The sequence below is a fragment of the Vulpes lagopus genome, chromosome 6, assembly GCF_018345385.1.
Source record: "Vulpes lagopus strain Blue_001 chromosome 6, ASM1834538v1, whole genome shotgun sequence".
Classification (NCBI taxonomy): Eukaryota; Metazoa; Chordata; class Mammalia; order Carnivora; family Canidae; genus Vulpes; species Vulpes lagopus.
This window is the reverse complement of record NC_054829.1, coordinates 90,198,293-90,342,471: the sequence shown is the minus strand read 5'-3', so window position 1 is coordinate 90,342,471 and position 144,179 is coordinate 90,198,293. Positions and strand designations below refer to the sequence as shown.

The 144,179-nt window shown below is 35.0% G+C and overlaps 1 pseudogene; it reads right to left on the bottom strand.

Annotated features, from left to right (window-relative positions):
* Positions 1-27,107: 27,107 nt before the first annotated feature.
* LOC121492682 lies at positions 27,108-133,318 on the bottom strand (annotated as a pseudogene).
* Between the last annotated feature and the right edge of the window lie 10,861 nt (positions 133,319-144,179).

The following is a 144,179-nucleotide window of genomic DNA, read 5'->3' as shown; positions in this document are numbered from 1 at the left end:
AGGATGCTTTGGGACGTCTGGGTGATTCAGTGGTTGAGCATCTGCCTTTGGCTCAGGGGGTCATCCCCAGGTGCAGTGATTGAGTCCCGCATTGGGCTCCCTGCGGGGAGCCTGCTTCTCTCTCTGCCTATGTCTCTGCCTCTCTCTCTGTGTCTCTCATGAATAAATAAATAAAATATTTAAAAAAAATAAAGTAGGATGCTTTATCTTAGCATCATTTGCAGCAACAATAAAATGTAAGTGATCTAAGGTAGACAGAGTCATCATTAACATAATAAATTGTGGTTGGATATATATGATGGAATTCTAGGTAGTATTTAGAAACATTAGATTGATATCCATAGATACTTTAAACATAGGATTGAGTGAAAAAAGAAACAGTTTAAATTAAGCATTCACAAGTCCATATTTTTAATATGAAACATGATCTTCAAAGTGCACATATCACACTCATTAGAAAAGTGCATAAAAGGAGAAGTGGGGAAAAATATTTAAGAAAAGGGGGGGTTATGAAGATAGTGTTCCATAAACAGAAATATCATTAGATGATCCCTCTATACCTGAGATGACCACAAAAGAGAAAGATGAGAAAAACATGACTATAAAATTTATTTACCTAAATAAAGCTACTAATCAATAATCTTTTAATCCCTCCAGAAAAATAAGGTACATAATTATAGTTATCAATTATTATTTTATTTATTTATTTATTTATTTATTTATTTATTTATTTATTTATAAGATTTTATTGATTTACTCATGAGAGACACAGAGAGAGAAGGAGGCAGAGACACAGGCAGAGGGAGAAGCAGGCTCCATGCCAGGAGCCCGATGTGGGACTCAATCCCAAGTCTTCAGGATCATGCCCTGGAGTGAAGGTGGCGCTAAACCCTTGAGCCACCCAGGCTGCCCTATACTTATTTAAATTGGAGAAAGAGACCTGTAGAAAACCACACTTTCTCAAGGTCACCCAACAGTGATAAAAGCATAAATAGAACAAGTTTATGGAAAACTTTAGAGTAATGTCCTACCGCCTACATATCACTTTATCTCATTAGAGTAAATATAAGGGTAAAAATGCTAGGAAAGAAAAGTGTAGTTATCCTGGGGGGATAATATACAGTGTAAATAATTCTCCCTTTACTCTGTAGCTGCAAAAAGTCACTGAATTATTTTCTAACTAACACAGCAAGAAGGAAGTGAATTTTTTTTTTTGATCTTCTTTAACTTTTATTTTAACTTTACCATGCAGTAGAAATGGATTTCTCATTTTGAAACCAAAAAGGAATGCCATTTTGCTTTTCTCACTCTGACCTTGGGTTGATTTTCCATTTGTATATTCCATCTCACCTGCTATATTTCTCAGTATCAAGGAATTTACGCATGGCAGAGCTGTGCTTCTTAATGTGTCATCTGTTCACAATTGTTTTGCATAATAGCTATTTGTTGCTTGGAGATGCATAGTTAATCGCAGTAATCCATACTATAAACTGAATGCTGGATACTTAAATTACCTCTTTCATGTATTGTTGGGGGTGATTGTGGGGAAAAGGTACTTCTAGATGTTAAAGAAAAATTCATGTTTTTTTCCATAACTAATATATTATAAAATATTAAATGTCAGTCCGTTCAGTCTGACTAGCCCTTTCATTGAAAACTTTTTAAGGGATCCCTGGGTGGCGCAGCGGTTTGGCGCCTGCCTTTGGCCCAGGGCGCGATCCTGGAGACCCGGGATCGAATCCCACATCGGGCTTCCGGTGCATGGAGCCTGCTTCTCCCTCTGCCTGTGTCTCTGCCTCTCTCTCTCTGTGTGTGACTATCATAAATAAATAAAAATTAAAAAAATAAAGAAAACTTTTTAAAAGCTGGTATAATAATGAATTCTGTATCTTTTTTTAACAAAGGCAAACTGAGGAAAATCTATCCTATCCTCATTTAATTTTAATGTACATGTTCTTTATTTCTAGCTTTAAAATATCCTAATGGTTAGTATCAATTACTGAACATGGAACTTCCCTTTTAAAAAAAATCATTCATTACAGCTTATCAAAACCCTTTTTTTTTTTTTTTAAGATTTTACTTATTCATGAGAGAGAGAGAGAGAGAGGCAGAGACATGGACATAGAGAGAAGCAGACTCCCCACAGGAAGCCCAATGTCAGACTTGATCCCAGGACTCCAGGTCACACCCTGAGCCAAAAGCAGATGCTAGACGACTGAGCCACCCACAGGTCCCTCAAAGCCTGTCTTAACACCATGGTTGGTTATTATTTCATAATCATAAAAATCAAATGTAGCTATTTTATTTGAAGTGCTAAACATAAAGGAAATGATCTATGCTTACAATATAGGAATTTTTACTTTATTAAAACTTCATTTGTCTATATTCAATCTTCACTGTTCCTATTTATTTCTCCTCCCTATAAAGAAATTCAGATACTTTAGCTCTAACAGAATTTTTGAAGTTATAAAACCAATGTCAGGAGTGCACTAAGGCTTACTATTGTTAGGACACAGACTTAGCATCTTACTGAAGCATTGTCCTAAAAAATTTATTTAATTCTTAAAAGCATTTTATGTGGTGAGTATTCTTATTTTAATCATAATTCATAGGAGGAACTCAAGCCCTCAAAGAAGTTAAGACACTTACCAACTACAAATTGTAATTAAATGAGAATCTGGGATCTGAACTCAACAGTTTAACTTCAGAGCTTGTGTTTTTAATTAGTATAATATGTTGGCACTAAGACCTTCTATGAGAGATCAATTCTTATTCTGGTAGGAAAGAAGAATACTAGTGTGGACAGGAGGGATGGAAAGGGATATACTGGGCAGCCCCGGTGGCTCAGTGGTTTAACGCCGCCTTCAGCCCAGGGCCTGATCCCAGAGACCTGAGATTGAGTCTTATGTCGGGCTCCCTGCATGGAGCCTGCTTCTCCCTCTCCCTATGTCTCTGCCTCTTAGTGTGTGTGTGTGTGTGTGTGTGTGTGTGTGTGTGTGTGTGTCATAAATAAATAAAATCTTTAAAAAAAAAAAGGAAAGGGATATACTTAAGTATTTGCAACTTGGTATTTTCCACCTTCATAGCCAAAAATTGATTCTTCAAATTAACTTTTTGTGTAATTTAGTTTGGAATATGCATATTAATTAAATGTATATATCTACAAATATTTATGTCAACTATAACCCCATTTTCATATTTGTTGTAAGGAGTGTTTATACAAGGCCAACATATACAAGTAAATAGTGTATCAGGAAAAAAAAATATTTCACAGAAAACTATAATTAAACTGTAATTTTAATGTGCAACATTAAAGAAAGGCATACTGAATATTTTGGTAACAGAATATAGCATTTTGTGCCATAAGGTTGTTGAAGTACAAGATGTGTTTGTTTAACTTTATGCATTCTAATCTTCCAGACAGTGATACAAACACAATAAATCAAGCCCTTGCCCTCAAATACCAAGCAGAGAAGATCACTGAGCAATTCTATGTTCACTTTATTTCATTTTATTTCTTCCTTAATTCCCACATCTAAGCCATGAAGACGAAGTCTCAAACATTTCATTTAGGGCTATCTCCAAAGGAAAAAAAATTATTGTGTGCTGCTAATTATATTGGGAGTTTCTCAGAAACTCCGCTCTTGTTTATCTAATGGAGGAGATGAGAATCATTTGTGAATGACTCTCACATGACCTAATAACACAGTTTGAAAATAAAATTTTATACAAATTTACTTATTTACTATCAACTATGCTAATCTATACCATGATTAAATTTCATGCTTTTATTCAAAACTTTATCATACATAAGTCTTTAGTATTTTTTTAGTCTTTAGTATTTTTAATTGATTTTTATCCAATATTTATTGGAATGATATAAAGAAAAATATTATAAGCTTCATTTGAGCTTACAGTAACTCTTTTTTTTTATTGTTTGGTTAAAAAAAGTTTAAAAGAGGAAATCAGAATAGAAAAATATTGGTGAACTTCATATTTACTTTTTAAAAAAAGATTTTATTTATTTATGTATGTATTTATGTATTTATTTGAGAGAGAGAGAGAGTGAGCAGAGGAGGAACAGAGGGAGAAGGACAAGCAGACTCCATGCTAAGTACAAAGCCCAATGCCTTATGTGGGACTTGATTCCACAGCCCTGAGATCATGACCTTAGCTGAAATCAAGAGTTGGTCACTTAACCAACTGAGCCACCCAGATACCATTAAATTTTAACATTTAAATTTTGACTCACTGAATATAATCTTGACAGACAATATATTTGGGGAGAAAATATTTCTGCTCAGAACACAAAATAACAAAGTTGATACCTGAATAGTATTTAAGTGGAAGACTCCACAAATTTTTTTAAATGGATCAGAAGAGACATATTGAGATAATTTGTTCACTGACTCATTATATTGCTTTATATATGCTAATAAGTTACAGATGATTGAATCTGTTACATTAACTAAGATGCAACTGATTCAGTGGACTTTACAACCTTTACTAAAATAAAACTTTATCACTTATTATGAAAACAATCTGTATCACAACTTACAAAAAATAAAATGGAAAAACTTAAAAGCCACTTACCAACTGCCAGGAAATGTAAATCCCTACCATCTTCCTTAAGTTCTTATCTTTTTTAATGAATGTCATACTGTATTTTTCACCTTCCACTGACTTTCCTTACCTGGCTCCAGTTAGTCAGCCTTGAAATTGTCCAAAAATAGTTTTACTAATTATAATTCCTCTCACAGCCTTGTCCAGTGTTCTTGTTTTTGCTTTTTTTTTACAATTCTCCATTGAACAAAGGATGAAGGCCAACTCGGTTGTATGACATAAAAGATCTTTCATGATTTCACTTATGTTCTTCTAGAGACGTTTCCATTATATTATATTCATACTATCCTGAATATAGCATAAAGTTGTTTCAAAACATTACTTGGGCCATATCTCCACTGTGAACATTTACAGAACAGATAAATATCTGCCATGCCATCTTGAAGACAGCTTATTATATTTTGCTTGTTAAAGTGAACATTAATTTTATTATTATTTTTAAGACTTTATTTATTTATTCATTCATGAGAGACACAGAGAGATAGACAGAGGGAGAAGCAGGCTTCTCCCAGGGAGCCTAATGCAGGATCATTCCCTGAGCCAAAGGTAGACATGCAACTGCTAAGCCACCCAGCTGTCCCAATTTTTTAATTATTTTTATGGACTTATCTTTCTAAGTATATTAATAGTGTTTCTATGGAAGCAAATATTAGGTTTTGAAAATTCTTTCAAATTGTTATTCTGACTTAATCTTTTTTTAAGAAAAGATTTTATTTATTTATTCATGAGAGACACAGAGGGAGAGAGTGAGAGGCAGAGACCCAGGCAGAGGGAGAAGCAGGCTCCACACAGGGAGCCTGACGTGGGACTCGATCCTGGGTCTCCAGAATCACACCCTGGGTGGAAGTCAGCGCTAAACCACTGAGCCACCCAGGCTCCCCTGACTTAAACAATCGTAATTAAAATCATAGCATCATTTCCATTGAATACATAGAAAATAGATGGTGCCAATTCAGGCTGCTATAGCAGAATAATATAGATTGAGTGACTTTTAACAATGGAAATTTATTTCGTGCAGTTCTAGATGCTGAAAGTCTGAGATCAGGAAGCCAGCATGGCCAGGATGTAAGGAGAACACTTGTCTGGATTGCAGACTACTGACTTGTATTGTCACATGCCAGAAAGACAGCTAGTTAGCTCTCTGACCTCTCTCTATAAGGCACTAATCCCACTCACAAGGGCTCCACTCTCATGACCTAAGTATATCCCAAAGATTCCACCTCCAAATACTATTACATTCTGATTACTATTTGTACATGAATTAGGAAGGACACAGAATTCATTGCATATCAGAGGAACAGATGATTGGCAGATGATAGATAGGTAGGTAGATGGATAGGATGAGACTTATGTAAAGAGATGTTTAGGTATTAAAAAGTTAATTTCTTAACCCCCCGGGGGGAGGAAGAAACCTAAACTTTTATTGTTTTTATATTTCTTACAGTAATTAGGGGCTTAGTCAAGAAATTTATCTAATTGTGTGTGTGTGTTTATTTTATTTATTTATTCATGAGAGACAGAGAGAGAGAGAAAGGCAGAGACACAGGCAGAGGAAGAAGCAGGCTCCACGCAGGGAGCCCGATGTGGGACTCGATCCTGGGTCTCCAGGATCACGCCCTGGGCTGAAGGCGGCGCTAAACCGCTGAGCCACCCAGGATGCCCTCTAATTGTGTTTTAAAAGGAAAATATTAATAAATTAAAAACATTCGAAATGCTTAAAATCTACTTTTATATAAATTTAGGAATTTGTTCCCTAAGGATTTGGCAATTGAATATTCTTCAAATAAAATATTTAAGAAAATAACCGAGAAAGTCCTTTATCTCAACTATATAGCTTAAATAGTTGAAGTAAAGGAAGTCAATACAATATATCATTTCAATATATCATTTCTTATACCCTGTAATACATTGCAAGATTAAACAGTCCCCATGTTATGTAAACACGCACACTTGAATGTGGTACTTAGTATCTCTCTCCCTTTCCCTCCCTCTCTCTCTCTCTCTCTCTCTCTCTCTCTCTCTCTCTCTCTCCACACACACACACACACACACACACACACACACACACACACACAAACAAAAAAAAAAAACACAGACACCATGTGCAACATTGAATCCAAAAGTTACTCTCTCAACAAAATGAGAACATAATCATTTCCTCTGCAATACTGTGGAAAATAATACAGGCACATAACAAGGTCACAGAGAACTAGATTAGAGAAGGCAACATTGCATGACTGTGAAAACAGAAACAAGATAGGCACCAGACTAAAAGAATCTAGTGAAAAGAATTGCAGAGCACAATGAAAGAAACCTTTGTGGTACAGTTGATAATGAGTCTATTTCTCTTTTTAGTTTACATTTTGAACAAGAAGTAAAAAATAATTTTCAATAGGTAATGGTCCTGATAAAATGAGGTCAAAGCTCAAAGAAAGGGTAATAAAGATATGGAGCACAAAACAAGATTATTAGAACCAGAAACATCAAAAAAATATCTGGACCAAAAAAGAGCTAATTCTCTTATAATAATGGTTTTCATCAGTTCCTACACTTGATTATGTATATGTATCAACAATATACAGAAAAAGCATATAGTTTGCATTTCATATCTGTATGTTTCCTTTTTTAATTAATAATTTTCTTTTCCGAGCAGCCCCGGTGGCGCAGCGGTTTAGCGCTGCCTGCAGCCCAGGGCGTGATCCTGGATACTTAGGATCGAGTCCCATGTCAGGCTCTCTGCTTGGAGCCTGCTTCTCCCTCTGCCTGTGTCTCTGCCTCTCTCTCTCTCTCTCTCTCTGTGTGTGTGTGTGTGTGCGTGTCTCTATGAATAAATAAATAAAAAATCTTAAAAAAAAAATTTCCTTTCCTCATTCAATACCATGCATGAGCTCATTCAAGTATTGTTATATGTAGATAGCAGACACTGGCAAGCCATATCTCATTACTTTTCTAATCATAATCATAAAATTTGAAGTAGGCATAACAGATAAAAAGTCTTTTATGTTTTTAAAAAATTATTTATTTATTTGACAGGGAAAAGAGCACAAGCAAGAGGAGCAGCAGAAAGAGAAAGAGGGAGAAGTAGGTTCCCTGCAGAGCAGGGAGCTCCGTGCAGGGCTCATTCCCAGGATCCTGGGATCATGATCTGAACTGAAGGCAGACACGTAAACAAATAAGCCACCCAGCCACCCCTTTTATTTTCTTTATTGAACGATTTTGATACACTAGGAAGCAAGTATTTAACTGCCCACATTTTATAAGAAATATGAGAAAACTAAAGCAAAAAGAATTAAATCAGCTAAAATTCCAAGCTAGAATGTGGCACAGGCATTTGGATACCTGAATACCTGAGCCTTAATCACCTTGAAAAAGAAAGACATCCATGTGGAATGCTGCCTAGGAGTATAATATTAAACCAGATGTTTTCCTTAAAGAAAATTAAGGGGATATTTTTAAATGATGATCTCTTCCTCTGAAAATGAATCACTTATGAGAAAACAAAAATCATATCAATTGCTCTAATCTGTCTCCATAAAGATTAGACTGAGAGGTCCTGTCTTAAAATTCAAAAAGTTTTCATAAGTTTGAAAACATTAAGAAAACATTGATCATTGATGTGAAAAAAAATCAATCTCCTTCATATTAGTCATGTGAATGTTTAGTTTTGACCATTTTTTAGGTGTGAGGACATATTTCCTGATTTTTCATAAGCTATAAGTTATTTCTTTTTCTTTTTTTAAAGATTTTACTTATTTATTCATGAGAGACAGAGAGAGAGAGAGGCAGAGCCACAGGCAGAGGGAGAAGTAGGCTTCATTTCATGGCGGATGTGGGACTTGATCCCAGGTCTCCAGGATCACTCCCTGGGCTGAAGGCAGCGCTAAACCGCTGAGCCACTGGGCTGCCCAGTATAAGTGATTTCTACTGAAAATTTATCTGAGAGACTGAGTGAATATTTCTAAGGATTATATTTCTAGCTACTCTTTTATAACAAATACTGGTAATTGCCAGTCATCATATGCAAAATATAGAACAGAAAATATTTTAATTCTGGGCAAAAATTCCCAAATATCTAAATTAAAGATTTATGGAAACTTTAATTGAATGTTACATGATATTCATTAGAATCATATTCAAAATTAACAACAGAAATAGATATAAAGGGATATTGTCTCTTGACATCTAGTGCAAAATATTGTTTTGCTATTTTTCTGGGTTGCTTATTGCTGCTAGTATTTCATCTTTGCATGTGAAACACTGAAAAGAGCTCCATTGTAGAAAAATAGTCACAAAGAACTACCTAGTGAGTTATCTTGCCTTGGTAAACTTCAACATTTCTGAGAATTACTTCTTTAGCTCAGTCCCTTTAAAAAATATATATCTCCCTCTGCCTATGTCTCTGCCTTTCTATGTCTCTCTTTTTTTATTTTTTTATTTTATGTTTTTTTTTCTTTCTGTGACTCTCATGAGTAAATAATCTTTAAAATATATAGATAGATATTTGTGATATTGAGAAAAGAAATTAAAATCTAAGTTCATGGGTAAGGAAGCAAATTCTATGAATAAAATCAAATTATAAAATTTTAAAGTATGTTGACAGTCTCCTTATCAAGAAGTTCCATCCTTTTTAGGAAAACTTCTCACAGCTTCACTCAATCTGTGAACTTGGGGACTTGATTTACAGATGATTAGAAATAATAACTAGGATTAGAGATGAGTCAGAAAAGAGCATACCAAAGATGGAAGTGGCAGCTAACAGACTAACAACAAATTCAGAAAGACTACATACTTTTGCTATGATAATGATGTGTTCTCAATATGGTGATTCTTAATCACCAAGAAGGATGAAGTGATAAGTATCCTGTAATTATTGCCTTTTTAATTGTAATTGGAAAATAGCAGTGATTACATTTTAATAAGTACTTCATTTAAAAGGATACTTTTAAATTCTACTTTATAATAAACACAACTTGGCACTTGAATATTTATGGTTTCAAGTATCTTGAAAATAATTTACATTCCACTACCCATACTTCAATAATATAAATAAATATTTAATTTCATTTTTACATTTCATTATCTGCATTCTTTACTAGGTGATAAAGTAGATCAATTAAATACTCTGAAGGTAGCACAGTAAAGCAATATATTTGAATATGTGTCTGGCATAAGTGATATATAAATGTGATTCTCTATTAATCTGAATAAAGTTACTCATGTAAGGGCTCACATCCATCAGATTTTCTACATTTTCTTCATTTAATTATGTTTATTTCTCTGGGACATTACCTTGCTCTCAAGTTTGTAGGCTCCTTATGGGCAATATTTATGAATATTTCATAGTGCTTTTAGAGATTTTCTATCGAGTTTGTTCCTCAAAACTTTTTAATATAACATGTAAAATAATGTCTATATAATGAAAAATGAGAACTCACATACCTTGCATTATTCTTAAATGCTATTCTACAGTTCAATTCTAACACACCAAATCACTTGTTCCCTGACCTTACCATGCATTTTCTCAAATCTATAAATTTTTCTCCTCTGAAATGATCCTATAAAATAATCCTTCATAAAATGACTAGGTTCACAGATCACTACCTCTGTGAAGATTGTCCTCTAAACTCTCATTGAGAAAATTGTCCAGGAAAACCCTAAGAGCCTATAGGAATTGTCCCTGAGCATCCTCATAGCATAAATCAATACACATCTTCAACAACATCTTTACTGACTTAATAATGGGCTACTTCTTATGTAGTTTTCTTTAGTACAGGTCATGCCATCATTTTAAAGCATAGATCTACATGAAGCCAATAATTTACAGTCAAAATACATCACTTTCTGATAGTCTGGCTTCTCTTCTATATAGTTTGCAGTATATAGGGCAGAAGTTTCTCCTCAGACACATGAGGTAGTCCTAGAGAAGCCCTGGGAGTACTGAGGATTGCCAATTTACTCTTGGCTCCCAGAAAAGCGATACATTTTTGATTTTGTAAATTTAGTTCTTCATAAGATTTAATTTGAGGGAAAGATTTAGCAGTAAATAGTTCAAAAACCATTGATCCAAAAGAATGGATGGATTGGCTTTCTACTGAGCTTTTCACAGATTCGGGGCAGCAGCAAACTTATGATTATACTTCTAGCCAATAACATTGTTGCCAGTAACATTGGATTTATATTCCTACAAAGTGGGGTTGGTGGTATGTGTTTACTCCAATTCACTGTGATCAATGTTCAGCTCTTCTTACCCTAGAAAAATACAGTGATTTGATCATTAGAAAACAAAACCAAGTAAAAATCAGGTCTTCCTTGAATCCACACAGGAATGTATAAGATAAAGGGAATCTAAAAGCAACTTAATATTTTGAACCTCATTTTCTTTCACATCACTTCAAATTAAGTTTCTAAAGTAATGGGAGAATCTTTGAAATTTCTAAGAAAAATCTCTGTCAAAAATGCCCTCTTTCCATGTATATGCCCTATAATTTAGAAGTAATTTGTAAGAAATACATTTCCATATAACTGATAATGCAAAATATCAAATGTAAAAAAATTATAAACTATATTTTCTTCATATTAAATAAGTTTTCAACATATACCATTAATATTTTTTTTAATTTTTTTTAATTTTTATTTATTTATGATAGTCACAGAGAGAGAGAGAGAGAGAGAGGGAGAGAGAGAGAGAGGCAGAGACATAGGCAGAGGGAGAAGCAGGCTCCATGCACCGGGAGCCCGATGTGGGATTCGATCCCGGTTGTCCAGGATCGCGCCCTGGGCCAAAGGCAGGCACCAAACCGCTGTGCCACCCAGGGATCCCTACCATTAATATTTTTAAAAGAATTCTTTAGATCAAATGGAAAATGCAATTCTCAATAATCATAGTTAAGTGAATTGGGATATACACAAACTGGTCTAAAAGAATAAGTTAATAGTCTGAAATTAAAAACAAAACACAACTTGTTTTGAATTCTATTTTGTCATGAATCCTGTTTCCCTACCATACTGAGAATCTTCATTATTTTAAAATGTGTGTGTATATTCTAAATGAAGCCCTTATTAATGATTATTTTTATATTTTATTTTATTTTATTTTTTTTATGATAGTCACGCAGAGAGACAGAGAGAGGCAGAGACATAAGCTGAGGGAGAAGCAGGCTCCATGCACCGGGAGCCCAACGTGGGATTCGATCCCGGGTCTCCAGGATCGTGCCCTGGGCCAAAGGCAGGCACCGAACCGCTGTGCCACCCTGGGATCCCCTGATTATTTTTATATTTATATACAATAGTCCTCAATTTTATTCCAAAATTATTTTCATCATGGCAATTCTCATTTTTAACTTTATCATTTTCACTAGAAGCTAAAGATACAGTCAAAATATGAAGAGGTGAAAATAATCCACTGTATTAAAGAGCCAAGTATTTCCATCTAAGCTAGAATATGTATTGGTGACTGTTTTCTTTAAGCATAGTGTGTTACTGAGAAGAAATATTTTGACAACATAGCCTGCTTGCAAGCATTGGGTAATAATTTCCTTTCTGTTTGTATGGCAAGATTACAGTTCTGTTTGCAGGGCAAGAATACAAGTGAGTTCAATACAGGTGAAGATAAAAGCCAGAAGTTGCTCAATAATGCATGCTACTTATTTTGTTTTTCATAACAGACCCATATTTTTGTCATAGTATAAAACAATGAAGTTTCTCTCTTATAATTCTATTATCTTTGTGCCACAAAAGAATGGTGACATATATTATCTGAATTTCAAACATTTATTCATATCATAAATCTGTCATGATTCTGGAACAAAATATTTTCCCCGACATTTAAGAGTCTCTTTGGAGCTTGCCAACTCATCCCTTTGTCCTCTACCAGAGCTCAGTACTAATGTATTTGTGAAAATGATATTTAAGAAATGACAGCAAGGTTGATAAATAGTACTAGGCTATTGTCATTTCTTATTCATTTTATCCTGTCCCATACCAAAGAAATGTAATGGGAAATAGCTTTCATCCATGTATCAGGAAATGAACCCAAGCCTACATTGACTTTTAGCAAAGATATTAGGTATAGGGCTCTTGGATCATTTTGAGATGCCAAGCATATGAATGGAATTATAAATCAGAGTGATATAAGATTGATTTTCTACAATTGTACCAGTAGGTTCAAAAATCATTGAAGAAGTCCAATTATATTCAAATAGCAATGCTACTATTTTAATTTAAATAGCCACAAGTATAGATTTAGACTTGATTAAGTAAACCAGTGGTTCACAAAAGAGCCACCTAAGCTTCTGTTAAAATATACGTAATGGGACCCCACTCCAGAATTTCTGATTCCGTTCTTCTGGTAGAGTGGAAAATTTGCATTTCTAATAATTTTCTAACAATTCTAACGCTGTGGTTTTGGGAACCACCCTTGGGAGATTCACTGAAGTAAATCATTGGCAGGTGAGTCCCTTAGAAGCTAAGAATCACTTGTTTTCAAATAAAAGGCTTTATAAACTCATACATTTTGTGCATAATAGAAAAGTATTTAGACAGATATTGTCTATAATTTTCAGCCAATGTTTACTTAAGACATAAGAATGTAAGGATAAGTATGAAATTTAAAATTTGTTTTGTTGCTTTCATCCTTCAAATATTGCACAGGATTCAAGATAGATTCATTGACTGATTTTGTTTAGGAAAGACATATTCATATTCACTGACTGTATTGTGAGCAATTTTTCTATGCAGTGGTGACTGAGGCTGGGAATGAGCAATCATTTAGCAAAGTTAATCAAGAAAAGCCTTTGAGGGGCTGAAATTTGACCTGGAATATGTAAAGAAGTAAGTTATGCAAAGATTTAAGAATAGAGTGAGCAGCAGTTCAAGGTTCGAAGTACAAGTTTGACTAAGCTTAATACAGTGTTTTTCAGTTTGTCAAGAAATGCTATATAAAGTGTTATTTGACTAAAGATTAAGATTGGACTAGAGGTTTCAATGAAAAATAATAATAGCTAGGGGAATTTCTGAATTTATTTATGTAAGCATTTTCACAGAAGAGGAAGACAGACTGAATAATATTTATCAAACAAACATACTGTCACAAGCACAGTGGTGAAGATTTCCAAGAGATGGGCTGGCTGCTTAGGCAGGACTGTTTGGGACCTCATGTTATACTGCCAAACAATGCAGGAAGTCAGTCTACTCACTTATAACTGGAGACATTTTTCTTGCTGGAACTATAACTTGGAATATATATATATATATATATATATATATATATATATATATAGAGAGAGAGAGAGAGAGAGAGAGAGAGATTCTCCATAAAATTTTTATTGTTAAAGCTTATGATAAGCTGAATTTTGGAATAAATTATACTGGACAAAAATGGAATCAAACTAAAATAAAAAGAAATGATAACATTTCAAACTGATTTTAATGAGTCCTAATAAATCCAGCCAAACCCACAAGAGTGAATGTATCTTTCTAGTAACTAGAAAGTTTGAGGGCTTCTCCACTTTACTTCAAGACACTGTTGTAAATTTTAAAATTGAATTTCTATTCTTTTGGCTCCTTTTCTCTAGTTTCTGTAAAAACCATCAGCACCTTCTGCCGATATGTTCCTTTTTATCAGATGGGGTATAACACAATTTACTATGCTGTAGATTTACATTTGCTAACATAAAGACACTCCCCTTAGGACTCTACATGTGTTTACTATGATATACTTTGAGGAATCCTCAAATTCTTTAGCTTCTCACATATTTAGAGTTTGGATTGTGATTGCTTACAGCAACAGCTAAACTCTCTTATTATATATTTTTGTTTTTATTTTTAGAAGGTCACTTAAATTTATTTTGGGAACTAGCTTGCAATCTCTCAGTTATGGGTTGAATTGTGTCCCCCCAAATTCATATATTGTGTTTTAACCTAGCCACCATTTCAAAGGCCCTATCTTCAATACTGTCACATTTCAAGATTTGGGGGTGAGTAGTTAAAATGAAATGATTAGAGTTGGCCATAATCAAATCTGGCTAGTGTCCTTATAAAAGGAAATTTTGACACAAAAAGTGATACCAGGAATATGTACACACAAAAGAAAATTCATGTGAGGACACAGAGAAAAGAGGTCATCTGCAAGCCAAGTAGAGTGGCTTTGAAAGAAACTAAACCTGCCTAAATCTTAATCTTGGATATCCAAACTCCACTCCTGTGGGAAAATAAATTTTTATTGTTTAAGCCAACAATTCTATGGTATTTTGTTATGGCAGCCCTAGCACCTCATGATTTCTGACTATGAGAGCAATCAAATATTACATGTCACAATGGTTGGTACCATTTTGGAACATTAGTAGTACAGAAGGGAGTGGAGAAGAGGTGGAGATAAGGAGAAGAGAGGAGGAAATAACCAATATATGGATTTCGCTTTTGTAGTAAAACAAATTAAATTAGATATGATGGCAGTCTCTCTCTCTCTGTCTCTCTCTTTCTTTCATATACACTCATACACACACATACATATACACACCATAAGAGAAAAAAATGTCACCTGACAAAAATGTACTCGCAGTAGAACAATGACCCATGGATGGAGTGCCTGCTTCTGAATTAAATAATGATTGAGCCAATATGTTATAAGTGTCATATTAAATTTTCTTGGAAGTAAGAAGTATCAGATTCTATTGTTTAGAACTAGAAATGGGATTTTAAAACAGTGGTACTCTAGACTGCAGTTTCCAACATGTCAAAAATATATCCTAAACTTATGTGACATTTAAAAGATAAAGAAATATGACTGTATTCTGCTACTTATTAATCCCCTGGAATTGGGTAGAGGTCTTGTGAAGTGCTCTAACAAAACAAAGTACATAAACATGAAACATTTCTGTCACAGTACATAGAACAGAAAGAAGGATGAAAACAAAAATTGGTGTCAATCTCAATGACACTGAGGTTTGTTATAATGGAGAGAGTAGTATTAGAAATCATTCAAAGAAATATTTTTATTTTGCTGACTTTAATTTTAACATTTAACAATATATTCTTACATTGCAAAATTGTTTTCTTTTTTTTAAGATTTATTTATTTATTTATGATAGACATAGAGAAAGAGAGAGAGGCAGAGACACAGGAGGAAGGAGAAGCAGGCTCCATGCCGGGAGACCCATGTGGGACTTGATCCCGGGACTCCAGGATCGCGCCCTGGGCCAAAGGCAGGCACTAAACCACTGGGCCACCCAGGGATCCCCGAATTGTTTTCATTTTATTTAAACTTTTGTGCATGATAATAATTTATTCTTCTAATAACTAGTGAAACTTTCTATTTATGGTTGTGCTACTACATTAAAATTACTTGAATTTGCTTAATCATTAAAAAAGGAGTCCAAGCATATATTTCTGCAGTGTGTGTGGTCTAATACCAATAAAACAAACAAACAAAAAAATAACTATGTATTTTATAAAGTTTAAATGAAAACACCACAAAGCTAAATATATAGGATTTAGTTATGTCTTTTCACATTTTTCCTAATTTATTTCCTAAAAACAACTTTTGGAATTTGACTTAAGAAGATCTCTTCTGGTATATGTAAGTATAGAACTATAAGCATGTCATATATATGGTGAAGTCAAATATATGTTTTCAAAAATTGCTCACAGGTATATCATTTCAAACTTAGATTTGAATAAAAGAAAACTACAGCACATATACTCTCTTCATTTATCATATTATATACAAAAATTCTGTATTATAACTTTCTGTTATCTGTTTTTGACATTATTAAAGTAGAACTAGAATTTGGAACATTTGCATAGGAATTCTTTTTGTTTGTTTGTTTGTTTGTTTTTTGTTTTTTTTTTTTTTTTTTTGCATAGGAATTCAAGAGAGAATCTTTAGATTTTTATGTTATTTTTCTTTCAACTCTTCTAGTAACTGATCTTTACTAAGATTATCCAAATTATTCAACATTGTTCTTTTAATAAAAACAATTGTCTATTTCCAACATTACCTGATACCAAAACCAGATAAAGACACCACAAAAAAGGACAGGACAATATCTCTGATGAACATAGATGCAAAAATCCTCAACAAATATTAGCAAACTAAATCAAATAATACATTAAAAAAATCATCCATCACAATCAAGAGGGATTTATTCCTGGGTTGAAAAGGTTCTTCAATATTCACAAATGAATTAATGTGATATATCATACTAACAAGAAAAAGAATATGATCATTTCAATAGACACAGGAAAAGCATTTGACAAAGTACATCTATTCATGATAAAAACCTCTAACAAATTAAATTTAGAGAGAACATAAAGGCTATATATGAAAAACCCATGGATAATATTATCCTTAATGAGAGCTTTTCACGTAAGTCAAAGAACAAGACAAGGATATCCACTCTCACCACTTTCATTCAGCATAGTACTGGAAGCAGCCCTAGAGATAGCAATCAGGCATCCAAATCAGTAAGGGAGAAGTAAAATTTCCACTATTTGCAGATGACATGATACTATATATAGGAAACCTGAAAGACTCCACAAAATCTGCTAAAACTGCTGAACAAATTCACTAAAGTCCTAGGATACAAAATCAACATATGGAAATCAGTTGCATTTCTATACACCAGTAATGAAGCAGCAGAAAGAGAAATAAAGAAAACATTCCCATTTACAATTACACCAAAAATAAAATGACTAGGAATAAACCTAACCAAAGAGGTAAGAGACCTATATTCTGAAATCTATAAAGCACTGATGAACAAAACTGAAGATGACACTAGAAATGGAAAGATATTCCATGCTCATGGAATGGGAGAACAAATATTATTAAAATATCTATATTACTCAAAGCAATCTACACATTTAGTGCAACCTCTATCAAAACACCAACAACATTTTTCATGGAACTAGAACAAACTATCTTAAAATTTGTATGGAACCACAAAAGACCCCAAGTAGCCAAAGCAACCTTGAAAAAGAAAAGCAAAGCTGGAGGCATCACAATTCCAGACATCAAGTTATTTTACAAATCTGTAGTAATCAAAACAGTATTGTACTGGTACAAAACCAGACACACAGAACAATGAAACATAATAGAAAACCCAGAAATAAACCCAAAATTATATTGTCAATTAATCTTCAACATAGCAAAAAAGGATATCCAACAGGAAAAGTCTCTTCAACAAATGGTATTAGGAAAACTGGGCAGCTACATGCAAAAGAATGAAACTGGACCACTATCTTACATGATACACAAAAATAAAGTAAAAATTGACTGAAGAGCTAAAAGTGTGGCCTGAAACCATAAAAACCCTACAAGAGAGCACAGGCAGTAGCTTCTATGAAATTGTCAGACGAGATAGGGCGCGTTCAGGGTGGTATGGCCGTAGACTATGACATTGTCCATAGCAACTTTTTTTCTAGATAGGTTCCCTGAGGCAAGGGAAATGAAAGTAAAAACAAACTATTGGGACTTCATCAAAATAAAAAGCTTCTGCACAATGAAGGAAACAATCAACGAAATTAAAAGGCAACCAATGGAATAGGAGGAGATTTTTGCAAATGACATATCTGATAAAGAGTTGGTATCCAAAATCTATAAAGAATCTGTAAAATTCAGCACCCAAAAACAAAACAATCAAATTAAAATGTGGGAAGAAGACACGAACAGGCATTTCTCCAAAGAAAACATCCAGGTGGACAACAAACACATGAAAAAATGCTCATCATCATTTATCATCAGGGACATGTAAATCAAAACTACAATGAGATATCACCTTAAATCTGTCAGAATGGCTAATATCAACAACATGAGAAACAATAGATGTTGGCAAGGATGTGGAGAAAAAGGAACCCCCTCATGCATTTTTGGTGGAAATACAAACTGGTGAACTCATTGTGGGAAAACAGTATGGAGTTTCCTTTAAAGTTAAATGTCAAACTACTGTATGATGTAGCAATTCTATTATTGGCATTTATTCAAAGAATACAAGACATTAATTATTAATTCAAAGGGATACATGCACTCTGATTTTTATGTCAGCTTTATGTACAATAATCAAGATATGGAAGCAGCCCAAGTGTCCATCAACAGATGAATGGATAGATAAGATGTGTATATGTGTATACACACACACACACAATGGAATATCATACAGCCTTAAACAATGAAATCTTTCCATTTGCAATGATATGGATGGAGCTAGAGAGTATAATGTTATGCAAAATTTAAGTAAGTCAGAGAAAGACAAATCCCATATGATTTCCCTCATATGTAGAATTTAAGAAATAAAACAAATGAGCAAAGGGTAAAAAAAGAAGCAAACTAGAAGCAGGCTTTTAAAAAACAAACCGATGGCTACCAGAGGAGAGGTGGGTGGGGGATGAGTGAAATTGGGATGAGAATAGGTGATGGGGATAAAGGAATGCACTTCTCATCTCATGATGAGTACCAGGTGATTTATGGAATCGTTGGATCACTACATCATATACCTGAAACTAATATAACATGAAAACAGAGAGGGAAGCAAACCATAAGAAACTCTTAACTATAGGGAACAAACTGAGAGTTGCTGTATGGGAGGTGGGTGTTAGGATGGGGTAATTGGGTGATGGGCATTAAGGAAGGTACTTAATGTAATGAGCTCTAGATGTTATATGCAACTGATGAATCATAAAATTCTACCTGAAGCTAATAATATGTGTTAACTAAATTGAATTTAAATAGAACATTAAAAAATAATATAACATTGTATGTTAACTAACTGGAATTAAAATAAAAAGTTAAAAAAAATTATATGGTCTGTACACTGAAAACAACTTAATATAATTAATTAAATAGCACATTTTTCTATAATGAGTACAATTAGATTACTTATATTTTTAGGATTAATAAAAACTGACTTATTTCCCTAGTCTTATTGAGATAATTGACATAAAATATTATGTAAGTTTGAGTGTACTTATTGATTTGATACATTTATATATTGCAAAATGATTACCACCATGACATTAGCTAACACCTCCATTGCATCACATAATTACCATCACTTTTTCATAGTGAGGACATTTAAGATCTACTCTGTTAGCAATTTTCAAGTATATAATATAGGATCATTAACTGTAGTAATTACTTGCAATGTAGTTACAATTAGATCTCCAGAAATTATTCATCTTACAGCTGAAGATTTGTATTCTTTGACCAACATCTCCCCATTTTCTTCATATCCTGGGCCTTGGTAACCATCATTCTAGTTTCTGGTTCTGAGTTGTTTGTTTATTTGTGTTTTTTTTTTTGTTTTTTTTTAAGATTTATTTTATTTTAGAGGAGGGGAGGAGGAGAGGGAGAGAATTTTAAGCAGACTCCCTGCCAAGTGTGGAACCCAATACAAGCCTGATCCCATGACCCACAAGATCATGATCTGAGCCAAAACCAAAAGCAAGTTCCTCAACTGACTGAGCAATCCAAGTGCCCCTGAGTTTGGCTTTTTTAGATTCCACATATAGATGATATTACACAGTATTTGACTTCTGACTTATTTCACTTAGCATAATGCCTTCAAGGTCCATCCATGTTGTCACAAAAGGCTGGATCTCCTTCTTTCTCATATCTATATGATATTCACTTTACATATATGCCGCATCTTCCTTATCAATTCCTCTGTTGACAGACATTTAGGTTATTTTCATATCTTTGCTATTGTGAATAATGCTGCAAAGAATGTAAGAATGCAGACATCTCTTTGAGATTCTGATTTCATTTCTTTTGCATATATATCCAAAAAAAGGGTTACTGGATTGTATGGTAGTTCTATTTTTTAATTTTTTAAAAAATATTTTATTTATTTATTCATAAGAGACACAGACAGAGAGATAGGCCGTGGGAGAAGAAGGCTCTCCACAAGGAGCCCAATGTGGGACTCGATCCCAGATCCTGAGATCACGCCCTAAACTGAAGGCAGATGCTCAACCGCTGAGCCACCCAGGTGTACCTTTTTTTAATTTTTAAAGCATTTCCATACTATTTTCTATGGCTGTTGTACCAATTTACATTTCTATCAACAGTACACAGGGTTCTCTTTTCTCCATATACTTGCCAACACTTATTATCTCTGTCTTTTTTATGGATAACCATCCTAACAGGAGTGGGATGATACCTTGTGGTTTTCATTTGCATTTTATTTGGGGATTTTTTGCTATTGAGTTGTGTGAATTCTTTATATATTTTAGATATCAACCCCTATCAGGTATATGACTTGCAAATATTTTCTCCCACTCTGTAAATTGCCTTTACATTTTATTGATGGTTCCCTTTGCTGTGCAGAAGCTTTTTAGTTCAATGTAGTCCCACTGTTTATTTTGTCAGCATCAAATAAAAAAAAAAATTTAAAAAAGCAAAAACAACCCCAAAGCACAAAAAACACAACAAAAAAAAATTGCCAAGACTGGTTTCAAGGAGCAAAACTGATTCTTGATAAATAAATAATTTCACTGGCAGAAAAAGTGGAATTGCTCAATAGTTTAATAGAGCTGAATAGCTCTGAGCTTACAATCTGCGAGGATAAGCTGTCAGTTTATTTTATTTTATAGGAGAAATTGGAATTGGTTATTTGAGCAATTTAGTTAATGGAAATTTATCAAAGTATTAGTTCTAGAAGAAGCTTGAGGTATATCAAAGTTCTACAAAACAGTTTACAGAAAGCACTGCACAATGACTTCTAGATTCCATTTCATGAGCATGCTTACAAACCAATAAATATTATTTGGGAGTTTGCCACCTAATTAAACTATTGTTCTAGTGATCAAGAAACCTGGAACGTCATTATAATTTTTCACCCATCTGTCATTTTATTATCAGAACTATTGATTTTTCTTCAATTGGTGAAATAGAGGATAGGTACAGTTTAATCCTCTAGCACAACAATATCTATATATCTATCAACCAAAAAAACTGGATACATAAATACTATCCAAGTGACTGTTGACTTGGGTAAGTGTTTTTACTAATGACATTGATAACATTGAAATTTTATCATCCTATCATCTGTATGTAGTCAGCTATCTAAGGATGAAGATATGGAATAAAACTAGGTAAATTAGGGATCCCTGGGTGGCGCAGCGGTTTGGCGCCTGCCTTTGGCCCAGGGCGCGATCCTGGAGACCCGGGATCGAATCCCACATCAGGCTCCCGGTGCATGGAGCCTGCTTCTCCCTCCGCCTGTGTCTCTGCCTCTCTCTCTCTCTCTGTGACTATCATAAATAAATAAAAAATTAAAAAAAAAAATAAAAAAAATAAAAAACTAGGTAAATTAGATAATAGATCCATAACTATCCACAGACTTCATACTGAGTCTCATACTAATACTAAAAATAATAACCATGATTTTCTGAGTGCTAGTTGTGTTGCAGGCATTGGCAAATGCTTTCAATTTATCTGCACAATGACTCTAAAAAGTATGTAACATGATCTTTATTTTATAAATATAGAAACCTAAAATTAAAAGTTCGAATGACTTTTCCAATATCAAAGAGCTACTAATTTGCAGCAATGGGATTTTAATCTAGCTCTGTTTGACTCCCCAAAACTCTGTTGCCTTCACTTTAACAAATATTCCTTTTTATAATAGCATCATGACTAAAATATCCTAGCCCAACTAAGAGCAAACCTACAATCTCTGCCTAATGAGACCAGTACTTGGTTTCTGCTCTTTTGTGATTTTTACTGAAGAGGACGTGGAGGAGAATATTGTTTGAGAAATAGTGTTGACTGCAAGGTACTAAGCTTCATGAGAAGTTTAAACCACCAGGCTTTTTTTCTCTTTCTATGGCCTACTCAGAAGCTTCCATAATAAAATTACATTCCTAAAGCATATGGCCTTTTTAAGTTATCTTTTCCACTAGTTAAAAATGTTTATGATTAAGAATAACTTTACTCACATTCCATATGCTTGCTCGTCTCAAGAAGAAGCTGCAGATTTTGTCTGGAGCTGGTTGAAGCAAAGAATTATCTTTCTCCTAATACTATGTAACATAGGCATTAGCACACAGGAATATAAAATATGAAACAGGAATTTGGAGTTGGTTGGAAGCACAACTTAACTGGGGATATAGTAAAGATCGCCAATCGTCATTGAAAGAAATAAAATTTCAGAAAAGGCATTCATCAGTGATTTACACATTTACCTATTTTATTCATAATTCTAGTTAACTACTATTTTATATAAATTGTAATAATGTTGGATAAGAGGACAGAATAGTTTCCAGGGTCAATAATGTACAGGTACAGTATCCATCTATGATTTTTTTTGTTTCCTCCTCTAGTTAAGGCACATTATGGGGGGATGACCTGCCTCTATGACACTGCTAAGGAAACAAGTGGCCAACAAAATTTCTTAATATTCTATCAACTAGACCTGTCTCTATCTTTAAGTTATACAAGTGATCTCAAAAAACTACACCACGGCCAGTCGGGTAGATTGTGCCATGAGAATGTCTCAGTACTGGTAACAAATATAATCATACCAAGATGTCAGTGGTTATAATAACAAAGATTTTCATTCAAGCACAAAACCTGTCATTTTTTAATTATGGAAAACCATTGTTAATAAAAATATTGTATTTTCAGAATATATTTTATATCTATGAATAGAGTTCAGAAGTCTCATTTGGCACAAAAGGCTTGTAAACTTCTGTCAAAAAAAAAAAAAAAAATCAAAGGGTTACTACTGATTGATTTGGATGGAAAAAAAAAATCTTGGCCTAAGTAGCACCACAGGCTCCAGTAACAACAATTAGATTCCTGAGTTCTCTTTGTTCATTTTAATATCAATCCCAGACAAGACATTTTAGTGGCAGTTATAATTATTTTACAACTGCTTTGGAAGCTTGTCATATTTCAACACTTACAGAGATGTTATCATAATAGCCTGTCTCAAGAAAGCTTCTGCGAAGCCTTAAAATTAAAGCTCACCAGTTGGCAAAGTCACAAATTGATAAAGTACTAGTGAATTGGAAATTCACCAGGTAAACAAAGCTCCAAGTAATTTAAAAACAATGAAAAATAGGGATCCCCTGGGTGGCTCAGCGGTTCTGCAGTGCCTTCGGCCCAGGGCGTGATCCCCAGATGGAGTCCCGCGTGGGGCTCCCTGCATGGAGCCTGGTTCTCCCTCTGCCTGTGTCTCTGCCTCTCTCTCTCCCTCTCTCTCTCTCATAAATAAATAAAATCTTAAAAAAAAAATGAAAAATAGGTCACTACTTTCGTGTTTGCCAATCGTACCAGAATTCTAAAATAAAACCTAGTAACTTCTTACTAAGGACTTAAATAAAATTTTTAGGTATTTTTAAGACAATATGACAAAAATACATAGTAGTGCCAGACACACTCATACACACAAAATGATAATATGAGTATGCACATAGTCTTCTTAATGCCTTCAAAAGCCTTCTAAATCCATTCAAACGGAAAAGAATCTCACTACCAAGTATTTCAGTTCTATTGAGAGAACTGTTTACTGCATACAGCAAAATAAGCAGACCCTGGCCCAGGGGAGTGAGTCATCACAGCTCTTTTAATGGCCTATCCATATTACTTCATGACAACTGTGAGCCTAGCACCTCGAGAGCTGTGTGGTGTGGCTGGGTCAACGTGAACCTGAATGATCTCATCTCCTAGGTGGAGGTCTGGCTGTTTGAGCTGGCTGCACACAGAGTTGTGCAGTTTATTTGGGTAGATGACAGTAGCAGTAACAATGTCAGATAGGCTTTTCCACAATGCAGGCGTTTTTCCTAATGGTGTTATTATCTTCCAAATTCAGTGATGAGGCTAGAGAGTTTTCATGTGATGCTTTGCATCTTTCTTTCATCCCTAATACCTTACTCACTTGTCACCTTGTCATGTGCATTTAAGGTGGTGTTCTGGACAGTGTTCTCAATTTATGGTAGGAGAAAGGGGATTTTTCTTCGTTTGAAAACTTTTGGCCCAATTAGCAGCATGATTTGGATCTTAAGCAAATATTATTGATTTGAACAGATTAGTAAAATAGTATTTTCATCCATGGCACTGGAGAAGCCATTTGAGCAATATTTACAAAAGTACAGTATTTTCATCTACAGGTTGAATAGTTGTACTTTCAACCTGAAAGTTTATGAGTTAATTTATAATTTTCCTGAGACCCAAATTTGAATCATATACATTAGGATGTGCAAGAATGAGTTTCTCAGCTGGTGAATGAGCAAAACAGATTGATATTCATCTCTCAGTACTACTTTTCTTTATCTATGCATATATATTTTTGTAGGGGTAAGGGAAATTATGTGTTCCAATTTTAAAATGGAAATTCACAGAGGTCCTATAAATATCTCTTGCAAAAATCAAATATCTACTGGCAGATGGTAAATATCAAGAACCCACAGTAAATATATCTGAATAATCATTCTCTCTTCTGAGATTATATTCAGCTTCCTTCTTACACAGCCCTTCTGGTAACCATTACCAATTTATCAGAATAGGCATGAGAGAAAAAACCTATTTGCCATGTCTTATATATTATATATGAAGAGGCACTGGCAAGATTTCCTTTATTTTCCTTTCCATTTTAGTCATTATAATCTAAATGTCATTAGTAAAATGAAAGAGGTTAATTGCATTAGAAGAGAGCTGGAATATTTAGAAAAAGAGACCATAGAATTATTCTCAACTATAAATGATATAATGCCTTCAATATTAGCATTTTAGCCTTTAAAACCTCTTAGAACCTCTAACGTGAAATAAGGTGCTGAATGTCTATAATTTACACAATACCTTATGGACATAAGTATCCATTACTTCACGTTTAACACTCAATTTAACGTGCTCTTACTTTCTAAACTTTTTCCAGAATTGCACCCTCAGTGAAACGCACCTAGGAATCACTATTGACTCTTTCCCAAAGCACACAAAATTAATGTTATTACCCCTTTTAATGTGACTTGCAGATTTTTATATTTGATAAATATCACAAATTTAATGTAGGCTGCTTATGGTTAAACTCAATCCATGTAAGTGAAATCATAGTGATCTAAGTATACATAGAGTATGTTGGGTGTTTGAATCAGCTCAACTTAGAGAAGTTCTCTAGGGCTTGGCTTATAGTGCCATGGCTCTCCTTGACGCTAAGCTTTTAAGTATACCTTTAAGTTGATATGAAAGACAAGAAAGCAAAAAATAATTGCCAATTTCAAAAAAAGGAACAGAATTAACACACATTCATTGACAATTAAGTTTCTAAAAGACTGGTTAAACTAAACCAGAAGTCTTCCTTAAAGAAAAATGATATAAGTAGTCCACCATTTCTGAGTCATAACATTTTTAAAAGCCATTCTCCTTGAAGAGATTTATTAAAAAGATATTAAAATTCTTCTCCTATTGTTATCTTATTTCATAGACAGACAGTGGGATTTCTCAGCTGAAATGTCAAATTTATAACTAGGATTCCTATGAAACAAAGTTTATCTTGCTTAAACACCTAAGTACCTTTTCAAAGGTACCTTTGCAATCTGTAATACACCAATAAAATAAATATTCAGTGAATGTTCCACATATAAATTAATTTTATACAACTTTTTCCTTTTGACTTTCTAATAAAATAACAAAGTATTTTTAACAGTGAACCTTAAAATTTGTAACACAAAACTTTTGAGATTGTATAATTTATTTAGGTAAAAGATTAAATTTTGCCTAATTTCCTTTAAGATAAAGGGAAATATTTATTAGAGCAGTTTAATCATTTTCACTAAAACAGGAGTCACTTATTTATATTTTAAGATACAGTAATCCTTCAATACAAGTTTTTTTTGTGTGTGATGTTTCTGAAACATTATTGCACCTCTCAAGTAAACTGATTTGTTCCCTTTCAGTTATATAATTAAGCCCATTATTTAAAATAACAAGCTTTACTTATTTTTAAAGTTAATTCTAATGATTAATGTTAAACCTAAATAGAAATGTAAATGTCAGGAGAACATATATGACCAAAATGAAAAAGAAATCATCCTCACTTCTTGGATTACTAATAAAATTTACTACTTACCTTTCATCAAATAACCTATTCCTAATGTATCTTAATATTTTCCTTTTTATAGATGTTTAGCAAAAACAAAATGTCAATTTTCAAAAAATGATTTCAATATTTCACATACACAGAATATGATGACTTGTATTTCAATAAAATGTTATGAATAAAAAAGGATTTAAATTGTCTTATAAAGAAGAAACTAGGTCAGTTAAAGTAATTCTCTTTCAATTATGGAGTAAAATCTCATTTATTCAGGATTTGTATTACTTTAGAATTCATGACAATTAGGGCATAACTAGATTGAAGTTTACAATTATATTATCTCTGAAGAAAATTTTACTAACACAGTCAACTTTCCCCCATATCTTTCTTTTGTTTTTACTTCTTAACTTTTTATTGGCCTCCTGCTTCTCAAAAGAATATCCTGCTTCTGCTGCTTCAAAGCCTCAAAACTTTCATGTTATTGGTTTCAGAAACTTTGCCTTCCACAATTTTGCAAGTTGTGGTCTTTTGGATGGTTTTCACGGAGTTGCATTTGTCCAGGATCACCAACGTTGAAGTCCTCTCCATTTACTACTAGCAGGCAGTGGTAGGTGGCAATCTCAGCCTCCAGTTGACCCTGATCTTCATCAAGGCCTCCTATACATGGGTCTGGTGCTACCCTTCTGCCCAAATCTGGGACAGCTCCAACTCCAGTGTAGTAGGATCCTGCTGAGCTGCTCCATCTGCATGGTATAGCAGGCTTCCATCTTCCTCAGGTTGTTCTCCAAGCTGGCATTCAGATTTCTCATGGAGTCCCAGTGAGTCTCCAAGGACTGAGCCATACATCTCAGCTCACTGAGCATCATTTCAGCTCCTCCTATTTCAGTGGCATACACTGTGACCATAAGTGTTGCTCTCCTCAGTCATCTGGGATCAGTACTTGTCCAGCTCTTCTGGGTTCTTCTAAGCCATCTTGTGGTACTAGGCCTGCCTGTCTGTCATGATCTTTCTGAGCTCCTAAGATTTGGGACATACAACTCCAGGGTCAACCCAGATTTGTACAATCTGTTTTTGTAGACCTCTTAATTTCTCCTTGCGGTTCTTTATGAAAAGAAGCTCTTTTTTGAGCGTCTCAATTTCCAAATGTCCAGCTGCAGCCAAATGACAATTGGTGTCATCAACAACCCTGTGTAATCCATGGATGTCACTCTTTACAGACTGGCACATGGCCAGCTCTGTCTCATACTTGACTCTGAAGTCATCAGCAGGGAGAAGAGCATTGCCAATCTGCAGAATGACGCAGGCATTGTCCACAGATTTTATAAAGATCTTAGCTCTCAGCTCCTTGATAGTTTTAAAGTAATGTTTCCAGTCCCTGACCTGAGTTCCTTTCTTCTCCAGGTATTCCCAGATTTTGATCTCCAGTCTCTGGTTATCAGCCTATTTAGTCATGTGATTTGTTTACAGTAGACTAAAGAAATAATAGCAATATTTAGGTGTGTCAGGATAGAGGTGGGAGACATATTAGTCTTTGGGAAGTCAGTCTTTGGGAAGATGTATATTTGAAAAGTTTAAAAATTGGAATAAAGGCCTCAACAAAAAGAGAAACAAGCCAAGAAATGGGGTCCTACCTCTGGAGAACAAATTGCCCATTGCCAGAGTGGAATTGGACTATAATAGGGGTTGTGGGTGTGGGTATAGGTGAGAGAGGTGACGGGATTAAAGAGTATACTTATGATGAGCACTGAGTAATGTATAGAAGTGTTGAATCACTACATTTTACCCCTGAAACCAATATAATACTGTATGTTAACTAACTGGAGTTAAGATTGAAAAAATAAAATAAAATAGGCTAAGAGTAAAGCTCTAAAATACGTGGATTATGTGCTGTTTTTAGTACTATGAGTATACTAGGTACACAACAAATATTTCTTGAATTAAATAATTAAATAATTCATCTTCTATTTTATTTTTAGTACAGGGATTGTAATACAGATGTATGACAAAAATAAATGATTTGGACCAAGAAAGGATTAAATTAATAAAATTATATTTTCACAAAGTAAGGTTAATAGTAATGGAAATTTTTATTTATTCATATAAGCAAATGAAATAACATTTATTGGACACAGTAGAAATGTCTATATTAGTATTTGAGTAAATCTGATTCCTGACCAAATTAAATATTCCTGAAACAACATTGGGAAATCATATTAGAGCTATAATTTATAAATATAGAAAGAATGGCTGAATGGTGACTTGCACATACTAGCTTGAAATCATTATACTTGGAATGAATAAAATGATGGAAATATTGCATGAAATGGTGAAATATGATTTTAAGATTCAATTTTTAGAATGATAACTTAAAAATCTGGAAAAATCTTCAACTTCAAAAACAAAGAAGACACAATTATGAATATTGCTTCCAAGCTGAATAATTAAGAGTTTTAAAAATGCATAACAAGCTTGCAGGTAAATACATTAAAAGATAAAGTTGGCAATATTATCCTAGCCATTTTCCTTTGAAATTTTTCTTCTTTCTTCAACCCACCTGTGTTTTTCTCTTTTCCTTCACATTCACTGATTTAACCATGAATCAGACTCTCATTATCTTAGGTCAGAATTAAAGACTCTATGAACTTCCCTTTACTATTCAAACTTAATGTAGTTTGCAGATCAGTTTTCCCTCTTGGTTTGAAAAGGATCTCAGTAATGTGACCCATTTATCTACTTATATGCTTCCACTCAAATTCTTAGATATACATGCATTTTTTGCTCTGATCAAATTCATATTTCACATCCTATTATAGTCCAATCCAATTTGCTTTAAATATTTGTTCTGCAGTTATATTCCAGACATAGCACTAGAAGTTTAAGCTTCAAGGAAACGCCACAGTGCTGCCCTTCAGTCTGGCTGAAAATAAAGTAAGTGATCCCAGCACAATAAGTATTAAGGGAACATGAAAGGACACTGTTCAGTTTGTAGGAAGTCAAATCTCATAGTAGGTGAAACACAAACTCTCTCCTCTACTCATGTTGTTATTTTCACTTAAAACATTTTCCCACTTTCTCTGAACTAATTTTTATCGTGCTCAAACTTGTGTGTGTGTGATATAAACCTTTTAGCTTCTTTTGAATATAAAATACACAACCTAGCACTTATATTTTACATTTAAGAAGAAAATAGGTGGCAAAAATAAAACCATTTGCAAATATTCTTTAAGTTAAGACTTAAACAGATAAAGATAACTTCAACTGCAATGGTCTCTGGCAGCAAATAGGATGCTGGACAATTCAAACTAAGATGCTGAAAGGAGAGGATTAGAACAGGGCATTTTCTGTGTTTATACTGGCTTAGATTTCATTAGTTTTCAGAGAGTAGACTTTGAAAGGAACATGACAGACAACGCCTTAGTTTAATGTTGATAGTTGGACATACCTAAATATGTTTAGATGAACTCTTTAATAAACTGCATTGTTTATTTCCTAGTGCAAAAATAATCATTCACAATAAATGGCTTCATTACAAAATAAATTAAAATCCTTAAATAAGGAACTGCTTCAGACTCTGTGATGGGCTGAAAGTGACCCCAAAAACCTCCAGGTCCTAATCCCTGAAACCTGTGAGTGTTCACTTTTTTGACAAAAAGGACTTTAAAGATATTAAATTAAAGATTTTAAGATTATTCTGGATAATCTTATTGGGTGTCAAATATAATTGTCTGTTATAACAGGAGTCAGAGGGAAACTTGGCTACAAAGACAGAAGACAATGTGGCTACTGATGCAAGATGAGATTTTGCTAGTTTTAAAGATGGAAGAAAGGCCCACCAGCCAAGGAATACAAGGAATGCTGCTCCAGAAGCTAGAGAAGCAAAGGAAGAGATCCTTTCCTTAGAGCCTCATAGAGTACAGCCTAGCAACACCTTGGTTTTGGCCCAATGAATTTTGAACTTCTCACCTCCAGAATTCTCACTGTAAAAGAAAAAAAATGTGTATGGATTAAGCCACCACATTTGTGGTATTTTGTTATAAAGGCAATAGGAAACTATTACAAACACTATTAAAAATAGTTTCTTGTGGGGGGGGGGAGGGGCACCTGGGTGGCTCAGTGGTTGAATGTCTGCCTTTGGCTCAGGTCATATCTTGAGATCCTGGGATTGAGTCCTGCATCAGCCTCCCCACAGGGAGCCTGCTTCTCCTTCTACCTTTGTCTGTGCCTCTCTCTGAGTGTATCTCTCATGAATAAATAAATAAAATCATAAAATAGTTTCTGGGGAGGAGGGTCAAAATGGTGGAAGGGTAGGGGGTCCTCAACTCACCTGGCCACATAAACTTACCTAGATAACTTTCAAAACATCCTGAACACTTACAAATTTGACCTGAGATTTTAAGATTTAAAGAGAGAACAGTCAGAACACTACAGAGAGAAGGGTTTTCACTTTTGCCAAGATAGGAAGGTGGAAAAAAAATAGAAGAATTAGAAGAAAAAAGAAGAAGAAGAAAAGAAGAAAGAAGAAGAAGAAGAAGAAGAAGAAGAAGAAGAAGAAGAAGAAGAAGAGAAGAAGAAGAAAAGAAGAATAAAGCAGGGGAGGGGAACCACTAGCAGCCCGGCTAAAGCAGACTGGTGAAAGCCTCAGGGTCAGGAAAGCCCAGCCCTGGAGGAGCGTGAATTCTAAAAATCCTCATTGGAGTTTTCCTTGACAGAAAAGTGCTTAGCAGGAAAATAGGCCAGAATTGCAGGAGGGGAAGTGAAGCCTCAAGATTCGTGGAGTCACTATAAGAAGAGGGGCACCAGGGGGAAAGCTCACTGCAAACTACGGTCCAATATGGGTAAAGGGCTGGAGCTCCGCAGGCATCTGGGGCATTTGGGAGAAGGCAATCAATTAGGTGGACAGGCTTCAGACAGAGGTGGCTATACCCTGTTCCATTCAGGAGAGGTGGACCCTGGGAGTGCAGATCCAGAGGCACAGGACCTTGGGTCCCAGGGCACCTAAGCAGACAAAGCCGAAGATCCTGCATTCCCCCTGGGACAGACAGAACTGGGGAGGGCACAGGAAAGCAAGAACTCTTGTCACTGGGTGCCCGCAAGCTGTGCAGATCAGCACACCTGTGCCTGCCCCCAGGAGAATCTAGGCCAGTGTGGACTGGGAGACTACAGTTAGTTACTCATAGGGAGCTGATTCCAGAGCTGGAAATCTGGCCACCGCCATTGTTGTTCCTCCTTGTTTCACTGTGTGCCTGGGAGAGGTGGGGCCAGCAGGGAACAGAGGCCTCATGGGGTAAACAGCTCCTACTGAGCCCTGGACCGGCAGGGGTTGGGGCAGCTTCCCCAGCTTCACACACCTGAGAATCAGCACAGCAGACCCTCCCTGAGAAGACCAGCTGGAAGGACAGGGGAAGCTCAAGTTCTTGACCCAGTAGCGCTGGAAAGCTCCATGACTGAGGGAAAATAGTATATTGAACTAGAGGGTAAAAATGGGTAAAAAAAGGGTAGAAAAAACTAGAGGGTAAAAAAAGGGTAAAAAAACTCCTTTTTTTTTTTCCTTTTTCCATTACAACTCGTTTTTCTATCAGACTAAAATTTTCCAATATTGTGTTTCTTTTCCCATATTAATTACAATATTTTACCAGCTCTTCATTTTTAAGTTTTTTCCTTTTTGACTTTCGTATTTCTACAATTACATGTCTAAGTATATTTTTCACTTCTAGATTCCCTTCAACGTATGTAATTTAATTTTGGGAGATATACAAGATACGGGTTTTTGTTTTTGTTTTTTGTTTTTTTCTGCTTCATTTTGTTTTACATTGGTGGAAGTTAGCACCTTCTAAAACACGACCAACATACATCCAGAACCAAGTGGAAAAGCATTGATTCAAGTGTGAGAATATACTCTCTCTTCATTCCCATTCTGCTTCCATCTTTCATATTGTTTATGTTATCGTGGACAATCTTGGGGCTTTATATAACTATTGCTGGTTTACAAATTTGGGGTGGTGCATCTTCTAACATACAGAACAAAATAGACTCAGAACCAAGAGGATAACCCTCCAGGACCACTCAGGTACATTACCACTTCCTCACCACCACCATTCCCCCTCTTTTTTCTCTCTTTTTCCTCTTTTCTTTTTTCTTTTTTAAAATTTTTTTCTTCTTCTTTGTTTTTGGTTTTTGGCTTTTTATCTTTTCTACTTTATTTAAAATTTGTTTTTCACTTCAGTCATCCTTTGTTTTATTTTATTCTGTTCTTTTTCTTTTATTTTCTGGTCTCTGACCTCTTCAGAATCATCTAGGGTGTATTTTACTTAGGTTGTGGTTGATATTTGTGATTCAGCTCACTCATACAGTCACTCTGGACTGGAAAAAATAAATAAAAGGAAGAATTTGCCACAAAAGGAAGAACTGGAAGCAGTAATTTCTGCCACAGAGTTACAGTTTTTGGATTTTGATATGATATCAGAAATTCAATTCAGAAGTACAATTATAAAGCTACCGGTGGCTCTGGAAGAAAGCATAAAGGACTCTACAGTCTTTGTAACTGCAGAATTTAGATCTAATCGAGCCAAAATTAAAAATACATTAAATGATATGCAGTCCAACCTGGATGTCCTAACTGCTAGGGTTAATGAGGTGAAAGCGAGAATGAGTGACATAGAAGACAAGTTGATGGTAAGGAAGGAAGCTGAGAAAAAAGAGAAACAAGAGTCCATGAGGAAAGGCTTAGGGAAATAAATGATAGCTTGAGAAGGAAGATTGTACGTCTAATTGGGATTTCAGAAGAGGCTGAGAGAGAGAGAGGACCATAAAGTATGTTTGAAAAAAATCATAGCTGAGAACTTCCCTAATCTGGGGAAAGAAACAGGCATTCAGATCCAAAAGATATAGAGGACCTCCCAAAAATCAAAAACCATTCAACACCTTGACATTTAATATAGCGAAATTTGCAAATTTCAAAGATGAAGAGAAAATTCTTAAAGCAGAGCAAGACAAGAGATTCTGAACTCATATGGGGAGAAATATTAGATTCACAGCAGACTTCTCCACAGAGACCTGGCAGGCCAGAAAGGGCTGGCAGGATATATTCAGGGTAATAAATGAGAAGAACATGCAGCCAGGAATACTTTATCCAACAGGGCTGTCATTCAGAACAGAAGAAGAGATAAAGAGCTTTCAGGAGAGGCAGAAGATGAAAGAATATGTGACCATCAAAACTGCTCTCCCAGAAATATTAAGAGGGACCCTGTAAAAGAAAGAACCCAAAACAATCCACAAAAACTAAATTCATATCCTTCAATAGTTAGTTACTCTGAATGTAAGTGGGCTAAATGATCCCATCACAAGACATAGGGTATTGGACTGGATAAAAAAGCAAGACACAACTATATGCTGTCTACAAGAGACTCATTTTAGACCTAAGGACACCTACAGCCTGAAAATGAAGGTATGGAAAACCATTTACCATTCAAATGGTTCTCAAAAGAAAGCTGAGATAGCAATCCTTATATCAGATAAATTAATGTTTATACCAGAGACTGTGGTAAGAGATGAAGAGAGACACTATATCATACTTAAAGGGTCTGACCTAACAATCATGAATATTTATGCCCCTAATGTGGAAGCTGCCAAGAATATCAATTAATAACCAAAGTAAAGACATACTTAGATAATACAGTAAGAGACTTCAACATGTTACTTTCAGCAAGTGACAGATATACTAATCAGAACATCACCAAAGAAACAAGGGCCTTAAATGAGAAACTGGACCAAATAAATTTCACATATATAGAGAGAACTTTCCATCTGAATGCAACTGAAAACACATTCTTCTCAAGTGCACATGGAACTTTCCCCAGAATAAACCATATACTGGGTCACAAATCAGGTCTCAAAGGTCACCAAAAGATTGAGATTGTCCCCTGCATATCGTCAGACCAAAATGCTCTGAAATTAGAACTCAATCACAAGAAGAAATTTTGAAGACACTCAAACACATGTAGGTTAAAAAAGCATCCTACTAAAAGATGAAAGGGTCAACCAGAAAATTAGAGAATTTAAAAGATTCATGAAAACTAACAAAAATGAAGATACAACTGTTCAAAATCTTTTGAATACAGCAAAAGAGATCCTAAGAGAGAAATATGCTGCAATACAAACCTCCCTCAAAAAATTGGAAAAAACCCAAGCACACAGGCTAACCTTGCACCTAAAGGAAAAGAACAGCAAGTAAAACCTCCACCATGTAGAAAAGAGATAATATAGATTCAAGAAGAACTCAATGACATAGAGACCAGAAGAACTGATCTCTATTTAAAACAGATCAACAAAATCAGAGCTGGGTCTTTGAAAAAATTAATAAGATAGATAACATTAGCCAGAATTATTAAAAGAAAAAAAAAAGACTCAGATTAATAAAATTATGAATGAAAGAGGAGAAATCACAACCAATACCAAGGAAACACAAATGAGTTAAAAAATATATTGTGAGCAGCTCTACATCAACAAATTAGGCAATCTAGAAGAAATGGATGCATTTCTGGAAAACCACAAGTTACCAAAACTGGAACAGGAAGAAATAGAAAACCTGAACAGGCCAATAACAGGGACAGAATTGAAGAAGTCATCAAAAACCTCCCAAGACAATAAAGTCCAGGGCCAGATGGCTTCCCATGGGAATTCTATCAAATGTTTAAAGAAGAAATAATACCTATTCTACTAAAGCTGTTTCAAAGGATAGAAAGGGATGGAATACTTCCAAACTTGTTTTATAAGGCCAGCATCACCTTAATTCCAAAACCAAAGATCCCACCAAAAAGGAGAATTATAGACCAATCTCCCTGAAGAACACAGATGCAAAAATTCTCAACAAGATACTAGCCAATAGGATCCAACAATACATTAAAAAGATTATTCACCATGACCAAGTGGGATTTATCCCCGGGATGCAAGGCTGGTTCAACACTTGTAAAGCAATCAATGTGATAGATCATATCAACAAGAGGATAAACAATAACCATATGATCTTCTCAATAGCTGCAGAGAAAGCATTTGACAAAATACAGCATCCATTCCTGATCAAAACTTTTCAGAGTGTAGAGATAGAGGGAACATTCCTCGACATCTTAAAAGCCATCTATGAAAAGCCCACAGCAAATATCATTCTCACTGGGGAAACACTGAGAGCCTTTCTCCTAAGGTCAGGAACACAACAGGGATGTCCACTCCCAATACTGTTATTCAACATAGTACTAGAAGTCCTAGCCTCGGCAATCAGACAACAAAAAGAAATAAAAGACATCCAAATTGGCAAAGAAGTAGTCAAACTCTCCTTCTTTGCAGATGACATGACACTGTACATAGAAAACCCAAAAGACTCCACCCCAAGATTCCTAGAACTCATGCAGCAATGCAGCACTATGGCAGGATACAAAATCAATGCCCAGAAATCTGTGGCATTTTTATACACTAACAATGAGACTAAAGAAAGAGAAATTAAGGAGTCGATACCATTTACAATGCACCCAAAAACATAAAATACCTAGGAATAAACCTAACCAAAGAGGTAAAGAATCCATACTCTCAGAACTAAGGGAAGGATCCCTGGGTGGCGCAGCGGTTTGGCGCCTGTCTTTGGCCCAGGGCGCGATCCTGGAGACCCAGGATCGAATCCCACATCGGGCTCCCGGTGCATGGAGCCTGCTTCTCCCTCTGCCTGTGTCTCTGCCTCTCTCTCTCTCTCTCTCTGTGATGACTATCATAAAATAAATTAAAAACTAAAAAAAAAAAAAAAAAAGAACTAAGGGAATACTTCTGAATGAAATTGAGGAAGATACAAAGAGATGGAAAAACATTCTATGCTCATGGATTGGAAGAATAAATATTTTGAAAATGTCTATGTTACCCAGGGCAATTTACATTTTCAATGCAATCCCTATCAAAATACCATGGACTTTCTTCACAGAGTTGGAACAAATCATCTTAAGATTTGTGTGGAGTCAGAAAAGAGCCCGAATAGCCAGAAAATATCAAAAAAGAAAACCAGAGCCAGGGGTATCACAAGGCTGGATTTCAAGCTGTATTAAAAAGCTGTGATCATTAGTATGGTACTGGCACAGAAACAGACACATAGGTCCATGGACAGCATAGAGACCCAGAAATGGGCCCTGAACTCTATGGTCAACTAATATTCAACAAAGCAGGAAAGACTATCCACTGGAAAAAGGACAGTCTCTTCAATAAACGGTTCTGGGAAAATTGGACAGCCACGTGCAGAAGAATGAAACTAGACCACTCTCTTACACGATATACAAAGGTAAACTCTAAATGGATGAAAGATCTACAAGTGAGACAAGAATCTCTCAGAATCCTAGAGAAGAACACACCAACAACCATTTTGAAACTGGCCAAAGTAACTTCTTGCAACATATATCTATGAAGGCAAAGGAAATAAAAGCAAAAATGAAGTGTTGGGACTCAATCAGGATAAAAAACTTCTGCATAGTGAAAGAAATAGTCAACAAAACTATAAGACCACCTAGAGAATGGGAGAAGATATTTGCAAATGGCATATCAGATAAAGGGCTAGTATCCAAGATCTATACAGAACTTATTAAACTCAACAGTAAAGAAATGAACAATCCAGTCATGAAATGGGCAGAAGACATGAACAGAAATTTCACCAAGACATACACATGGCCAACAAGCACATGAGAAAATGTTCCACATCACTTGCCATCAGGGAAATACAAATCAAAACTACAATGAGATACCACCTCACACCAGTGAGAATGGGGAAAATTAATAAGACAGGAAATGAGAGAATGTGAAGAAGGGGGAACACTTTTGCACTGCTGGTGGGAATGCAAACTGGTGCAGCCACTCTGGAAAACAGTGTGGAGTTCCTCAAAAAGTTAAAAAGAGAGCTGTCCTATGACCCAGCAATTTCACTACTTGGTATTTACTCCAACGATACTGATGTAGTGAAATGCTGGGACACCTGCACCTCAATGTTTATAGCAGCAATGTTCACAATAGCCAAACTGTGGAAGAAGCCACAATCTCCTTCAACAGATGAATGGATAAAGAAGATGTGGTATATATATATATACATAATGGAATATTACTCAGCCATCAGAAAGGATGAATATCAACCATTTGCTTCAACATGGATGGAATTGGGGGGCATTATGCTGAGTGAAGTAAACCAATCAGAGAAGGACAATCATCAATCGTTTCACTCATATGTGGAATTTAAGAAATAGTGAAAGGGACCATAAGGGAAGGAGGAAACTGAGTGGGGAAAGATTAGAGAGGGAGACAAATCATGAGAGACTCCTAACTCTGGGAAACGAATAAAGGGTTGAGGAAGGGGAGGTGGGCAAGCGGTTAGGATTACCGGGTGACAGGCACTGAGGGGGGCACTTGATGGGATGGAGCACTGGGTGTTATACTATATGTTGGCAAATCAAGCTTCAATAAAAACAAATGAAAAAAAAGTTTCTCGTCATTCATAATGACTTTGAAGTTCTGGAGCCTATATATGTTAGATTAAAAAATATTAAAAGACATTGTTTTAATGATGCTTCTTCCTACTTACATTTGTAAGAAACTGTAAATATATCTAGTTATAATACCAGAAACAAAGTAGGTGTTTGTTAATTATTAGATTTTTTTTTCTTCGTATCATCCATTTGTGTACCCAGGAGTTATCAGTTTCATAAATTACCTAGCATAAAACTGAAATACAGAGCAGCCCTGGTGGCTCAGTGGTTTAGCACCACCTTTGGCCCAGGGCGTGATCCTGGAGACCCGGGATGGAGTCCCATGTCCGGCTCCCTGCATGGAGCCTGCTTCTCCCTCTGCCTGTGTCTCTGCCTCTCTTTCTCTCTCTTTCTGTCTCTCTCTCTCTCACTCTCTCTAATAAAATAAATAAAATCTTTTTAAAAATCCTGAAATATAAAGTATAGTGATAAAGCTACATACACTTTCTTCCATATGATTTCTTTGGTTTTTTTCCAATCCTAATATAGACTCATCTCACAATGCTGGAAAGAAGCATAGATTCAGCCAAGATATACAACACCTGCCAGATATGCTTGGGTTCTTTCAAAGGTAGTACTGAGCAGCTAGGTAAAGGTAAAGTGGTGGATGTAATTTGTCTAAAATAGATGGAAAACTTAGCACACATCATTGAATTTGTACGCTCCAAATGCTTAGGTTTAAAAGTCAGTAAGCCTGGCAAGGGAAAGGTGACAAGACATTTAAATAGATGTAAAATTTTCTTTAGGAGGAAAGATGTGCTCTGGAAAATGTAAACGCTGTAACAGACAAATAAATAGGGGCCTCTCAACTTCACAAGAAGTAGTCTTGAGATTTTCTGTGAACTGATATAAAAATGACCCAGAGGAAAGTAGAATTCAAAATAAAATTGAGCAAAGATATCACCTATAAATGAACATGAACACTCTCATGTAGATAGTGTTATCAGGTTGATGAGGGACTTGTTTCTGGCTCTGCTAATTTGCAGAACAGTAATTTTCCAAGGAGATGGCATAAAACTCCAAATGCTAGGTGTATTTATTTTTAAAATTTCCAGAATTGCCATGAAATATGACAAGCACAATTCTAAATGCCCAATGACCACGTAGAAATCAGAATCCGTAGTGAGCTCAGCTCCCTTACTCTTTTTAAAATTTTTAAATTTTTTTTTAAAAAGATATTTATTTATTTATTTATTTTTTTATTTATTTATGAGAAACAGAGAGAGAGAGAGGCATAGGCAGAGGGAGAAGCAGGTTCCCTGCAGGGAGCCTGATGCTGGACTCTTGATCTCAGAACCCAGGATCACAACCTGAGCTGAAGGCAGATGCTCAACTACTGAGCTACCCAGGATCCCAGAACCCTTATGCTTATTTTTTTTTAGTAACATCAATTATGAATTATGGAACTCAATAATGAAATGAAGTAATTTGATGTAAGGGAGAAAAATCCAAAGGTTACTCAATTTGAGAGTATAAAAGACAGTTGATATGCAAAAGCTGGAGGATTATTTGAACAATTAAATCTTGGATGCATTCACCGACAGTTAGTGATCAGCAAGAGGTTAGTGATCTTATTTTCCATAACTAAGGACAAAGTAAAGAAAAGCCTTCATCTGCAACAAAATGAGCTAGAAAAAAAAAATCTCATTAGGAATGCTTTTCAGCTTGAACTGCAACCAAAAATGCTCAACAATGCTTGTCAAGAAGAGAGTGAGGTCTCCAGTCTTTATTAGCTTTACAGGTTAAACACTGAACCTGCTGTGACTAAAAATGAAGGAATTTAGCCAGTTATTTTAAGAAGTTTGAATTTTATTTTCTAGGTTTATCTTCCTTAATACCTCAGCACATTTTGGAAGACAATGTGCATTTATTTATCTTTTTTGTTATCATTAGGTTCATACCTTCCTGGAAACATTTTCAAAGGAGAAAAAAAGATATATATTTAGATATGCTTGACGTAAGTGCTTTGCCTGTACAACAATTTAATTGTTCAAATATTGATATCTAGATGCTAATCATGTATACATCATAGTGTATAGAGAGTGTCCTGATGCAAATTCTTATCAAAAAGTTATGACAAAGCTGTAAAGAATTCAACTAAGCAATTGCTATTGTTCCAGTCCAGACTACAGTTCAGTCTCTTTGGACTACATTGGGTCATCCCACTCAGGCTAATCATAAACGTCCATGTCTTATTAATACTAGTACTTATTAACACTTAATACTAAACTGGAACTCTGCTTTTGCACTTCAGATAAAGTCCTTATTACTGAAGTTTTATCTTCAAGTTCTAAAATCTTTTCTTCTGTAGTCTCTAATCTCCTATTAAGCCTATCCAATGTATTTTTTCATTTCTAGAAGTTCATATTGGGTCTATTTTATGTGTTTTGTATTTCTCAGGACACTCATGTTTTCCTCTACCTTCTTGGTTATTTGGATAATATAATGGGTCTTTTAATGTTCTTTTCTACTATTCTGTTATTTGTGATTATTTTTCTCCTTATTGTGTATGCGTCCTGGTTTCCTGCTTCCTTGTCTGCTTGGTAATTTTTTATTAAAAAGTGAAGTGTCAGATTTTTTTAAGGGATCAACCCTTTAAGTACTTTGAAATTTATTGTGATTTGCAGTTAAATTACTTGGAAACAATGTGAGAATCCTTTTGATTTCCTTTTAAGTTTTTAAGGCAGGACCATAGCACCCTTTAATCTAGGTCTAATTTAGCTCTCCTACTCAAGCCATATCCTTCTGCCTATTACCCCCAGGAATAAGAAGCTACTTTTGGGAAATGTAAGTATTTTCAGCCCTGTCTGCAACTTTAGAATCATCCCTCCTATTCCTTTCCCTAATTTTGAATAGTTTCCTCATAGAAATGTTCTGGTTAGTACTGGGCTGGAGACTTGAAAGGAAACTTCTCATGTGGCTGAGGGTTCTCCTACAGTTCTCCCCTCTCAGATGCAATGCCTTCTCAATCCCAGCCACCTGAGCCTCCCCAAATATTCCATCTCCTTAATGCAGGACTCCCAATGAGCTCTATTTGAGTTCTTCTCTCTGCACTTCAGTCTAAACTGCAGACAGAAAACAGGGGCAATTGTAGGGCCTCCCTCATTTGTTCTTCCTCAGAGACCACTATGTTGTATATAACTTGTCTAATATTGAAAGCTATTCCTTTACATATTTTATCCAAAGTTTTAGTTGGTTAAGGCAACAGAACAAATTTGATCCCTGTTACTCCATCATAACTGATAAACAAAGTCTTTCCCGAAGTTTTATCAACAGATGTTTGATTAAATAATTTTTAAAGATTTATTTATTATTTTGAAACAAAGAGAGAGAGAAGGAGGAAGGGGGAGAGGCAGAGGGAGAAGGAGAAGCAGGCTCTCTGCTGAGCAGGAAGCCCAATGTGGGGCTGGATCCCAAGCTTAATCCCAGGGTCCATCCCAAGACCCTGAGATCATGACCTGAGCTGACCTGAATGAGCCACCCAGGTGACCCTTATTAAATAATTGTCAATGTGATCTGATTTTTTTTTTTCCATGAATGGGTGATGCTTTAGTTATGTGTTTTTAAACAAAGCTTTTGGAGAAACCCATGTTCTTCCATGAATCAGGTGAAAACAAAAGACCTCTTTGGTAGGAATAGTTTTTCTCCAATAGGACAATTCTCCCTTTGGACAGCATAGTGATCAATCCTGTATAAAAATATTAAATATACTCCAGCTCCTGAGATGCTACGTTTTATCATAGGACTTTCCCTTTACAGTACTTAATTCCAAAAAAGTTATAAGCAAACTGAATAAATCATATCTTCAGATTAGAACTTGGATGCTCAGTGCAAAAGTAAAATAAAAATAGTTAACCCATGTTTTCTAAATATAATTCTGCATTGTTAGAACTCTCTTTATTACAACTCTTCAAACTCCCAGAAATATCTAAAAACATTAGTTATTTTTCTTTTCAGTTTAACAATGACCAATTTTCTTTCTAAAAAGGTAGCCTAATCTTTGTAATAGTTCATGAAATATGAACCCTGTTAAAATGTTAATTGCCTTTCAGTTTCAGATATGTTTACAAATAGATAAATAAATATTTAATTTTCATTTTACCAGGGATAGAGCTAGGTAATCACTAAATGAGTGACACACTTTAGATTAAATGCCTGATTACGCCTAAAGACTTGAACCCATCTGAATTTCATATTTGAAATTTTTAATTTCAAAATTAAGTGTTAATCTGGGATTCTAAATTGCCACTACTTTTGCCATTTTTCTTCAATATAAACCTTGTCACTGATCAATACTCATCAGTGGATCAATGCCTTGAAAAATATTCCTGTATCTACTTCAGAGGCATATAGGAGGGAGTGACTCATTCTGTGCTGAAAGCAGCTGCACAGGAGGGCAATATTTAAAGCATAAATAAAGATATTGAACATGTAGATTCAATAATAGTAAATGTAGAAACACATAATGTACTTCAGGCTTGAAATGAGTAAGACCCTGAAACAGAATCCCTGCTGAGTGTGTTACTCCCTCTCTCAGAAGCAGGAATTAGGTTTATAAATTAGAGTGCTGTCTTTTCAAGGGTTTTTTTTTTTTTTTTCTTCTTCTTCTTCTTTTCTTAGAACACTTTATACCCAGATATCTATATGACCCACTCCCTCCTATCCTACAAGTCTCTACATATATGTCACATTTTTAATGAGGCCTTTGCTAATGTAAAGTAGTAGACCATCCCTATCCCACTCCTCTATCACTACCCTATTTCCCTTATTCTATTCTATTTTTTTCATAGGTCTTATTACTGACTGCAGTTCTATATATTCAGTCTTAATTTCCTTACTGTCTGCCTTTCCCCACTGGAATGCAAGCTTCATAGGGGCAGTAACTTCATCGATTTTTTCCATCTATTTTTGGTATATATTAAGCACCCCATAAACATTTGTTTAACAAATGAATGAAGGAAGGAAGCACTAAGTATTGTGCCTGGTACATAATAAATGTTCAGAGAATTACTTAGCATCATCATCATTATAACATTTACTATTATCCTAAAGCACAAAATTTTTCCAAGCTCCTCAGTTTGTCTGTATGGGTATATAAGAAAATCATGTAAAAAAAAGAGAAAAATATTTTGACACTTGATATAAGGAACTCTAAGATCATACATTGAATGAATTAGAGTTAAATTAAAATAACACTTGTAGGGATCCCTGGGTGGCGCAGCGGTTTGGCGCCTGCCTTTGGCCCAGGGCGCGATCCTGGAGACCCGGGATCGAGTCCCACATTGGGCTCCCAGTGCATGGAGCCTGCTTCTCCCTCTGCCTGTGTCTCTGCCTCTCTCTCTCTCTCTGTGACTATCATAAATAAATAAAGATTAAAAAAAATGTTTTAAAAAAAATAACACTTGTAGGTAAAATAAGTCATCCCAAATATGTGATTGGTTGTTCTTGGCAAATGAATTTTAAACTATTATTTAATATCAGTTAATCTGATGGTTTGTTGAATTCAGGAAAATGATATTTTGTTGAATAAAATTCCCTTGAGTTACAGGATCAAACTTATATATTTAGAAATAAATAGAGTCTAGAGATTTGAAATTATAAAAGACAAAAAGTAATATTTGTTTCTAATACTAAAAATGATGTTACAGCATTAATAAGAAACAATACATTAATTTGCACCAAAAGGAGGAAAATGCTCCAATTTCACTTATGTTTTTATTTCCATGTAAATCACTGACTTACAAAGTAGCATCTTGTCTTTCCACAAGTTTCCTATATTATATCTTATCCAAAAAGTAATATAGTAATTTTATATGTATATCTAAAATAAGTTAATAAAATATAATAACTACTAAGTGAAACCTTTTCATGGAGCTATCTTTATTAGGTAATAGGAATTTAAAAAATACGTACACACATGTAAACATATAAACATCATTTGCTAAAATAAGTGCTATGTTATTGCAACTTGTAGACTTTAAAGTTTATAAATCAATAAAATTTTAATTAAAAAGACAAGTTATTTTACACTCTATTTTTTTTAGGGAATAAATTTTTATTACAGATCATCAGAATGTTAGCAGAACATCATAAAAAATGTTCAGGGATGCCTGGATGGCTCAGTGGTTGAGCCTTTGGTCCAGGGTGTGATCCTGGAGACCCAGGATCAAGTCCCACATCGGGCTCCCTGCATGGAGCCTGCTTCTCCCTCTGCCTCTGTTTCTGCCTCTCTCTCTCTCTCTCTCTCTCTGTCTTTCATGAATAAATAAATAAAATCTTTTTTTAAAATTTTTATTTATTTATGATAGTCACGCACACACACAGAGAGAGAGACAGAGACATAGGCAGAGGAAGAAGCAGGCTCCATGCACCGGGAGCCCGATGTGGGATTCGATCCCGGGTCTCCAGGATCGCGCTCTGGGCCAAAGGCAGGAGCCAAACTGCTGCATCATCCAGGGATCCCAAATAAATAAAATCTTTAAAAAAAATGTTCAACATTTGTTGTTTTTCTGATTACAAAAGTAATACACGTTCATGATAGAAAATTTGTATCATAGAGAGAGGCACAAAGAAAAAAATAACTGCTTCAGTCAATCATAAAAAGACAAAATTTAAGAAAGGGCCATGTGATCAACTTGCCTTCTAACATCATCATTGTATAAATGACATGATAACATCAATGATATTAGGTAAACATAATCTTGAAGTAAAATATTTTACTATTTAACAGATTGAGCTTCATGACAAACTCATTTTTGTGCTTATTTTTCAATAAATTTATATTTTAGTACAGACCTACACGTAATTGTTCTCCACAACACTGCCGTAACAGAAATACTACAGGCGTATGGAAGAGGATGTGATTTACTATGTGATGGGAGCAGCTTCACAGGAGGAAGACATTTGAACCACCAATCAAGATAAGGAATAGAGGAGAAATAATGGGTTTAGGGGAAGATAATAAGTGACAGAGCCAACATTATGAAGGATAGTAGGGCAAGGAGCAAAAGAAAAGAGCACTAATTACTGACAGAAGGAAAGTAGAGTCAGTCATAAAGTGCAAAAGGAAAAAACACTATATTCTGTGATTTGAAGCAAACAACCTCTGGCACTGCAATATTACATGTAGCCTTTAAAATTACTGGACTTCTTAACACTCTGTAATTCTCTGTTCGTAACCTCCAGAGATCTTCCTAGCAGGCTTAATATAACTGAATTCAAGAAAATGAATGGCGGATGGGAAGAGATGAGAAAGCCCCCTATGCCACATGTCTGATGTTGGTCAAAAGCACATGTCCCATGCTAAAGGCACACCAATCAGTTCAGCCCAGCCCTCCCCGACTTAGGAGAAGGGAGAGCCATTTACTCCATGTAATATATTATCTCCTCACACAGTTTTAATTGAGTTGAGTCCAGAAATAAGTGAGCCTGAGTGCAAGAAGAAATTCTATATATTTCCCAAAGTATATCAGAATAAATATCTTCTACTATAATAACCTCAAATTTTAAATAACCCTAAATACCTAACAACCAAAAAATTCAACTATTTTCTATTTATTCAACATATCCTATACATAAATGTAAAATTCTGTTGTCAAATACTTTTAAAAATACAGAAAATATTTAAAATATAATATCAAGTGGAAAGGGTGCAGTACTGTTTAATGCATTATATATTCATACTATACATTATATATGTTTATTGTTACATGTGAAAACATACAAATACACACACACACAGACACACACACACAAATATAGTACACAAAGAACTGTAAGGCAAACACTAGAATCCTATTAGCTACTATGTACCATTAGCTGATGGCTATGAGTTTTTAAAAATGTCTTTTTAAAATTTCCTGTATTTCTCTAAGGTTTCTATAGTGAATATGCATAACACTTATAATATGAAAACAATATAGTATTTATAAAACACATTATTCAATTTATAAATCTTCTTAGTTGTAAACGGATAATTCTTATGATCTAGAAAACTTGGTGGATCAAAATGTCTAGAGATGAGCTTTTACTTAATTAAAACCAATATGTCTTCAGCAATGGTCTTGCTTGGTTACTGCCTAACGTGACTCATCTACTAAAGTCTTAACCTTATCAACTGACAAAAAAACTCAAGGAAAAAGAAGTCATTAAATGATCCTTCCCCTTAAAAGCAAAAACAAAGAAATAACCAAAGAAAGCAGACCTTTGTACTTTAAGCACTAAGGATTAAAGCAATACAAAAGCAAGTCAAAGGAGTAACAAGGTCAAATGAACTATTTGTACTTACTAAAACTGTATTTTAATTATGCATTTAATTTCTTCCTCTGTGTGATATATATTCTGCCTACCTCAAAAAGAAGAATAGTATTTTTTTTAATAATTATCAGTATTAAGAATCAGTTCTATTCTAAATTTTCTATTAGAATGTAAGACAGCAGATGTAGAAGTCATACATATTATGTAAAGACAAGCAAAAATCCCACTATTTTTGAAGAAGTATGCAATTAGATACAGTAAAGTGTTATTATTATACCACTGTGCTTTATTTTTCTCCAACTTAGGCTAATTTTCTGTTAATAGACAGTATCTGCAAATTTAGGGTATGTGCTCAATGAGAGGTAGATTGAAAGATGATAGATACAAATAATGTAAATAAACGACATAGGTAATGACAGAGAATTAGTTAATATTTGACTTTCACATTTTCACAAAATTCAAAATGTATTCATCTCTAGCTTCAATATTTCTCTCATTCTTTGTAGCTTCCACAGCACTCCTGTTATTGAGAAAATGCCTTTGCTATTGGATAGGAAAGAAAAGGAAAGGAATAACCACACTTGGGAAAAAAAAGAAATTACTATACTCATCATGTTGGACAATAATCTCACTTTCCTTTTTTTTTCCCAGAACAAAATTGTTGCAAAATACAAGTGAAAACTCATAGCAATACTGTTGTATAATAAAACTATAAAAAAATAGATGAAAGTTCTTAAAATCTCAACTCTATTTAAAAAAATCTTGAAAGGTAGGAGATTACAAAGTAAAAAGGCAGGAATTATCTAGTGGAATTTTCTATGTTGAAACAGGAGATTGTTTTCTTCTGTAAGTGATTTCAGGGGCAGAGAAGCCCTTTAAAATATGAAACATGTCAGAAAAAAAATATTTTAAAGAACTTATACTAATTTTATGGCATAAAGTGAAGCAAATTTGTAATGTCTCATCACTTTTAACAACACATCTTCTTTCCTATACTATGTAGGAACACAACACATTAAAAAGAAATAAAAACTTCACCTCTGTGTGAAGAAGGCCATTGATTTGTAGATACTAGCCTCACAGTTGGGTTGATTGAGAACTGTTAGTGATGAAAAAAAGCAGAGACAAAAGATTATAAACATTTCTCCATATTTTTGACATTTATTCTCAATGGCCCATTAGCTTAAAAAAACAAAACAAAACCTAAGAGAATAAGCACTTAAAAGATTTGTGCTCAGTTTGTTCATAAATGTATCATTTTGCTTTACTGCTACTTATCATTAAATTTTATATATTCTAGAACACATATAAAATGTGCCTATCTAGGTCCATATTAAAGAGTCTGTTCTATTGAAAAATTAAATCATTAGCTTATCCTACTCGTTTTAGGTGGCTACAAAGCTTTACACATTGCTGCCTATTCAGATTCTCACAAGTTCTTCAGTTTTCATTTTTAACTCTAGTAACAGAACAGATGCCACTCTAAGACTGAGGGAAATATTTAACTATACGTTATCACACTCCATCAATAAAACTAACCTTTCCATAATGTGCCTGCATTTTAAGTGTATACATTAATTGCAAAAAAAAAAAAAGTAATGAAATATTGAATGTGGAAAAATATATTGCATATAACCTTTGTTTTTTCTTTCCTGAGAAACCAATTCCAAAGGCAGGGCATATGATTTCAGTAAAAGATCTCCTCAGGCTCACTGAAGCTATTCTTATATTTATTATTAATAACTATGCAGAACTTTTGCCTATTTATCTTTGGATATTTGGAGAAATAAATTATTCTGAATTATTAAATATCTATTTAATGGCATAGTTATCTAATTAAGTATGACTAAAAACTCCATAATTTTTTGGTGAGGATTTTTATCTAAAAGGAATTACATATTTCTGTGCTTTTTAATTTTTTAAAGTTAAATTATTTTAAGTATCAATTCTGAAATTGTGATGGGCTAGAAGTCTATCATTAGAGATGTTTTAACCTATAATTAAGTAGCTAAAAATTATAGGATAACTCTCTCGATATTTTATTTATTCAAGATGGCAGAAGAGTAGCGTCCTCACCTCACCTGGCCCCACCAACTTACCTGGATAACTTTCAAACCATCCTGAACACCTACGAATTCGACCTGAGATTTAAAGAGAGAACAGCTGGAAGCTACAGAGGGAAGAGTTTTCACTTCTAACAAGGTAGGAAGGTGGAAAAAAATAAAATAAAAAAGAATCAAGGGGGGAGGGGCCCCGCGAGGAGCCGGGCTAAGGCGAGGCCGGGGGGTGGGTAGAGCCTCCGGACAGGAGAGCCCAGCCCTGGAGAAGCGGGAGCTTTAACTCCACCCCGGATTCTTCCCCGACCGGGCGCTCAGCGGGGACCTCGGGCAGGATCGCAGGAGGGCGGTGGGGCCTCCGGTCTCCTGGGGTCACTAACAGAGGAGGTGCGCCCGGGGGAGAGCGCCCCACACCCTGCAGCCGATCTCGGTAAAGGGCTGGAGCGCCCGGGGGGCCTCGGGGAGAAGCCGGGGGTCAGGCGGGGGCTCCGGGCAGAGGGGGCTGCGCCCTGCTGCCTTCGGGAGCCGCCGGCCAGGAGCACAATTCCAGGAGCGCAGGCCCCGGACCCCAGGGCGCCCAGGGACACAGCCGGGATCCTGAGCTCCCCCAGGACAGGTGGAGGCGGGAGGGTACAGGACAGTGAGGACACTTCTGTCGCTGGGCGCCCCCAAGCTGTGCAGGTCAGCACCCCCTGCCCTGGGAGCATCCAGGCCCTTGCGGACTGGGAGCTGAGGTAGTTACTGCGGGAGCTGACTCCAGGGCTGGAGACGTGCACCTGCCAGTGGTGGTGTTCCTCCTGGTGTCACCCTGTGCTGGAGACAGAGGGGGGGCCGCCAGGGAACAGGGACCTCATGGGGTAAACAGCTCCCACTGAGCTGTGCACCTGGCAGGGGGCAGGGCATCTCCCCCAGGAGCACACACCTGACAATCAGCACAGCAGGCCCTTCCCCCAGAAGACCAGCTGGACAGGGGAAGAGCAAGTTCTTGACCAGGCAGCACTGGAAAGCACTGGGGAAGTTGAGGGATTTACAGTATATAGAACTAGAGGATACCCCCCATCTTTTTTCCCCTTTTTTTCAATACAACACGTTTTTATATCAGACTAAAAATTCCCATTATTTTTTTCTCTTCCCACCGTAACTACAATATTTTACCACCTCTTCATTTTTAAGTTTCTTCCTTTTTGGCTTTCATATTTCTATAATTACAGGTATTAGATATATTTTCCACTTGTAGATTCCCTTTAACATACTTGACTTAATCTTTGGGATACAGCAAAGACGATCCTAAGAGGGAAATACATCGCAATACAAGCCTCCCTCAAAAAATTGGAAAAGCCCGAATACACAAGCTACCCTCACACCTAAAAGAACTGGAGAAAGAACACCATATAAAGCCTAGACCAAGCATCAGAAGAGAGATAATAAAGATTCGAGCAGAACTCAATGACATAGAGACCAGAACTGATCTCTATTTAGAACAGATCAACAAAACCAGGAGCTGGGCCTTTTAAAAAATTAATAAGATAGATAAATCATTAGCCAGACTTAATAAAAAGAAGTCAGAAAAGACTCAAATTAATAAAATCATGAATGAAACAGGAGAGATCACAACAAATACCAAGGATATACAAATGAGTTTAAAAACAATACATTATAAGCAGCTCTATGCCAACAAATTAGGCAATCTAGAAGAAATGGATGCATTTCTGGAAAACCACAAGTTACCAAAACTGGAACAGGAAGAAATAGAAAACCTGAACAGTCTGATAACCAGGGAGGAAATGAAGCAGTCATCAAAAACCTCCCAAGACAATAAAGTCCAGGGCCAGATGGCTTCCCATGGGAATTCTATCAAATGTTTAAAGAAGAAATAATACCTATTCTACTAAAGCTGTTTCAAAGGATAGAAGGGATGGAATACTTCCAAACTTGTTTTATAAGGCCAGCATCACCTTAATTCCAAAACCAAAGACCCCACCAAAAAGAATTATAGACCAATCTCCCTGATGAACACAGATGCAAAAATTCTAAACAAGATACCAGCCAATAGGATCCAACAGTACATTAAAAGATTATTCACCATGACCAAGTGGGATTTATCCCCGGGATGCAAGGCTGGTTCAACACTTGTAAAGCAATCAATGTTATAGGTCATATCAACAAGAGGATAAACAAGAACCATATGATCTTCTCAATAGATGCAGAGAAAGCATTTGACAAAATACAGCATCCATTCCTGATACAAACTCTTCAGAGTGTAGGGATAGAGGGAACATTCCTCGACATCTTAAAAGCCATCTACGAAAAGCCCACAGCAAATATCATTCTCAGTGGGGAAGCACTGGGAGCCTTTCCCCTAAGATCAGGAACAAGACAGGGATGTCCACCCTCACCACTGCTATTCAACATAGTACTGGAAGTCCTAGCCTCAGCAATCAGACAACAAAAAGACATTAAAGGCATTCAAATTGGCAAAGAGGAAGTCAAACTCTCCCTCTTCGCAGATGATGTGATACTCTATGTAGAAAACCCAAAAGACTCCACCCCAAGATTGCTAGAACTCATACAGCAATTCGGGAATATTGCTACAGGATATATAATCAATGCCCAGAAATCAGTGGCATTTCTATACACTAACAAGACTGAAGAAAGAGAAATTAAGGAGTCGATCCCATTTATAATTCACCCAAAAGCATAAGATACCTAGGAAAAAACTTAACCAAAGAGTTAAAGGATCTATACCCTAAAAACTACAGAATACTTCTGAAAGAAACTGAGGAAGACACAGAGATGGAAAAATATTCCATACTCATGGATTGGAAGAATTAATATTGTGAAAATGTCTAGGCTACCCAGGGCAATGTATACATTCAATGCAATCCCTATCAAACTACCATGGACTTTCTTTACAGAGTTGGAACAACTAATCTTAAGATTTGTGTGGAATAAGAAAGAGCCCAAATAGCCAGGGAAATACCGAAAAAGAAAATCAATGCCGGGGGCATCACAATGCTGGATTTCACATTGTACTACAAAGTTGTGTGGCACTGGCACAAAAACAGACACATAGATCAATGGTGCAGAATAGGGAACCCAGAAATGGGCCCTGAACTCTATGGTCAACTAATATTCGACAAAGCAGGAAACACTATCCACTGGAAAAAGGATAGTCTCTTCAATAAATGATGCTGGAAAATTGGATAGCCAAGTGCAGAAGAATGAAACTAGAACAATTTTCTTACAACATACACAAAGATAAACTCAAAATGGATGAAAGATTGAAACGTGAGACAAAAATCCACCAAAATCCTAGAGGACAACACAGGCAACACCCTTTTTGAACTTGGCCACAGCAACTTCTTGCAAGATACTTCTATGAAGGCAAGGGAAACAAAAGGAAAAATGAAGTGTTGGGACTTAATCAGCTTAAAAAGCTTACAAAACTTCTGCCTAGCAAAAGAAATAGTAAACACACACACACAAACACAAACACAACCTACAAAATAGGAGAAGATATTTGCAAATGACATATCAGATAAAGGGCTAATATCCAAGATCTATAAAGAATTTATTAAACTCAATAGCAAAGAAACAAATAATCCAATCATGAAATGGGCAAAAGACCTGAACAGAAATCTCACAGAGGAAGACATAGACATGACCAACAAGCACATGAGAAAATGGTTCGCATCACTTGTCATCAGGGAAATACAAATCAAAACCACAATGAGATACCACCTCACACCAGTGAGAATGGGGAAAATTAACAAGGCAGGAAACAACAAATGTTGGAGAGGATGTGGAGAAAAGGGAACCCTCTTACACTGTTGGTGGGAATGTGAACTGGTGCAGCCACTCTGGAAAACTGCAGGGGTTCCTCAAAAAGTTAAAAATAGACCTGCCCTACGACCCAGCAATTGCACTGCTGGGGATTTACCCCAAAGATACAGATGCAGTGAAACGGCAGGACACCTGCACCCCGATGTTTCTAGCAGCAAGGGCCACAATAGCCAAACTGTGGAAGGAGCCTCGGTGTCCATCGAAAGATGAATGGATAAAGACGATGTGGTCTATATACACATGGAATATTACTCAGCCATTAGAAATGACAAATACCCACCATTTGCTTCGACGTGGATGGAACTGGAGGGTATTATGCTGAGTGAAGTAAGTCAGTCAGGGAAGGACAAACATATGGTTTCACTCTTATGGAGAATATGAAAAATAATGAAAGGGAATAAAGGGGAAAGGAGAGAAAATGAGTGGGAAAAATTAGAGAGGGTGACAGAAAATGAGAGACTCCTAATTCTGGGAAATGAACAAGGGGTATGGAAGGGCAGGTGGGCAGGGGATGGGGTGACTGTGTGACGGGCACTGAGGAGGGCACTTGATGGGATGAGTTCTGGGTGTTATACTGTTTGTTGGCGAATCAAACTCCAGTAAAAAATATACAAAAAAAACATTTTATCTTTGTTTATGACATCATTTCTTGTGCATTGTATTATTTTTAAATACTTTCAACCTGCAACAGTTTAAATCCATTCATGGTCACAAAAACTATATTCAGAACAGACATCTTCCTCCCATGGTGAGATACACTTAATCCCTACTCAGTGATAGATTATTCTGTTATCTTTAGAAATTAACCAAGTTTTACTATTGAACCAGTTAATATAATCAAACATTTATTACTTTCTTCCCTTTTCTACCAAAGTCTGAATCATTATTTCAAAGCAAAGGTGAGAACAGTAAGAACAGCCTCTTTAGTTTCTTTAGTTTCCTAATATATACTATCAGAGTGAATGAAGATAATATCTAGGACTTTGATAATACATATGTAACCAACCTGTTTCAGCAGGCATGTATTATGAAGTTCAGCAGGACTCCATTCATATCCCATGCGCAGATGCTAGGAAGATCACATGTATGGGAAAGGGCTTCACTAAACTTCATCAGGAAGTCACCAGGCACCAGATGTCTTCTTTGTTTTTTTATTTTTTAAAATAAATTTATTTTTTATTGGTGTTCAATTTACCAACATACAGAATAACACCAAGTGCTCATCCCGTCAAGTGCCCCCCTCAGTGCCCATCACCCTTTCACCCCCAGCCCCCGCCCTCCTCCCCTTCCACCACCCCTAGTTCATTTCCCAGAGTTAGGAATCTTTATGTTCTGTCTCCCTTCCTGATATTTCCCACACATTTCTCCTCCCTTCCCTTATATTCCCTTTCACTATTATTTATATTCCCCAAATGAATGAGAACATACAATGTTTGTCCTTCTCCAATACACTTACTTCACTCAGCATAATACCCTCCAGTTCCATCCACGTTGAAGCAAATGGTGGGTATTTGTCGTTTCTAATGGTTGAGTAATATTCCATTGTATACATAAACCACATCTTCTTTATCCATTCATCTTTCGATGGACACCGAGGCTCCTTCCACAGTTTGGCTATTGTGGCCCTTGTTGCTAGAAACATTGCTATAAACATTGGGGTGCAGGTGTCCCGGCATTTCATTGCATCTGTATCTTTGGGGTAAATCCCCAACATGCAATTGCTGGGTGGTAGGGCAGGTCTATTTTTAACTCTTTGAGGAACCTCCACACGGTTTTCCAGAGTGGCTGCACCAGTTCACATTCCCACCAAAAGTGTAAGAGGGTTCCCTTTTCTCCGCATCCTCTCCAACATTTGTGGTTTCCTGCTTTGTTAATTTCCCCCATTCTCACTGGTATCTCATTGTGGTTTTGATTTGTATTTCCCTGATGGCAAGTGATGCAGAGCATTTTCTCATGTACGTGTTGGCCATGTTTATGTCGTCCTCTGTGAGATTTCTGTTCATGTCTTTTGCCCATTTCATGATTGGATTGTTTCTTTGGTGTTGAGTTTAATAAGTTCTTTATAGATCTTGGAAACTAGCCCTTTATCTGATACGTCATTTGCAAATATCTTCTCCCATTCTGTAGGTTGTCTTTTAGTTTTGTTGACTGTATCCTTTGCTGTGCAAAGCTTCTTATCTTGATGAAGTCCCAATACTTCATTTTTGCTTTTGTTTCTTTTGCCTCGTGGATGTATCTTGCAAGAAGCTACTGTGGCTGAGTTCAAAAAGGGTGTTGCCTGTGTTCTCCTCTAGGATTTTGATGGACTCTTGTCTCACATTTAGATCATTCATCCATTTTGAGTTTATCTTTGTGTATGGTGCAAGAGAGTGGTCTAGTTTCGTTCTTCTGCATGTGGATGTCCAATTTTCCCAGCACCATTTATAGAAGAGACTGTCTTTCTTACAGTGGATAGTCCTTCCTCTTTTATCGAATATCAGTTGACCATAAAGTTCAGGGTCCACTTCTGGGTTCTCTATTCTGTTCCATTGATCTATGTGTCTGTTTTTGTGCCAGTACCACACTGTCTTGATGACTACAGCTTTGTAGTACAACCTGAAATCTGGCATTATCATGCCCCCAGCTATGGTTTTCTTTTTTAAAATTCCCCTGGCTATTCGGGTTCTTTTCTGATTCCACACAAATCTTAAAATAAATTGTTCTAACTCTCTGAAGAAAGTCCATGGTATTTTGATAGGGATTGCATTAAACGTGTAAATTGCCCTGGGTAACATTGACATTTTCACAATATTAATTCTGCTAATCCATGAGCATGGAATATTTTTCCATCTCTTTGTGTCTTCCTCAATTTCTTTCAGAAGTGTTCTATAGTTTTTAGGGTATAGATCCTTTACCTCTTTGGTTAGGTTTATTCCTAAGTATCTTATGCTTCTGGGTGCAATTGTAAATGGGATTGACTCCTTAATTTCTCTTTCTTCAGTCTCCTTGTTAGTGTATAGAAATGCCATTGATTTCTGGGCATTGATTTTTTATCCTTCCATGCTACCAAATTGCTGTATGAGTTCTAGCAATCTTGAGGTGGAGGCTTTTCGGTTTTCTATGTAGAGTATTATGTCATCGGCAAAGAGGGAGAGTTTGACTTCCTCTTTGCCAATTTGAACGCCTTTAATGTCTTTTTGTTATCTGCTTGCTGAGGCGAGGATTTCCAGTACTATATTGAACAGCAGTGGTGAGAGTGGACATCCCTGTCTTTTTCCTGATCTTAGGGGAAAGTTTCCCAGTGTTTCCCCATTGAGAAGGATATTTGCTGTTGGCTTTTCGTAGATGGCTTTTACATGTTGAGGAATGCTCCCTCTATCCCTACACTCTGAAGAGTTTTGATCAGGAATGGATGCTGTATTTTGTCAGATGCTTTCTCTGCATCTAATGAGAGGATCATATGGTTTTTGGTTTTTCTCTTGCTGATATGATGAATCACACTGATTGTTTTACGAGTGTTGAACCAGCCTTGTGTACCGGGGATAAATCCTACTTGGTCATGGTGAATAATTTTCTTAATGTATTGTTAGATCCTATTGGCTGGTATCTTGTTGAGAATTTTTGCATCCATGTTCATCAGGGATATTGGTCTGTAATTCTCCTTTTTGGGGGGTCTTTGTCTGGTTTCGGAATTAAGCTGATGCTGGCCTCATAGAATGAATTTGGAAGTACTCCATCTCTTTCTCACTTTCCAAGCAGCTTTAGTAGAATAGGTATGGTTTCTCCTTTAAACATTTGATAGAATTCCCCTGGGAAGCCATCTGGCCCTGGACTTTTGTGTCTTGGGAGGTTTTTGATGACTGCTTCAATTTCCTCCCTGGTTATTGGCCTGCTCAGGTTTTCTATTTCTTTCTGTTCCAGTTTTGGTAGTTTGTGGCTTTCCAGGAATGCGTCAATTTCTTCTAGATTGCCTAATTTATTGGTGTATAGCTGTTCATAATATGTTTTTATAATCGTTTGCATTTCCTTGGTGTTGGTAGTTATGTCTCCTTTCTCATTCATGATTTTATTAATTTGAGTCTTCTCTCTCTTCTTTTTAATAAGGCTGGCTAATGGTTTATCTATCTTATTAATTCTTTCAAAGAACCAACTCCTGGTTCTGTTGATCCGTTCCACATTTATTCTGGTCTTAATTTCATTGAGTTCTGCTCGAATCTTTATTAACTCTCTTCTTCTGCTGGGTGTAGAATCTACTTGCTGTTTTTCCTCTAGCTCCTTTATGTGTAAGGTTAGCTTTTGTATTTGAGTTCTTTCCAGTTTTTAAATGGATGGTTGTATTGCTGTGTATTTCCCCCATAGGACTCCTTTTGCTGCATCCCAAAGATTTTGAATGTTGTATCTTCATTCTTATTAGTTTCCATGAATCTTTTTAATTCTTCCTTAATTTCCTAATTGACCCTTTCATCTTTTAGCAGGATGGTCCTTAACCTCCACGAGTTTGAGGTCCTTCAAAACTTCTTGTTGTGATTTAGTTCTAATTTCAAGGCATTATGGTCTGAGAATATGCAGGGGATGTTCCCAATATTTCGGTATCGGTTCAGACCTGATTTGTGACCCAGTATGTGGTCCATTCTGGAGAAAGTTCCATGTGCACTTGAGAAGAATGTGTATTCAGTTGAGTTTGGATTAAAGTTCTGTAGATATCTGTGAAATCCATCTGGTCCAGTGTATCATTTAAAGCTCTCATTTCTTTGGAGATGTTGTGCTTAGAAGACCTATTGAGTATAGAAAGAGCTAGATTGAAGTCACCAAGTATAAGTGTATTATTATCCAAGTATTTCTTCACTTTGGATATTAATTGAGTGATATATTTGGCAGCTCCCACATTTGGGGCATATATATTGATGATTGTTAAGTCCTCTTGTTGGATAGATCCTTTAAGAATGATATAGTGTCCCTCTTCATCTCTCACTACAGTCTTCGGGGTAAATTTTAGTTTATCTGATATAAGGATTGCTACCCCTGCTTTCTTTTGAGGACCATTTGAATGGTAAATGGTTCTCCAACCTTTTATTTTCAGGCTGTAGGTGTCCTTCTGTCTAAAATGAGTCTCCTGTAGACAGCAAATAGATGGGTCCTACTTTTTTATCCAGTCTGAAACCCTGCGCCTTTTGATGGGGTCATTAAGCCCATTCACATTCAAAGTTGCTATTGAAAGATATGAGTTTAGTGTCATCATGATATGTATTCAGTCCTTGTTTTTGTGGATTGTTCCACTGAACTTCTTCTTAAAGGGGAATTTTAAGAGTCCCTCTTAAAATTTCTTGCAGAGCTGGTTTGGAGGTCACATATTCTTTCAGTTCCTGCCCTTCTTGGAAGCTCTTTATCTCTCCTTCCATTTTGAATGAGAGCCTTGCTGGATAAAGTATTCTTGGTTGCATGTTCTTCTCAATTAGGACCCTGAATATATCCTGCCAGCCTTTTCTGGCCTGCCAGGTCTCTGTGGAGAGGTCTGCTGTTACCCTAATACTGCTCCCCATAAAAGTCAGGGATTTCTTGTCTCTTGCTGCTTTAAGGATCTTCCCCTTATCTTTGGAATTTGCAAGCTTAACTATTAAATGTCGAGGTGTTGAACCTTTTTTATTGATTTTAGGAGGGGTGGATCTCTCTATTTCCTGGATCGGAATGCCTGTTTCTCTTCCCAGATTCGGAAAGCTTTCAGCTATGATTTGTTCAAATAAATATTTTGGCCCTCTGGCCCTTTTGGTGCCCTCGGGAACCCCAATTAAATGCAGGTTTTTCTTCCTCAGGCTGTCGTTTATTTATCTTAATCTATCCTCATGGTCATTTAATTGTCTCTTTTTTCCTCAGTTTCCTCTTTGCCATCAACTTGTCTTCTATGTCACTCACTTGTTCTTCCACCTCGTTAACCCTCGTCGTTAGTACTTCTAGCTTGGATTGCATCTCATTCAATTGATTTTTAATTTCTGCCTGATTGGATCTTAATTCTGCAGTCATGAAGTCTCTTGAGTCCTTTATGCTTTTTTCTAGAGCCACCAGTAGCTGTATAATAGTGGTTCTGAATTGGCTTTCTGACATTGAATTGTAATCCAGATTTTATAACTCTATGGGAGAGAGGACTGTTTTTGATTCTTTCTTTTGAGGTGAAATTTTCCTTCTAGTCATTTTGTTCAGTGCAGAGTGGCCAAAAACAAGTTGTATTGGGAAAAGGAGAAAAAGAGAGGAGAGAAAAAAGGAAATAAAGAGAAAAAGAAGAAAGAAAAAAAGAAAAAGAGAGAAGAAAAAGAGAAAGAAAAGGAAAGAAAAAAAGGGTGAAGGAAGCAAACAGAAATCAAAAAGCAAAAAAAAAAAAAAAAAAACCCAAAAAACACGGGGGAGTATCTTCTTCTGATTCTGTATACTTTAAGTCCCTTCACTTCCCTTGAAACTGGTCTGTCTAGCTGGTCTTCTGGGGGAGGGGCCTGCTGTGCTGATTTTCAGGTGTTAGCACTTGGGGGAGCTGCTCTTCCCCCTGCCTGGTGCAGGGCCCAGTGGGGGTTGTTCACCCCGTGAGGCCCCAGGAGGATCACTGCAGTGGCGGAGCCAGCTCTGCAGCCCTGGAGTCAGCTCCCAACGTAACTCTTGGGCTCTCCGTCTGCAGGGCCTGGAGGCTCCGGGGCGGGGCCGCTGATCTGCTCAGCTCGGGGCAGGAGCGTCCTCGCTGTCCTGGGCCCTCTCGGCCTCTGCCTGTCCCAGGGGGGAGGCCGGATCCTGGGCTGTGTCCCGGCGCCCTGTGCTCCGGGGCCTGCGCTGTTGGATTCGCTCCCGCCCCGCAGCCCCCTCCGGGGAGCCGCCGCCCAAGCCCCTCCGAGCTGCTCCAGGTCCCTCCGTGCATGCTGCAGCCCTTAGGGAGCTCGGCGTACTCTCCCGGGGTGCAGGTGCCTGTTAGTGTCCCAGGGAGCCCGAGGGCATCCCCGCCCTCCTGGGTCCTGCTCCAACTCCCTGCGAGCCCCTTTCTGCCCGGGAAGGTTGGTGCAGCTCCTGCTCCTCCGGGACGGGGCTCTCCTGTCCTGGGGACACTCGCCCTGGCCTCAGCCCGGCTCCTTGCGGGGCCCCTCCCCCTTGAGTCCTTTTGTTTCTTTATTTCTTTTTCCCCGTTTCCCTACCTTGATAGAAGCGCGAACTCTTCTCACTGTAGCATTCCAGCTGTTCTCTCCTTAAATCTCAGGCCGAATTCGTAGATTTTCAGGAAAATTTGAAGGTTATTTAGGTAATTTGGTGGGGACAGGTGATTTGGGGACCCTACTCTTCTGCCATCTTGCCCCTCCCTCTCACCAGATGTCTTCTATCTGGATTTTACATAGTGGCCTTTTGAAATTTTCATGTACACATTTTTGGAATTTCTTTTCTGTATATTTGAAACATTGCACTTTTCCCAGTTATCCTGCTTTTTCTCAGACTAGGCCATTCACTTCGCAAACATGAGTCTCTCCTTCCCCAGGTCTTGGTTTTGAGAAGCAGCAGGCCTTTTGTTCCCAGCTTTGTTGTGTGTTTGTTTGGAGCATGTTAGAAAAATATTTTAAGATTTTTTTTTAATTGTATCCATCCTATTTCAGGTTAGTTTTGTTGATGTCAAATGTGTATATAACATGTATATGGTTGTTTTTAACCCTTTCTCGTTTTTTTTAGAGGAAACTGAAGATAAACTCCTTGATACATTTTTGTTTTTTCTTTAGCAACTTATCACTGGAATCAAAGGTAAAAGTGATCTCTTTTTGCATTGGTTGTATTTGTATGTCACAAATAAAAGACACTTTGTTAAAAAAAATCTTTTACTTTTTCCTCAATTGGAGTTCACCTGTGGCCACCAGCCTGTATACAGCCCGAGCTGGCCTCCATTCATGATTTAACTATTGGCAGATGCCTGGTATAGTATAAATAGCCCTGAGCAGGATGCTAAAACAGAATTAGTCTTCTTTGTCACTAATAGTTTGATCTTAAGTATATATTTTAACCTTTTAAATTATTTTTTTTTTATTTACCAGTCTAGAGAATTATTAACAGTGACATCTCTATGCATTTGGTAAATTTTTGCGGCAGCCTAAATAATATCCCTATATATGTCTTAAAGCAGTAGACCGTCAAAATATTCTAATTTGAAGTCATTAACTTTTCCATCCTACTACCTCCTTTCTACTACCTCCAAAATAATTAATTCCCATAGAGGCTAACAGTGAAAAGAGAACATTTCTGGAGACGTTGGAACTTGACTTTAGTCTTGCGTTAAGTTATTCTTATTCCCTCCCTCATATGTTTGTGAACAAAATATGCAATTTAAGTAAATTTATTAAAATCTTGCTATATACCATGCACTGTTTTAAGTGATTTACATACATTGTCTCAATTTAAGTCCTACCACATGAGAAGGATGTTTTGAGAAAATGAAATAAACCCAATGTGCCTAGAACACAGGAAGCACAAAGGAGGAAGACATTAAATTAGACTAGTGAGCTAATTTTGGGTTTAGAACATATTGGATTTTTCACGTAATGTCAAAGATTTCATCATTAGAGAAAAAAAAGCCTTAATATTATCTAAGTGGAGTGGTATCATAATTACTCTACTCTCAGTGGTGAAAGCTGAGCTGAGGGATCATGACTAGATGTGGAGGGACCAGAAAAAAGAGTATTGCTCAAATACATTTAATTCATGGGAACTTTCTCCTACTACTCTGGTAAAATTTTTAATCTTTCACTTATAAAGTTATATTTCAATAATTGTAAACACAAGCACGAGTTTTTGTTTTTACAATATAGTGTTCTGTATCAAGTGAAAATAAGAGAAAATCAAATTATAGTCTAGAGGTGAAACTATGAATTCCAGCTGAAAGTTGAGTGTGTTACATGAATAATTAGCTGAGATATCTCAAATTAAATTTAAATAGTATGAATACTTTATTTTCCTTTCTTGCATTTAACTAAAATTATTAGTATAAATATTTCTTAATTGTTCATCACAAGTTTTTAAAGTCTATAGAAAGCCTATATAAACACATACATTTGAATAGTATTAATGCATTAAGAAGCATAAGATGGTACTGAAATCTTTCCTAACAATCTTCCTTTAACTTGTAAAAGATGAAAAATAAAAGAAGCAATTTACTTTTAGTATTTAAAGAAAGTTTAGCTGTGGATTTCCTAAATGTTTAAGATACTTTTGTCTTGCAACTGAAATAACATGAGGAATGTTTGAGTCCTGTCACAGTAAGAAACAAAATGCTCAGTTTTTACCACGAAACACCAGATATTGTTCTTGGGTAGGCCAGCAGATAAAATCATTGAATATCAAAAAAAAAACAAAAAATAAATAAATAAATAAATAAATAAATAAATAAATAAAAAATCATTGAATATCATGGAACAGAGACAAAAACCCTTCATTGTCACATTAGGAAGAAACTCTGTTTTGCACAATATCCTAAATAAATCTCAAGCTGAAAAAATAAAGTACATAAACTCTCATAGAAATACCTGATGGCATCATGGTTGGACTATGCCTCTTACCAGGACCCTAGCCCTGGAGAATCTTGAAGTGGCTCTTGCTTTAAGAGAACAGGTTCTAAAGCAAGGCCTTTGTCATTTTTATCACAGAAAAGTGCTGTGACAAATTCAGATTCAGTCAATACACTAAGTTTCCATTACATTCTGTAAAATAACTGCTATTGAGAACTCTTATTTAAGACATGAGTCAAATGGATAAAAGTAGAGTTAAGATAGTAGGGTACTAAGAGGATCCTATGCTTGCTTCATCTGTCAAACATAGATAAATATCAAATCATTCTGAACACCCAGGAAATCAATCTGAGGACTGAGAAAAAATTACACAACTAGAGAGATAGAAGAGGCCACATTGTAGAAGGTAGGAAGTGCAGAGATGTGATTTTGGAGAGAAAAGAATTACCAGTGATGTAGATGGGAGGGAGCCCTGATCAGGGAGAGAGGAGAAAAAGAAAAGAGGAGAGAGAGAGGGAGGGAGAACAGAGCACAGGGCATTACACACACACACACACACACACACACACACACAAAAAAACACTTCCCCAAAACCATTAACAGAGAAAATGAGAGGGGCTGATTATCACGAGTTTTAGAAGTAGCAGAGTTCAAACTCTGAAGTTTTAGAAGTCCTGGTCATGGAGGGGTGGAGGCTGGTGGGTGTATAGGTGCTCCAGGGGAGAAGGAGGGGAAAGGCAAGGGGATAAAAGCAAGGTCTGAGGATACCCTGGGGGGCACTGACAAAAACAGTCCCTGAGTACATTTGGGAGAAGTAGCACTGTCTTTCCATGGACAAAACAGCCAGCAAGTGTCGTTGAGCTGCCTCATTCATTAGCAACAAGGAGAGACACTTGCTGAGGGCACCTAACCTGGACACTGGCTTTTAGCTGCATTTTACCATAAACTCCAAGGCCCTGAATGTTTGTGCAACTGCCCTTCTAGAATAAACTGGCACCAACCACATCATGGAAAGACCCTCCTCCAGAGGATCAGCATGGATCCATGCCCTGCTAGGTCCCTATAATTTGACATTCTAAAACCCAGCCAGTGAGCTTGAGATAAAACACTGGAGCACTGTGTGTCAGGTGGGCGGATGGTTCTGACTCAGAGTGAAGACAAAGATCTGAGTGATACATGGGACAAATGAGGATATTGTCCACTCCTCTGTGAGGGCTTCTTGAATAGCGATTCAGTGTGAACTCCCCTCTCTAGGGACTAGAGAGCTGCCTGACACCATTTTTACCTCTGCTCATCATCATGGACAGACTTCAGTGAGCAGCACAGCACTGGAAGTAGAGCCTTGACCCTCTTACATGAAGTCCCACCCCCCTGCACTCTGCAGGTGCTTCTGAACTAGGGAAAGTGTGCCTGAGAGAGCAGCAACTGAGCCCTCCCCTAAAAAAGCAGGAACCCCTCACACAAACTAAGCCTACCAACCATAGAGTTCTGCAAAGCTTTAGCTCTATAACAGGATCTAGCCTCTTTCAATAAGCAGACTCAAACACATTTAGTTAAAACTCATCACACATTGGACAAAGTCCAAACACTCCCCACTGCAGTCAAGGAGAAACTCTGCAGAGGACTAACTTGAGGGAAAGAGCGGCCAAATCACAACAGCAGAGTGTATACAGCATACACCAGAAATACTTCCTGAAGCATTAGGCCCTGAACAGTATATGACTTTTTCTTAATATAGCCATTTCTCTCAGGAGTAGGAAACATAACAGGCTTTCCTAATACACAGAACACAGAGACCTAGGAAAAAAATGCCAACATGGAGGAATTCATCCCAAAAGAAAGAACAAGAAAAGGTCACAGCCAGGGGTCTGATCAGATATAAGTAATATGCCTGAACCAGAATTTTTTATTTTAATTTTTCAAAAGATTTATTTATTTACTTTGAAAGAGAGAGAGAGAGCAAGGGAAGGGGCAGAAAGAGAAGGATAGAGAATTCCAAGCAGACTCCTCACTGAGCAGGGAGCCCAATGTGGGGCTCAATCCCAGGGCCCTGAGATCATGACCTGAGCCAAAATCAAGATTCAACTGCTTCTGATTAAGCTACCCAGGTGACCCTCTGGAACCAGAAGTTAAAACAACAATCATAAGGACACCAGCTGGGCTTAAGAAAAGCATAGAAGCCACAAGGGAGTCCCTTACTGCAGAGATAAAAGACCTAAAAACCAGTCAGGCCAAAATGAAAAATGCTATACCAAGATGCATAACTGACTATATGCATGACCTTGACAAGGATAGAAGAAGCAAAGGAATGAATAAATGATACAGAAGATGAAATATGGAAAACACTAAACTGAAAAGGGGGAAAAATATTGGATGGCAATAGGGAACTCAGTGACTCCATAAAGTGTAATTAAGTGTATTAACATCTGTATTGTAGGACAGGAGGCAGAAGGAAGAGGAAGAAGAGAGGGAAAAGGGGGCAGAAGGTTAAGTGAAGAAAATTATAGCTGAAAACTTCCATAAAATGAGAAAAGTAACAGACATCCAAATCCAGGAGGCACACAGAACTACCATCAAAGTCAACAAAGGCAAGCTAACACCAAGACATATCATAGTAAAATATGCAAATATGGAGATAAAGAAAGAATCCTGAAAGTAGCAAGGGAAAAGAAATCCCTAACCAACAAGGGAAGATAAATCAGGTTCATGGCAGATTCCTTCACAGAAACATGGCAGGCAAGAAGAGAGTGGAATACATTCAATGTGCTGAATGGGAAAATTATGAAGCCAAGAATATTCTATCCAGCAAGGCTGACATTCAGAACAGAAGGAAAGATAAAAAGTTTCCCAGAAAAACAAAAAATAAAGGAGTCTGTGACTATTAAACCACCCCTGCAAAAAAATAGTAAAGGGGACTCCTTGAATAGGAGAGAAAGAACAAAAACAGCAAAGCCTAGAAAGGAAGAGAAAAAAATCTCCTGAAACTCCAACTTTACAGGTAATACAATAGCACTAAATATATATCTGTCAATAATTCCTCTGAATGTAAATGACTAAATGCTCCAATCAAAAGACATAGGGTATCAGAATGGATAAAAAAACACAGACCCATCTGTATGCTGCCTACAAAAGACTCATTTTAGACCTAGACACCGGCAGATTGACAATGAAATGATAGAAAACCATTTAACATGCAAATGGACATCAAAAGAAAGCTGTAGTAGCATAAATATAGTAGACAAATCAGATTTTAAAGGAAAGCCTGTAACATGAGATGAGGAAGGACACTATATCATAAGAAAGGAGTTTATTCAACATGATCGAACAGTTGTAAATATTTATGCCCCTAACTTGGGAGCACTCAAATATATAAACCAATGAATTACAAACATAAAGTAACCCATTGATAACAATACAATAATAATAGGGGACTTGACCACCATGCTCACAACAATAGACAGATCATCTAAGCAGAAAATCAACAAGGAAACAATGGCTTTGAATGACACACTGGACCAGATGAACTTAGCAGATACATTCAGAACATTTCATTCTAAAGCAGCAGAATTCTTTTCAAATGGACATGGAACATTCTCCAGAACAGATCACATACTGGTCACGAATCAGCCCTCAACAAGTACAAAAAGACTAAGATCATACCGAGCATATTTTCCACAGGCCTATGAAACTTGAAGTCAACCACCAAGCAAAAATTTGGGAAGATCATAAATACATGAAAGTTAAAGATTATCCTACCAAAGAATGAAAGGTTAACTAGGAAATTAAAGAAGAAATAAAATAATACATAGAAACACATGAAAATAAAAGCACAGTAGTCTGAATCTTTGAGATGCAGCAAAGGTAGTCATAATAGGGAAGCACATAGCTATACAGACCTGCCTCAAGAAGCAAGAAAAGTCTCAAACACTCAATCTAACTTTACACCTAATGGAGCTAAAAAAGGAACAGTAAATAAAGCCTAAAGCCAGCAAAATGGAACTAATAAAGATTAGAGCAGAAATAAATGATACAGAAACAAAGAAAAAACAGTAAAACAGATCAATAAAACTAGGAGCTGGTTCTTTGAAGGAATTAATATAATTGATAAATAAACCTCTAGCAAGACTCATCAAAAGAAAAGAGAAAGGAATGAATAAATAAAATCATGAATTAAAGAAGAGAGATCATAACCAATAGAATAGAAATACAGCTAATTATGAAAACATTATGAAAAATTATGTGCCAACAAATTGGGCAATCAGGAAGAAATGGACAAATTCCTAGAACCTATAAACTACCAAAACTGGAACAGAAAGAAATAGAAAATTTGAACAGATCTAAAACCAGCAAAGAAACTGAATCTGCAATAAAAAATCTCCCAACAGGGACCTATGAGTGGCTCAGCAGTTGAACATCTGTCTTTGGCTCAGGGTGTGATCCTGGAGTACCAGGATCGAGTTCCACATTGGGCTCCCTGCGTGGAGCCTGCATCTCCCTCTGCCAGTGTTTCTGCCCCTCTCTCTCTCTCTCTCTCTCTCTCTCTCTGTCTCTCATGAATAAATAAATAAAATCTTGAAAAAAACTCCCAACAAACAAAATTCCAGAGCCAGATGGCTTCCCAGGGGAACTCTACAAACATTAAAAGAAAAGCTAATACCTATTCTTCTCAAACTGTTCCAAAAAACAGAAATGGAAGGAAAACTTTAAAACTCATTCTACAAGGCAAGAATTGCCTTGATTCTAAAACCAAAGATGCCACAAGAGTAGAATTATAAGGGCACCTGGGTGGCTCAGTTGGTTTAGCACCTGACTCTTGATTTTGGCTCAGGTCATCATCTTGGGGTCATGAGACTGAACCCCATGTCAGCCTCTACACTGAGCATGGAGTCAGCTTGTCCTCTCTTCCTATGCTCTTCTCTCTGCTCATTCTCTCTCTCTCTCTCAAATATATAAATAAATAAAATCTTTAAGATAAAAATAGAATTATAGGCTGATATCCCTGATGAACATAGATGCAAAAATTTTCAACAAGATAATAGCTAATTGAATCCAACAGTACATTAAGAGAATTATTCACCATAATCAAGTGGAACTTATTGCTGGGCTACAAGATGGTTCAATATTTGCAAATCAATCAATGTGATACACCAGATTTAAAAAGAAAGGATAGGAACCATATGATCCTGTCAATAGATGCATAAAAAGTATTTGACAAAATACAACATCCATTCTTGATAAAAAAACAAACAAACAAACAAACCCTCAACAAAGGAGGGATATGGGGAACATACTTCAACCTCATAAAGGCCATATACAAAAGGCCCATTACTAATATCCTCGATATGGAAAAACAGAGTTTTTCCTCTATAGTCAGAAACAAGAAAGGAATGTAGAGGAAAAGTTCTACAGAAATCATCCTCTGACTTAACAAAGTCAAGAACTTTCTCAACAAATTTCAATGCATTGTTCCTATTTGGTTTACTGCTCAGAAAACATTGCTATACTTGTTTACACATACATAAACACATATATAGACTTTGAGTTTACAGTGTTAGGCACTGTGACCAACATTTCTTATTCAATAAACAGATGTTTAAGTGGCTACAGTTTTCTACGCTCTGAGCTAGATTATGGGTATAACATGGCAAACAAAACAGATATACTTTCTATATCTCATGAAGCTTAGAGGAGTCATGGCAGAGAAGATGTTTTAACCAAATATTCATTCACATAACTAGGGAAATTATGATAATTTTGGTAATTAATATAATTTTAATTGATAAAGTAGTAAATAGCTTAATGTGGCTTATACATTTATCATGCCACTATTTTATTCAGCCTAGCTTTTCTTAGCAATTTGCACACTGATTACCTTTTGTTGACTAATATGTGGGCAGGGACTAATTATAATGATCACATGATCATACTAAGTAGCATAGTACCCTGCACAGAGTAGAGCCTTAAAATTTATATTTATTTCCACACCTCCAGGATGAGATAAACCTTTCCAAAATGAAGAGTTAATAAAAGGAAATACAAATTCTATAACATAAAAATAAAAATAAGAAAATGATCAACATTTTTAAAACAGGGGTTTACCTATAATTTATATGACAAAAAAGGGGCTAATGTCCCTACTATGTAAATTATCTAAAATCAATAATAAAATACCATAACCCAGCAGGAAAAAAAAGGAAAGGACAGTTCATACACACACACACACACACACACACACACACACACACACACACAAAAGGAAAGTATAAGTTGCTTTAAAGATTACAAAATAAGTTCAACTTTACTTATTACTAGGGAAGCGCAAATAAATCTACATAGAGATAACTTTACTTAGGCAATTATAAAAATCCAAAAGTTTGATGACATACTCTGTTGATAAAGATATGGGAAGTCTAGGCACTCTCACACGTTGCTAGTAGAAGAGTAAATTGTTATAAACTCCATAGAGGAAGATTTGCCTGTCAATTGAAATTTAAAATCTGCATATCTATTGGATTTCCCAGGCTTCAGAAACATAAGAAATAAATATGTGTTGTTAATAAGCCACCAAGTCTATGGCATTTTGTTATAGCAACCTGAATGGACTAAGGCAGTAAAGGACACCAATTTTAAGATGTTTAATTTTCCAATAGCAAGACATCCACATTAGCCGCATTATAAGTACTCAAATTTGTTTACTAGCCCACTACATTTTTGTAATTATAGGAAAAAAAATGTTATCCGTAAAGACTCACCAGAGTCTAGACCACTGTGTTTTACTATGTTTCATTACAGCAATGGACAATGTATAAAATTATACTTAGGTTCTCAGATTCCAATACCAAACACAAAGCAGTATTGTTTATGAACAGCCATAAAGAAAGAATATTGTAAGTGGATGGATGTGCAATTTTATGTTGCTCTAAAATGCTATAACTGAGACTATAAGCCCCGTGGAAATCTACTTTATTAGCCTTCCTTTACAGCAGAATAAACAAAATCTTATCAGGTGTCAAGTATCACCAAATCCAATTTCGTTAGAAAATAATGAAACAGAGAAATTCAAGTTGAATTGAAAATGAGTGTAGAGCCATTCTTCCACCCTTCCAAGATGTGAATCACCTGCAGGGTAGTTGGGATATTAAGGGAATTAGGAGCTCAATGAAAATGATATCCCTGACTAAGCATGGGATTTGTATTTATGCACAAATACATTTAATCAAGCAGATTGAAAACAAAATCATTTAACTCTCACCAGGTTATCTAAAATTCCATGTCAGTTATTTAAATTAAGTTCTCCTAGTCATTTGTAATGGGGACAAAGATAAGGTTTCCAGTAAATAATCATATAATTTTACAAATATAATAGTTAACTTTTATTTATTTTTTTTTTAAATTTTTTTTTAATTTTTATTTATTTATGATAGTCACAGAGAGAGAGAGAGAGAGAGAGAGGCAGAGACACAGGCAGAGGGAGAAGCAGGCTCCATGCACCGGGAGCCCGACGTGGGATTCGATCCCGGGTCTCCAGGATCGCGCCCTGGGCCAAAGGCAGGCGCCAAACCGCTGCGCCACCCAGGGATCCCAATAGTTAACTTTTATTGAGTACCCATTAGCTAATTAATCTTCACAACAATTTTGTAAAGTAGGTTATTTTCATCCCCACTTTACAGGGGTAAAAAGTGAGAATCAGAAAACTTGTGACTTCAGTGTTATATCCCAAAACAAAAATCAGAGTCTGGCTCTCCGTCTGCAAAGACTGTGTTTTTTTCCTACTATTCTGTGCTGACTCCATTGCATAGCCTGAGCTAGGCTTCTAAAATCAAGTTAGAACTTATTTAGTATAATGGGGTTAATATTACAAATAGGAAAATTGAGTCTGAAAATGCCTGAGAACTAACTGAAAATCATACAGATTTGTACTTCCTGGAACCAAATCTCAAACAGATTTGAGTTTATACTTTCACTATTAAAAGGTAAGGATGTTCAAATGCATGCTTTTGAAAAGATATAACTAGATGAATCACATATTGAGAAAAGCGTCTAATACTTTTCAGAACAAAATAGAACAGCTCACGGGGAAATTTTATTCACTTTTTACTTATTACTGGAGCAATAACTGTTTTTCATCTGAAAAGTAGTATTTTCAAGTAAATTTATTAAATAATGTGCTGTTATTATTTGACAGTTCACAGAAAAGCAATTTTAAACTTCAGTCTTTCTTATATATTTTCTATTTGGATGAAGATGTTTAGTACAGTGGGTAAAAGTCTAGACTCTGTAACTAGTAACTACAGTTCTGATAATAATAATCAATTATTATTATCTGACATTACTTAACTATGCTGTGTTCCTTGCCCAGAAAATGGTGATTATGAAGTATTTACTCATAGAGTTGCAATGAGATCTAAATAAGTTACCTAAAAATCACCTATAAGATTTCCTGGCTCATAGTACTCAATAAATGTAAAGTGTTTCATACCTAGCACATAATAAGCATTCTATTATTTTTTAAATGTAAACTTAAAATCTGTTTTACCTTTTGATTTTCCTTTAGGAGATTATACAATAGCCAAAATAAATATATACATATGCACATACACAAATCAGAAATCAGAAATCAAGAAGATAATATTTGGGATTCAATTAAAAACACTTTTTAAAAATTATAAATATATACATATTTAAAGTATATATATATACTTTAAATTAAAGTATATTTATATATTAAAGTATATTTATATATACATTTTATATATAAATATATACATTTTATATATAATTTTATATATAAATATACTTTATTTTTAGGTTTCAAATTACAATTAGCATTACATAGCCTATAATTTTTAAAAATTGCTTAGAATATTTCTGTGTAAAACTTCATTGTGAAGTTTCTTGATCTTTCATGACTCGATATAGTGCTCATTTTGACTGTAATGAAAATTTAGCATAGGATAAAAGCCAGATTTGTCCATTCTTGTTTACAAGTGGTCATTTTGTCCTAAAGAAGATAATTCCTCAATTACTGTTAAGTACATTATTACTTCTACAGGCTAAAATTAAACACACATTACATCATAACTACAATAATTTGACAGTAAATGTAATTCCCAGGAAATTTACGAGAACATATAATTACTACATGCTTGGGATGTCAAGAGTTTATTTGTGTACCAGATAGGATGGTTTTATCAAAATAAAAACAAAATCTCCCTAACACAAACATTTAAAAAGCATTTCCTTTGATCATTTTAAAAGATGAAAATGCTTAAGATCCCATTACATTTAAAGTTCAAAAACAATTATGAAGTAAAATAAGTTCCACCAAACATTCACACAGTCTTCTTTTTTCCTAAGACAAGATATATTTGAAAGGCACACAGTCTTTTCTAGTGTTTTTAACTTTAGATACTTTCATAAGTAATAGTATCGGTGTCTTAAATGTATAATTTATAAACTGGTTATATATACTTCATATATGCATAGAATAGTTTTATCTAAATAGACATATTTTAAATCATGCATATCTTTTCAAGTACAATTAATTTGACTATGTCATTTAACTGATATAAATAATACGAAAAGCTGATGTTGATAAACAAGAACTCTGATATGAAAACTCAACCACAATCACACATGCATAGAGATAACCCTCAAAAATGATTTATAAAAAAAAAATAAAACAAACAAACAAAAAAAAAAAACAAAAAAAATAAAAAAAAATGATTTATAAATTCTTGTGGTAAATTTATTTTATTTTTATATGAAATATTTTCTTTCTTTACATAATCAAACAAATTCAGGGATAGTTATTAGTCACTTTTATTATGCAAGAGATTGTATTTACTTCTATGGAAATAATGCATATTTTACTCTTAATGAACTTGGATTTCATATCAACTCCTCAAAAATAAAACGTCATTATAAAAGAAGCTAGCAGTTCTCAAGAATTACTATGTGCCAAACATTGTTCCAAGTACATTAGATATAGAAATTCATGTAATATAATGATCCTATGAGATAGAAATGACCATTATGCAACTACTATAACATTGAGGCACAGACTTCAATAATCTCCCAAGTCCATATGGCTAGAAATGTTAATAAACATGAATTGCTAGAGTGGTTGTAAGGCAGTGAGGAGGGTGTGGATAATTTTGTGTGGAGTATAACAAAATTGAACCACAAAGCTCTCAAGGATTTTTTAAAGATCCTCTCAGTTCATGAAGCCTCTTGGTGTTCTAGTCCTCCTCTGAACACCTTATGTTCTCATTTATTTATTCTTTTTTTTTTTTTATGATAGTCACACACACACACACACACACACACACAGAGAGGCAGAGACACAGGCAGAGGGAGAAGCAGGCTCCATGCACTGGGAGCCCGATGTGGGACTCGATCCCAGGTCTCCAGGATCGCGCCCTGGGCCAAAGGCAGGCGCTAAACCGCTGCGCCACCCAGGGATCCCTCATTTATTTATTCTTTAAACAGAGTACCTAAGATGGGGAATTTAAAAATGACAAACAATCCTCATTCTTGAAGAGTATATATTATTATTTGCATCCAAATATTTAGCACTTCTTCATATAATATCATGTACCCTTTACTATTATTTTCTTACATAGCTTCCGCATTTCTAGCTACACCACAGGCTTTCTGGAGACCAGACCACATCAGAACCCCTATATATGGGCGCTCTCTGGCTGTTCTCTCCTCTAACATGAACCATGCTGAAAATAGGGACTCAGTGAACACTGCTTGGGTGATTTGGATATATTTTCTTTTGTTTTCTCAGAACATCTTTTGAAACAGATGGCAAGCAATTTTTTTTTGTAGGCTAGAATTTATATTTTTAAAATGCCGGTAAGATAAGTAAATAGGGAGAAACTACTCAGAAGAAAATGCAAGGAATTACTTTCAATTCTAGAGGCTGTCGGCATTTTGTGGCATTGTCTATAACATAAGTTCCTTGGCTTCATAAGCTATATGTTAGGAAAAGGTTTCCAGTCTAATCTTTATATAAGAAGAAATGTTATGGGTAACTCTACCTATTTTTGCTAAATGAACCAATCTCTGATTATAGGTTCCTAATTATGCCTACATTCTTTCTCCATCACCAACCAACCTTTGGTATATTTTTAGGAAAATCAATAAGATGTTTCAACATGCTTTTCCCAGTAGAATTAAAAAGAGCATATTTATTATTATTCCATTTTAAAATAATAGTTTTCTAGCATAAAACTATACAGTAGAATATTATCCTAATTTTCAGTGAACTTTTAGTAACCACAAACACATATATTTTTATTTATTTGAAAATCTTGTATCTTATCAAGTTGACATTGATACCACTTCCAAAAATCTACACTTTCCAACTGCCTCTCAGTCCTATGTAAATTATTTACCCATTGCTAACACCAGCTGCTCTACTGTCACACCACTTAAACTAGACCTGCTGCCCTAAAAAGATTATATATATTTTGATTTTATATGCTTGGCTTATTTTTGGTAGTCTACTAGATATCCTAAAAGTAATATGAAGGATCTTTCTCCTTTAATAAATCTTTTTACCTACAAAATCAAGGCCAAAATTGGTTTCAAATGCTGGAAGGTTTTTTTTTTTTTTTAAGTACTTTTTTTTTTAAAAGGTTTTTATTTATTTATTCATGAGAGGCAGAGAGAGAGAGAAAGGCAGAGACATAGGCAGAGGGAGAAGCAGGCTCCATGTAGGAAGCCCGATGTGGGACTCAGTCCTGGGACTCTAGGATCACATCTTGAGCCAAAGGCAGATGCTCAACTGCTGAACCACCCAGGCATTCCTTTTTTTTAGGTTTAATAATCATTTGGTTAATTACAAATATTTTGAAAATTAAAAAAAAAATCAATGAGTATTTCATAATCACCACTACCCTCCTAAAGCTATGCTTGCAAATCCATGTGGGAAACAAAATATACGCATACAAAATTATTATTCAACAGTATGTAAAAAAAAAAAAAACAGGATGTGACAATATGATTAAATAAAAACAATTAGGCACTGAACACAAAATAGAACAGCAGTGTAGTATATCATTAGAGAAGTCAGAGGAAAAAAATAATCAGTTCAAGGTAGAAACTTCAAAAATTCCTAGGGTATGGTATGACTAAGATGAGCCCAGCAGGATAAATATGGACATGTGAGGGAAAAGAAATAATGTTCAATGTAAAGGCAAAAACATAGAAGCATTAATCACTATATTGATTTTCTATTGCTGCTGCTACAGATGATCACAAACTTAGTTTAAAACAATACAAAATTATTATCTCACAATTCTGAATGTCAGAAATGGATTTATCCATGCTAAAATCAATGTTGGGGGAGGGTTACTTCGTTTACCAAAGGTTCTAGGGGAGAATATACTTCCAGACATAGATGGATTGGCAAAAATTCAATTCCATGGAGTTATGGGACTAAGATCCCATTTTCTTCCTGGACTCTGCCAGGAGTTTTCAGCTTCCAGTCTTTCAGAATTCTTTGGAACCTGGTCTCCTTTATCTTCAAAGCCAACAAAGAGAGGTCAAGTCCTTTCCATGCCTCAGCTCATCTGCTTTTCCATCTGTCTTCCTCTTCTCTATTTGGTCTTTTTCATCTGCTTTTAAGGGTCCAAGAGATTGCATCAGGTCCATCTGGATAATCCACAATAATCTTCTTATTTTATGGTCAGCTGATTAGCAATGTAATTCTACCTGCAACATCCCTTTTACTATGTAACAAAATATTTACAGGTATAATACCCAGGGGCAAAGATCATGAAGAAAACATTTCTGGCTACCACATTCATTCAAAAACAAAAACATGTTTTGTTCTCATTTTCAATTTCTCAAAAGTGTCACATTATGAAAGAGGAAAGAAATCACAAATAAATATATGTTTGGTACTAAAATAAATGCACATACAAGATGTATAAATTATATAATTGTGCACATAAATTAAGTCCAGAAAATGGGAAGGAGGATACTAAAAGTAGTCACAAGTCTAGAACAAAAAGTATATGTGGGAAATTAGTGCCTAAAAAGCTCTGGATTGAGGCTTAGTCCAAGATGGCAGCACCTTGAATCTAATCCTCTCATGGATACAGCAAATCTACACACAGAACAATTCCCTGTGAAAAAGAACTGAAAAATAGGTGAACTGCTTCTCCACATCAAAGGGTAAAAGGGCCACAGTGAGACAGATAGGAGAGGTAGAGATGTAGTCTCACCAAAACATGACCCCCAGCATGGTAACCCACAAAAGGGGAATGGAATGTCATAATTCAGAGTTTCTCCTGAAAAAACAGGGAGTTTGTGTCATATACCAGGCACTCTGACCCTTAAGACCTGAACTGGAGAGATGAGCCTCCAAAATGTCTGGCTTAGAAAATTGACAGGGTTTATATCCAAGGGACCTAGAGGACTATAAGAAAATGAGATTCTCTTTTTAAAGGACTTCAGTGTGTTCTCAATCATCTCAGTCCCAGTACAAAAGCTGCAGTTTGAAAAGTGCCAGAGTATATGTGAGGACAGTTCATTTGCTAATCTTAAAGCATCTGCTGGAGGTGCAAGAGACTGTTGAAACTCTTTTTAGAGATGGAAGTACTGGAAAACTCCATTTTTGCACTCTCTATCATACTAACATGGGCTTGTGCAAACATGGCACTTTCTCACTACCTTGCTACAGATGGCAAAGGCAAGTGGTTGTGGCACTCTCCATATCTTTGACTGGGGCCAGTAAATGCAAGTGGTCATGGCACTCTCCTGCTCTCTTGCTATAGGCAGTGAACTCAAGTGGTTGCAGTACACCCCGCTCTATGGCTAGGACCAGCAAGTGCCACCAGTCACAGAATTCTCCCATCCTTTTCACACATAGATAAGGCATTTTTTTCCATTACACTGATGAAGCTAGCAGGTGAACACAAGCAAGGCATTTTTCTTCTGTCTTACTAAAGTCAGAGAGCATGTCCTGCCCACTATGCTCTCCAACTTCTTTGCTTAAAGTGGTGGATGCATGCAATTTGATTCCCCAACCCTGATGGCCAAGGGGGTTTGGGTTCATGGGCTACACAAAACCATAACAATCAGAAAGACAATTCTTGGTAGGCTACCACTATCAAAGCACTACACAGGCAGCGGACTGAGTCATAGTCCCATACTTCCTGAGAAAAAGGTACTTTGCTTTTCCTGGACTTAGAAATAGGATTCAGGACTTTTAGAGGCTATGAAGGCAATCTCATGGAAAGTAAGCAAGAAGACAACTCTCCTGCACTCCATTGGCCTTACTACAACTGAATGATGCTTCCCAGAAAGGAGTTTATATACTTGTCTAGAGCCCCGGTTTTTGCAACGGCCATTCATAGGATACCTCTAGATGACTTGCTCTGGATACTGGTAGGTTATAATTGCAGCCCCATAGGACTGTATATATTAGCCTATTTTAAAAGATGCTGCCTGAAGGTCTAGCTTTCAGTCAACCTAAATCTAGGAGCTAACTGAAATCCCCACACTCCTCTGGCCAGAACACTAATAGGTTTTGACACACCCTCAATAATAGGTCCCTATCAATAAAAATATCAGACTGCTTAGACAATACAAAAATTTGAAAGAAACCTAGAGCCAGGGCAAAATTGGATAATAAAGCTCATTATCTCCACAAGAATACTCCTTCAAGACCAAGAGAGGTGTTGCTTTACTTAATACACAGAAACAAACGCACAAAATCAGGGGAAATGAGGAAGCAGAGGAATATGTTCAAATGAAAGAACATAAGAAAACCTCAGAAAAAAACCTGAATACAATGGAGATAAGTAATCTACCAGATAAAGAATTCAAAGTAACAGTCATAAAGATTCTCACTGAGCTTGGGAAAAGAATGGATGAACAAAGAGAGAATTTCAATAAGTGATAAAAATATAACAAGATACCAAAAGTCATGGGGATGAAGCATAAAATAACTGCACTGAAAAATAGATACTTGATACAAGAGTAGACTAGGTGAAGCAGAAGAAAGGATCAATGATCCAGAAGTTAGAGCAACAGAAATCAACCATCAGAGTAGCAAAAAGAATTTTAAAACATGAACACAGCTGAAAGAAACTATGTAGCAACATCAAGTAGAATAATATTCACATTACAGAGACCGTAGTAGAAAAGAGAAAGGGTCAGACAACTTATTTGAAGAAATAATTGCTGAAAATTTGCCTAACCTGGGAAATGAGACAGGTATTTAGAATCTGGAAGCCCAAAGAGTTCAAAATAAAATAAAAATAAGAAAATTCACATCAAGACACATTATAATCAAGATATTAAAAGTTAAAGAGAGATTATTACAAGCAACAAGGAGCAAAACAACTTGTTACATACAAGAGAAATCCCATAAGGTTATCAGCAGATTTTTCAGCAGAAACTTTACATACTGGAAGAAAGTGGTAGAATATATTCAAAGTGCTGAAAGGAAACAATAACAAAAACAACAAAACTATAGTCAAGAATACTGTATTTGGCAAGATTATCACTCAGAATTAATATAGAGATAAGGAGTTTTCCAGACAAGTAAAAGCTAGAGGAGTTCATCATTATTAAACTGACCTTACAAGTAATGTTAATGGAATTTCTTTAAGCTAAAAATGGCACTATTTAAAAGAAAAGAAACATACAAATGTAAAAATCTCACTGATAAATGTAAACATGTACTAAAGGTAGTAGATAAATCATTTATGAAGCTTGTATAACGGTTAAAGAAAAAAGTAATAAACTATAACAATTCATTAAAGGATACATAAAATAAAAAGATGTAAAAATGTGACATCAAAAACATAAAATGTGGAGGGGAGGGAGTAAAATATAGAGTTTTGAAATAAGTTCAAATTTAAATTATTAGCAACTTAAAATAGATTATATACACATAAGATGTTACATATGAACCTGTGGATAACTACAAGGAAAACCCATGGTGGGCACACAAAAGAAAGTGAGAAAAGAATCTGAGCATAACTCCAGAGAGCATTATCAAATCACAAGGGAAAAGAGTAAGAGAAGAAGAAAGGAACAGAGAGGAACTACAAAAACAGACAGAAAACAATTTTAAAAATGGCAATAAGTATATATCTGTCAATAACTATTTTAAATGAAAATGTATGGAATGAATCAATCAAAAGATACAGAGTTACTGAATGGATCAAAAAACAAGACTTGTCAACACGCTGCCAAAAGACTTACTTCAGAAGTAAGCACACACAGAGACTGTAGTGAAAGAATGGAAATAGATATTTCATGCAAATAGAAATGGATAAGAAAACTGCTCTAGTTACACTTACATCAGACAAAATAGACTTTAAAACAAAGACTGTAATAAAAGACAAATAAGGGCACTGCATAATGATAAAAGGGTCAATCCAACAGGGACATATAACATTTATAAGTATATATGAACCCAACATAGGAGCACCTATGCATATACAGCAAATATTAACAGACCTAAAGGGAGAAACTGACAGCAATACAAGATTAGGAAGGGATTTTACCACCTACTTAAATCCACTGATAAATCATCCAGACAGAAAATCAATAAGGAAACATCACCTTCAATAACACATTAGACCAGATGGACTTAGAAGATATATACAGAACATTCCAGGGGTTCCTGTATGACTTAGTTGGTTAAGCATCCAACTCTTGATCTCACTCAGGTCTTGATCTCAGGGTTGCCAGTTCAAGCCCCTTATTGGGCTCTACACTGGGCGTGAAGCCTACTTCAAAAAAATTGGGGTCCCTGGATGGCTCAGGTGGTTAAGCATCTGCCTTCAGCTCAGGTCATGATCCTAGGGTCCTGGGATTGAGTCTCGCATTGGGCTCCTTGCTCAGCTGGGAGCCTGCTTCTCCCTCTCCCTCTGCTGCTCCCCTTCCTTGTGCTGTCTTGCCCTCTCTGTCAAATGAATAAACAAAATCTTTTTTAAAAAGATGTATACAGAACATTCCATCCCAAGGCAGCAGAATACACATTCCTCTCAAGTATACATGGAAGATTCTCCATGCTAGATCACATGTTAGTCCTCAAAACAAGTGTTAACAAATTTAAGAAGGCTGAACTCATACCAAGAATCTTTTCTGATCACAATGATATGAAACTTGAAATCAATTATAAGAAGAAAACTAGAAAATCCACAAATAGGTGAAGAGTAAACATTTTTCTGAACAACTTTTCTGTCAATGAAGAAATCAAGGAGAAATTTTTAAAAATACACACATAAATAAAAATGTAAATATGACATACCAAAATCTATGGGATGCAGCAAAAGCAGCTCTAAGAGGGAAGTTCATGGCAATGCAGGTTTACCTCAAGAAATAAGAAAAATCTCAAATAAGCAATCTAAATTTACACCTAAAGGGACTAGAAGAAGAACAAATAAAGCCCAAAGTTAGTAGAGGAAGGAAATAATAAAGATCAGAGCAGAAATAAGTGAAATGGAAAGGAAAGGACAACAGATATGACCAATGAAACTAGTTCTTTGAAAAATAAACAAAATTGGCAAAACTTTGGCAAAAAAAAAAAACAAGAAAAAAAGAAAGAAGACTCAAATAAATAAATCAGAAACTTATAACTAACACTACAAAAATACAAAAGATTATAACAAATTACTATGGACAATTATATACGAAGAAATTGGACAGCCTAGAAGAAATGGATAAATTCCTAGAATAATACAATCTTTTAAGACTGAATTAGGAATAAATAGAAAATATAAATAGACCAATTACTAGTTAAAAAGATTGAATCAGTAATCAATAACTCCCAATAAACAAAAATCCAGGCAAGACACCATCATCGGTGAACTCTACCCAACATTAAAGATGATTTAATATCAATCCTTCTCAAACTCTTCCAACAAATTGAAGAGAAAGGAAGACTTCCAAACTCATTTTACAAAACCAGCATTATCCTGATACCAAAACCAGACAAGGATATCATGAGTAAAGATAATTATAGGCCAAGATCCCTGATAAACACAGACACACAAATCTTCAACAAAATATTAGCAAACTAAATTCAATAATACATTAAAAGGATCATATGCCATGATCAAGTGGGGTTTATTCCAGATACAAGTTTGGTTCAACACCTACAAATCAAAGAATGTAATATGTCACATTAACAAAATGAAGGATAAATATTATAGGATCATCTCAATAGATGCAGAAAAGGCAAAATTCAACATCCAAATATGATTCAGAAATAGAAAGATATTCCATCCTTATGGATTGGAAAAATGTTGTTAAATGTCCATACTATCCAAAGCAATATACAGATTCAAGTAATCTCTATCAAAATTGCAATGGCATTTTTTTTCACTGAAATCAAACAAACAATGCTAAATTTGTAGGGAACAACCAAGGACACCAAATAACCAAAGTAATCTTGAGAAGGAAGACAAATCTAGAGGCATCATGCTCCCTGATTTGAAACTATACTACAAACCTATAGTAATCAAAACAGTATGATATTGGTATAAAAATAGACATATAGATCAATGGAATAGTTAGAGAACCTAAGGATGCCCAGGTGGATGTCAGTTAAGCATCTGACTCTTGATCTCTGCTCAGGTCTTGATCTTGGGGTCGTGAGTTCAAGCCCCATGTTGGGCTCCACACTTTGCATGGAGCCTACTTAAACAAACAAACAAACAAACAAACAAAACTTTATAAAATGAAGAACCCAAAAATATACCCACACATACATAGTTAATTAATTTATAATGAAGGAGGCAAGAAATACAATATAAATATACAATATAAATAATGCTGGGCAGAGTGGACAGACACATGCTGAAGAATAAGACTTGACCACTTTCTTATATTGTACATGATAATTAACTCAAAATGGATTAAAGACGTGAAGGTAAAACCCGAAACCATAAAATCCTAGAAGAAAATATAGGCAGTAAGTACCTAGATGTTGGTTTTCACTGTTTTTGAATCTGACTCCACAAGCAAGGGTGCCAATGGGAGAAAATATTTGGAAATCATATATCCAATAAAGGCTTAATATCCAAAATATATAAATGACTCATACAGCCCAATAACAACAATAACAACATAACCTGATTTGAAAATGAGAAGATCTTAATTGACATTTTTCCAAAGAAGACCTATAGATGCCCAACAGACCCATGAAAAAATATTCAACATCACTAATCATCAGGGAAATACAAATCAAAACCACAATGAGATGTTACCTCACATCTGTCAGTATGGCTATTATCAAAAGGACAAGAAATAACAAATATTAGTAATGATGTGGAGAAAAATGGACCCTTGTGCAATGTTGATGGGAATATAATTTGGGGCAGCCATTATGGAAAACAGTATGTAAATTCTTCAAAAAACTAAAAATAAAACCTCTATAAACATAGCAAACCTGCTTCTGGATATTTATCCAAAGAAAATGAAAACACTAATTCAAAAAGATATATGGGAGCACCTGGGTGGCTCAGTGGTTGAGCATCCACCTTTGGCTCAGGTTGTGATCCTGGGGTCCGGCGATGGAGTCCTGCATCAGGCTCCCCGCAGGGAGCCTGCTTCTCCCTCGCCTGTGTCTCTGCCTCTCTCTCTGTGTGTTTCTCATGAATAAATAATTTTTTTTTAAAGAATCTCTTATGGGGATCCCTGGGTGGCTCAGCGGTTTAGTGCCTGCCTTTGGCCCAGGGCGTGATCCTGGAGCCCCAGGATCGAGTCCCACGTCAGGCTCCCGGCATGGAGCCTGCTTCTCCCTCTGCCTGTGTCTCTGCCTCTCTCTCTCTCTCTCTCTCTCTCTCTGTGACTAAATAAAAATTTTAAAAAAATTTCATCTAAAAAAAATCTCTTATAAAAAAAAGATATATGCACCCCTATGTCTATACAGCATCATTTATAATAGCCACGATATGGAAATAACCTGTGTCCATTGATGGATGAATGGATAAGGAAGATACGGTGTATGTATACACAATGATAGAACACTCATACATAAAAAAGTAATAAATAAAATCTTGCCATTTGTAACAAAGGCTTGTGGGAATTATGCTAAGTGGAGTAAGTTCAGAAAAGACAAATACCCTATGATTTTACTCATTTGTGGGATCTTAAAAACAAAACTAACATCATAGATATAGGGAACAGAATGATGCTTGCTACAGGTGAAGGTGGTTGGAGAGTGGGCAAAACAGGTGAAGGGGCTCCAGAGGTACAAACTTCCAGTTATAACCTAAATAAGTCATGGCAATGTAACTTACAGTATGGCAACTATCATGAACAATATTTTAGCTCATAAAAATAAAAATTTTTAAAAAGCTCAAGATAGGTTTATCTGGAAGGTCATATTAGATTCCTGAAGGCTTTCAAAGTTCAGTTAGAGAAAGTTAGATATATTATTTACATAGAAGAAATAGGCTCCACTGCAGTTTCTTCAGAAGGAAAGTAATTTCTTATAAAAAATTTCTAGATGTGGAAATGGCTTAAGAAAGCACCTAATCTGGGACACCGGGGTGGCTCACTCAGCTAAGCATTAAACTCTAGGTTCATCATGACTCAGGTCATGACTTTTGGTCATGGGATGAGCCCTGTGACAGGTGTGAAGTTTCTCTCTCCCTCTCTCTTTGCCCTTTCCCGCTGTACATTCACACACTCTCTCTCTAAAATAAATAAATACATAAGTCTTTAAAAAATGAAAAAAGAAAGCTTCCAATCTAAGCATGTAAACTGGACTTAACAATGAATTGGTATTAGAGTCAGGATGAAAAACCTCCAGGCCTCTCTTCTTTAGATGCATCTATTATTCTTCCACAACAAAATATTATGAAAAGAATATTTTAAGAAATTTCAAAGAGGGATCCCTGGGTGGCGCAGCGGTTTGGCGCCTGCCTTTGGCCCAGGGCGCGATCCTGGAGACCCTGGATCGAATCCCACGTCAGGCTCCCTGCGAGGAGCCTGCTTCTCCCTCTGCCTGTGTCTCTGCCTCTCTCTCTCTCTCTCTCTCTCTCTCTCTCTCTCTCAATCTCTCTGTGACTATCATGAATAAATAAATAAAATTTTAAAAAAAAAGAAATTTCAAAGAGCCCAGAAAGGAAATAATTGGTGAAATAATTTCAAGAATCTATATTACAGCAAAATCACAGAATAATGTAAAATTATGTAACTCTTACAAATCTTCAAGCTGACAATGGATAATTAACTCCACATAACTAATCATTTCAGTTTAGGCTCAAGGGACTTCATATACCAAACAATATACTACTTAGCACATTATCACCAAGATCATTAAAACCTTAACTACTGAATGTACACTATTTTCTAAATAAATATAGTGCCTTCCATTTTTTTTTTAGCAATTATCTTAAATCATGTCTGTTAAATAAATGCATATAAAAGATGGAGAGAGAAGCTACATTAGGGGCACCTGAGTGGCTCAGTCAGTTAAGCATCTGCCTCCAACTCAGGTCAGAATCCTGGAGTCCTGGGATAGAGCCCCACATTGGGCTACTCACTCAGCAGGGCGTCTGCTTCGCTCCCTGATCCTTCTCTCTCTTTTGCTCACTCTCTCTCTCTCAAATAAATAAGTAAAATCGGGGGGGGGGGGAGCTGTATTAAAATAGATCAGGATAACTAATAAATTGATATTTTATTGCTCACAGGTTATGGGGAGAAACAAGATAAATTACATGAAGGCAACTATAAAACTCTACATTCCTGATGCCTTTGTTCCCTCTAATTCTTTTCTATATTTCATCTGCCATAATAAAAAAAACTTAGAGAATATTTATTTTTTCCAATAGAAACTAGTTATTATCATTGATATGGTTGGGTACATGCTATCTGAGAAACTTCTTTGCCAAATAGGTTCTTCATCTTGCAAAAGATTCAAGTAACCAAAACATAAAAGCACTGTGCCCAGTATATTTTTCATAAAGTTCATTCAAGTGTTTTGGACAAGGAACATAAAAATGGCCTTTAAAAAAATTTTTATGGTAGATCAAACAATGATGTGGGTAAATTTCATTCTCTATTCCCTTGTCAGTTCATATTGCTATTAAAGTTATTACATCTATGGTGAAAATAGTAGAAAGCATTTAGTGTTTTAAATGGCGGAAAGTTTTAGGTTGAACGTAAGAAGTAAAGCTGAAAACATCTTCTTTCAAAATTAATCTAATTATCAAGTAGGAATAACAATAACATTTCTTTCAAAGTGTTTGAGTAGGTAAGTTTTTGGAAATAGGAGATCCTGATAAATTTCAAGTTAAAAAATGCATACACAGAAAGGACAACCAAAAAATGGTGAGATATTTGCTATATTTTCTCCTCTCCTCAGTCATATTAATCTAAAAACTCTGGTAAGGCTAAAAATTTTTTTCAAAGGGAAGGATTTTATTGTTAATGTGCTTATTGCTTTTCAGATATCTAGAGAATACATAATAAAAGAGTTTCAGTCATATTTATAAGAGTATTAAGTAAAATAAATTACTAAATCTTTTACTTTGGGGGTAATATTCATTGATCACACTATACTTCAGGTTGTCATAAAATTTTGAAGGCATAAACAGTATTACATGGGAAGAACAAAATGCTGTATTTATAACTGGAATAAAGGTTTTGAAATGACTTTTAAAAGTCTTTTTTTAAGTGGAACATATGGAGATGTGAAGGGAACTTTATTAGCTTAAAAACTTTGGAAAACTATAGAAACATCTCAATCTGGAAACAGAATATAAAAATAGGTCTCATTGGAAATGTCAGTGTAAATTAAATCTCATTAATGACCTACAATGAATGGAGGCAAATAGAACAGTAAAAAATATGTAAATCAAGGTTAAAAGGTACTAAGACGAATACGTTGGACAATATGAGGGCATGTTAAACGGTAATTAAAATCATTCAAATAAATGTCTGCATCAAGGATGAGCCACTGAGTTGTCCCTAATGAAAAGTTCATTAGGATGACTGTTTAATCTTTATGGAGACTGGAAAAAAAAAATTTTACTGTTATAGATGATTTTCTATTTTGGCCTTTGCAAATGCATTTGAGTGTATTTACACAAATCCAGAGAAGGGCCACGTGAAGAGCGTTTGTTTAAGTTTCAAGTGACTGCTTTGTTGAAATGGAATATGATATACATGGATGGCAATTGTTTTCCCCACAGTAAATAAGATGCCAAGGAAAGGCACAGAGTATGTGAACTGTGAACATCCAGTTCTGATCTGAGGGCACCTGTTACTACTACTTTTGTAGATAAAATACAGGAGAATACCATGCTTGGTTTACTTCTCTGAAAGTCATCATGTCTAATCAGAATTCTTAAAGCAATACTTTCAAAAACATCAGGCAGTTTATATAAATGCTACTCCAACTGTTATTCCAACCATCCTGCCACTGTGGTAGATAACATTCTCCATTATTTCTAACTGAATGTTACACAATCTGTTCTTCATAGACACAAAGCATATAGAAATTATAAAGAATCTAGAGATAGGCCAGGAAAATTACGGAATGCCCTAGGAGCAAACAACAACAACAAAAGAGAAGATATTTGATGGCTATTAATACCTATTTTAGATAAATAGATAAATTTTATGGCAGATAAATCTAATTTAAGAGGAAATTTACCATAAACATTTTTGAGGGAATAAGTCTAAGGATTCAGTACAAAAAAAAGAGAAAGTGATAAAGATATTTTTATAAGTTGAATGCAATTTGACATTTAACGTAATATACTTGCCTATAGCCAAAGAAGTCATCACAAAAAATCTAAAATCTGGATGATATAGCCAAGTGGTTTGTTACTGGAGACACAATTGTATCTCCTCTCATGAGATTCAGTATTCAATAGATGCTTGTTGTATAACTTATAGTAGTGGAAGTATGTTGAATTGCACGATTACATGAAAAGTGCTTTTAAATTGCATTTTATTATTTTCATGGATAGAAATACATTTGAAATTTTGTCTCCATAAAAGGTGTAAAAGTTTTAAAAATTTGTCAGAAAAAAAAGAGGAGAGGGCAGCCCGGGTGGCTCAGCGGTTTAGCGCTGCCTTGGCTCAGGGTGTGATCCTGGAGACCCCGGATCAAGTCCCGCGTCGGGCTCCCTGCATGGAGCCTGCTTCTCCCTCTGCTTGTGTCTCTGTCTCTCTCTCTCTGCCTCTCTCTCTCTCTCTCTCTCTCTCTCTCTCTCTCTTTGTGTGTGTCTCATGAATAAATAAATAAAATCTTAAAAAAAATGAGAAAAGAAACAATTTACTTTTTGTTGTTTCCCACTTGGGAAATGTTTAATGTTCTGTTGTCAATGTTATCGTCCGGTTTTAAAAAGATAGGTTTATTTAACATTCTTTCCTTAATGCAGATGAAGCTGTGGGTGCCCCACTCATTCACTTCTGTGCTCAAGAATTCCCATTGCACATTGTCCTGAGGGCTTGTTTCTGACCTGGGGTACCACCAGCTTCTGTGCTGGGGAAGCGAGAAGTGCTGGATCAGCAAGCAGCCCTTACTCAAATGGTGGTGGACCAGTAAAAAACAAGGAGTTAGTGAATAAAATCCTCAGGTCTCTAGCCCCTGAGGTGAGATTTCTCTGAAGCCTGCTTGATATGCTATGCCCAAAGTTCCTTAGTAGGATTGAACTCCAATTACCTACAGTTTTAAGTGGCTACAAACTCAGTCTACAACTTTCTTTCCCCACTGTTTGATAACTGCCACCTCCTCCTGGTATTTCCTGAGATTATCTCCCAAATCAATGACTTGAACTTGGATCTTTTTTAGGGCCAGCTTCTGAGGGAACACAAATAGAACACATAGCTTCTTGATGTGAAAACTGGACCTGATAACATCAATCTCAAGAAGGTATTGTGAGACCTGTCAGAATGGCTAAAATTAATAACACAGGAAATGGCAGACGTTGGTGAGGATGCAGAAAGGGGAACCCTTTTACACTGTTGGCAGGAAAGCAAACTGGTCCAGCCACTCTAGAAAACAGCATGGCGTTTCCTCAAAAAGTTAAAAAATAGAACTACTCTATGACCCAACAGTTGCACTACTAGGAATTTACCCAAATGGCACAAAAATAGTGATTTGTAGGGACACAAGCACTCCGAAGTTGTTTTTTTGTTTTTTGTTTATTTGTTTATTTTTTTGTTTTTGCACTCCAAAGTTTTTAGCAGCATTATCAACAATAGTCAAATTATGGAAAGATCCCAAGTGTCCATCAACTGATGAAGAGATAAAGAAGGAATTATATATATGTTATATATATATTATATTATATATAATATTATTCAGCCATCCAAAAGAATGAAATCTTGCTATGTGCAATGATTTGAAGGAGCTAGAGTATATTATGCTAAGCGAAATAAGTCACTTAGAAAAAGACAAATACCGTATTATTTCACTCAAATATGAAATTTAAGAAAGAAACCACATGAACATAGGTAAAAGATCAAAAAAGAGAGAGGCAAACAAACCATAAAAAACTCTTAAACAAACTGAGGGTCGATGGCAGGAGCTGGGTGGAGGATGGGCCAAATTGGTGATGGTTTATTAAGGAGGGTGCTTATCCTGTTGAGCACTGGGTGTTATATGTAAGTGATGAATTGCTAAATTCTACTCCTGAAACCAATATTACATCATGCTAACTAGAATTTAAATAAATATTTGGAAAAAAAAAGGTATTGTGAGCATTAAATTAGACAATTTAAAAGATCTACTGCATAGAACTTAATTAGGAGCTATCTTATTCCTTCCTTAATCGTAGATGAGCTACTTGCCAGTAGTAACTGCTGAAACGCTAAATTATATTGTGTTTGGGTAAAGTTATCCTAAGGATTGAAAAGCTTTTATCCTCACATTCAGAAACCTTCGTATTGTAATTGACAGGGAGGTTTTGTCTGACTTTTGAAAAAATAGTAAATAAAACAAAAACATGTGTGCTAATACACTCTGAAACAAACAACACTGATTCTATTGAAAGTGTTATGTTTCCAGGGTCTTGAGACAGTATTTCAAAAAGTGAAACTATATGAACATATTTCCAACGTCATACATGTACCATTCAATAGTACTTATTTTATTATGTGTCTTTTTAGTAAAATATAAGCCTTTTAGGAATAGGACATTTTTATTTCTTTTTTTTTCCTTTTTATCTGGGACATCAAAAATTTACACATTTGATGAAAACTGAACAGATTGATGAGAGGATGGAAGTACATTCCTGGAAATCCTTAAATATTTACACTTAGGTCAGTATTTTAAAAAGGGAATAGATGCTGCCATCAATGAATTTAAGATATATTAACAGAGAATATGTTTTCTCATTAAATTTGAATAAAATTTAAATAGAGCAAATCTTTACTCATATTTGACATATATATTTGTTGGAAGGAACAAATGGCCTCCCTCATGTTAACATCACTTTATCTACAAATAGGACACGTTATATTTTCTTATTAAGGAAAATAAATTTTCAGACTAGAGAGCCACTAGTTTGAAGCCACTATTTGAAGGCATAAAGAGGAGTGGTTTTGGTTCCTTTTCAAAGGAACCAGAGATATTGAAGTTCTTGACTTCATACCTTACACTACCATTTAATTAGAACTGTCTCTTTATTCTGATCAGAGTAGCCATCCAATCTTTTGTTGTCTACATGTCTATGTGCAGGTGACAATATGAAATACAAAGTGGCAGTGAGTCGTTGAACTCTTAGGGACTTATTTGTCAAGAGTGCTTTTCAGTTCTGGAAACAACAACCTATAAACACATGCCACTCTCCACAGATTGCATGTTAACAAGACAAGTTTTTTGTTTTTGTTTTTTGGGGGGTTTTTGTGTTTGTTTGTTGTTTGTTTATTTTTGCCAATTACATTTGTATGTAACCCGTTTCTGAAGTCTTGCTTTCATGTCTTCATTTTCAAAGCCCTTGGGAGCTTTAATGACTTGGATATCGAGTTATTTAAAGCAATTTGTATACATATTTTATTCCTTCTGGTTATTTATTTTTCTTGTATGTCACTTAGAAAAGGCCAAGCATGAAATTGGAGTTGCAAAGCAAGAACAAATTTATTGATATGAAACTGCTCTGATAACTCAATAGGTGTGCAGCAAAGCAAGAAGGGTAAAGGGGCTGAATAATTCATTGAACCTTTAAGCATCAATAAATAACACTTACAGTGAGAAATGTCTGCTTTGCAACATTAGGTATGAAATGTGAGTGTAAAATAAAAGACATCTTTGAAGTGCCATATTGTGAGAATATCTGAATAAACAAAGGTTGATTTTTCATTAATAATTCTGTGGATAACAGCACCATGAATAAAAAATTTCAGGATTGGGAAGTTCATGTTATTCTGTGTAGTGCCTCAGATTTTATTTACATAGGTCAAATGAGTAAAAACATGGATAACAACTTAATACAGCAGAATATTTTATTTATACAGAATGGTACATAATGATGAAGATATTATCATTGTAACTGTAAATTTAAAGTCACTTCTTTACATTCTAGGAAAAAAATTATGAATAGACTGTATGAAGTATTTAAAACCATGCAAATGGCATGTATAATATACTATAACTACTACTACTGTTACTGTCAACTACATTCTTTTTAGAGTGTATTTGTGGATATGCTTACTTACAAAAAGGTCAATCCCAATTCAGTAACCTTAAAAAAGACAACACATTGACACAATTTTCAAAATGGCTTTCAATAAAAATACCAACCTAAATGTAAAGGAACAAATTAAGAGATAAATTAATCAGAATAAGAGAAAACAATATGGTGTAGTGGCAGCAGTATGAATTCAGGAGTAAGAGGACTCAGCTACTGGACTTAGTAAATTTCTTAATTTGTGCTACTTACTAAACATTTCTGATTTGGAGTTTTCTTATTTTCATCTATGCTAATAAGTCCACCATTGATTTGTTGTATGGATAAGAATATAATTTATATATCTGAGAACATACATATATAATTTAGATGTCTAAAGTCTACTAGGTATTAAAAATATTAGTTATTTTATTCTACTGTTATTAGTAAAAATTTTATTGTCTGACAATTAAATGAAATAAAATACATAAAAAAGCTGGCACAATGTTTGGATTGTAATAATCAGTCTCCAACTATTATTCTCTCCTTCCTTTTATCCTTTCCTTTGTTTATTTCAATGTAAAACAATCAGTTGCAATTATGACTTTAAGTAACTGTAAATAGTTTTTGACTTTTGAAAAGGTTTTTTCCATAACCATATCAAACTGAATGATCTGATATCTTTAATGGCATGAACAATCTATATCACTTAGCTGTGAGCTACCTCTTACTTTTTTTTAATATGCACCAAAAAAGCCAAATGACCAATTTAGGGAGATGGAAAAATATAGTTCTAGACTTATTTGGAAACTAAATACTATATAATTGAATTTTGGAATAGATTCAAAATAGGCATTTCACAAGCAACTGATACTTCATTTTTCTAGATATTTGAATATGCTATATAGATGATGATTATAAAAATTCTATTAGGCATATGACTTGCAGTTATGGTTTCAGAATGGAAACCAACAAAGATACTGTACGTAAAGTTCCAGAGACTAGCACAATTATAAATATTTTTAGCTACTATTAATGAGTATGATTATATTTGTTTGTATTTTACATGAAATATAAATGAATAGTTTGCTATTTTAAGGACAATTTCTCAGAAATGATGTGGCCTAGATGATAAATTGATAACATATAGCTATATTAGTTAGTTTATAGGACATAGCAAAGAAGAATGGATAAGAAAGCAATGCATTAACTGTGAAAAGTCTACTATGTAATTTCATTTTAGTTTTTAAAAGATACTAATGAAAAGAAATGTAATTCTTTGATTTGAACTCTTTTTAACTCTACTTAACTTCAGTACTTAATACTACTTACCTTCTAAAGATAGAGAAATAAAAATTAGTAAAATCAACAAAATGATTTATGGAATGGGAAGAAAAGCTTTAAGGAAAAAGCTGAATGATTAATTTGTTTAGCCTGAAAAAGAAGAGGATAAGTAGACATTATATGTCACAATTTCTGCTTTTAGAAGGCTGAAGAAGCAGGGTGCTTGAGTGGCTGAATTAAACATGAGCTTTGGATCAAGTCATGATTTCAGGGTCCTGGGATCAAGTCCTACCTTGGGCTCTCTGGTCAGCGGGAAGTCTGCTGTTTCCTCTGACCCTCCTCACAGCTCATTCTCTCTCCCACACTCTCCCCCTCTCTCTCAAATAAATAAATAAAATCTTAAAAATAATAAAAATGAAGCAAATGGCATAGGCAATAAGTGACAGCATTTGCATATTTGAATTCTAGAGAAACAGAAGTTGTGGTCCCACCATGATGTAAAAAAAAGGCAGAGGCTTAAATCACCGTTTTTCACAAGGCAGGAAATCAAGCCATATTATTCAGAAACAGAAAAGCAGGCAATTTTTTTTATTTCAAATCTATGTAAACTTTGGATAATTTTACTTTATAAAGTGGGAAAATATCAAAAATATGCTTAAAACAGAAAAAAATTAGGAGTTAAGAGGAAGGGAGAAGAGAGTTAAGAGAAAAAGGAGAATTGCTGAAAAAATTCTAGTCATTATTTCAGTATGAGTACATATTTACCTAACATGTGACAACTTTGGCCTTCCAGGCAGGAGGGTGGTATTAGCACATGTCTATATTTATAGCTTCCTAAGACCCCACTGAAATGTTAAGATAAACAAAAATAAGACTACAGAGAAAAATAGAATTGGAGAAAAAGCACAACAAATAAGAAATATCTCTATTTAACATTGTGATGTCTTAGCCTCAGCAATCAGACAACAAAAAGAAATAAAAGCCATCCAAATCTCAAGGAAAAAAGCAAATTTTCACTATTTCCTGACAACATGATACTTATGTAGAAAACCTGAAAGATCCCACCAAAAAATTGCTAGAATCAATAAACAAATTCAGTGAAGTTGCAGAATACAAAATCAATGTACCAAAATCTGTTGCAATTCTATATACAAATAATGAAGCAGCAGAAAGAGAAATCAAGGAATCAATCCCATTTACAACTGCACCAAAAACCATAAGATGCCCAGGAATAAACCTACCTAAAGAGGTAAAGGATATGGACTCTGAAAACCATAGAACACCTATGAAGGAATTTGAAGAGGGCATAAAGAAATGGAAAAACATCCCATTCTCATGGACCGGAAAAATAAATATTGTCAAAATGTCTATACTTCCCAGAGAGACCTACATGTTTAATGCAATCTCTAACAAAATACCACCAGCATTTTTCACAGAGCTAGAACAAACAGTCCTAAAATTTTTATGGAACCACAAAAGTCCCCAAATAGCTAAAGCAATATTGAAAAAGAAAAGCAAAGTTGAAGGCAGCACAATTCTGTACTTCAAGCCATATTACAAAGTTGTAGTGATCAAGACAGTAGTATTGGCATAAAAACAGACACATAGATTAATGGAACAGAATAGAAAACCCAGAAGGGGACCCTCAGCTGTATGGTAAACCATTCTTCAACAAAGCAGGAAAGAATGTCCAATGGCAAAAAGACAGTCTCTTCAAATAATGGTGTTAGGAAAACTGGATAGCAACATGTGGAAAAATGTTGAAACAGGGCCACTTTCTTACACCATATAAAAAAAAATTCAAAGTGGATGAAAGAACTAAATGTGAGACAGGAATCCATCAAAACCCCAGAGTAGAACAGAGGCAGCAACCTCTTGGACCTGAACCACAGCAACTTCTTGCTAGACACAGCTCCAGAGACAAGGGAAACAAAAGAAAAATGAACTATTTGGACTTCAGCAAGATAAAAAGCTTCTGCATAGCAAAGAAAACAATTAACAAAACTAAAAGGCAACCAATGGAATGGGAGAAGATATTTTCTAATGACATATTGGATAAAGGGTTAGTATCCAAAATCTAAAAAGAACTTATCAAACTCAACACCCAAAGAATGAATAACATAGTTGAGAAATGGGCAGAAGACATGAATAGACATTTTTCCAAAGATGACATCCAGATGGCTAACAGACAAAGGAAAGATGCTCAATGTGACTCACCAGGGAAATGCAAATCAAAACCACAATGAGATATCACCTCACACCTGTCAGAATGTCTAAAATTAACAACCCAGGAAATAACAGATATTGGCCGGAATACAGAAAAAGGAGAACTCTTTTACACTGTTGGTGGGAATGCAAACTGGTGCAGCCACTCTGAAAAGCAGTATGGAGGTTCCTCAAAAAGTCAAAAATAGAACTACCCTAGAACCCAGAAATTATAATACTAGGTATTTACTCAAAGGATACAAAAATATAGATCTAAAGGGGTACATACATCTCAATGTTTATATCAACATTATCAACAATAACCAAATTCTAGGAAGAGCCCAAGTGTCCACCAACTGATGAATGAATAAAGTGGTATATATATGTATATATATACAATGTGATATTACTTAGCCATCAAAAAGAACAAAATCTTGCCATTTGCAATGACGTGGATGGAGTTACAGTATATTATGCTAAACAAAATAAGTCAATCAGAGAAAGACAAATACCATATGATTTCATCATATTTGGAATTTAAGAAACAAAATAGATGAACATGTGGGAAGGGGGAAAAAAGAGGAGAGAAGAGGAGGCAAACCATAAGAGACTCTTAACAATAGAGAACAAGAAATATCTAGAAAAATTCAAGAAAAATTTGAAATGATAGGGCTGGTAATGAGATTTTAATACAGAGCACAAGCAAGGCAAAGGCATATATCAAAAATGCTTCTCTCTAGCTTGATGCTTGACAAGGAATAAATGCAATTATTAAGGGGAATCATGTATGGGGTTTAGAGTACAAGGTACCTCTGAAGCTTTCAGGTTTCATTCATGAATGTCAATGTTCCTTTACAATTCTTTGTGTGTTTGGAAAGATGACTTCTATCTCATCAGGCTTTGACTTGTTTCCATTGCCACTCACCTATCATAGCACTCTATTCTAAGTGACTTAAAAAGTATTTGATTTATAAACTCGTAAATCTAATGGCTAGGTGTCAAAGGAAACCTCTTTAATATTTTTATATTCTTTGAAGCACGTAGAAAAGCCTGTTTTCTAATACCAGGAGCAATAAATGATAGTTTAAAATTTTTATGTGAGTTTGGGTCCTCAGGGCATATTACATTTGGTTGGGTAAGTTAATTTATGACAACACAATGCAACTATCTGAATCATTACTGCTTAGAGAAGAATGGCAAATTGTCAAGGCAAATGGTTTCCTAATTTGACCAGTTTACTGAGATTGCAGGTACATTCTAGTACAAGTTGTCAAAAAGACAGAGTTCAACGAAACACAGATTTGCATTTAAAATATTAACTATCACAGCAGATCTCATAATTATATAACAGCTTACCAAGTTTCAGAGTCTAAAGCTTAACATTGTAGACAATACTAACAGGCTTAAAATTTCCTACCAAGATAATTTCAGAATCTAATCAATGGGTAAAATACATTTATTATCTTTTGCCTGAGTATCATTTTCTTCATTTCATAAATATATTTAAGGACCACATTTGCTCACATCATGGCTATCTTCATTTAATAATCACAAAGTTATTTTGGAGTAAGAGAAAACAGGTCAATAATACCTTCATAAAGTTCATACTCATGACACAGTTTGTTGCCTTAGGCAACGTGTTAAAAACAGCAGGTTCCATGAATAACTCATATTTATTTCAAGTGACAAGTCTCAGTCCCAATGGCTAAACTGTTCTAGAAACCAGTACATGGATATGGGAGCACAAAGAAGCAGGAGTAGGCATAATAGTAGGATAAGGAGCCAAACAAACATTTATTCCTTGTATATTATCCTGTGCCAAAATGACTAGTGACATTTCACAGTTGTTCATGACATTGAAAAAGCTTAGGATCTGTGAAGTTGGAAGTTAGCTGAATTATTTTACAAAAGTAAAAACTTGAGACGAAGTCCTGAATCCCATGAAACCAAATTATTTACTTTGGAGAAGAGCAATCAGTCAAGCAGCAAATTTCTCTCTCCCCTCACAAATACTCATAACTTGTTTGGCATTCCTTAAAGCCACCAGTATCTTTACATGAATAAAAAAATGAATACAATTCCTGTAACTTCAAGTAAGAAACACTTCCTTTTTTCCCATAGAAGGCTGGATAAATTTGCCAATTTCAGACATCTAGGACAAATTAAGTGGTGCACCTTGTTGTATATAATGCATCCTATTGACTTCCCAAATCTTTTAGTTGGACTATCTTATTTCCAAGGTATTACTGGGACAGCAGCTCTACAGGTTCTATTGAAAAACATTTCTTGTTTGTCTTTCCTAATAGCCGTACTCTTTTAATACAGTCAGCACCCCACTGGGGATAAATAAAGTATTATAAGGGGGCACCTATATGGCTCAGTTGGTTGAGCGTCTGCCTTCAGCTCAGGTCATGATCCCAGAGTTCTGGAATCCAGCCTCTCCTCAGGTTCCCTGCTCAGCCGGGAGCCTGCTTCTCTCTCTCCCTCTCCCCAATCTCCAACCTCTCTCATTCGTGCTTGCTCTCACTATCTTTTCTCTCTCTCAAATAAATAAAATCTTTAAAAAATAAAAGCATAATACAAAGAAGGCCACCAGCACAATGTTTTACCTTGCGTTTATATATGTTCTGGGAATCACTTGGTGTAACTGAGCAACACAGAAATTCAGTCTGAGAGTGCCTGAGAACAGGGGGCTTGAAATTTTCCTGATGAGACAAGTGCACAAAGACAACCAGATTGAATAACTTGACCAAAATTCATGGTTTTTGAACGTTTGAAAAGTTTTGAAAGTTTTCTCTTCTAAAATTTTGAAAGCTTTTTTCTTATAAAAAGAAGAAACACCAACTTAATCACAGATCAAAAATATCAGGGAAGACATATACACTGGCACTTATTTCTTTGTAACCTGTACTTTGAATAGTTCTATTTTATTTATTTATTTATTTATTTATTTATTTATTTATTTATTTATTTATGATAGCCATAGAGAGAGAGAGAGAGAGAGGCAGAGACACAGGCAGAGGGAGAAGCAGGCTCCATGCACCGGGAGCCCGATGTGGGATTCGATCCCGGGTCTCCAGGATCGCGCCCTGGGCCAAAGGCAGGTGCTAAACCACTGTGCCACCCAGGGATCCCTTGAATAGTTCTATTGAATTTAAAAACATTTTGTTTTCTCCTTAATAGTTATAACATGTTTAATTTATCACAGCGGATGGTATGAAGATATTGGTCACTTGTCAGAGTTTAATCTGAAAGAGAAAAAGCAGTGGGATAAACTATTTCTCATGTTTTTATATTGTAGATTTAAGGTAACAGCAATAATTCTAGACACATTTTGTCAATGTATTAGAAATTACTGATTGAATACTTCAGCTACTCTTTTATACCCCATTAATTTTAGCTGGTGTGTCTTATTTTGCTTTTTGTCATGCAGTATAGATTTAAAAAGAAACATTCAATTCTATGAAATTTGCAAATTTCTTTGAATTAAAAAATATATAATTTTCCATAAATGTGATCTAACTAATGTTTCTAATGTTTGGTACTATAAAGTACCACTCTACTACCAACTATCCCTAATTCTAAAATGAGCTTTAGACATACAGTGTTTAACTGCTGAACTAATTTATAGCTAAATGTCTAGAATTTTGCCTCAATAGGAAAATACAAAGCTGTGTTAAATGGCTTTCTAAAGAATTTGCCAAGCTAATCTATCTTTAACAAATATTCGAAATAAGTTGCTGTTATTAGATGTACTTAAGAAGTTAGTCTAATAATGGTATTGAGATATTAAGAAAATACTTCTCAATACATTCTAGCCTCACTTAGTTGACAGTATTTATAATATTTAATTTACTAAACATTCAGCATCAATACTTTGTCTTTTACATCTGAAAACACATATCATCATGAGGCTCACCTCTCAAAATCTAACTATGGTATTAAATGTTCCTGAATTACTGGTAACAAGTAGAACAGATGGTTTATGAGATCAGGATCACCTTATTCTGAGGGACTGTACAAACTTAGATTGAAAGTACAGTTTTTCTGACATCATCAGCTACTATACTTATCATGGATCTAAAGAACCCCATTCAATTTGCCTTCAAAATCTTTCAAATCCAAGCACCTTGCAAGTGTATTAAAAAAAAAGCTAAGGAAAAACAAACAAACAAACAAACAAACAAACAATGACATGCAATGTTAAATTTCTACTCAGTCTGCAAACCCTCATTTAGTTGACTCTCAGTACCAGCTGTAACCCAATTAAATTCAGCATTGCACAGGTGTTCACAGGAGTGACTAACACAAAAGCATACTTCCCTTTAGGGCTCTTAAAAAATAGTTGTTTAATTTCCATAAAACTTCAAAACCCAAACCAAACAATACATTATTGGGGGGGGATTAGATACAGTGGGGGAAAAACACAATCAGCATGAGCTATAACCCAATTAAACTGAATAGCACTCATGTGCTTGCAAGAGCACACTCACTTAAAATTTTACCAACACAAATCAACTTTCTCTAAAACCTCTCAAATTTGACAATGAATATCCATTTGCCTTAAAGTTAGTTTGAGATGAACGTTTTCTGAATCAGAGTTCTTGAAAGTGGATTTCATTGTATAGTATGTAGCAAAAATAAATATAGATTTTTATCTAAATATTCCATCATGAGCACTTAGCATTTAAAAATATCTGTTTTGGTCCAGATAGAAGTATTCACTGTAGGTTTTATTTTTGACTGACTCTCTTTAAATTTTATCCATCATGCAGTAAATACTCTTCTCATTTATAAAAAGAATCCAATGATTTGGATTTAATCTTTCCTAAATTTAATTAATTATTTTTTTAAATTTTTTTTATTTATTTACGATAGTCACAGAGAGAGGGAGAGAGAGGCAGAGACGCAGGCAGAGGGAGAAGCAGGCTCCGTGCACCGGGGGCCCGATGTGGGACTCGATCCCGGGTCTCCAGGATCGCGCCCTGGGCCAAAGGCAGGCGCCAAACCGCTGCGCCACCCAGGGATCCCCTAATTAATTATTTTAAACTCAAGTTTTAAGATGTTAGAAAGTCATAGTCAAATAAGTTCCTATAGTGCCATTTAACATATATTTAGAGTATCAATAATATAAATAACCATACAGTTGTTAACTTATTTTAATGTGAAAATGTAAGGCTGTCAGCCCTATCTATGATTCACATTTGCTAGGCAGACATAATTTTCTCCTCATTTTAATAAAAACATATAAGTTGTTTACTTTCTTAGTGATCACAAATTAGCAGTGTAGGGGACACCTAGAAAGCTTTTAGACCTGCACGACTCTTGCCCCATCTCTAACCTGCTGTATCAAATTCTCTGGGGTTGAAGCCTAGAAATCTCTTTGTTGTTTTAAATGAGCCCTCCATGTGATTTTGATGCACTGTTACATTTGAGAACTACTGGTCTATTCTTTTTCTAGCTCTTAATATATTACAAAAATTTGGCAAACTCCTGTTTATACCATAGTGACTTACAGAATAAATCATAATATATCAATTAATTGCCATTTTCTAATCCCTATAGTCTAATGAAACAAATGACTAAATAAAAACATATCACTTCTCAATTTCCAGATTTTTGCAAAGACTTATTTATTTTAGAGAGAGAGAGCAAACAGGCAGCAGGAAAGGGCAGGGGAAGAGGGAGAGAATCCTCAAGCAGACTCCCTGCAGAGCACAGAGCCCATCATGAGGCTTGATCCTAGGACTGTGAGATCATCAGCTGAGCTGAAACCAAAAGCAGAAGTTCAACCAACTAAGCCACCCAGGCACCCCCTAAATTTCCGAATTTTTAACTACTAGCAAAAACCATGCTTGTCTCACAGATAGTAACCAATAATTATATACTATAATTAGCAGAGGGCCTAATGTGACTCTAAGTGAAAAACTCAGAGACAGTTATGCAGTTATTATCTGAAATATCACTGTTACACACAGAAATATGAATTGGTTATATTATTCTCCAAAGTTTCATCTTGAACTGGATTGTACAATTTATAGAAATCTTCATGAAACGAATGTATGATTTAATGTAATTTGAAGTCACTCCTCTTATTCAAGTTGATATAGAAAAATAAATATCACAAAGAAACAAAAAAGAAAAGAAATTTACTTTGTGCAGTGTGTACATGTTTAATATCGCTGAGTAGTTTGGGTACTTTAGCCTATAATATTTTCTCCTTAAATTACTGATTTTTAAGCCAATTGTCCTTATTCATATCTACAAACCCTTACATAATTTTTGCATTCTTCTACAAAGCTCTACCATAGCATCATTAGTAAAGAAGTGATTCTGTGGGTGGTAGAGTATAGCTGATGGTACTGAAATAATAAACACAGTTTTGAGACTGAGTAAGGAAGTAAGAGTAAAAAAAAAGATGATTCAAAGATCTAAACAGAATTATAGACTCTAGAGAAGATATACATGTATAAAAGAAAAGTTATTTTCCAGAAAGCCAGTTATACCCCACTTCTGACTTCATCTTCTCATTCACATATGCGACAAATATATGGAATTTCTTCCACATGCTGTTTTGTCAAATAATAAAAGAAATCTGGGTCGGAAATATATCAATAAAAAAATCTAAAATCATTAATTTTAAAATTCTTATGAACATATTTAAAATGATTTTTATTTATAGTGTAATATAAGCAAGGAGTATGAAATTTAAAAAGTATCACTCTATCATCCAGCATAATGTGGTTAATGATATATGTCTTTAAGAAATATTTTCAGAAAATTTTTTATGATAAACTGATAAATGTATTTTATATCGAGGAAAACTTACATAATCTAGAAATTAGCTCCTGAAAACAAGTGAAACAGCACTAATCATTCCTTCCTTACCAATCATTTCTTTTTGTACTTTTTGATCACTCTTTTTTGTTTGCAACTTTTTATAGTAATTTTTCTCTTCCTAGAAAGTGCTGTAATGCATCAAAATATAAATGATTAACAAATATTTTAAGAAACCACTCAACTTTTGGAGATTAAATATACGTTGGTAGCATAAAATCACTAGTAAATTTTCATTGGATGATAAGATGGGAAGCGTAGGTATACCCTTGCTATATACACTTTATATTGATAAAAATCATTTTGAGCAGAAATAATAAACCTAATTTATACTTTATTTTCCAAATTTTTACTTAGTACAATAATCTTATCTTTCTTTGCTTGAAATGAAATTACTAAGCATCTTACATGTTTAATGGGAAAATATATTTTAATAAATAATTAACTCTTAGTAATAGTATTTTAATATTTATGTCATCAAAAATGAACATACTGATACATTGTTCAATTATAAGAAAATGTATTACCCTATAAGTTACTTTGTCTCTTTGTTTTTTCCGAGACAAGAGACATGTACTGTCAGAGACACATAATAGGTATAAAGTTATTAATATGTTAATATTAGTATATAGCAATACACTAAGTAGTTAATATATTAATATTAGCAAGTTAACTTCTAAGGCCTAAGTTTCTTGTCCCAAATATTAACATTTCTATGGATATAAACACTTATATTTTTAGAAAATAAGATAAACTTAAAATGTTAAGGAGAGAACTTAGTAATAATTATTTGAGAAAAAGATTACACAAGGAATAATTTTTAGAATAAGGCATCTCTAAAAATTTCTTCACAGTCTCTCATTTTGCTGGTCAGAGAAAGAGTTAAAAATAGATCACATAGTTTCCTGCATTCATTCTGATATCTACAAATATATGTTAATACAAGTTTATGTATTGTGCACTAAAAATAAAGTAAAACAATGACATTTGATTTGAAATGCCTTATAAAAATCAGGATGAGCAATAGGTAAAAAACCTAAAGGAGATGGAGAAGGTTCAGAAAATAGTCATAAGACCCAGGTGTACCACATAAGAATGAACGCAAGGACTACATTAAAAAAAAATAAACAGCATGGAATTATTAAATATGAACTTTATCACTACATCTCTTGTAACTAGTAGAAAGCTACAACTACTAGTTAGATACCTTTTAAAAAGTAAAGTTAATGCAAATGTAAAAAATTATTTTACATTGTGGCTATTTTATTATGAGTTTGATAAGCTTTTGCTATTTTAAAGTTTTTTTTTTTCTCTTTTCTAGATCAGAAGACATAAGTTCCTGATTGATTAATTACCAAAGATTTAAGGACATACAAGGATTTATCTAACATCTATTTAAAAATAAGTGCGCAGCTTTAAAGTAACACGTTAAAAGCTATGCCATTTCCTCCTAACTGATATAGATGTTGTGCTGCATGTTCTAACTCATTATTGTAATGTTTTGCTCCTAATATCATATGCAGCACAACCAGAATTAAAAGAATGATGGATCACACAAACTCCAGTGTGTATATTGGTAATGTTTGTCTTTGCTTAAAAGAACTCTGTTATTCTCATGTAATCATGTTCTTCATTTCAATGAACATCAGATCACTGTTGTATACGTGCTTGGTAAAGTGAGTTCTAAATACATAGGAGATTCAGTCATCAACACTGAGATGAGAATTTTCAGTAATGTGTTTAAACAGCTTTTTTGAGAGCACAGAAATTTGTGGAGGGATTACTGCATTGTTTCAACACAATATGCATACATACTTGTAAAGTGGTTCTTGCATTATTTATGGAAGCATTTTGTTTGCACATACCCACATTTATTCACTTTTAAAGTTGTGAGTATAGGCAAACAAACACACATAAGAGGATTTTCTTCAGAGATAATCTCTTAAGAAATATTTCTTTTTAGTAATTGAAGAAGAGACATCTTTTCTTAGAAATCCTACAAATTGAAACAAACTATTTACCAAAGCAATTTTGGACAGATAAAATGTATCCATTTTGCTTCTTATTTGAATACAATGTATTATTGGTTAGGAATTTAACAACATATATGATTGAATTACTAAGAAAAGCTTATCATTTGACTTCTGTTTAGAGAATTACATTCAATAGCCTTACCTTTAAACTATAATTTAGCATATATATATGCTAAATAATATATATATGCCATTCAATGTCTATTGAACACTACTATATCATAAGCTCTAATTCCAGTCCATTGATGAGCAAGGCTTCAAATGTATTCACTAATACTCAATTTACAAGTACTTGGAGAAGTACACTGAAAAGAAAATCATAAAAAATAGAACTGTGCCATGTAAATGCAAGAGATGTATAGTGATAGAAAGGAAGAAATGACCACTAAGAACTAAGATAATCCTTGAAATAAAAGTAGAAGGTTAAAAACAAGGTGGAAAAGGGAGTTGACTCCAGATATAACAGAGTGAATAAAAGGATGAGAACTCAAAAAACATGTGCAGTGTGTCATAAGTAGGCTAGTTTGAAGTGAAAAAATTGGTCTTTACAGATAATGGATGATAAGGAGTCTTCCAGATATTTTTACTTTTGGTTTTATATATATATATATGTGTATATATATAATGTATATATGGTTCTTTTAAGATTTTATTTAAATTCAAATTAGTTAACATATAGTGTATTAGTCTCAGGGGTAAAATTCAGTGATTCATCAGTTGCATATAACAACAAGTACTCAGGTTGGGAGGGGCGAGATGGCGGAAGAGTAGGGTCCCCAAGTCACCTGTCCCCACCAGCTTACCTAGATAACCTTCAAATCATCCTGAAAATCTACGAATTCGGCCTGAGATTTAAAGAGAGAGCAACTGGAATGCTACAATGAGAAGAGTTCGCACTTCTATCAAGGTAGGGAAACGGGGAAAAAAGAAATAAAGAAACAAAAGGCATCCAAGGGGGAGGGGCCCTGCGAGGAGCCGGGCTGAGGCCGGGGCGAGTGTCCCCAGGACAGGAGAGCCCCGTCCTGGAGGAGTAGGAGCTGCACCAACCTTCCCGGGCGGAAAGGCCTCCCGGAGAATTGGAGCAGGATCCCCAGAAAGGCGGGGATGCCCTCGGGCTCCCGGGGACACTAACAGGCACCTGTGCCCTGGGAGAGTGCGCCGAGCTCCCTAAGGGCTGCAACGCCACGGCGGGACGCGGAGCAGTTCGGAGGGGCTTGGGCGGCGGCTCCCCGGAGGGGGCTGCACCGCCGGGAGCGCGAATCCAACAGCGCAGGCCTCGGAGCACAGGGCGCTGGGACACAGCCCAGGATCCGGCCTCCCCCAGGACAGGCAGAGGCTGGGAGGGCCCAGGACAGCGAGGACGCTCCTGCCCAGAGCTGAGCAGATCAGCGGCCCTGCCCCGGAGCCTCCAGGCCCTGCAGACAGAGAGCCCCGGAGTTACTGCGGGAGCTGACTCCAGGGCTGCAGAGCTGGCCCCGCCACTGCGGTTGTTCCTCCTGGGGCCTCACGGGGTGAACAACCCCCACGGAGCCCTGCACCAGGCAGGGGTAGAGCAGCTCCCCCAAGTGCTAACACCTGAGAATCAGCACAGCAGGCCCCTCCCCCAGAAGACCAACTAGACGGACCAGTTCCAGGGGAAGTCAAGGGACTTAAAGTATACAAAATCAGAAGATACTCCCCCGTAGTTTTTTTTTTTTTTTTCTGATTGCTTCCCCCACCTTTTTTCCCCTTTCATTCTTTTTCTTTCTCTTTTTCTTCTCTCTCTTTATTTTTTCTTCTTTTTTTCTTTTTCTCTTTTCTTTCCTTCTTTCTCTCCTCTCTTTTGCTCCTTTTCCCAATACAGCTTGTTTTTGGCCACTCTGCACTGAGCAAAATGACTAGAAGGAAAACCTCACCTCAAAAGAAAGAATCAGAAACAGTCCTCTCTCCCACAGACTTACAAAATCTGGATAAAATTCAATGTCAGAAAGCCAATTCAGAAGCACTATTATACAGCTACTGGTGGCTCTAGGAAAAAGCATAAAGGACTCAAGAGACTTCATGACTGCAGAATTTAGATCCAATCAGGCATAAATTAAAAATCAATTGAAAGAGATGCAATCCAAACTAGAAGTCCTGACGACGAGGGTTAATGAGGTGGAAGAACGAGTGAGTGACATAGAAGACAAGTTGATGGCAAAGAGGGAAACTGAGGAAAAAAGAGACAAACAATTAAAACACCATGAAGATAGATTAAGGGAAATAAACGACAGCCTGAGGAAGAAAAATCTACGTTGAATTGGGGTTCCGAGGGCGCCGAAGGGGACAGAGGGCCAGAATAAGTATTTGAACAAATCATAGCTGAAAACTTTCTGAATCTGGGAAGGGAAACAGGCATACTGATCCAGGAAATAGAGAGATCCTCCCCTCCTAAAATCAATAAAAATGGTTCAAAACCTCGACATATTAAGCTTGCAAATTCCAAAGATAAAGAGAAGATCCTGGGATCCCTGGGTAGCGCAGCGGTTCGGCGCCTGCCTTTGGCCCAGGGCGCGATCCTGGAGACCCAGGATCGAATCCCACATCAGGCTCCCGGTGCATGGAGCCTGCTTCTTCCTCCGCCTGTGTCTCTGCCTCTCTCCCTCTCTGTGTGACTAACATAAATAAAAAAAAAAAAAGAGAGAGAGAGAAGATCCTTAAAGCAGCAAGAGACAAGAAATCCCTGACTTTTATGGGGAGGAGTATTAGGGTAACAGCAGACCTCTCCACAGAGACCTGGAAGGCCCACAACAGGCTGGCAGGATATATTCAGGGTCCTAAATGAGAAGAACATGCAACCAAGAATATTTTATCCAGCAAGGCTCTCATTCAAAATGGAAGGAGAGATAAAGAGCTTCCAAGACAGGCAGGAACTGAAAGAATATGTGACCTCCAAACCAGCTCTGCAAGAAATTTTAAGAGGGACTCTTAAAATTCCCCTTTAAGAAGTCCAGTGGAACAATCCACAAAAACAAGGACTGAATAGATATCATGATGACACTAAACTCCTATCTTTCAATAGGAACTCTGAACGTGAACGGGCTTAATAACCCCATCAAATGACGCAGGGTTTACGACTGGATAAAAAAGCAGGACCCATCTATTTGCTGTCTACAAGAGACTCATTTTAGACAGAAGGACACCTACAGCCTGAAAATAAAAGGTTGGAGAACCATTTACCATTCAAATGGTCCTCAAAAGAAAGCAAGGGTAGCCATTCTCATACAGATAAACTAAAATTTACCCCGAAGACTGTAGTGAGAGATGAAGAGGGACACTATATCATACTTAAAGGATCTATCCAACAAGAGGACTTAACAATCCTCAATATATATGCCCCAAATGTGGGAGCTGCCAAATATATCAATCAATTAATAACCAAAGAGAAGAAATACTTAGATAATAATACACTTATACTTGGTGACTTCCATCTAGCGCTTTCTATACTTGATAGGTCTTCTAAGCACAACATATTCAAAAAAACGAGAGCTTTAAATGATACACTGGACTAGATGGATTTCACAGATATCTACAGAACTTTACATCCAAAATCAACTGAATACACATTCTTCTCAAGTGCACATGGAACTTTCTCCAGAAGAGACCATATACTGGGTCACAAATCAGGTCTGAACCGATACCAAAAGATTGGGATCGTCCCCTGCATATTCTCAGACCATAAGGACTTGAAATTAGAACTAAATCACAAAAAGAAGTTTGGAAGGACTTCAAAAACGTGGAGGTTAAGGACCATCCTGCTAAAAGGTGAAAGGGTCAAGTGATCCCTGGGTGGCGCAGCGGTTTAGCACCTGCCTTTGGCCCAGGGTGCAATCCTGGAGACCCGGAATCGAATTCCACGTCGGGCTCCTGGTGCATGGAGCCTGCTTCTCCCTCTGCCTATGTCTCTGCCCCTCTCTCTCTCTCTCTCTCTCTCTCTCTGTGACTATCATAAATAAATAAAAATAAAAAAAAAGATGAAAGGGTCAACCAGGAAATTAAGGAAGAATTAAAAAGATTCATGGAAACCAATGAGAATGAAGATACAACGTTCAAAATCTTTGGGATGCAGCAAAAGCAGTCCTAGGGGGAAATGCATTGCAATACAAGCATCCATTCAAAAACTGGAAAGAACTAAAATACAAAAGCTCACCTTACACATAAAGGAGCTAGAGAAAAAAAAGCAAATAGATCCTAAACCCAGCAGAAGAAGAGAGTTAATAAAGATTCGAACAGAACTCAACGAAATCGAGACCAGAAGAACTGTGGAACAGATCAACAAAACCAGGACGTGGTTCTTTGAAAGAATTAATAAGATAGATAAACCATTAGCCAGCCTTATTAAAGAGAGAGAAGATTCAAATTAATAAAATCATGAATGAGAAAGGAGAGATCACTACCAACACCAAGGAAATACAAACGATTTTAAAAACATATTATGAACAGCTATATGCCAATAAATTAGGCAATCTAGAAGAAATGGATGCATTCCTGGAAAGCCACAAACTACCAAAACTGGAGCAGGAAGAAATAGAAAACCTGAACAGGCCAATAACCAGGGAGGAAATTGAAGCTGTCATCAAAAACCTCCCAAGACACAAAGTCCAGGACCAGATGGCTTCCCAGGGGAATTCGATCAAACGTTTAAAGAAGAAACCATACCTATTCTACTAAAGCTGTTTGGAAAGATAGAAAGAGATGGAGTACTTCCAAATTCGTTCTATGAGGCCAGCATCAGCTTAATTCCAAAACCAGACAAAGACCCCACCAAAAAGGAGAATTACAGACCAATATCCCTGATGAACATGGATGCAAAAATTCTCAACAAGATACTAGCCAATAGGATCCAACAGTAAATTAAGAAAAGTATTCACCATGACCGAGTAGGATTTATCCCCGGGACACAAGGTTGGTTCAACACTCGTAAAACAATCAGTGTGATTCATCATATCAGCAAGAGAAAAACCAAGAACCATATGATCCTCTCAATAGATACAGAGAGAGCATTTGACAAAATACAGCATCCATTCCTGATCAAAACTCTTCAGAGTATAGGGATAGTGGGAACATTCCTCAACATCTTAAAAGCCATCTACGAAAGCCCACAGCAAATATCTTTCTAAATTGGGAAGCACTGGAGCCTTTCCCCTAAGATCAGGAACAAGACAGGGATGTCCACTGTCACCACTGCTATTCAACACAGTACTGGAAGTCCTAGCCTCAGCAATCAGACAACAAAAAGACATTAAAGGCATTCAAATTGACAAAGAAGAAGTCAAACTCTCCCTCTTCACTGATGACATGATACTCTACATAGAAAACCCAAAAGCCTCCCCCACAAGATTGCTAGAACTTATACAGCAATTTGGTAGCGTGGCAGGATACAAAATCAATGCCCAGAAATCAGTGGCATTTCTATACACTAACAATGAGACTGAAGAAAGAGAAATTAAGGAGTCAATCCCATTTACAATTGCACCCAGAAGCATAAGATACTTAGGAATAAACCTAACCAAAGAGGTAAAGGATCTATACCCTAAAAACTATAGAATACTTCTGAAAGAAATTGAGGAAGACACAAAGAGATGGAAAAATATTCCATGCTTATGGATTAGCAGAATTAATATTGTGAAAATGTCAATGTTACCCAGGGCAATTTACACACTTAATGCAATTCCTGTCAAAATACCATGGACTTTCTTCAGAGAGTTAGAACAAAATATTTTAAGACTTGTGTTGAATCAGAAAAGACCCCAAATAGCCAGGGGAATTTTAAAAAAGAAAACCATATCTGGGGGCATCACAATGCCAGATTTCAAGTTGTACTACAAAGCTGTGGTCATCAAGAGAGTGTGGTACTGGCACAAAAACAGACACAAAAATCAATGGAACAGAATAGAGAACCCAGAAGTGGACACTGAACTTTATGCTCAACTAATATTTGATAAAGGAGGAAAGACTATCCATTGGAAGAAAGACAGTCTCTTCAATAAGTGGTGCTGGGAAAATTGGACATCCACATGCAAAAGAATGAAACTAGACCACTCTCTTGCACCATACACAAAGATAAACTCAAAATGGATGAAAGATCTAAATGTGAGACAAGATTCCATCACAATCCTAGAGGAGAACACAGGCAACACCCTTTTTGAACTCAGCCACAGTAACTTTTGCAAGATAGATCCATGAAGGCAAAAGAAACAAAAGCAAAAATGAACTACTGGGACTTCATCAAGATAAGAAGCTTTTGCACAGCAAAGGACACAGTGAACAAAACTAAAAGAGAACCTACAGAATGGGAGAAGATATTTGCAAATGACCTATCAGATAAAGGGCTAGTTTCCAAGATCTATAAACAACTTATTAAACTCAACAGCAAAGAAACAAACAATCCAATCATGAAATGGGCAAAAGACATGAAGAGAAATCTCACAGAGGAAGACATGGACATGGCCAACAAGCACATGAGAAAATGCTCTGCATCACTTGCCATCAGGGAAATACAAATCAAAACCACAATGAGATACCACCTCACACCAGTGAGAATGGGGAAAATTAACAAGGCAGAAAACCACAAATGTTGGAGAGGATGCGGAGAAAAGGGAACCCTCTTACACTGTTGGTGGGTATGTGAACTGGTGCAGCCACTCTGGAAAACTGTGTGGAGGTTTCTCAAAGAGTTAAAAATAGACCTGCCTTACTACCCAGCAATTGCACTCTTGGGGATTTACCCCAAAGATTCAGATGCAATGAAACCCCGGGACACCTGCACCCCGATGTTTCTAGCAGCAATGTCCACAATAGCCAAACTGTGGAAGGAGCCTCAGTGTCCATCGAAAGATGAGTGGATAAAGAAGATGTGGTTTATGTATACAATGGAACATTACTCAGCCATTAGAAATGACAAATACCCACCATTTGCTTCGTGGATGGAACTGTAGGGTATTATGCTGAGTGAAATAAGTCAATTGGAGAAGGACAAACATTATATGGTCTCATTCATTTGGGGAATATAAATAATAGTGAAAGGGAATAGAAGGGAAGGGAGAAGAAGTGTGTGGGAAATATCAGAAAGGGAGACAGAACATAAAGACTCCTAACTCTGGGAAACAAACTAGGGATGGTGGAAGGGGAGGAGGGTGGGGGTTGGGGGTGAATGGGTGATGGGCACTGAGGGGGACACTTGATGGGATGAGCACTGGGTGTTATTCTGTATGTTGGCAAATTGAACACCAATAAAAAATAAATTTTTTATAAAAATATTTTAAAAAATAAAGGTTGACTAAGTTGTGGGGAAAAAAAAACAAAAACAAATAAAATTTAAAAAAAAATAGCCAGTGCTCATTATATCAAGTGTTCCCTTCAATGCCCATCATCCAGTTACTCCATCTTCCCACCCACCCCCTCTCCAGCAACAAACCCTGTTTGTTCCTTATAGTAAAGAGTCTTTTATGGTTTGCCTCCCTCTCTGTTTTTATGTTATTTTATTTTTCCCTCCCTTCCCCTATGTTCATCAATTTTGTTTCTTAAATTTCACAGATGAGTGAAATCATACGGTGCTTGCCTCTCTTTGACCTATTTTTAGTTGGCATGATGCACTCTAGCTCCATTGTGTTGTTGCAAATGGCAGTATTTCTTTTTTTTTTTTTTTTTTGATGACTGAGTAATATTGCATTGTATATATATTCCACTTCTTTATCCACTCCTTAGTCAATGGATATTTGGGCTCTTTCCATCCATATTTTGTGGACATTGCTCCTATAAACATAGGGGTGCCTGTGCCCCTTTGGATCTATATCTTTGTAACCTGTGAGTAAATACTTAGTAGTGCAAATGCTGGGTTAGGGTAGTTCTATTTTTAACTCCCGTAGGGTTTTACTACTTTCCATTCCCACCTACAAGGTATGAAAATACCTGTTTCCCCACAATTTTCCAAAAGAGTACATTTTAAAATTTGTGAAGTTTGCCAATATCATGATCTCAGTGTAGTTTTTTTTTCTTCATTTCTCTCATTATGAACAAAATTGATTCCCTTTTTATATATTTAAGAGCATTTTAAAATTAGTTTTGGGGAATTTGCCTATTTACATCTTTGGTAAATATTCCCCCCCTTTTTTTGTATTTTGACATTACTTAGAGTGCATCTTGTCATGCAAAGATTTTTATTTCTGTGGTGAAATGTAGTCATTTTTCATTTTATTGCATCTAAATATTGTGAGAATATAGAAAGCATTTCCTTACTAGCAGGTTATATTGGAATACACCCTTGTTTTCTTCTAGAATTTATAGTTTTATTGTTTACATTTAGTTCTCTCATCCATTTTGAGTTTGTGTTTGCTCGAGGTGTGAGGAATGTACCTAATTTTATCTTACTCCAGATGATAACTTGTTATCTTAACAGCCTGTATTAAATTTTTTTATTATCTCAAATCATTTCAGAAGTGCATTTGAGAAGTATAACTTGATATCCTATTGCATTTTAATATCGTGCAATAGATAATAGAAATATTCATTTGTTGAGGTGTTTCTTTAAAGATTGTTACTTTAACAGTTCTCAAATGAAAGTTTACTTATCTGCAATACATACTAATCACAGCTTCACTCAACCAAACTACAAATATTTTATAGACCTCAGTTTTATGTTTTCCATCCTCCAAGAAAGATCCAATTTAATATCATTTATTTACAGTGACTCATTGGGATCCTCTCCCATAAGAGAAGGCTAAATTAGCCAGCAATATTTAGGGAAAACATTAAGTAACAGTTTGAAACTTGAATAAAAAAAAAATTTACTTTAGTGACTGCAACTAAACAGGAATAGATTATCCACTGTGAACTAAAGCTTGTTCCCTAACGAGAACTGCATGTTTCTTCACCCAGCCTCCATAAATCCTACAGCAGTCTTGGGATTTTAAAATTGACTCTAATACTGAGATCCATTACAGATATTTGTACTCTTTGTGATTTATAAAGCTGAAAATCACTCTGCTTGATACTGAATAGTTGTCCTTTAAGATGCCAACAAGTTCCTATTATGGTAACAAGAAGAAATATTCAGACTACCCTCCTTTATCTTCTCTTTATGTATTTAACCTTATCTCTAATCTTCAAATAGATACATATAAAGTATAATGCGGATTAGCAAAAAAATTTTCTGTACAGAACAGGATAGTAAATATTTTAGGTTTTTCAAGCCATATTGTCTTTGTCATAATTCCTCAGCTCAGCAGGAGTAGCACAAAAGTAATTATTTGTCCTGAACTCTTTTAAAGTTTCACTATTATTTACATCACAGACTAGCTTCAATGAAATTTAATTTATTAAAATAGAACCATAAATTCAGAAAATCTGCTCCCAAACTTGAGGTGTTCAAAAAGGTAATGTCTGTGTCAGTAGAAGCATCTCATATTTGGTATCACATCCTTTTAATTTGCTAGGTTTAACCTTAAGTCTCCTTGGGGCGAAAGGAAAGGAAAGGAAAGGAAAGGAAAGGAAAGGAAAGGAAAGGAAAGGAAAGGAAAGGAAAGGAAGAAAAAGAAAAGAAAAGAAAAGAAAAGAAAAGAAAAGAAAAGAAAAGAAAAGAAAAGAAAAGAAAAGAAAAATGAAAAGAAAAGAAAGAAAAGAAAAATGAAAAGAAACAACCCACTTTGAGATAAGATAACATTAAAAGAAACAGAGAAGCTTGAACTAACCAGTGGGCCACTTCAGATTAAAAATGTGTTTAAAAAGATAAACATACAATGACCCTCTAATTGGCCTTGCACTCATACACAATAACTGAATATCCTGTATCATTTTCAAATGAACTAAATATTTGGGCACTGGGAGGTAGTTTATATTATTTTCTTCCCTATTTGCAATAAAACACCCTATTTTTTCCAATATGAATTTATATAAAGTTTAAACATCAAATAATAAAGGTCATAAATGCTTTAGTGTCTGTGGGCCACCAAGGCAAACTGATACTTTCACCAGTTCTCTTTCCCAAGCTTTGAGTAATTATTTTAATTTTACCCAAGTAGCCAAATCCAGAGATAAGCTGCTTCATTAATGTGCTAGAACTCCATGTAATGAATAATTTCTGGAAACAGACTCAGCATTTCATGACTTCATATTAGCTAATGGCCTTACTGCTATACCTCAGTCGTGCTTAGAGTGGTTTGTCTCATTCAGAGTGGATAGGTTCAAATTTAGATATTGTTATTCATGAGATTCCATTGCTCTCCATTCAGGGGACTTAATAAATTATCTCCTTTATATTTTTTTTCATTATGTTTACTGGATCTATTGTAAGAACCTAATTAAGTGAATTTAAATATAGTTTTTGAATGTTGTTAGGCATATTAGAGTTAATTTCTATAAGTTTTTGTGGTCACTTGATTCTATTTATAACATAAAGGCATCTATTTTGAAAATTAAAATATTAACAAATACAAAGTGAGTTTTTTTGTTTTTCTTTTTAACAGATTTATTAATATATTTAAGAGAGAAAGTAAAGCATGTAAGTGGGTAGAAGGGCAGAAGGAGAGAAACTTCAAGTAAACTCCCAGCTGAGCAGGGAACCAGAGGTGGAACCAGAGGTAAATTCCATGACCCATGAGATCATGATCTGAGCTGAAACCAAGAGTCAGATGCCCAACCAACTGAGCCACCCAGGTGCCCTGAGCAAATTTGTTTTTTTAAATAGCAATGGAATTGAGAAAGAAGATATGGTATCAGAAGAAAAACAATATATTTGCAGTATATAATTAGAAAAGGTAAAAGGAGCTAAATCAAAATGTACCTGAATCTTAAAACTTTATTTCTGTCTATAATAAGAGAAGGTTATATGACATGAGTAACTGGAAGAGAGAGCCAAATCAGGGTGTTATAGTATACACTGTGCATTTTAGGAGGTTAGAAAAATAAATCTGTAGTACATAGTGGTTATCATCTTTCCAAATTTGAGTAGAGTGCTAAGATTGTCCAAACTTGTTTTGTAAATGTACCAAGTTCTTGATATATATATATATATATGATATATATATCATATATATTTAAACATGATTACAATTTTAATCAATGGCTCAGTTGAAACATTTACATAAATGAATATATACATACACATAGAAATACGTCAAAGATAATTTTAAATGAATTTATCTTTTTTATAAACATACTGGTTTATTGTAAAAAAACAATAGTAAATACAAAATAGGGGAAAAGTACAACTAGCCCTTATTTATAGAATTTTGAATGTTTCCAAAGCTTACTTACCCCAGTTTCTTATGATCCTTCTGTCCTCTTCTTAAAAATTATTGGAATCAGAAGGGGTAGCCCAAGCCCTTCGGGTAGAAAGTTTTAAGTACTTTCAGGCAGAAGAGATTTCTTCTTTAATCTACGGAATTTGTATAATCTCAAATTGTGACTGTGTTTTGATTTATGAGACTATAAATTACTTGGAACTAGAGATAGTCCAGAACGGAAATTGTTAACTGTGTTACACAAGTATAAGAAATTATACATTTGGGTTTTGGTATAATTTTGCTTTGGTTCATATATTTCTCTATTACATTTTCTGATCTGCTCTAGAACATGAGTCAAGTAAAACATGTTTTATTCATGTTAATAACCTGAATGTTGGCAACTTGTGTATTATATGTCTATCAAATATTATTTAATATAGTGTTCAATAACTTTAAAAATACTGTTTTTCCTGATTATTTTTATAAGTGAAGACTTAGTGTGTAGTAGAACTAATTTGGATAGTTAACATTTTTATTCCAAATTAATTAGCCCCTCGAACAGTTATAGAGCATATCTTCTATATGATTATGGAATTAAACTATGTATTATCAATTTTAAGAAACCATAATAAATATACTATCTAATTGATGACATGTCTTCTATCTATTCATTAAACATTTATTAATATTAAACTATTCATTAAACATTTATTAACAAATTACCTTGTGGAAGATATACAGGAAAAGAAATGTAAAGACATGTAAATGACATGTCTTCTATCTATTCATTAAACATTTATTAACTTTAAACTATTCATTAAACATTTTTTAACAAATTACCTTGTGGAAGATATACAGGAAAAGAAATGTAAAGAACTTAAAATAACTTAAAGCATGGAATTACCATTTTAGGGACAATGGTAACAAATAAAAAAGAATTCCTCAAAAATCCCTAATAATTGCAAAAATGAGTAATTACATTATTTAGCTTTGCTGCAGTAACAAATGACCCCACATTCTCAGTGGCTTATTTCAAGTATTTCTTTCATATTACATGTCTGGTACATATCTGATCTACATATTGTCTTGTTAGGTTGTCCAGGCTGAAGAAGTAGATCTTTTGGGAGCATGCCATTTTCATGGAAGAAAGAAAAAGGCAAAGAACTAATAGAAACTAGCTACGCCCATTCACCCTTCTGTTAAGACGTGACATAAATCATACCCACTCACATTCCTTTGGCCAAAACTGAGCTTAAGTCAAAATCAACAGGACAGGGATAAAATTTTGCCTAAAGGTCATACAGAACTTCCATGGTAATGAATGGAGATTTGGAACTTTCTTACAAGAGAGAGGATTGATGTAAACTAATAAAGCATTCTGTCACAAAAGGATTCTATGTTTTCCCCCCATGGTGGGATTTAGGAGGCATCTCCTTATCAATAACATCTCTTCACGCTTTCCTTGTATTTCCAGAATTGATTGATTCCTTATTTGTATTATACTGACAAGTTGACCTGACACCCCGCAGAAATAAATAAATAAATAAATAATAAATAAATAAATAAATAAATAAATAAATAAACAAATAATAAAATAGACTCTTTAGTTCTGAAAGAATAGGAATGAATTTTATACTTTATGCAGGGAAAAATTTTGTGAACTTTACGTCATTCTCTTTTTTTCTCACTAGTATAAGACTGATTAAAATAAGCAAAATCACTATGAACTGAAAATATTTTAATATTTGATAAGTAAAAATATATGATGATAATGAAGACCAGAGACAATAGGGATGGTGAATTAAATTCTTCCCCCAAAATGAAGCATGATGAAGGTTTGATCATATAGCACATATCTCGTGTGCTTTAAAAAGAGAAACAACTAAAATGTATGCTTTTAAAAGGACAAAAATGTGTAAATCTGCCAAGAATTTCAGAAGCAATATTAAACTGGTAGAGGCAAACAGGAAAGAAAAAATACACTACACATTTAACAAGTCTGTTGTTTTGAACATTATGGTCTTCCTGCTGTTATACTTGCTAAAGGGCATAGAACTATTATTAAGTAGAAAGCAAAAATCACAGTGCAGACTAAATGGAGCATATTACTGTGAGTAAATATTTGAGAACACTGAATTTAATATTAGCTGCTGTTGAACAAGAACAAACTTCAATGTCAGTTATGAATCTGACCACATGCTTGTCATTAGAGTTCTGGTTATCTCATCTGACATCCTAGGGAGAAAATAGAAGGGACCAGCAACTATGAAACAAAATTGTTTCATGCAAGCTAAGAGATTATTTCCTTAAAATTTACCCACCCATAGAAAAATATTATTATTATTTTTAATAAATAGCCCCATAGAAAAATTTATATACTGCATTTATTCTCATATTCTGCATTTTATATAATAACCAATACTAAGAATAAATGCCATCCAAACTAAGTAAGAACATAAGACATTTTTGCTATTCAAAACATTTCCTGAAATCATGCTAGACTTGCCAGGTTTTGCTCTAGAATGTCTGCCACACAGAGTTCTTTATAAAATATTCACAACAACTACTTAAAGGCCAACTCCAGGTGATGCCCCACAGAATAACAATAGATTGTGAGCATGTGATTCAAGGACATCCAACACATAGGACACCAATAACCAAAAGATGATATCCAGGTAATATTGAGAGAATAAGTCATTAATAGTGGAAGGTGAAAAGATGAAAATTTATGAGATAGTATCATGTGAGAGTGGCCATGATGTTCCCTGAATAAGACAAAGTCATAAGGGAGAAGAAACTTTGACTAGGCAAAAAAGCCTACTGGTAAAGAGAGAAGACAGCAAACATGAAAAGAGAAGCAGATTTCAGAAAAGAGAATAAAAAGAAAGTGAGAGAAAATCTCAAGAATTGCTTAGGTTCCAGTTCTATTGCCAGGGCACTTGTATCTTAACAAAAAACAAAGCACAAAACCGACAAATACCTCTTTTTTACCAGGAAATTCCATGAATATAATCCTGATAATTAAAGATTCCAAAAAATATCTATGACTTATGTTTTGAGTTTTTCCCCCTAAATTATGATTACTGAAAATCTATTAAGTTAAAGAATGACTTTCAATTACAAAATAAATGCAAAAACAGATAAAATACAGAAATTGTATATGGTAATCATAGTGTTTAATGTGGTATTTAATTATTAATGCTAAAACTACATTTTATACAGGATGAGATAAATAGAGAATTTAATAACAAGCAAATATCATTAAGAACTGGAATGTTTAGAGGCACAGTTGGTTAACTGTCCCACTGTATTTCAGCTCATGTCATTATCTCAGGGTGATGAAATCAAGCTTCTCTACCCCATCAGGCTCCACACTGTGCATGGAGCCTACTTAAGATTCTCTCTCCCTTTTCTTCTGCCCCTCCCCTCCCACACAACACACTCTCCAAAAAAAAAAAAAAAAAAATTAATTCCCTATGATGGTTACATTTGGAAGTTTATGGAGCTCCTCCATCCCAATCATCACAAAGTAGTCCTATGCAAAATGACTGACATATAGTAGGCACTCTGTAATAACTTATTAGATGAATTAATTAAGGAAAATAAATTATTCAAATAAATATTTTACCACACTAACATTTATGAATTATTGTATTTTCAATTTAATAAATATATGCATTAGGAATTCAGTTATAGAGTCTGATTCTATCGAATCAAACCAAAACACACTGATTACCTCAGTGTGTCAAAGTATTCTCTAAAATAATCTTTATGTTAATTTAAAAAATCACCTAATGTGTATATGAAAGATATAAAATTTGATGTATTGTTAAAAACAATACTTCATATTTGCATTTTACATGAGAAATAAAAAATACACAAAGCAGTTCATGATACATTTGCTAGAAAGGTATACACTGTTAAATTACTGAGAATGAAGCTATTTTTTTAAGATTTATTTATTTTAGAGAGAGAGAGAGTGGGGGGAGGAAGGGACAGAAGGAGAAGGAGAAAAGCAGGGAGCAGGGAGTCTGAATGTGGGGGAGAGGGGGTCAACCTCATAACCCTGAGATCAAGGCCTTAGCTGAAATCAAGAGTCAGATGCCTAACTGACTGAGCCACCCAGGCACTCCAAGAATAAATAAAATTATAGCAATAAGCCAACAATGTCAAAGACTAGTCCTTAACCATCCAATATCTAATCTGATAGCCAGCCAAGCTCTTACCCACCCTCTCCTTGTCATTAACATCTCAACAAAAATTGATTGAGCACTCATGATGAGTTCTTCATTGCATTAGTGAAACATTAAGCAAGACACAATCCTTTCTCTCCTAAAGCTTATCAGTCTGCTGAGTCAGAAAAGGAATGTTTGTGTATATATATGGATGGATGCAGGCATGCATGCATGGATATATTTATTGCTTACTTCAGGTTAGCCTATTTATAGGCTACAGTGATTTTCCCTCATGTTCCAATAAATATATATACAGAAAAATACTGAAAGCCTATTTCAAACAATTAAAATGCTAATATCCAAGCAAAATACACTATTTACTATCTACCCTATACATATTATCTACCATTTATCTCCTATATTGTGGATACCAGGCTGACTTTATAATAACTGGAAGATTATTTTTGTGAGATTGGGAGTTATACTACTATTAGTCTCTTTATATCTTTATATAATCTTGTTAAGGCAGATACATCAGAGGAAAAATGAAGAGTTAATGGTGATCTTCGGGGCCATATTCACAACTTTATGACAAATATCTTTAACATTTAAAAAAAATTAGGGAAGTTAAATGAATAATAGAAAATAATTATTTGACAAAGAATAAGTAACTATAGATTAATAACCTGAATTATGGATCTCCTGTACTAGAAGAAAAAAGACCTAATAAAATATTTGAACATGTTAACCCAGCAACTGTGTTAAAAATATTTTTAGACCAAATATGAGACTTAGCTCTTCATATAACATCATACAGTTAGGAACATGTTAAATGGAGTTATTAACATAGTTTTCTTTTTGGGTAGCCAATAGCATTTACTAGGCAAGTTCCCATAGGCAGCCAATCCCACAAATACTCCTTCTCCAATAAAGTAAACAAGAGCTAAGTATTGGGAAGAATCTTTCTAGTTACTAAAGTATGATATAATTAAACAATATCATGCCAATATTTTACTTAAATATTAAACTCTAAAATTGACTGTATTATTTTCAATGAAAAGTTTTCTAAACTTTAATTAAAATATTTATAGAAGAATTTTTGCATCTCAAATAAAAATGAAGCTAACTTTGCATTTCAAACTGAAGAAAATCTGCTACTAAACTACATTATTTAAAACAAGGTTGGGGTGCCTGGCTGTCGGTCAGTAGAGCATGCAACTTGTGATCTTGGGGTTTTAAGTTCAAGCCCCTTGTTGGGCATAGGAGATTACTTAAAAAAAATAATAAAGTCTTTAAACAAGGTAAAAAACACAAACCAAATTATAATTTTTCTAAAGACTCAATAGTAATAGCTGTTTTGCAGTTGACTATAGTAAACATTTCTGCACAAAAATTACTCGGTTCTTACAATAATGTGTACTTTCTGAAAAGGTCATGTGTATCCTGGAATCCATGGAGTTAAATTTAAAATATGACAATACTGTATCAAAATGTGCTTAGACATCAAGGAGACTGTAAGATACGATCAATGCAATAGACTAAAGACCCAAATCAATGGACTGCAGTAAGAATATCATTTATGACATCCTTGTCTGCATCCAAAGTTATATGGTCTCAAATTAAAAAGTCAGTTGTTCCTGAATTAAAGAGGAAAAAAATGATTGTTTCTGACATGATAAAAAGTACTTCTGCCATTTAAACTGAATATAGCAATAAACAAACAAACAAACAAATAAATAAACAATATAGCAATAAGATTTTGATAAAAATATAGTTGTGCGTTTATCTAAATTAATCTATTTAATGGATTCATTGACTCCTTTAATCAAGGAAAATGATGTAAATATATCTCAAGGATTCTCTTCCAAAAGCTAACTCTAAAAGGGAATATTTTGTTGAGCCCCGAGTATCTGTCTGATTCTGCTATATGCTATATTTATATAGCTTTCCTTAATTAGAGACGGAAGGAAATGAGGAGAACTTAGAGGACACTAACAGAAACCTTCTTCCTGTGTTTGATTCATTCCTTGACAAGTCAGTTTAGTTACTGAATCAGCTGTTTTACCAGCTTTTTCCTTAGTTATTTTTGGCAACTTCATATTTTACGTCTTCTGTTCCTCATATTTTGTGTCATTCTCTTACCGGTATATATTCTATGCTTTAGTCAATGTATATTAGTTCTATCTCTAATTCAAGTCCACAAAATTTTATTGTGAGTAAGCCATTCTGCTACACATAAACCATAGGTCACGTCTTCAAGAATTTTATAGGCTCTTAATAGCGTTATGCTAGTGTTTTGGGGTATAAAAGAGAATATTTTATCTACTCTGACTTATTGGAAGAAATCATCCCGGGATGAAAATTGGTCAGAAAAATAGAAGAGTATTTTGTGAATGATAAAGAGAGAGCATATCAGGCATATCACAATTTCTTAAGAGCCAAAGGCAGCAATCCAGGATTGAGATGACAACAGTCTGAAACCAAAGTTGGATTGTTTTTTTTTTCTTTTAATGATGAGTATATTAGTCCCTTTCAGAAGTTTACACTGTAGTCAAGCACATCACTAAACACAATATAAGGTCTGAAATGTCCTTACCCCAGATATCCTCAATTTTTTCAGATCTCTTCACAGAGATGTCTTCCCTAACCAAGATTAAAAAGTAGCAGCCTGAAATCCTTACTATGCTTTATTTTTTTCTATAACTTTCACCATTTGATATAGCATATATTTATTCATTTAATTGTTTGTTCTCTGCATTCTACCCCTGGAACACAAGGTTTATGAAAGCAGGAAATTTGTTTAGAGAAATGACTTGGCTTATATTTCAATGCTCAATAACTATTTTCTTGAAATGATGCATGAACAAATGCTAGTCTTCACAGCAAAAACACTTCAGTCTCTTCAAACCCATGTTCCGAAACATTAATTAGAATCCCTCTTACCCGTTAATATATTCTTTACTCTGTGTATATTGCCTCTGTTACTATACCCTCTACTCCCTTAAATATTCATGGAAATACACTCCATCTTCAACATACCCTACATTGTTTTTGGTTCTCCAGGCCTATTGATTCTTTCTACACAAAATCTCTAGCTTTTTCTTACTTTTATCCATTTCCCATTGCTGCTATGCTGCTGAAGGCTCTAACCATCTCTCAGCAATAGCCTTTCTCTGTAAAAAATAATAATAATTTAACTAAATTAAGAAGTTTCGGCCAATGCTGCTTATTCTAATTTCTCATGCCCCCCATCCATTTTTCCTTATTTACTAGGAAGTATCTTCCTACAGTATAATTCATATCATGTCACTTTTTCTAATTATTTGTGATAGACCATAAAAAATAACCAAACTCCTTAAACTTTTGTGATTTAATGAATGTCTCAATATATATTTTGGCAAAGTTAATAATAAAGAATATGTAAGTGTGTCTACCAGCACTAAAAATAACTCCACCCTCCCTACAACCCCTGATAGTACTATGACTACTAATTTTGTTGATGTGTACTGCTGAACATCAAATTATCCACCAATAATTAGCATGTTATTTCTTAAGGCAAAGTCAAAATTATTTGGACTTTCATCATTTTGCTATACCAGAGCAAACCATTTTTCAAAAGGTGATATTCTCCCCCAGCCAAATTCTGAGCTCTGAGATCCTGACTGCTTTTGATTTTGTTGTCTATTATTAATCAGAAGCAGTTCCTCACAAGTTACTATGAACTTACCTTTAAAAAGAAAACAAACAAAGCTATTCTAAAACAATGCAATGCCCCTACAGTTTTAATAGGTCGCAGCCTTTGTTATCATACATATAGAAGTTACTGTTTCCCTTGAGATTCTGAGTTTGCCTTTGCATTTGCTATTGCTCCCCAAACCTTTACACTGGCTCCTTCTCTCCCTTCATTCTTATCTTTATGGAATAATTTCCTGACTACCATATCTGATATAACTATCTCTGTCTTTTCATACACTACTTAACTTTTCAACCTAGCACTTAATATTACCTGATTGCATATTGTCTGTTTTTTGTTTACCCTCCAATCCTCCTATCAAACATCAGCTCTAAGAATATGGGAAAACCTTATGCCTTGTTCACTTCTCTGTTTCCAATTACCAGAAGAATACTAGGCACGTGGTAGGTCTCAATAAATTTTGTTAGTGTAGGTGAATTGCCTCTCAAGTGATTAATCCCTTGTTGCATATTATATTTTTCATAATGGGACAATTACATCTAGTATTATTAATGTGTAGCAGCAATTATTCAGTCTAAGAAATCAGCATTGACCATTGTATATGGAATTGCATAATTATTGTATGATCATTATACTATATTTCTTTTTTTAAAATACAGCTTTCTGGGGCACCTGCGTTGCTCAGTTAAATGACTGACCCTTGATTTTGGTTCAAGTCATGATCTCAGGCTTGTGAAACTGAGCCCTGAATCAGACTTCATGCTCAGTGTGAGTCTACTTAAGATTCTCTCTCTCTCTCTCTCTGCCTCCACCACTGCTCCTGCTTACACACATGCATGTGCATGCTCTCTCTCTCTTAAGAAATAAAAATGAAAAAAATAATAATAAAATAAAACTTTCTAAGCCCATTATAAAATGAGCAACATTTTTAAATTTTAAAAAAAGGTAATCTTAACAGGAAAATAAAAAAAAAATTCACATACATAAATCATTATATAGCTCTTATTAAAGCATAGCTATTGTCTTAAGCCAATTTTATGCCATTGGTAGTTGTGTTTCCCAATGAAATTGAGCTAATCAGAACATAGTCATCATTTGTATTATGGCTAATTAATAATTCCAGTAGAAACCCAAATTATTAACTTCATATTAACAAACTCACAGAAAGAGCAACTTGAAACAAAAACAGAACAAGTGGATATTTTCCCCATATATTGAAACAATGGAAAAAATAACTATCATTAATATAGTATCATCTGTTTAAATTAATGTAAAATATAATTTGGAATAAATTTGTCCCTAACATTTTTCCTATGGCATTTGAATTTTTTAAAATAAGACTATACCTAAGATGATCAACAGGGCAAAAAGATCCTCATATTTCATTTTCTTGGTTGATTTAATAACATAATTTTTTAAATTTAATTTTAATTTTTATTTATGATAGTCACACACAGAGAGAGAGAGAGGCAGAGACACAGGCAGAGGGAGAAGCAGGCTCCATGCACCGGGAGCCCGACGTGGGACTCGATCCCGGGTCTCCAGGATTGCGCCCTGGGCCAAAGGCAGGCGCCAAACTGCTGCGCCACCCAGGGATCCCTAATAACATAATTTAATGTTGACATAACTCTTCTCACAATATATCGCAACAGTCATTCATTTCTGTGGTAAATATTGTTTGTATGTCAGAATCTGTTTTATACCTCAGCAAACCAATAATTAGTACTCAAAAGAATTTTAAACAAAAACAAAGTCTTAATATACAAAAGGTTCTAAGGAATGAAACTCAAAGATTAAGTATCTTTTTAATCAAAACACATTAAGAAATTATTATTTCAGCTAACCAGTATTAGAATTATGATGACAGTTTAATAACCTCCCAGCCATACTTTCTACTTATATATTTATATGAGAAAGAAAATGTGAAGTAAATCCAATATTGTATATCACTGATGTATACTTCTAAAATAGATTGTTCATGAGAACAAAAAGTATTTTGTAGACGGTATCAGGAAGGAAATATCCTCTCTCTTATGAATTCTCTTTTTGCCTTCAATTTAGCACAGAAAAATAAACAACCAGAAGACACTTCACTTCAGATCCACCTAAAGCAAATGCTATTATGACAAACTGCTTTAAATCTTATTTAAAAAAAACATAGAGTGTAAGTGCATGCATGCAAAACTCATATTAAAGTCCTTAAAATCCCATGACTTTGAACACTGTGACATTTTTATTCTTTAGTAAGAATTATTTAATTTCACAAATATATCTTATATATAGCTTAATTTGTTTCCCATATAAAACAATAACATCAGATTTGAGGTTAAATTTTATTCTTATGCTCTCTCCCAATGCAATTTTTTTTATGTTGTTGAAATCAACTATTGTAAAACTATTAAATTTTTAAATTGAAAAATGCTCAAATTGAACATTAAATGTGAAAATAAAGAAATTAAGCCTTTCTCCTACTATAAGAAAAATATCCATAAATGCTATCAAGAGGGCATTTTCCTCTGGTAATAGTCATTTCCTGTTGTTATATGTATATAATTCTTTCCCGCTTGTGCCAGCAAAGACATTTAAATAATACTCAATTATAAAAAAAGGATCTCTAATATATTGGCTTCAAACAAATTTTAAAATTTGTAAAAATAACAATATTTATGTACTTTCATCTTTCAGTTATTATAACAACAAACTTTAGGGTACAATTTGTATGTTTAATTTTCATCATAATGGATAAAATATCTGAATATTTCGCTGATAGATATAGATCTAATTTCTTTTGTAGTATATTTTATTACAGAAATGTATATCCTCCTCCAAAATATGCATACCCCCTTTAATAGTTAAATAATAGGAAGTAAAACAAAAATAATACTGTAAATTTTTATTTCAAAATTTAAACTCATGTCTTCCCATTCAAGTTCACTGGAGGTTGTCATTCTCATCCTCACAACAAGAAAAAATGGGCAGAATGAAAATCAACAGCTTTTCTTAAATACATCAGAAAAATGAGGTCACAAGGCAATCACTGCCTCCAAGATTGGAGAGACAGACAGGTGGACACTGCTATACATACACAATGGTACAGCCACTTTTGAAGACAATTTGGTGTTTATTTATTTATTTTTTTTAAGATTTTTTTATTCACTTATTTGAGAGAGAGAGAGAGAGTAAGAAAAAAAAGCAGTAGGGGGAAGGGCAGAGAGAGAAGCAGGCTCCCCACTGAGCAACGAATGCAATACAGGCCTCCATCCCAGGACCTGGAGATGATGACCTTAGCCGAAGGCAGCTGCATAACTGACTGAACCACCCAGGCACCCCAATTTGGTGGTTTTTTTGTTTTGTTTTGTTTCGTTTTGATTTACAAAATTAAATTTAGTCTTCCCATGTGATCCAGTGATAGCACTTTCTGGTATTTATTCAAATGAGTTGAAAATACATATTTCATCTCATAAATGAAAGAAACTAATCGAAAAGGCTACTCCATTCCAACTAGATGACATTCTGGAAAAGGCCTAATAATGGAAACAGTAAAAAGAGCAATAATTGTCTTGGGCTTATGGCAGGGAAGAATGAACAGATAAAGCATAGGAATGTTTAGGGAAGTGAAACTATTATGTTGTAAGGTGGACATATTTCTTCATGTTTGTTACAATGCACAGAATGCACAACACTAACAATAAACTCTAATATAAAGTACGAACTTTGATTAATGAGTGTATCAAAATAGTTCATCAACTATAACAAATGCACCACACTAATGTAAGATGTTAATGAAAAAACTGGAGAGATGATAAGGAATTTGGGGGAACTCTATACTTTCCCCTCATTTTTTCTGTAAATCTAAAACTGCTCAGAAAATCTATTAATTACAAAACAAAATAAAAAACAACAAAAAGGAAACAAAAGTTCAAGTCATTATACTACTCTATCTTCATCAAGAATAATTCATTGAAAATAATTTGTATTTTAAGATAATCACATTGCCAATAAAGATTTTCAAAAACCCCAGGAAATAATCAAGAATGTAATAACTGCCAGAAACGGTATTTCAAGTATTTTAACAACTTAAGTTGATTCCTTGCAAGCCTCAGAGGGACTATGCTATTAATTAATATTTTCTATTTAATTTCACACATACTTATTCCCCATAAACACTTAAGAAGTCTATCTAATTACATGAGGCTCTTCCCATTGAATAATTGTATCAAATATTTAATTTTTTATCTTTATAATTCACTTACTTTGAGCACACCAATTTCAACCCCCAAAATTAATTTATAAACAAACATATCTTTTCCCTAGTGTTCTTGTAATCACAATTACTTTTTTTTTAAAGATTTTATTTATTCATGAGAGACACAGAGAGGGAGAGAGAGACAGGCAGAGGGAGAAGCAGGCTCCATGCAGGGAGCCCCACATGGGACTTGATCCCAGGATTCCAGGATCATACCCTGGGCCAAAGGCAGGCACTAAACCACTGAGGCACTAAACCACTGAGCCACCCAGGGATCCCCCACAATTACATTTAAGGTAGTTTTCTCCAGGTAGTAGTTACACTATCAGTCAAAAAAATCTAAATTCATTTAGTATCTCTTTTTCCCCTCTTCTGTTATTATTATTATTATTATTATTATTATTATTTTTGGTAGGCTCTTAACTTTATCATTAAAAAGCAAGTACTTTTTAAAAAAAATGAAATTTTATAAGTATATAAAATATTTTGCTGTTTTCCAGGAAATGTTTTTATATTCAATCCCATTCAATTTCAATATAACTTATTAGCCATGTCCAATACCATACATATGCTGCTACTTTACTGTTACTTTCTATTTACAAATTATTAATTGAAATAATTAATTATTATTATGCTGTAGAATGTGGAATTCAGGTACTTATATGTCATAATTATTATTCTGATTATTCTATTAATGTAGAATAATAAATGCATCATACTTTAGTTCATTCTATTAATATGTCAGTCTCTCAGACTTAAATCTTTCATATACCCCCTATTATCTACTTTTGCATTTCTTAAAATAAACTGCATTTTAACTTACGTGTATTTGAAGAAGAAATTCCATTTCACTACCAGGAATGCAAGACCAGGGGAGCTTCCCATAAATAGACCAAAATCATAAAATATAGATATCATGAAAACAAAGCAATATTATTAAATTTTAAATAGATATTATTGCTAGGTAAATGTATTAATCTAGTGTCTCCACTCTCTTTGTTAAAGTAGGAGATTAAATGTGTTAACGTGTTAAAGATCTATAATCTCCATACTAAGATTTTATCTGGAAAAATAATAGATCATAAGAAATGTTAGATAATATTAAAGGAAATTATAATCTCACTCTGTTAATCAATATTCCTTAAATTTAAAGCAGCCATGTCATCTCTGCTATAATCCAAGTTACTGATTCCACAATTGGGACATCATGATACAGAAATTAGTGCAAGAGGGATTTCTTTTATCTCTGCAAAATGTGTTTCATAAAAATGGTAAATCATTATCTAGTTGGTTTATTTTCAGGACTTTTTTTTGGCATAAGAATCACTTTTTTATTAATTTTCAATGTGAAGGGAAGAAATTTCGCTAAAGCAGAAGTAGCCATCAAGCAGATAAAATGGAATTATATTTCAGCTAATGAGAAAAGGTTTTTAAATCATAGAGTTAAATACACTTAAGTTGTTTTTGTTTTTGTTTTTGTTTTTTTTTTAATGCTTATTGAACACATACTGTGTTTCAGGTGCTGTTCCAGGTGCTAAAGTGGAGGACAGGAGATTTTTATAAGAAATTGAGCAGAAGAGAAAAAGCATTAATCTTCATTATTTTACTATAAAGTAGGAAATATTTTATTATAGGAAAAATATTTTACCTTAGAAGTGTAACATATATTTAAAATGTATTATTTTATAAGATTTTAACTAATTCAAAATCCTCACCATATTTTTGTAGCTTCCAAAGCACCTAGATGTCACTTACTTCCTTATATTTGAAAAGATAATTTATTATTTTTTTCAGATAAGGAAGTAGGGAACAAACCAAGCTGTATGAATGAAAACATAAATGTACCTAAGGAAAAGCATAAATCATATAATTCTTGTGCATGGAAACCGAATAAAATGAATAAAAGTAAGATTCATTATCAGTAGGGAAAGTGTCTTGGAAAGTATATGTAACTATGCTTGGAAATAGGTTATTATCACCTACATGTAATTGATACATACTAGAAAAAAATATGAAATCAATTTTAATGAGGTATATGTGTAGAACTCTATCCTGAGTCAAGAATTTCTATCAGGTGATGAGAATAATAGAACTGAACCACTAATCTAAAATGGTGAATAATATATCTTCCATTTCATTTTGTTTTTATGGGGACAAATATAAGAAACATGTTATACACATGAGATAACCTGAGAAACGTTAATATGTTTAACACAGTGGTAAAAATATATTTCAATCCTTACATTTTGGCAACTTTTCAAAGTATTAGCACTTATTCTTTGAGTACAGCAATATATGAGAATTGTTACTACATCTAGCTAGCTATATATCAGGCTGCCCAGGTTTAAATTCTATCCCTGCTACTCACTTAACTGTAAGACCTAATTAACTTGTTTCCCTTTCCTCATCTAGAAATGAATATGATAGTATTAACCATCTTATAGTGTTGCTGTAAGTATTATAAGTGCTAACACATGTGAAATGCCTAGTGTGGTGCTTGACACAGAGTTAATCCTCCTAAGGTTTAATTATTTCTATTTTTCTTTTGTGTCATTGTTTTTCCTTTACTGCAGAAATGATAAACCATAAATACTAAGAACAAGAAATCTTGATATTTGATAGATTTTGTGGAGTAAACTTCTAGAACAGTTGTGGCTTTGTATTATAATTAAAATATTAGAATTATATCTCCCCAGTCGTTCATCTTTTAGGGCCTAAGTTTTTGTTAGTTTCTTTCCGTCTACTAATAAGTTTATTTCTAAAACGATCCATTTTTAAATCATAATATTTCTTCTTATTAATGTCTATACTACCTAAAAATACTATTCATACATTTTAGTTTATATCTATTTTTCACACAGAAAAAATAGTTACTTTGGGATTAGATTTTAGAACATTTGGGAGTAACATGGTCAGTACAGGTTTAAGAGTAGGCTATAGATTCCATATCATAAATTTGAATTCTAACTCCAAGGCTTATGTAACCTTAGGTGAGCTATTTATTTGAAAACTTAGTTTCTGTACAATAAGACACGGTTATATACTCTGCAAGCATACTGTGAACACCAAATAAGACATGGACATAGGGACTGTACATGTTTCATCTTGAGGGTACAATAAATACTGGATGTATTTATTAAAGAATAACACAAAAGTGAATATCTTAATAATTGGTAATGTTTGTTTTCTTTCTCCAGAAATTCATCCAATACATCTTCAGATAAATTTACCTCATGAAGTCTTTTAATCATTAGATTTTAAGCATCCATGCAGTAAAACAGATGAATGTATGGAAATACAGTTTTAAACTCACTTTCTGGTGAGATGTAATTGTTTCCTTCCCTCTTTTCCTGTGCCCTTTTCTACTTTCACATATGATAATGATCAATATAGTCACAAAAATATGAAAAATTATTTGAAAAAGACATGCAATGCCAAAAGCCCAAGTGAAAAGTTTTATAATTTCCAAACAAATGTACTGCATAACTATCATTGTATTCTAGATGCACACCCCAAACATTAAAGTGTACTTTCCATTGTATTCAATTTTATCTACCAGAAAATATTAAAACTACTTTTAAAAAGAATTGCAGTTAGTTATATTCTGACACTAATATTAGAACTTTTTAAAAATCCATAGCTCTTTATAGCTCTAAACATATCACCCTACATTGCTTTAGTCAATCCATAGTTCAGAAAAGAAAAAAATAAATAAACCCACAAAATTAATCAGTGCACTCTTTGTTTTCCATTGACAATAATGCCCTTTTGTAGCTATCAATTACAAAGAAAAAAATCATGAAAATAAAAGCCTAAGTCACCCTAGAAAACAATGATATGAAAACAAAGCCAAAGGACTAGACTGAAATCATTTTAATAAACTTTGTAAATGTTAAGAATAAAATGGTGAAAGCAGAATGAAATCATAGCCTAGCCCTCTGAGATCTGGGCCGCAAATTTACCATACTACTCCACAAGTCATTTAATATTTTCATTAAAATGGAAAAACTTAACAGGAGTTTCAATTATGTCCATTATGCCCAGGAGACCAACTTTTGAAACTAGGCCAACAGATTTTGACTAACTGATAAAAGCTAAATGGTTTTTTTATATTAATTGTGCATTATTAAAGCCAGACAGAAAAACTTAAAAGAAATTTAGTCGGGTTCTATTTCACTAAGTTCCCACAAGTTTATATTCTCGTACCCACTGTGAATTGATATAGAAATTCTTGTGTATGAAGTAAAAAAATAACATAAAATCAGAATCACAAGAAGTGCAGAATTATAATAAAAAAAGATGCATACACTGCACACTCTTGATTAAATTAGGACACTGGAATAAGTTATGATTCTTTACAATAACTCATCAAAGTATGGTAGAAGATAGTTTGTATAACTTGATGATTTATCAAATTAATGCATTTTAAGATAAATTTTTCTCTTTCATATGAACACATAATTTCCTAAGAGTAATAAGAACTAGGCACTTGAAAAATTGAAAATTATTATGTCATCTGTGAAGAGTGAGAGTTTGACTTCTTTGACAATTTGGATGCCTTTCATTTCTTTTTGTTGTCTGATTTCTGAGGCTAGGACTTCCAGTACTATGTGTGAAGGACTCAGCATCAGTGAAATACAAATCAAAACCACAATAAGAGACCACTTCACACAGGTCAGAATGTTTAAAATTAACAAGACAGGAAACAACACAAATTGATAAGGATGTGGAGAAAGGGGAACCCTCTCATACGTACTCTTGGTGGAAATGCAAACTGGTGCAGCCTCTCTGGAAAACAATATGGAAGTTTCTGAAAAAGTTAGAAACAGACTACCCTATGACCCAGCAATTACACTATGAGGTACTTATCCAAAGGGTACAAAAGCAGTGATTTGACAGAGCACATGTCCCCCAATGTCCACATTAGCAGTAATGTCCACAATAGCAAAAATATGGAAAGAGCCAAAAGTCCATTGAGAAATGAATGGATAAAGAAGATCTGGTGTACGTGTGTGTGCATGCATGTGTGTGTGTGTACACACACCAGAATACTACTCAGCCATCACAAACAATGGAATCTTGCCATTTACAACAGTATGGATGGAATTATAGTATAATATGCGAATAAGTCAGTCAGAGAAAGACAAATACCATATGATTTCACTCATCTGTGGAACTTAAGAAACAGAATAGATGAACATAGGGGAAGGGAAGGAAAAGTAAAATAAGATGAAAACAGAAGGAGACAAACCATAAGTTTCATAAGTCTCTTATGAGACTCTTAACTATAGGAAACAAACAAACCTCTCTAGGGTTGCTAGAGAGGAGATAGGTGGGGGGATGGGGAACTGTGTGATAGGCATTAGGGAAGGCTCTTGAAGTATGAGCACTGGGTGTTGTATGCAAATGATGTATCACTAAATTTTATTTCTAAAACTAATAATACAGTATATGTTAATATACAAAATTTAAATTAAAATTAAAAATTGAAAATAATAATCCCCAAATTAGTGAATGCATTAATGTTATTCTTAAAGGCTACAGTAGAAGACTACTGTTTTTCTCAACTGGCAACTACTTATCTTTCATCAAACCATATCTCAGTTTCCCTATGAGGGAAAACATTCTTCCTCACGTTTAATTCAACAGACTTTGTGGAATACATTTATATCTAACCCAGCACTACCATTTTGTTAACCACCATGATTGGTTCGTTGCTGTATATTTACCCTACCAGAACCAAAGCTATGCCATGAGCCTTCTGCTGTAGATTCCAATAGAGAAGAAAGGAGTAGTTGCCTTTTGACTGAAATCTGAAGAGTATGAGATGTTTCAACTATTGCTTCCATGTTGTTACGATGCAAAACCAAAGACTGGAGCCTAATACAGCAGAGCTAGGACATTAATAGATGTCTGAAAGCTCTGTTTATTTCTAAATCTAACTGCCTGAAGTCAGTCCTACTCCCAAAATTAATCTGATTAATCAACTAGGAGTTGGCTGTGTTTCACTTACAAAAATATTTCATTCAAAAATAAAAAAATCATAAATGATAAAAAATAAAAAAACTCTATACAGGAATCATTTAATTAAATAATTAATTATGATTTATTAATTCAGTATTTATTACATATCCATTATTAGATGTCTGGCAATGCAAGTGCTAAAATCTGACTTAGGATCTATTTTGAATGATTTTATCTTTCATTTTTTTCCCCCTTCCTAGGACATTAAGCCCTCTAAAAGCAAAGATGTACTTGCCTGATATAATCTGAATTCTCCTATACCAAAATAATTTTAACACTGAAATAGAAATCCATAGATTAGAATATTTATAGGAGACTCATAGATAAGCATTTTTGCTCTCTAATCATATTTGATATGCTGATATTACATAAAATATCATCTCTGTAAAATGTCTCAATACAGGAACCTTCAAAAAAAAGTCATGAGTTAATACAGTCTTTTCAGAACTGAATAATTGATTAGATTCCTTAAAAACAAAACAAAAAAGTGCAAATAGTGTCTTTTACAATGAATAAATTGTTAGTAGGCAGAGCATGGACTCTAGGATAATAGCCGGGTTTAATTTCTAGCTCTAAGGGTCACAAGTTTATGACTTTGGAAAGTGAAGGAAATCATACAAACTGTCTGGATTTTGTAAAGATGTAAATTAAGGAATATAAAGCATGTAATACATGACTTGATATCTAGTGATCATCCAATAATTCCTGGTTTTTAAATTATTATTGCGGGGGCCGAGAAAAATTAAGGCCATTCCACCTAAAGTTTAGCATTAGCACAAGTACAGCCATCTTAGGCCCCTGTGAATAAGAGCTGAACTTTACAGGAAAAACTGCAGAATGTCCTTGGCCGGGAATCCTATATCAGAAAGACAACAGAGCCCACGCCTGTGGTAGAAAGTCCCATATTAGAATGAGAAAAGAGCTCAATGCCCTTGAAAGCCCCATATCAGAATGTAAACAGAACTTGAGAAATTCCTCCATCCCTTCTGAAAATCCCCTAGACCAGCCTATAAAAAACCCAGCTGTAACCCACTTAGGGATCCAAGTCCCTACTGGGCTGTGTTCGGTATACTTGGACCCAAGCTCCAGCTTGCTAATAAACCCTGGTGCGCTTGCATCGGTGTCGGCTCCTTGGTGGTTTCTCGGATTCGCAATTTTGGGCACAACATTTATCACAATAATGTAAATTATAATAAGATAAATTGGGAGTTCTGGAAGGAAAAAACATAAACACTGAAATAAGAAAAACCCAACCTGTCTTATTTTTTCTTATAATTTCAGTAATTTTTCAATGATTTTGTACATGGACACTTATTCTTTTTTTTTTTTTTTTTTAAGATTTTATTTATTTATTCATGAGAAACAGAGAGACAGACACAGGCAGAGGGAGAAGCAGGCTCCATGCAGGGAGCCCGATGCGGGACTTGATCCTGGGTCTCCAGGATCATGCCCTGGGCCAAAGGCAGTACTAAACCGCTGAGCTACCCAGGCTCCCCGCCCCCCCCCCCTTTTTTTAGTTATTATTTCTTTAAAAATTTAAAGAGTTAAAAATTTGGCATTCTTCATAATTATTTAGAACTATCATAAAATTGAGAAAATGCAACTATATAGAAATCAACTTAGATTGTTTTATTTTTGTCTTTCCTTGATTCCTTGATATGATCTTGCTAAGTATGACATACAAGAAATGTATTATATTACTCAAGCTGTGAAGTACTGATAGTGACCAAAAGTCAAAAACAAAAACAAAAACAACTTAAAAAAAGATAGTTCTCAAACTCATTATATAATATGATAGGGAAAGCAAAAAAATTGAGTAGTAAATGAATGACAGTCTTCAAGTAAATGCCATATTTTTGGTCAATCTGCCTGTTTTACAAGAATACTAAATGGTATTTAAAAAATTTGTGCCTTCTTTAGGATCAACAAAAATTATATATTTAAAGGGACAAGTACATTAGCATGTGGTCCTCATGGACATTGATGGATTCTGGTTTTCTGGTCTTGTGGGAATATACTAATAACATTGAACTACAGAAATACTGAAATCTTGCTTCCAAGTTCTAGGTGAGGTCTTTTACATTAGTTAATGTGTAACCTTTGTTCTAATTCTTACCTGCAAGCCAGTCATTATGTGTAAATCTAGATTTTAAGTGCATTTTAGCTTATTTGACATAATTATATTTTGATATTTTATTTTAAGGCATTTTAAGGGATTTTAAAGCCTGTGCTCCCTTAGTTCTGTCTATGAATCATGATATATTCAGGTCAACTTGTTCATATAATCCATTTATCATGTTATTTTCACTGCCCTCACCTAATTTCAAAAAAGTATCACATAATAACACTTGAACTTTGATTCTTCCAGAATTACAGAGTTGTTTTCTTAACTCTCAAAGTCATGCCCCAAGGGGCAATTCTGTGGAATCTGAAATAGAATGATTTCTCAGTTCATATTGCTACATGCTCCTTCATGAGGTTAGTGCATTCCTTGCACAGAGGATTCACTCTATATTTTGCAGGGTTGTAATTAGTTAAACTCTTATATTCTCAACTTAGCTTTTGTAGTAACTATTAATAACTTAAGGACAGCACAGCTGTGGCTGTAAGGCTGTTGGGGAAGTCTAGGCTGGAGAGGAAGAAGTTGCAGAAACAATCTGGGGAGATTTGGATAATAAGATATTAAGATTATCTACCTACAGGATGGAGCCAGCATTCAAATCCAAAGGGCTAAACAATCTTTAATCTGATCAAGGCTATCCTCAAGGGGTTTATGGGTAGAGCAGGACAAAGGCATTAGGTTTAGTTAGGTGCTTGTAAGACTGGATCTAAAATATTGAAAATATTGTTTTACCTTACCTCCATCACCACACAAGCTTCCCTCCATTGTAATTTAAAATTTAAACAAAACAAAACTTTAAATAAGCATAGGAAAATCTTTATAGAGTACTGAGTCTCTCGCCATGACTTACTTTTTAATATAAAATCCTCATACATTGGTAACTTTATGAAAAGGCCTAATCTCCTAGGGAATGTTGAGAAAATACCTCTAGTTCTTGAGAGCATCTGGATTACAGCTATCATAATTGAGGAGGAAAAGCCTTGTAGGAACAGAACAAGATGGGTTCATCTAGGCTCACCTCGCTGGAGTTTAGAGTCCAAAATCAGATTCAGAAATAACCCAGCATAGGGTCTAGGAACAGGGTGAGTTCAAAAGGCCCAGCAGGCAAATGAGTCACAGCCAACGAGAGTGAGAGGAAGCTGCAGCCCAAAGTTCACAAAATAGAAAAGGACTGGACATCAAAATGGAAAAACAAAACAAAACAAAAAAAACCAGACTACATTCAAACATACTTCTCAAAGGGTGAGGCTGTCTAATATATTTCCAGTTTTGATTAAGGGACTAGACAAGGCTGATTCTACCACCTATAGTCTTTAGTATCAACAGGTAGGTAGACAAGACTTGACACAATGAAGAAAAACATGCTTCTTTTGTATATTTCTTGGCTTCAATGTCTGTTAAATTAGGAAACCCTACAGTGGATATTGATGCATTGGAAATAAACATTATGATTCAACATCTATTCAGTTCGAATTAATTAATTAATTAATTAACCTTTAAAAACATTTGTCTTAAGAAATATCATTACAATATAATCAATAAACTTGACTTTTTCTGGAAGTGGAGCAGACTTTTAGTTGAAAAACTAACATCTATATCCTCTGAGGAACTGCAATTATCATCATCATCCTGTAATTGTATAACAATTTCTATGAAAAAGGTACTATAACTGACTCTGGTTTGGTCTATTTACATTTTTTTTTAATTTTTTTTATTTTTATTTACATTTTTAAAATAAGGGGATGCATCCATTTTTTAATAAGGGAAGGTGTTCTATATATTACTCAATAATTAAATCAACACAAAGTACTACATTATTAATCCATTAATAGTAGCTTTTTTTGAGGGTAGAAATTTAGAGCTCAGTCAAGTTTAACATTATGTTTCTGCAATTTTGTAGGCAGATATTAATTTCAATAATAATATACAAATATTTTTATGAAAAGATATATCTAGAAGCCTTATTTAATCTTAACTCAGACTAACTTCTACTTGGAAAAAAAAAGGTAGTTATTATTTACCTACTATTGATAATATTTCTTTCTTTCTTTTTTTTTTAAGAGACAGAGAGCAAGAGAAGGGAAGAGGGAGAGAATGCATCTTAAGCAAGGTCCATGCTCAGCACAGAGACCCACATGGGGCTAGAGTTCATGACCCTGTGATCATGACATTAGCCAAAATCAAGAGTTGGATATTTAAGTGACTGAGCCACCCAGGTGCCCCATCTACTACTGACAATCTATTTAAAATATATATAACAATATCAACTAACTTAGGTGTTAAATCCTTATGTCATATCATTTTGTTACTCTTTTTCACATCTCCTGCAGTGAAAGTTATGAGTCTTCACTGCGTATAAAAAGCATTTTATTTAAAAAGTTCCTTGCAGACAGCCCAGGTGGCTCAGTGGTTTAGTGCCGCCTTCAGCCCAGGGAGTGATCCTGGAGACCCGGGATCGAATCCCATGTCAGGCTCCCTACATGGAGCCTACTTTTCCCTCTGCCTGTGTCTGTGCCTCTCACTCTCTCTCTGTGTTTCTCATGAATAAATAAATAAAATCTTTAAATAAATAAATAAATAAATAAATAAATAAATAAATATTAAAAAAATAAAAAAGTTCCTTGCATTCATTATGCCTCCAGTTACAGCACTGCATTAAAGGAAAAGACATAGCATAGCAAACACTGGCTTATATTCCCTTGTGCAGTAATAACTAAGATTAAAGATAAGTGATTTTATTGACCAGCTCTATAGGATTTATGGCTTTATAGATTATTAGATACTTACATATCATCAACTTCTGTCAATAGTTAAAGATAGATTCTAATTTTCAAACATACTCCTAATCAAAGTAGTGTAAATTATGCATATGCAAGGTGCACAGAAATAACATGTACATATAACTACTCTTGGGCTATGTATTAAAACGTGGCTTGATGAACTAGAGATCATCCTAACAACAACAGTTAACGGATGCGTATAAACACAAACACTATTACAACTGAATTTCAAGTCTGTTTTTCTCTTACTATGTGTACACGCCCTCTTCCTTTATTCTCAGCTGTTATATAAAAGCATGGCTCTGCTGAATCTGTTCTTTTCAATTTGCAACCAAAGCTATGAATAAGAGAAGTGGGGGGGGGGGGGGATGAGAACACAGCAAATGGGAAGTAAAATATGGCCAGAAAATAATTTTGTGATCTTTTTTATGTATGGTAGGTTCTGAAAATATATACACAACTCAAATGATTCTGCACCATTGTGGGTGATGGTCACGCATTGGCAATCTTTCTTGTCTTTTTAAATTCTGAATCAACTCCTAGTCAACATGATTTAAACATGTTTATGTCCCTATTTGTTTGTGATGCTGCTAAAGAAATTACCACAATTGTTCACAATCACACTTGGCCTGACGTCCCCAATGCCATCTTTCTTCACCTGAAACTTTTTCCTCACTTTTCCTATAGGCATAAAACTAGTGCCACTGAAACAAGTCCTCAGTTTTGCTCTCTTTGCTTGTTGTGGATAATTATAATGCTCTTGCTATGCCTAGAGAAGGAAAGCATTTCCACTCCATTCCCCATGAAAGAAAGGTTCCTTTCTCTAACCGTGCTTTATTTATTCTCCCCAACAGAATGAATAGAAAAGGTCATTGTCCCATTCATGCCATTGGGAAAAGGCCCAATATGAATGCCCTTCTTACTCTTTTTGGTCTTCTCTCCTCTCTCTCAGAGCTACCTTCCTAATGTCTTTTCTCCACGAACAGTAGGCTTCCAGGGAATAGAGTGGGCCAGGGAGTGAGGATAGCTGGTGCAGGAGGCTTGCCATCCACCAGCTGCTTAGTCGGCTTATTCTGTTAACGAGATTGGGAAGTTCACATGGGGGTAGGGTAGGGAAACAGAAAGTACATTTTGGCCTCAGTTTCTCCCTGTGACTCCTCTTCCAGCTTTATCTGATCTTTCCTTCCCTTACCGTAAGGACTGTTTTCCCACTGGCTCAGAACACTTACAGCCTATGTGAAATATTGAGGCTCCAGGCTTTTAAATGCCAAATCAGATTATGCCTATTCTCATTCCTGTGCGATTACAAATAATATACACTAATTTTACTCAGAATGACACCAGTGTTTCAATTAAAAAAAAAAAAAAAAGGATACATTTGGAAGCCTCGTTTCATCTCAGTAAGAAAACCTTTAGGGCAGATTCAAGAATACAAATATTGAAGATTTTTAAATTTTACACTCCTTTTACACCCCAGCTCATGTTAATTTTTAGTTACCTATGTAAATACATCTTCCCCACTAAGTGAGCTTCACATGTAAAGGGAATGAGAAACAGATATGATTTCAATATGGAGACACTGACACACATACATATACAACTGGACACAGAAACTGTCCCACTCAACTAAATGTCACACACACGAAAATGCACTTAATATGGACATTTACCTATTTATTTAAAGGTGGAGACTAATACACAAATACAGTGCAATGCAAAAATGTACATGCTAATACAAATTAAATGCTTTTAATTTATTAACGTATTTAATTTAATGGTCTATTTGGATGTCTCTAATCAGTAGAAAATTTTCCTACCTTGCTTTGTTTGGTGTTTTGGCAGGTGTGTGTGTGTGTGTTCTCCTTTTAACCTTTCTCTCCTTTTTAAGATTTTTATTTATTTATTCATGGGAGACACAGAGAGAGAGGCAGAGACATAGGCAGAGGGAAAAGCAGGCTCCCTGTGGGGAGCTTGAAGGACTCGATCCCAGGACCCTGATATAACGATCTAACCAAAGGCAGACGCTCAACCACTGAGCCACTCATGTGCCCCTAACCTTGTCTTTAGACTGACTTTGGATAGCAGTACTGTTTCCTCGTGTCGACCCATCAACCACTGCAAATTGTACAATACCTTGCACATAGATGTTTATTTCATTTATTTGCTAAAATATTTGCAAATAAATCTAAGGAAAACCTTACGGATGGACATATAGGCAAGAGATTCAGGCATAGCACATGTTCCCAGAGAAACACATGAAATTGAGAGAAATATGATGCTGCATAAAAAACTGGGTTTGAGAAGATTTGAGCAAGCGAGATTTGTTTAGAAATAAAGAGACTGGGAATAAATAGGGAGGTAAAATTGTCTCACAAAGTAGCCCCAGGATTTTGGCATCAATAATGCAGAATTAACATTCTCAGTAATCTCACAGAATTAAATATCCCATTTCCTTGAATTATTCATTACTTAATTTATACAAACATTGAACTATTTTAAAAAAATCACATGAATATTCTTTCAATCTAACTCTTTTAAGTTTATAAGTTTTTTTGTTTGTTTGTTTTTCTTTTTCTTTAAGATTTTATTTGCTTGACAGAGAGAAAGAGCACAAGCAGGGGGAGCAGCAGAGGGAGACCATACTGTTAAGAAGCAGGCTCTCCTCCAAGAAGGGAGCCCAATGCAGGGCTCCATCCCAGGACCCTGGATCATGACCTGAGCCAAAGGCAGATGCTTAACTGACTGAGCAACCCAGGCACAGTTTCTAGGTTGTTTGATTTAACTCAGCAAAATCCTTAAATATTTATAATTTAGCGGAAATAATTTTCCAAAACATATGAGTAACTTCTCACAATTTGTTTTACCTGTATTATAAGTAAAAATTATTTTAAAAGCAGAAAGGCTGCCACTTAGTCAAGCTATTTTAAAAACTAATATTAAATCTATTTTAATGTAATCACTCAAACCTAAGTTCAATCAGGAAACAGTTCATTCTGCCTTGTACTTTTATTATTCACATCTTTTTTTCCCCATAATATCAGATTTCAAGTCCTAACTAATAGCTATATTTAATTAGTAATTTTGGGGATCCCTGGGTGGTTCAGTGGTTGAGCATCTTCGTTTGGCTCAGGACATGATCCTGCGGTCCCGGGATCGAGTCCCACATTGGGCTCCGGTGTGGAGCCTGCTTCTCCCTCTGCCTATGTCTCTGCCTCTCTCTCTCTCTCTCTCTGTGTGTGTGTGTCTCATGAATAAATAATAAAATCTTTAAACAAATTAGTAGTTTAAACTACAAATTTCTCTAACAGGGTTACACAAATATACAAATTACAAATATAAATAGCATTATGTTTATCATAGAAATGATTATATTACTTATTGATGTACATAGTAGAACTATGTACATAAACTGAGTATATGAGTATATGTGGTTGCATATATGAACTCAAGGGTGGTTTCTACCTTATTCCATTTCTAGTACTGAAAGTCATGATTGAAAACATCATCAAGATGAGTTTAAAAATGAAAATCTGCATTGCCTTTTAACCTAGATAATGGAAAGAAGGAGGGAGAGAGGAATAACAAATGAACATAATAGTAACATGATCTTTGCCTTAAGAGTAAAAAGGAAAGAACACTTTACAGATAGCTAGGGTCTTTGCCAGAGTTTAATGCTTTCCTCAGCAAATAAGTTGATTGCAAATGAATAATTTTTCAGGTGACATAACACTTGCAATTCTAGAAGACAACTCACATTTCCATTCTGAAGAATCTACGATAAACAAGTTATTTTATCTGATATACAGTGACAGATGATTAAGACAGTGCATTATACTGTATTCAAAATTCTTTTTTCAAGACTATCAATCCAACCATAATGGTATGTTATAAAAGCATGCACACTTGGACAATTCCTCTCATAACAATAGCATTCCAAATGTGTCTGCAGATGTTTGGTGAAGATTGCTTTTGTGACAAGAATGGGTGTTTAGATGCTTATAAGCATAAAAATCTAACACAAGAACAAGGAGAAACATTCTGCCATGAGAGTTAAATTTGTTCCTCTCAAGTAGTTTGGAACTGAAGTTTCAGTGTGGGACACTGAGTTTAATAAGCTTTTCTCCATATTACAGAATAATGAAAATTAGATTGCCATTTTTAATGGAGCAGAGTATCTCCCCCAAGAAACAAAGCTTTATTTAAGACTTTAAAGGGAAAATGTGAAGAATTTATTATATAAAAAGTGGGTTCAGATTCCACTTAGTTATTTAGCAGCATGACCATAGACAATGCATAAACTGAACTAGCAATATAAGGATTTGATGATGCTCCACCAGCCACATAGATGGGTGATTGACTTCAAAATATTGAACCATGCTTGCAACCCAGAATAAATCCCACTTGGTTGTGATGAATAATTTTTTTTAACTTATTGATGGATTCAGTTTGCTAGTATTTTATTGAAGATTTTTACATCCATGTTCATCAGGGATATTGGCTTGTAATTCTGGGTTTTTTTAGTGGAGTCTATCCAGTTGGTTTCATAGAATGATTTTGGATGTTTTCCTTTATTTTCTATTTTTTTGGAACAGTTTGAGAATAGGTATTAACTCTTCTTTAAACGTTTGGTAGAATTCTCCAGTGAAAGCACCTGGCCCTGGACTTTTGTTTGTTGGGAGTTTTTGGATTACTGATTCAATTTCCTTGGTGGTTATCAGTCTGTTCACATTTTCTATTTCTTCCTGTTTCAGTTTGGTAGTTTGTATGTTTTAGGAATTTGTCCATTTCTTCCAGGTTGTCCAATGAGTTTGCATCTACTTTTTCATAATAGTTTCTCCCAGTTGTTTGCATTTCTGTGTGTTGGTTGTTATTGCTCCTCTCTCATTTGTGGTTTTATTTATTTAGGTCCTTTATCTTATCTTTTTGATAATTGCTAGAGATTTATAAACTTTATTATTTTTTTCAAAGAACCAGTTCCTGGTTTCATTATATGTTCTATTATTTTTTTGGATTCTATATCATGTATTTCCTCTTTCATCTTGATTCTTTCCTTCCTTCTGCTGGCTTTAGGCTCCATTTATTTTTCTTTCCCAGCTTTTTTAGAAAGGTATAAGGTTAAATTGTTTATTTGAGGTTTTTCTTGTTTCTTGAAGTAGGCCTGGATTGGTATATATTTCCCGTATATATTTACCGCTTAAGACCACTTTTGGTGCATCCACAAAATTTTGGACTGTTGTGTTTTCATTTGTTTCCATGTACTTTTTAAATTTCTTCTTTGCTTTCCTGGTCGACCCATTCATTGTTTAGTAGCCTGTTGTTTAGCCTCCATGTATTTGTGGTCTTTCCAAAGTTTTTTCTTGCAATTGACTTCTAGTTCCAGAGCATTATGGTCAGGAAAGATGCATGGTATGATTCTGATCTTTTTGCATTTGTTGAGGCCTATTTTGTGAGCTAATATGTGATCTATTCTGGAGAATGTCCCATGTGCACTTGAAAAAATGTGTATTCTGTTGTTTTAGAATTAATGTTCTAAATATATCTTTTAAGTCCATCTGGCCCAGTGTGTCATTCAAAGCCATTGTTTCCTTCTTGATTTTCTGCTTAGATTATCTGTCCATTGCTCTAAATGGGGTATTCAAGTACTCAAGTCCCCTACTATTTGTGTTATCAATTATCAATAAAAAACATTAACAATTTATGTTTATTAAATGTTATATATATTTCAGTGTTCCTATGTTGGGGGCATAAATATCTACAATTATTACATATTCTTGGTGGAATGTCCTCCTTATGATTATATAATGCTCTTTGTGATTATATAATGCCTTTGTTTCTTTTTATATTCTTTGTTTTAAAGTTAGTTTGTCCAATGTGAGTATTGCTCTTCCAGCTTTCTTTTGATATCCATTTGCCTGATAAATATTTCTCCATCCCCTCACTTTCAATCTGCAGGTGTCTTTAGGTCTAAAATGAGTCTCTTGTAGGTAGCATATAGGTGGATCTTGTTTTTTATCCATTCTGACACACTATGTTTTTTGATTAGAGCATTTAGTCCATTTGCGTTCAAAGTAATTATTAATAGATATATATTTTTGCCATTTTATTACTTATTTTGTTGTTGTTTCTGCAGAGTTTCTCTGATCCTTTCTTGTCTGTCACTTTTGGTCTCTCTTCTACTCAAGGACCCCCCCCTTTAATATTTCTTGCGGGGCTGGTTTACTAGTTACGAACTCATTTAATTTTGGTTGGGAAACTCTCTCTCTCTCTCTCTCTCTCTCTCTCCTCCTATTGTGAATGATAGCCTTGTTGGACAGAGTATTCTTGCCTGCCAATTTTTCCCATTCAGCACTTTGAATATATCATACAATTTCCTTCTGGCTTCCCAAATTTCTATTGAGACATCACTAGGTACCCTTATGGATTTTCTCTTGTAAGTTAAAAGGACTTCTTTTGTCTTGCTGCTTTTAAGATTTTTTTTTCTTTATCACTGTATTTTGCAAATTTAATTATAATATATCTTGGTGTCTTGGGAAATGGCACCAGCCAGCTCTTTTGTTCCTTGAGAGGCATCTCTGTGAATGCTGCGCCACCACCCCCTATCCTCTTATGTCCCAGGCATCCCTCAGATCACTGTTTCCACAATGTCTTTCTCCAGGTCTTTTGCCTGCCCTCTCTCCAAGAGCAGCATAGTGCCCTCTGGGCTGACCTTTAAAACTCTAGGCTTTAGAAACACAGGTATGGGCAGGGGCTTATGATGATCTTCTGGGGCCTGCCATGCTGGGTCTGAGGCAAGCTTGACTGAGAAGGGAAGTCCCATCAGAGCACAGGGGGATATAAATTTATTAGGTATAAACAAGTTAGGCAGTCAGTGTCTGTGCTGAGCTGCTTCCTTCAGGTGGTTCTGTGTTTACCTCGAGGTCTCAGGAGGAATATGGTACCAGCCAGTTCCTTTTTTTCATGAGAGGTATCTCCAAGAATGCTGTGCCTCAGAGACATGCTCTGACAAGCATGTCAGATTTTTCAGATCACTGTTTCCACACTGTCTGTCCCTAGGTTGTTTGCCTGCCTTCTCTCTAGGAGCAGCACAGTGCCCTTTTGGCTCTATCCCAGCAAGCCTGCTTATCTTTAAAACTCTAGGGATTAAGCTCCGCTGGTTATAAGAAGTCATAAAATTCAATACTTCTCATTTTCCAAGCCAATGGCTAGGGGAAGCGTTCTTCTTGTGCATTCCCTTGTATGTTCCTCTGTTACTCACTCTTCTCTATGACCATGACTCCCTCTGCTCTGTAGCATCTGTGATCTGTTTCCTCTCTTGAAACAAGACTCCACACTTCCTACCTTCTTTAATGTGGTCTCCTTTCCCTTTAGCTGTTTTTTGTTTTTTTGTTTTTTTTGTTTGTTTGTTTGTTTTGTTTGTTTGTTTTTTTTTTTGTTTTTGGACAGTCTTCAGGTTGATTTCTGAGTTATTTAGGATGATCTGAAAGCCATCTAGTTGTGTTCGTGGGACAAGATGAGTCTAGGTCCTCCTAATCCACCACCGTCTTCCTCTCTAAAATTTTCCTACTTGGATAAATTTCTCTTTTAATTATACATTCCTTGTGACCATTGAGTCTTTTTTATACTAACTGAAAAGGGCTTGCAATCTAATATTATAGTTTATAAATGTAGTACAGGTTTTATGAGCACTCAATAATGCAGATAATGATGGTAATAATATTACAATGTAAGCAATGCTTTCCAGATTAAAAAAAAGAAAATTATACTTCGATTAGCAAGGAAAATATGATTTCGATTCAAGAATTTTTCAATTATGCTATAACTAATTATATTATTTTTAAAATAGCATGAACCAGAAAATAAGATTAATCATTCACTTAAATTAGTTTTTAATGACCTAACTGGTTTCAAAACAAAGAATACCATGTCAAGTAAACCAACATAGCACATTTTTAGAAATTATCAAGATTTCAATAAGTTAATGAGAATCTAATGTCTCATTGTCATTCATTTTTATTGACTTAAGTTTGCTGAAAATTCATTAAGGTGCTTATATAAATATGAATCTAATTTTGATGGAGATGAAAACAACT